General features: G+C 45.3%; 1 protein-coding gene across 1 annotated transcript; it reads left to right on the forward strand.

Moving 5' to 3' along the window:
- Positions 1–34303: 34303 nt before the first annotated feature.
- Positions 34304–121678, forward strand: CNEP1R1 (CTD nuclear envelope phosphatase 1 regulatory subunit 1). Its single transcript, XM_085639931.1, has 6 exons — positions 34304–34522; positions 85977–86048; positions 86369–86442; positions 109143–109252; positions 110244–110298; positions 117219–121678. The coding sequence occupies exons 1-6, from the start codon at positions 34459–34461 to the stop codon at positions 117258–117260; spliced, it is 417 nt and encodes a 138-aa protein (XP_085496057.1). The 5' UTR covers positions 34304–34458; the 3' UTR covers positions 117261–121678.
- Positions 121679–121896: the final 218 nt, after the last annotated feature.

The raw sequence follows: 121896 nt of genomic DNA on the forward strand, positions 1-121896 counted from the left end.
GCAACTACCATATTGCGGAGAAGGAGCTTCTCGCAATCAAGGACGCCTTCACCGAATGGAGGCATTGGTTGATGGGGGCAAGACATGTGGTATCGGTGTACACGGACCATCGGAACCTACAGTTCATGACGGCCACTAGACACCTTTCTCCCAGGCAGCTGCGGTGGATGATCTTCTTTGCGGGGTTCAACTTCCGCATCACATATCGGCCGGGGACGGAAAACCGGAAGGCGGACGCCCTGTCCCGTCAATCTGCAGTTAAGGAACCATTGCCTGCAACCGAGCGTTCCATCATTTCCCCGAGGATGGTATTGGGGGTTATCCAACCGGATACTCTCCTGAGGGGAATAAAGAGAGGGATCAGGTCATTCGCATGGCGGAGGTGGCTCCTCAGTCACAGAGAATGGCAGCTGAAGGACGGGATACCCCTGAAGGGCAGGTGCCTATTGATACCCACGCCTAGGCTAAGGAAACAAGCATTCATCTGGTGCCATGACTCTCCATGCGCAGGTCATTTGGGCTTTGAAAAAACGGTGGCTAGCATGGGACGGCATTTCTGGTGGCCAACCATGAGAGTGGATGTCAGGAGGTGGGGACAGGAGTGTCCTACGTGTGCTACCATGAAGGCCGACCATGGCCGAACCCAAGGGCTCTTACATCCACTTCCGACCCCGGATAGACCATGGGATAGCATATCACTGGACTTCGTGGTGGGCCTACCGGTAGACCAGGGGATGACGGCAATACTGGTGGTGGTGGATTACTTGACGAAAATGGGGCACTTCATCCCCTGCAAGAGAGTCCCTACGGCCGGAGAATTGGCGTCACTACTCCTAAAGAATGTGGTACGACTGCATGGATTACCTGGGGTGATCGTGTCGGACCGGGGGTCGCAGTTTACTGCGCAATTCTGGAAGACTTGGTGCACTGCGCTGCATAGTAAGACCGCCCTGTCCACCAGCTACCACCCTCAAACGGACGGCCAAACCGAGCGCCTGAACCAAACGCTCAAACAGTATCTGCGATATTTTGTGGACCAGGGCAGGGAAGAATGGGTCGACTTGCTATGGGTTGCAGAGATAGCCTATAACAACGCCACTCACAGCTCCACACAGTCATCTCCGTTCTATAGCAACTATGGCCAACATCCCAGGTTCTTGCCATTTCTACATCCGTTCAGAGAGGACAGGATTCCCGCCACAGCGGACAGGGTGGCACACATAAAAGACACGTTGATGCGCTCAAGGGCTGTCCTAATAGAGGCCAAGAGAAGATACAAGGCTGCGGCAGATAGGAAGAGAAGGCCCGGCCACTGTACCGCACTGGAGACTACGTCTGGATATCCACAAGAAACATGAGGTTTCGAAAGAACAGTGTGTTCCATCCCAAGTACATGGGCCCCTATCGAATTACCAAGTGTATGGGTCCCGTGAACGTGAAGGTGTGCTTGCCCCAGTCATTGCGGATACACCCTGTCTTTCATGTATCATTGCTCAAACCAGCACCCTCCAAGCCGTCTGGGACACCTAGGCCGGTATGCGTGGAGTCGGAGGTGGAGTATGAAGTGTCGGGCATACGGGCGTCCAAATGGCGCAGGGGGAAGCTGTGGTACCTGGTTGCGTGGAAAGGCTATGGCCCGGAGGAGCATTCATGGGAACCGGCTGAAGGGGTTCATGCTCCGCGCTTGGTCTCCTTGTTCCATCGGCGTTTTCCTGCCAGCGCTGGACCCGTGGGGAGCCGCTGAGAGGGAGGATGTACTGTCAAGAATTCCTGTCATACAAGGGAAACACGCCCTTATGTAAACAGGAGAGCTGTTACATAACTCAAGGGAAACACGCCCTTATGTAAACAGGAGAGCTGTTACATAACTCAAGGGAAACACGCCCTTATGTAAACAGGAGAGCTGTTACATAACTCAAGGGAAACACGCCCTTATGTAAACAGGAGAGCTGTTACATAACTCAAGGAAAACACGCCCTATAAAGGGAGGAACCGGGAGGTACAAGGCTGTCGGATATTGTGTTTACACCGACGTACCTGCTTCGTGAAGAGCAGTGTTCCGGAGTGGTGCTCCAGTAAGGCAAGAACGGAGGTAGGTCGAGTTGTTACTCCCTGGGCCGTGTCTTGCCCCATCGTCACCTGTGAAGGACCCGGAAGCTCTACCGGTCAACCATTGAGCTTCGCTTTTTGACTCGGCTGAGTCCAAGCGCAGTGGCGCTTTTGCTGGTTGGAGTCGTAACTCCCAGCCCGACCAGAGACACAGGGACTGCCAGCTGTAACGCACACCAGGAGGTGTTTGCCGCGTTACAGACTCGGAAGTCCACAGGATCGATCGAGCGGCTGCTCTCGGTTCAGTCTTCTTGCTTGTGATTGGGGTATCGGTGACGCATCACCAGGAGGTGACTCCGCGTCCCGGTGCAGTCTGAGGAAGAGGTTGAGCGGCTGCTCCCTTCAGGTAGAGACCCCGGCTGGGTGTTTCCCTGACTCCTCGATTCTCCCCAACACTCTTCGTGCCCCTCACAGCCTACCGATTGGCATTGTCGGCCATTTCATTTCTGCCCTCTGTTGGCATACGCCGGGATCGGCGTATATGCAGAGGACGGTTAGGACCATCCGTGCTGTGGGCTGGTAACGTACTTAGCCTGGAGGATTCCAGTGACTATAACTTTTGTTTGTTCTTTGTATTTTATTTGCCTTCATTAAAAGAACTAACCCTTCACAAGTGGTTGTGTCCTCATTGTCGTGTCTGTTAAACGATCCTGAGACGTTCAGGGCGTTACAGTATGCGTTGTAACGTCCTACATCCGTTTCCAAAGGTATGCAAATGGTCTTTAAAGACCAGTGAAAAACTGGGGCATGCTGGAGTCTTAATAAGATTCCAGACACTACCCAGCCGAGCCCCCAGCAGCACACACACTGACCTCTGACCCAACGGCACTCTGAGGGCTTCGGAGTAAATGAAGACAGCCTGGAAATGCAGCAAATAAACATCGCTGCACTTCCAGGCGTCTTCATTTACATGTGCTTGCAGAGGCCTTTGCGCCCCCCTGGGAACCCATCCACGCCCCCCCAGGGGGGCGTGGCCCACAGTTTGAAGACCTGTGGCTTAGAGAAAGCAAAAAAGAAATGGCCATGTCATAATTGCAGAAACTTAGGGCAGTGGAAATCCGAGTGTAAGTTGCCCCCGAGTGCTAATGGTGATAATGCATCATTGAATCCACAGGTGCAGTATGAGGTGAGTCGTCAACCGCCGCGACAGCAGCAGGTTGTTGCCCAACAGTGTCAGGTGCCAAAGCCACCTTTTCCACAGAGCGTAAATCCTCAGAGATACAGTAATGAGACAGGAATCTACACCGAGGAACAGGTAACGAAGCTACTGCGCGCTAGTGCTGTTTCACAGTATTGGCTGCAGCGCGATGAGAGTGAGTCAGAAGAGAGTTATTGACGGTGCCTAGGAGAGGAAGAGGAGTGCGTAGTTGGCATGACTCTAGAGGTAGACCAGACAAGACCCTTTGTGGGTGGAAAGGTAAATGATGAAAATATTAATTTCCTAGTAGATACTGGTGCTACTCGTTCAACTGTCACATCAGCTGATGTTAAAAATCTTCCTCTCTCGGGTGACACAATCCAAGTAGTCGGAGTCTCAAATAGACAGATAAAAACGTATCTTACTGATCCTGTTAAAGTTAAAATAGGGAAATTCACCGGCATGCATAGATTTGTCGTGTGTGATACTAGCCCTGTGAATTTGTTAGGGAGAGATTTGTTGTGCAAAATGAACTGTAGGATCTTCCGTACCCCGGATGGCATAGCTTTTGAAACTCCTGATGAGGATGTACTGTATAGAATGACAATGGCAAATTCGGAACCTGAAATTACCGAGGCATTTGTTGTATTTGATCCTGAGAGATTGCCTCGGGAATTGAAGAAAACAGTGAAACCCGAGGTATGGGATTTTACAGGAGAAGATATGGGGTTGATGAACAAAGTAGACCCTGTGAAAATAACCGTAAAAGAAGGAATAAGCTACCTGAACATTCCTCAGTACAAATTGACACCGGAAATAATTGCAGGAGTGACGCCTGTAATAGACAAGATGATTGAACAGGGAATTTTGAGAGAAATAATGAGTAGTCCGTGTAATTCACCGATCATGGGTTTGAAGAAGCCCAACGGAACTTTTAGGATAGTACAAGATTTGAGAAAAGTGAATAAAATTGTTGTACCATGCTGTCCCATAGTACCGAACCCTTAGGTAATCCTATATCAGATTCCCCATGATGCGGAATGGTACACAGTCATCGACCTGTGTCATGCTTTCTTTTCTATTCCATTGCACCCCGATAGCCAACAAATTTTTGCGTTCCGGTTCGGCGAACGTACTTTGGCATGGTGCAGTGTACCACAGGGGTATACAGAAAGTCCATCGATATTTAATCAAATTCTCAAGAAGTCCTTAGAAGATCTGAAAATGCGCGAAAGTTCAGTACTCGTGCAATACATCGATGACCTATTGGTGGCATCGAGGGCGCGAGAGGCATGTGTGGTGGACACAGTCGCGTTGTTGAATCATTTGGCGAATGGAGGACTTAAGGTATCCCCATCGAAATTACAATTTTGTAAGAATGAAGTACAATATTTAGGTCATAAGATTGAGAAAGGCCTGAGAAAAGTGACTGCAGACAGGATCAGAATAATAAAAGTAATGAGAGCACCAAAGACTCAGAGAGAAGTGAGAATGTTTCATGGAATGGTGGGATATTGTCGCCAGTGGATCAGCAACTTTTTGCTGATTGCAAAACCTTTGGTACGCTTGACAAAAAGTGATGTGGAAGACTCCCTTGAACTGAATAAAGAGGAGATGAAGGCCTTTACACAACTGAGAGACAGTTTGTGTGAAGCACAAGCTCTTGGAATGCCTGATTATGAAAAGGAATTTGAGCTCTATTGCAGTGAGACAGATGGATGTGCACTCTCTGTGTTAGTGCAAAGGCATGGAAAACTAAGACGACCGGTTGCATACTTTTCAGCTGTACTAGATCCTGTAGCTGTAGCTTTGCCTGGTTGTTTGAAAGCAGTAGCTGCTACCTGTAAGAGTTTGGAGCAGAGTGAAGGAATTGTGATGGGATATCCTGTGAGAGTGTTTGTACCCCATGATGTTGCAATTCTTTTGACAAGAAGCTGAACAAAATTCATGACGCATAGTCGGCTGACGAAATATGAAAAAGTCATTCTGGGTGCTATAAATGTGAACCTTGTGAGGTGTCTTAATGTAAACCCCTCAACATTGCTACCTGATGCTGTGAATGTGGAAGTGAAGGATGACGTGGATCATGATTGTTTGGAAGTGCTTGATTTTTGCACTAAGCCACGTCCGGACATAAAAGATGTGCCTCTGAAAGAAAGTGACTATGTGATGTTTGTGGATCGGTCATGTCTGAGAACTGAAGAAGGAATTCTGAGTGCTGCGTATGCAGTATGTACGGTAGCGGCTGTGTTGGAAGTGTCTTGCTTGAAAGGAGTAAGATCAGCTCAAGTTGCTGAATTGTTTGCATTGACCAGAGCGTGTAAGTTGGGAAAGAATCTGCGAGTCACTGTGGTTACCGATAGTCGGTATGGATTTGTAGTGGTGCATGACTTTGGGCAGATTTGGTCTCAAAGAGGGTTCTGGACGTCAAGTGGAACTCCGATCAGAAATGCTGAAGTGGTTGGGAAATTGCTTGAGGCGATACAGCTGCCTAAGCAAATTGCAGTTGTAAAATGCGCAGCCCACTCCAAGGGTACTATGTGTCAGCGGGCAACGAATTTGCGAATGACATAGCGCAGTATTGTGCGCGAAACCAAAACTCCGTGAATCGGAATCGGGAAAAGGAAACTCATGTCCCTTACTTTTTACTAACACTGTGAGTACTTGGGAGGAGGTGAGGCAGTTACAGGAAGAGGCAGGAGAAGAAGAAAAGAAACAGTGGATAAAATCAGGATGTGTACCACGCGAGGTAGACAAGGTTTGGGTTTATCGTGATGGGAGACCAGTAATGCCTGATAGCATGATCTATACCATGGCACGGATGTACCATGGACAGGCACATGTAGGCAGGGATGCCATGATTAGACTTTTTAAACAGACCTGGTATAATGCCAAGTTCCGGCTTGTAGCTGAGAGCCTTTGTCAAAGATGCCTTATATGTCAGCAATACAATCCAGGAAGGAAAACAGTGGTGAGTTTGGGAACAATAGGACGGGAGGGAGGTCCTTTCACTAGAATGCAGATTGATTTCATTGAAATGCCCCCATGTAATTGGCTCAAATATGTTCTAGTAGTTGTTTGTCTGTTTTCACATTGGGTGGAAGCATAACCGACTAGAAGGAGTGATGGAGTTACTGTAGCGAAACTCCTATTGAGAGAATTCATTCCTAGATTTGGTTTTCCAGTAACGATTGAATCAGATAGAGGAAAGCATTTTCAAAATGAAATTATAAAATTGATTTGTGAAGCATTGATTGTACAGCAAAAACTACATTGTGCCTATCGTCCAGAGGCTTCTGGAGTGGTGGAACAAATGAATGGCACCTTTAAAAACAGGTTGGGAAAAATGTGTTTGGCCACAGGTTTAAAATGGCCAGATGTCTTGCCTCTAGTGCTCATGACTATTATGTTGATTCCTGATAGGAACACTGGCCTGAGCCCCCATGAAATTGTTATGGGTAGATCAATGAGACATGTTTTCATTCCTGTCAAAATACTACTGCCTATATCTGATGACTTTTCTTTTGGATTATTGCAAGGGGTTGGCTGATTCCGTTCATTCTGTGTTTCATCAGGTTGGACCGGATGCCACCATCCTTGAAAAGAAGCCAGCTCATGATTTGAGTCCTGGAGACTGGGTGCGGATCAATGTGCATAGAAGGAGAAATTGTCTGGTCCCACGTTGGGGGAAACCACGTCAAGTGATTCTGACCACAACAACTGCTGTGAAGTGTGCCAGGGTAAAGAATTGGATTCATGCTACTCATACTCTTCGAATCCCTGGTCCCATAAATAGACCTGAGGAAGAGTATTTGGAAGAATCCGATACCAGTTCTGAGTCGGAATCAGAAGAACCAAGAACGAGACAGAACTCAAGAATAGGAGAATCGGAATTGAGCTAAGTTGGGGAGCCAGATAACATACCATTGAGTAGACGACTTTAAATCTCCAAAACTAGCTCAGAATCAGAGACTGAACAGGTGGGAATACAAGAAAGGATAAAAGAAAACAGTGGAGAAACTGAACATGAAATTCTAGATAAAGAAGCACCAAGTGCAAGCACAAGAGAAATTCCGCCTGAAATCATAGAATTGAAAGGTGAAGAATTAGATACAGAGAGTGAGGGTAAGATTGTTACGGAAGACCCCCGAAGAGGTATAGGGACCACACACATCCAGGTAGAAGAAGGGATAGTTAGTCAGCAGGAAGATTGTGTGGAAGAAACACGAGGAGGGAAAACAGTAGATAGGGAACCTGAGGTCTCAAGAGTAAAGTCCAAAGAAGGTTAGAGTCAAACCGACACAGACTCTGAAGAAAGTGAAGGAGAAGGCCAAGGAGGACGAATCTTGAGGAAAAGAGCTTGGAAAACTGAGCGAGATGAGAAGGGGAACAGGTTGAAAAGACCGTTGAAAGAGGAAATTTGGCCAAATAATATTAAGAGATTGAGATACTGACTGACGAGAGTAAGATCTTCTAACGCTGAACAAGTGAATGAAGTGTCTAGTCAAGAGAAATCAGAAGACACTGATCAGGCACACTTGAAGAAAGAAAAGAGAATCAAGAAACCCAACCAGAAGTACAAGTCCCCGGAATGGACGTATGTGGCACTTCCTGATATACAAGAGGAAGCAGTCAGCCAAGGAAGTCTAGGAGTGATGGTACCGGAAGTTGTTGATGAAGAAGACGATTCAGAAATCCTGAGAGTTATCTTATCTGATATCAGAGAAGAGACGGATGATCAGGAAGTTCTGAACCGAAATTGTGAAAACCAAGACAAAGACGATCAAATGCCGGATTGAAGTGACAAAGAAAGATGCAGAGAATTTAAAATACTGGACGAGACTCATAACTAAAAAGACCCAAGTGGACACTTGAAGCCTTGGGTTTAGACAAATTTAAGTTGTGAATAAAAGAGGCAAGTCAAAAGACACTGATCATTTCCGAAATGGCAAACTGTAACGTCCTGGCTTTCTCGGGGTTGGGACCAACAGACGACGGACCAGAGAAATGGAGGTTAAGGATGATTTAATAAACAGATAAACAACTACAGACAACAAAGAATACCGGTACTGGAATCACCAGTTAAAGTACGATACCCATTCACAGCTCTTCTAACCGTCCTCCGCATGCACACCGGACCCGGTATGCTCCAACGGAGGGCACAGTGCTAAGCAGTGGCCGACAATGCCACTCGACCGCTGTGAAGGGTAGTTCCAAGGTTGTGGAATCTTAGGGGGGGGGGCACGTGGGAGTCACCCGGCCGGGCTCTCTACCACCTGGGAACAGCCGCTCTACCAGTATCCCCCAGAGTACTGCCACAACACAAAGACGCTGGGAACACTTCCTAGTGTGCGTCTCTTGTATCCGGGTTTAAGTGATGATACCCAAGGTGGTGCAGAGAATGGATGGGAGCAGCCGCTCTACCTATCCCAGTTCTCCTACGAGTGTCGATGGCTAAGACGCGGAAACACCTCCTGGATAGCGTCTTAGCTCTAGGCGTGTGTTTACCCAAGTAACGAGGGTGGGGAGCTTCGGCTCGCACCCACCTCGTTTTCTCCAATTGTCAGGCCGTTGGGAGCTTCGGCTCTACCAACAGTACCTGTGCCCAATGACGTTGAATACGGTTTCAGAACGGGACAGGACACGGGCAGGAAGCACACGCAGCACCTCTCCTCTGCTCCTTAGAATGTTCCTTCCGCCGGTCAACTCTCCAACGGGTCCATGTACCTCAACCAGGTACTCCGGTAAAGATCAGATTATCCGACGCCGAGTCCCAGTGATCTTCTCCTTAAGTAGTACTCTCGGCGTTGTATAACCATGACTCTTGAGTTGCATAACACGAAAACTAGGCGTTACCCTTGGTGTTATGTAACCAGAACTCTTGAGTTGCATAAGGCACTGTTGCCGGAGCGCATTCTGGGAGTTGTAGTCCGCTCTCCTCCAAGCGCACCAGGTTCACGGCAGTGGCATTGTGGGAGGGAATCCATGTGCGGGAGGGGATTCCTGACAGTACATCCCCTTCCCATCAGCGCCCCCCATCAGGACCAGCACAGGAAGGAAATCGACGATGGAACGACGACACCAGACGAGGAGCGTGAACCCCCACCGCAGGTTCCCATGACTGCTCCTCGGGTCCGTACCCCTTCCATGCCACCAGATACCATAGTTTGCCCCTGCGCCACGTGAAATCCAAGATACCAGCCACCTCGTACTCCACCTCCGAATCCACATTCACCGACACCGGTGCACGAGGCCTCACCGCGTTCGCGGGTTTCAAGAGGGAAACGTGGAACACGGGATGGATCCGCAGGGACTGGGGCAGGCACAATTTCACGTTCACCGGGCTGATGCATCGAAGGATCCTATATGGGCCCATGAAGCGGGGATGGAACACGCTACTTTTCTTGAATCTCATGTGCCGTGTAGAGACCCAGACGTAAGCCCCATGTTTGTAGACCAGTCCTGGCCTTCTCTTCCTATCAGAAAAGGCTTTATACGAGGCTTTAGCCCCCTCCAGGGCAACTCGAGAACTCAGCAAGGCCTCCTTGATGCGGGCCACCCGCTTGGCTGTTGTCGGCAATCTGTCTTCCCTGACCGGGTGCAGAAACGGCAAGAACCGGGGATGATGGCCGTAGTTACAATAGAAAGGGGAGGCCTTGGTGGAACAATGTATGGCGTTGTTGTACGCGATTTCCGCGATCCAAAGGAGGTCCACCCACTCATCCTTCCCTTGCTCTACAAAACAACGTAGATATTGTTTGAGCGACTGGTTCAGGCGCTCCGTCTGGCCATCCGTCTGCGGGTGATAACTCGTGGACATGGCAGATTTGACGTGTAACGCCGAACACCAAGTTTTCCAGAAGTGCGACGTGAACTGAGACCCCCTGTCCGACACGATCACGTTGGGTAGGCCATGTAGTGTCACTACATTCCTCAATAACAACGACGCCAGCTCTCCTGCCGAAGGTACCTGATTGCAAGCGAGGAAGTGCCCCATCTTCGTGAGATAGTCCACCACCACCAGTATGGCCGTCTTTCCTTGATCCTTTGGTAGCCCGACAATGAAGTCTAAGGATATGTTTTCCCAGGGTTTGGTCGGTGTAGGAAGGGGTTTGAGGAGTCCTTGCGATCTTCTGTGGTCCGATTTCATGGATGCGCAAACGGTACATGATGAACACCAATTCCGGACGTCTGTTCTCATGGCAGGCCACCAGAACTGCCGTCCTAGGCTCGCTACCGTCTTTTCGACACCCAGATGGCCGGCACAGGGAGACACGTGGCACCAGGGGAAGGTCTGTTTTCGAAGCCTAGGCGTGGGTAACAACATACATCGTCCTTTCACCGGAATCCCGTCCTTCATCTGCCACTCCTTGTGACTGTAAAGCCACCTCCGCCACATGAAGGTATGGGTCCCCTTCTGAACCCCCCTGAGGAACGTCTGTGGTTGAATCGCCCCTATCACAACTCCTGGAGGGATGATGGAATGTTCGGCAACCGGCTGCGGATCCCTGGCATTCGATTGCCTCGAAAGCGCGTCCGCTTTCCTGTTCTCTGTACCGGGTCGGTATGTGATGTGGAAATTGAAACCGGAGAAAAAGAGCATCCACCTCATTTGACGGGGAGACAAGTGCTGCGCCGCCGTCAGAAACTGGAGGTTTCTGTGGTCCGTGTATACTGTAACGACGTGTCTGGCCCCCATTAACAAATGCCTCCACTCAGCAAATGCGCCCTTTATCGCGAGTAGTTCCTTCTCCGCAATATGGTAATTGCGTTCCGCGTCGTTCAATTTACGAGACATGTACGCCACAGGATGGAGCAACCCCGACACCTCATTCCTCTGAGATAGAATGGCACCCAGCGCCACATCAGAGGCGTCCGCTTCTACCACAGAGGGTAATTCCGGATTCGAGTGAGCTAGCACCGGGGCGGTGCTGAAGGCCTTCTTGAGGGCCACAAATGCTTTTTGTGCTTCCGGTCCCCACACGAACTCCTGAGACTTCCTTAGTAGTTGCGTGATCGGGGCAACCAAGCCAGAAAACCCCTCAATAAAATGCCTATAAAAGTTGGCGAAGCCTATGAAGCTCTGGACTTCCTTTACTCCTCGGGGCACCGGCCATTCCTCCACCGCTCTGATCTTGCGTTCCGCCATCTCCTGTCCGTTGGGGCTCAGCATTACCCCAAGGAATTCCACTGATGTGACGTGGAAGTCACATTTGCTGAGTTTGCAGTATAGCATGTTTTCCCTCAGTTTGTTGAGAACCGCGGATACGTGCTGTACGTGTTCTTCCTCTGAGTTGGAGTAGATGAGTATGTCGTCTATGTAAACGACCACGTAAATATCTAATACCTCCCGGAACACCTCATTGAGGAAGTATTGGAAGGCGGCAGGGGCATTGCATAGTCCGAACGGCATGACGAGGTACTCAAAGAGCCCGAACCTGGTCTTAAAGGCGGTTTTCCATTCATCGCCGTCCCTCATGCGCACAAGATGGTATGCCCCCTTGAGATCAAGCTTTGTGTATATTTGGGCCTTTTTTACCTGTTCCAGGAGGACGCTTATGAGAGGCAGGGGGTACCGGTTTTTTATGGTTATCGCGTTCAAGGCCCTAAAGTCCACGCAGGCCCTCAATTCGCCATTCGCTTTCGGGATGAAAAAGAGAGGCGATGCGGCAGGGGATTTCGACGGCCTGATGAACCCCAGCCCTAGTAACTTATCCAAATATCCCCGTAGATGTACGTTTTCGGGTTCTGTGAGCGCATACAGTCTGCCGCTGGCAACGCTAGCCCCCGGAACCAGGTCGATTTGGCAGTCGAACGGTCTATGTGGAGGGAGCACCTCCGCTCGGATTTCATCGAAGACGTCCCCGAAACCGTGATACACTCTGGGCAGCTTTACGGCCTTTTCTGCTGCCGTGGCGACCGTGTGACCTTCGCCTACCTAACCTTCGTGGGGGTCCTGCCGCATGCCGCACCATTGTTCACAAAACGGGGAAGTCATCTCAATGTGATGCGTAGGCCAATCCACCGTTGGGTTATGTTTTTGGAGCCAGGGTAGGCCCAATATGACCCCGTACTGCGGGGCTCTGATTATGCTAAAATCGATACGTTCGTTATGCTGTTTTCCGAACCTTACCGGTACTTCTCCTGTGTGCTGTCCGATAGGTCCGGTCACCAGACTTCCCCCATCCACGGCATACACCTCCTCTGGTATCTGTTTGGGAAGGAGAGTGAGACCCAGTCTCCGTGCTTCATTGTAGTCCATGAACATGCCCATGGCTCCTGAATCAATCATGGCTACCACAGGTATCCACTGGTCCTGCACTCCTACGTGTAAGGTAATAAACAAATGTCTTCGCCCTCCTTGATTCTGGCTCAACATGAAAGGGATGTGGGTGTGACTCCAAGATGCCCCTTCCCTAGACCCGGAGTCCCTCAGTTTTCCGCCGGTGCGTCCACCACTGCTGTCACCGTTTTGTTCGCTCGGTATCGTGAGGTTTTTGGCTTGGCTGGACACTCGCGTACATAGTGCCCCCTTTTTCCGTAAGTAAAGGCAAAGGCCTTGCTTGCGGCGTGATTCTTTTTCAGTGGCTGTAAGGCTCGCCCTTATAGCTCCTATGTCCATGGGTTCCGTCCTGGTGGAGGAGTTGGTCTCAGGGCCACCCATCGAAACATACGATGGCAGCGCCTTCCCTTTCCTCTTGTGATCGCCCTTTCTTTCGTTCAATCTATGGTCCAGCCGTAGCATCAGGTTGATCAAGCCCTCACATGTCTTGGGTTGGGGGTCGATTTGTGCTACCACATCTTTGAGCTCTTCGCTCAAGCCCTGGTGAAATAGCGCAGTTTGTTTGGCTATGGGCCACTTGGTTTCGGCCACTAACCTTCGAAAAGCATTAAGGTACTGCAGCAGATCATTGTTGCCTTGCCTCAGCTCCAACATCTCTCGATCGGCAGTATACGAGTCCGCCCTTCGATCAAACACCTTCAAGAATTCCTCGCGGAAGGCTCCCCAATCACATAGGATAGGGTCGTCCCTGCTCACCAGTGGGACTGCCCATTGCGCCGCGTTCCCAGCAAGATACGAGATCAGAAAGGCCACTCTGGCTTGGCTGGTAGGAAAGGCCTTTGGTTTGCAGGACAGATGCAGTGCTACTTGAGTGAGGAATACCTGCACTGTGTTGGGGTCTCCGCTGTACCTTTCTGGTGTCGCCAAAGGAATGGCTACGGGCATCTCTACCACAACCGCAGGGGCCGTGGCCGTGTGAGAGGCACCCGCCTGAAGAGGATCGTTCTGCAGAGCGTCCATTCTAGCCTTAACGTCTGCTGTTTCCTGTCTGGAAGCGGTGAGCTCAATTTGCATCGCGGCTAAGACAGCCAACACATCCTCAATCGTGGCCATGTTGTTCGCCCAACCAGGAGATTGTTATGGAAGAGGTCGGATATTATGTAACGTCCTGGCTTTCTCGGGGTTGGGACCAACAGACGACGGACCAGAGAAATGGAGGTTAAGGATGATTTAATAAACAGATAAACAACTACAGACAACACCAGAATCACCAGTTAAAGTACGATACCCATTCACAGCTCTTCTAACCGTCCTCCGCATGCACACCGGACCCGGTATGCTCCAACAGAGGGCACAGTGCTAAGCAGTGGCCGACAATGCCACTCGACCGCTGTGAAGGGTAGTTCCAAGGTTGTGGAATCTTCGGGGGTCGGGGGGGCACGTGGGAGTCACCCGGCCGGGCTCTCTACCACCTGGGAACAGCCGCTCTACCAGTATCCCCCAGAGTACTGCCACAACACAAAGACGCTGGGAACACTTCCTAGTGTGCGTCTCTTGTATCCGGGTTTAAGTGATGATACCCAAGGTGGTGCAGAGAATGGATGGGAGCAGCCGCTCTACCTATCCCAGTTCTCCTACGAGTGTCGATGGCTAAGACGCGGAAACACCTCCTGGATAGCGTCTTAGCTCTAGGCGTGTGTTTACCCAAGTAACGAGGGTGGGGAGCTTCGGCTCGCACCCACCTCGTTTTCTCCAATTGTCAGGCCGTTGGGAGCTTCGGCTCTACCAACGGTACCTGTGCCCAATGACGTTGAATACGGCTCTCAGAACGGGACAGGACACGGGCAGGAAGCACACGCAGCACCTCTCCTCCGCTCCTTAGAATGTTCCTTCCGCCGCTCAACTCTCCAATGGGTCCGTGTACCTCAACCAGGTACTCCGGTAAAGATCAGAATATCCGACGCCGAGTCCCAGTGATCTTCTCCTTAAGTAGTACTCTCGGCGTTGTATAACCATGACTCTTGAGTTGCATAACACGAAAACTAGGCGTTACCCTTGGTGTTATGTAACCAGAACTCTTGAGTTGCATAAGGCACTGTTGCCGGAGGGCATTCTGGGAGTTGTAGTTCGCTCTCCTCCAAGCGCACCAGGTTCACGGCAGTGGCATCGTGGGAGGGAATCCATGTGCGGGAGGGGATTCCTGACACAAACACAGAAGGTAGAAAACCTACATGTGGGTTTCTCCGAAGATGGTTTAATGTGTGTTGTTGTCGTACAGGATTACTAATGCTTCTATGGATCATATTAGCAATAACAATTTCGTTTAAAGTGACATTCGAAAGGGTAGAGAACCACACTGAGAATAAAACTAATAGAGAAGAGGTTTACAATAATCATGCAACTAGACAGGTAGATAGAACAGATTTTCATAAGGATAGATCTATAACTGACGTTTCTAATAATGTTTTTTCAAAGTTACTGTATGAATATGTGAAAACTATGGACGTTAGGTATTGCTATGTTAGTATGCAGTTACCTGCATCGGTGTAAGAGGGTGTCACCTATCATCACCTTCCTTTGACATATGGAATAACATGTAGTGTATTAGCAAGCTTGTGCTATAAAACAGGGAAATTAGAATATTATTATACTAATGTAGATAATGTTTTCTCGCAAGTACCTGTAGTTCATGAACTATATAAGGTGATTCCTGGTAAAACTTTAGGTGAATTCTTCTTAGAAACTAGAGAATTAACTTCAGAAGAAGTGTTTAAAAATAATCTTACTTTTAGTCTGAGAAAAAAAAGAAAAGACTTTCTTGGACATGGTAGAAGAGAGAATTAAGATGCAAAGAAAGGTGTCTGGGGAAAAGATGGAAACAACATTCTGGGATGCTGAGAAGGAAAACCATTTAAAGGGAGAAACAAATCCTGCAATGGCTTTGGATTGGCTCCAGAGAGAGAAATTGTGCATCAGTAGAGATAACACTGTTTATGATCATTATTTTGTAGGTGCAAGCGAATGCCATGATGTATATATGATCATGGGAGGATGGGGATTTAAAGGAGGAAATGATCCGGTATTCCCTGGAATATATTACATCTGTGGGAACAGAGCTTATTATAGGTTACCGGACCATTGGTATGGTACATGCTACCTAGGCCTGGTCTTCCCAAAAATATTCCATGTGGGAAGGGGAGAGGACGGTTTGCACAAGATAGGTAGACAACTAACACGTAGAAGGAGGGAAAGTTGGTCAGAAATTGTAGGGGATATCTTTGGAGCACTCATACCAGCCGTTGGAATATCTCTGAATGCACATAAAATTAGAAAATTGTCTACAGTTGTGGATCGCTTATCAACAAGCACAGCTGGAGGGTTCTTAATGGTAAATACCGAAATGGTTGTCATGAGAGCCATGATTATGCAAAATCGACTTGCCCTTGATATTATTTTAGCAAAAGAGGGAGGAGTCTGTGGAATGCTGAAGGTACAACATTGCTGTACTTACATTCCTGATGAGAGCCAAAATGTAAAGGAATATATTAAGAATATAACTGATTGCATGAGGAAATTGTTCCATTGGAGGTTGAAAGTGTTTGGGAGAACCTTGGTAAAGGCTTTTCTACTATAAAGGGTTTATTAACAAAATTAGGTAGTTCATTTGTAGGTAAAATACTAATGCCAGTGACTTGTGTGGTAATACTAATACTGATCTTGAGATTAGGATGTGTATGTATAAAAAGAAGAAAATTACAAAATAGAATAAAAAGAGAAGTTGTGAAAAGAAAGGAGAAGGAAATAAGGGAAAGAGAAGTAGGAGATATAGAACTAGAAGAATGGAAAGAAAAAGGTGTACAAGAAAACAAGAGCTGATGAGATGGGAGATACTATGATGTAATCTAATCAAGTGTAAGGGAACTGAGTAATAATTTCCACATAATTTTATGACATTTAGTGGGATTTGTGGTGATGTTAAAAATCACCAAAGGGGGGATTGATGAAGCAGGTAAAGCAAACATTTGTATACCTTCTCTATTTTGCATGAAAATATTAATTACGTAATCATTCTAAATATTAATTCATACTAAATGTGTGGAGTGTTATAATTAACCATCCTTGCACCTTAATAAACACAAGATACACGTGGGACTAAACTGCTAATTGCATTGCTAATAATTACTGTTATGTTTGTTTTTGCTTAAGTTGGCATTCGGGCCTACTAGGCCGCAGTACGTAAAATGGAGTTTGGCTGTGGCCACCGTCATGTGAGCACGATGTCTACTGTGCAGACTCGGATGGCTCTGAAGATCTCCAGGCGACCTCCGAAGAAAGACGAGATGTTTCTTGTCAAGGATAGGAACGTGGAGGACTGCCAAAATCCAAACTAGTGTGAATGACTGAGAGGACAATAGCGACCTATACAAGAAGGTTTACATGTTGTTACTTCGGAACTTTTGCCTGTGAAACTGCAGAAAAGAATACAATTAGGGATATGCCATGCCCGGTCACATGGGAAACAGGCAAACCTGGGAATATTGAAAAGTATTTCAAAATTCGGAGGATTTAGCCAATCAGAACACTTTTACTCCTAAATTGTTGCACATTGTCCTAAAGGTTAAGGAGAAAAGAGTATAACAAGCATTGGCATAGCCAATAGGTCTCGTCTTTGGGACCTTATAAGTGTTTAGTTATCCAGCACAATATCCTTGGTGCAACAACATCAACTGTTGCATGGCTAAACACTTATAAGGTCCCAAAGGCGAGACCTATTGGTTATGCCAATGCTTGTTTCTAGTAGTTATTAGAACTACTGGTAGTTGCCAAACTAGTTCCTACGGTGATATATACAACAATGTCCATGTAAGGATGCCGAGGGCCAGACTCGAGATATAGACGGAAACCAGGCAGTATAAGAGTTATCTTGGGGAAACTGTTTAATATCAATAAGCCACAGTATAAAGGATGTCGTCTGTATTACTGAAAAGAACTGAAGGATCAAATAATAACATCCTCTGCACATTAACACCACAGCATCAGGCTTGAGCCAGGTTAGTCCCGCTATCGCTCCTTTTCTTTTCTGTGGGGTGTATTGGCCTTCTCGTCCCTCTTTCTGGTTCCACTCTCTTCTCGGGGAACTCCAAAACCGGGGAAGCCAAAAGGAAGAAAGAAACACTCGGGTTAGGTTCTATTCTCTTCCTTTACTACGTGATCGTGCCACCGTCACCAGAACGTCGTGGGGGAAAGGGTAAACTAGGAGTCAGGAAGGGACTGTAGGGGTGAGAGGGGTGTGAGGGGGTTTGCGCATTCCAGTCAAGTGTGGCTGTGTTCACTCTTTGCATACACCCCAGCTGCCCCAACAAAAAGACCCTCTGAGCGGCACTTGCCTGTGGCCACGACCCGGAAACAGGGCCGTGGCAGCTGGACCCGGGGCGTCCTCTACCTCTCGCAGGCCGCCAGGCTTATACGCGGTGTACTCCTCCGGTCCTGTTGTCGCGGCCTCCGTGATTCCTTCGTCTGGTTCTCCGGCCGTCTCAGGTCCCGCTCTCCTCCGTGGATCGTTGAACACGTCTTTCCTCCGGTCGTCCGTTGCTCCGTTGTCCTCTCTCCTCGGCTCGGCTCTCCCTCTGCGCTGCTCTGGACGCTCTCCTTCCCGGTTCCGCCCCTCTTATTCTCCATTGGCTGAGGCGTGCTGACGATGCGCATTCCGAGCGCAACTAGACCGCAGGCTGTTTCCGGCGTTGTTTCACCGTCGTTGTCCGTTTCACCCACCTTCCGCCTGGCTGCGCCGTCCTCCTCCTTACAGTCGCCCCCCCCCCTTAGGAATGGACGGTGGGGCCATTCACAGCAAGGATGCCTGGACAAATCATCCGCACTCAGTTGCTTCATCCCCGGCATGTGGAGGGTCTGAAACGAAAAGGGTTGTAAGGCGAGAAACCATCGGAGTATGCGGGAATTGGTGTCTTTGTTCTGCGCGAGCCATGTCAGGGGAGCGTGATCAGTAAGGACAAGGAACTGTCTGCCTAAGAGATAGTATTGCAACGATTCTACAGCCCACTTAATGGCTAAACACTCCTTCTCTATTGTGGAATAGTTTGTTTCCCGGGGGAATAGTTTTCTGCTGATGTACAACAGGGGTCGCAGTTCTTCACAGGAGTCCGGTTGGTATAATACAGCCCCCAACCCGTAACCAGAGGCATCGGTTTGAAGAACAAAAGTGCGGTCGAAGTCGGGGCACCGTAACACTGGGGCGGTACAAATAGCGTGTTTGAGGGCTTCAAAACTGGTTTCTTGTGCTATGTTCCATGACTGTATGTGTGTGGGATGTGCTTTGGACAGGAGGTCGGTGAGTGGACTTGCTATGGACGAAAAATGGGGTATAAACCGCCTGTAATATCCTATAAAGCCTAAGAAGGAACGGATTTCCTTCTTGGTTTGTGGCCTGGAAATAGTGCGGATGGCCTCGATCTTATCCACCTGGGGCCTGATGTGTCCTTCCTGTATGGTATACCCCAAATATTGTATTGTATTGGTCCCTAAGAGAGATTTCTTTGGGTTGATGGTTAGGCCCGCGTCCTGCAATGCTAGAAATATAGATGTGAGATGTAACAGGTGGTCTTCCCATGTGTGGCTAAAAACCACGATATCATCCAGATAAGCCGCTGCGTACTTCTGGTGCGGCTTCAATACCTGGTCCATTAGCCTCTGAAATGTGGCTGGGGCCCCATGTAACCCGAACGGGAGTACCTTGAAGTGATATAGGCCTGAAGGAGTGGAAAACGCTGTTTTTTCTTTGGATGTGGGTTCTAACGGGATTTGCCAATACCCTTTCGTTAGGTCTAGGGTTGATATATAGCTAGCTTGTCCCAGACGCTCCACCATCTCATCTATCCGAGGCATGGGATAGGTGTCAAACTTGGTGATGGCGTTCACCTGTCGAAAATCAATGCAAAAGCGCAGACTGCCGTCTGGCTTTGGCACGATTACAATTGGAGAGCACCAGTTGCTCTGGGATGGTTCTATTATCCCTGCCTGGAGCATGTCTACCACTTCCTTTTCTACGGCCTCCCTACGGGCTTCTGGAATGCGATAGGGTTTTTGTTTTATAATTTTCGGGTGTAGGGTTACTATTTCGTGCTGGACCAGAGATGTTAACCCTGGGCTTGTGGAAAAAAGGTCGGGAAAGGTGGTTAGTACAGTACCAAGCTGGGTTTTTTGTTCAGTAGTTAACACCTCTCCAAAGGGAACAGGGTGATCCATGACGTCGTGGACTGACAGGAGCGGAATGTCTAACTGTGGGGAGCTACAGGCCAGCAAAGCAGGGCTTTGTTCCACAGCGGACTGGGGCTCCTCCCACCTTTTCAGGAGGTTTACGTGGTATATTTGTTTACCCCCGGCTCTGTGGGGCAGTAGGATGCTGTAGGTTACAGGAGTGAGTCTTTTTTCTACCACATACGGCCCTTGCCACTTCATTAATATTTGTGTTCTGTGGAAGGGAGTAATAGAAGGACCTTGTCCCCAGGCTGAAACACCCTAAGTCGACTGTTACGGTCATAATACCTTTTCTGCGTCTCCTGCGCTTCCTGCATGTTTTCCTGCACTAGTCCCCATAGGTGTGTTAAGGAGGATTTCAGATCGGTAACATACTGTAGCAGGGTTTTCCCTTCCTCCTCTTCCCCTTCCCACTGTTCACTAGCCATATCCAATAAAGTCCGAGGTTTTCTCCCAAACAGCAACTCAAATGGGGAATATCCAGTGGATCGCTGTTCATGTGTCCGTAATGCGAAGAGAACCAGGGGGAGTTTCCGGTCCCAGTCCCTCCCTGTGTCCGAGACGACCTTGCGGAGTAAGTTTTTTATAGTTTTGTTGTACCGCTCCACAAGGTCGTCTGTTTGTGGGTGATAGACTGATGTCCTTATTCTTTTTATCCCGAGCAGGGTACATATCTGGCCCATCATTCGTGACACGAATGGGGTACCCTGGTCGGTCAAGATCTCAGAGGGAAAACCGACTCGTGAAAACAGGGTTATCATGGCTTGTGCTACGGCTGGGGTGGTCATGCGTGATAACGGGAAAGCCTCCGGGTATCGACTGGCATAGTCGACTATGACTAGTATGTAACGGTGTCCCCGGGATGACGGGATCAGGGGCCCAACTAAATCCATTCCGACTTGCTTAAAAGGGATGTCGATAATGGGCAGAGGCTGTAGGGGAGCTTTGGTGATGGACCCTGGATTCGTGTATTGACAGCGCGCGCATGCCGCGCAGTGTTTGGCAACGTCCCTATAGACACCCGGCCAATAGAATTTCTCCAAGAGGTATTTCAGGGTATTTTCCTTCCCATAGTGGCCACCCCCCATTTTATTATGGGTCAACTGGAGTACATGACCTCGGAAGGATTGGGGAACAAGCAGTTGGGTTTTTACTACGGAGTCTTTCTTTTCGGCTCTATACAACAATCCCCTATTTACTACAAAGTAAGGTCCTACCTGGTCTGGTGGCTCGTTCTGGACCTGTTCCCAGGCATGTACGAGCGTTTTGTCATTCCGTTGGGCTGTCCGGAAACTATAAGGAGTTGTTCCGTCGGTATCTGCAAGGGAAAGGGGAAAGGCAGTCCGTAATAGTGGTGAACAAAACTCTTTTGTATCTCTTCTCCTTTCTCGTCTACTTTTTTTATCTCGAGCTTCTCGTGTTTCTATCTCAGCAGTATGAAACGGGGCTTCATCCAGCCAAGTGGGGTTATTTCTTTTTGTTCCCTCTATATAGGCTTCGAACTTGGGGTGGTCGGTTCCTATGATAACGGGTTTGGGCAAACAGGGAATCACACCCACCCTCTTTAGGTGAAGGTCGTTATCCACATCTAATATGACCTCCGCTGTAGAATACGATTTCGTATCCCCATGGACGCATGTCACCTTCACTTGCTCTGAGGTGTGCAACTGGTGGTCCCCCACCAGGGATCCGTCAACCACCATGACATGACACCCGGTGTCTAACAACGCCTGTCGCTTCTTTCCATTTAAATACACTTCCGTTTTATAGCGTTGGGAACCCTCCCTTGTTAACATGATCCTGCCTCGAGTATACCCTACCTCCATGGGTTCAGCGGAAGGCACTCGGTGAGGGCACTGTCTGGCTATATGGCCCCACTCAGCGCAGCTGAAACATTGAGGACCTTGCCCGCTAGCACCTGCGGGAACAGGGGTTGGTTTTGGAATAGACCGGAGGGATGGTAAGGGCCTTGGGTCGGGTTTTAGGGGAGGTCTAAAGGAGGACTGCAACTGGGGTCGTGAAAGTGAAACCTGAGTTTGGGGTCTTATATTGCCTGCTCTAAAGTCGGGGGCCCTATGAAAGGCACATGCTTTTTCCACCGCAGAAGAGGTGGTGAGGTGTGGGTGTTGTTTCACCCATGACTTTGTGGTGGGCGGTAGGGCGTCCAGATATTGTTCGAGGAAAACCTTTTTGACAACATCTTCTATCGTGGATACGTGGGGTGTCAGCCATCTGGTACCTAAATCCCTTATTCTATAATACAACGCCCTAGGGTTATCTCCAGTTGTCCATTTTTCTTTTCTGAATTTATTGCGGTAATGCTCTTGATCAAACCCCAGTCTCTCTAGGATCGCTTTCTTTACATCCACATAAGCAGTTGTCCCATCGGGGTTGGCGGCTTGGTACGCCGCTTGTAACTCTCCCGAGAGGAGCGGGGCGATGTATTGGCCCCACCTCTCTTGTGGCCAGGCCGCTGTGGACGCTACACGCTCAAAGTTCAGAAAGAAATAATCAGGGTCTTCCCCTTCCTTATACTTTTGCAGTACCGTTCCTGGGACAGCGGGGTGGACTCGGGTATGTACAATAGCGTCCGTAAGTCGCAGTATGGCTGTATCCTGCACTTGTTGATTCGAGGTGACTACCGTTGCCTGGTCCTTAAGGGCTCCCTGTAAGGCTTCCCTCTCTAATCTGGCTGCCTATAACTGTTGCTCGAACACCAACTGCAAATGTCTTTGTCCTTCGGCCAATTGTGTGAGCATGTCCTCCAGAGGCATGGGCTGCGTCATGGCTCGACACACCGGGACTCAACAATCCCACTTCTGACACCACTTTGTAAGGATGCCGAGGACAAGACTCGAGATATAGACGGAAACCAGGCAGTATAAGAGTTATCTTGGGGAAACTGTTTAATATCAATAAGCCACAGTATAAAGGATGTCGTCTGTATTACTGAAAAGAACTGAAGGATCAAATAATAACATCCTCTGCACATTAACACCACAGCATCAGGCTTGAGCCAGGTTAGTCCCGCTATCGCTCCTTTTCTTTTCTGTGGGGTGTATTGGCCTTCTCGTCCCTCTTTCTGGTTCCACTCTCTTCTTGGGGAACTCCAAAACCGGGGAAGCCAAAAGAAAGAAAGAAACACTCGGGTTAGGTTCTATTCTCTTCCTTTACTACGTGATCGTGCCACCGTCACCAGAACGTCGTGGGGGAAAGGGTAAACTAGGAGTCAGGAAGGGACTGTAGGGGTGAGAGGGGTGTGAGGGGGTTTGCGCATTCCAGTCGAGTGTGGCTGTGTTCACTCTTTGCATACACCCCAGCTGCCCCAACAAAAAGACCCTCTGAGCGGCACTTGCCTGTGGCCACGACCCGGGAACAGGGCCGTGGCAGCTGGACCCAGGGCGTCCTCTCCCTCTCGCAGGCCGCCGGGCTTATACGCGGTGTACTCCTCCGGTCCTGTTGTCGCGGCCTCCGTGATTACTCCGTCTCAGGTCCCGCTCTCCTCCGTGGATCGTTGAACACGTCTCCTCCGGTCGTCCGTTGCTCCGTTGTCCTCTCTCCTCGGCTCGGCTCTCCCTCCGAGCTGCCCTGGACGCTCTCCTTCCCGGTTCCGCCCCTCTTATTCTCCATTGGCTGAGGCGTGCTGACGATGCGCATTCCGAGCGCAACTAGACCGCAGGCTGTTTCCGGCGTTGTTTCACTGTCGTTGTCCGTTTCACCCACCTTCCGCCTGGCTGCGCCGTCCTCCTCCTTACAGTCCGCTAATTTATTCCTTTTGTTATTAATTCAAGCAAGTAAGCAATTATTGTTGTATAATCTGCTCCTGGGATGAAGTTTATGATTAGAAGCAGGAAGGCACTCCAAATGGGCATATTCTTGCCCCAAATATATGATCGTGCAAAATATGAGTTTTGGGGATTTATATTGATAAGTATTTTTAATGAAGTTGTCTGTGGGGTAATGGCAACCTGATGTTCTTCTGAAAAAGATTTAGTGTGCATAGTGTACAATGGAGTTGGGGAATTGTGTAGTTCAGTGAGGTTTGAAGCATTATGGAATGCAAATGTTTTGATTGGTCTCCCAAGCTCCACAAATATATTCCTTTGTATGGGATGTCATGAACTGAACACTGCAAAATAAATCAGTCTGTTTCCTTTTTATGTCTTGCCTTCACAGCACATATGCTGTCTCTTTGAGACCTTTAGTTTACTCACAGTGGGTTTAGAGACTGCCCATTGCTTACAGTTGGTTGGCTTTATATTGTCACTCTCATTTGTTTCTTATTGGTCAGGTGCTGTAAGCTTCCTGCCTCTGTGTGTTTGCCTCTTCAATGGTGCATGAACACTTTACTTTTTTTCTCCAACTGCTCATTTTTTAGGCGCTACTTTGTTCTTTGTGTTTAACCACTATCAGGGTGTCTTTTTTTCAGCTGGTTGTAGGGGATAGAATGGTAGTGGGGTAGTAGGGTAGTAGGGCAGTGTGGTAGTAGAGGGGTAGTGGGGTAGTGGGGTACTAGGGTAGTAGAGGGGTAGTGGGGTAGTAGAGGGGTAGTGGGGTAGTAGGGTAGTGGGGTAGTAGAGGGGTAGTAGGGTAGTGGGGTAGTGGGGTAGTAGAGGGGTAGTGGGGTAGTAGAGGGGTAGTTGGGTAGTGGGTTAGTAGAGGGGTAGTAGGGTAGTGGGTTAGTAGAGGGGTAGTAGTAGGGTAGTGGGGTAGTAGAGGGGTAGTGGGGTAGTAGAGTGGTAGTAGAGTAGTAGGATAGAGGGGTAGTAGAGGGGTGGGGTAGAGGGGAAGAGGTATAGTAGGGTAGTGGGGTAGTAGGGTCGTAGGGGGTAGTAGGGTAGTAGGGGGTAGTGGGGTAGTAGGGTAGTAGAGGGGTAGTAGGGTAGTAGGGTAGTGGGGTAGTAGAGGGGTAGTGGGGTAGTAGAGAGGTAGTAGAGTAGTAGGATAGAGGGGTAGTAGAGGGGTGGGGTAGAGGGGTAGAGGTGTAATAGGGTCGAGGGGTAGAGGGGTAGTAGGGTAGTGGGGTAGGAGGGTAGTGGGGTAGTAGGGGTAGTAGGGTAGTAGAGGGGTAGTGGGGTAGTAGGGTAGTAGAGGGGTAGTAGAGGGGTAGTGGGGTAGTGGGGTAGTAGAGGGGTAGTGGGGTAGTGAGGTAGTAGAGGGGTAGTAGGGTAGTGGGGTAGTAGAGGGTTAGTAGGGTAGAGGGGTACTAAAGGGGTGGGGTAGAGGGGTAGTAGAGGGGTAGATGGGTAGTAAGGTAGTAGGGTAGTGGGGTAGTAGGGTAGTGAGGGGAGTGGGGTAGTAGGGGGGTAGTGGGGTAGTAGGGTAGTGGTGTAGTAGAGGGCTAGTAGGGGGTTAGTGGGGTAGTAGGGTAGTAGGGGGTAGTAGGGTAGTGGGGTAGTGGAGGGGTAGTAGGGTTGTGGGGTAGTAGAGGGGTAGTGCGGTAGTAGAGGGGTAATAGAGGGGTAGTGGGGTAGTAGAGGGGTAGTAGGGTAGTAGGGCAGTGGGGTAGTAGCGGGGTAGTAGGGTAGTTGGGCAGTGGGGTTGTAGAGGGGTAGTAGGGTAGTGGGGTAGCAGAGGGGTAGTAGGATAGCAGGGTAGAAGTGTAGTAGAGGGGTGGGGGAGAGGGGTAGAGGGGTAGTAGAGGGGTAGGGGGTAGTAGGGTAGTAGGGTAGTAGGGTAGTAGGGTAGAGGGGTAGTAGGGTAGTAGGGGGTAGTGGGTTAGTAGGGGTAGTGGGGTAGTAGGGTGGTGGGGTAGTGGGGTAGTAGAGGGGAAGTAGGGTAGTGGGGTAGTGATGGGGTAGTAGAGGGGTAGTGGAGTAGTAGATGGGTAGTGGGGTAGTAGGGTAGTGGGGTAGTAGAGGGTTAGTAGGGTAGTGGGGTAGTAGAGGGATAGTAGGATAGCGGGGTAGTAGAGGGGTGGGGTAGAGGGTAGAGGGGTAGTAGAGGGGTAGTAGGGTAGTAGAGGGGTAGTAGGGTAGTGGGGTAGTAGAGGGGTAGTGGGGTAGAGGGGTAGTAGGGGGTAGTGGGATAGTAGGGGGGTAGTGGGGTAGTGGAGTAGTAGAGGGGTAGTAGGGTAGTGGGGTAGTAGAGGGGTAGAGAGGTAGTAGGATAGTAGAGCGGTAGTAGAGGGGTAGTAGAGGGGTAGTGGGGTAGAAGGGTCATAGGGTAGTAGGGTACTGGGTAGTAGTGGGGTAGTAGGGTAGTCAGGTAGTGGGTTAGTAGAGGGGTGGGGTAGAGGGGTAGAAGGGTAGTAGAGGGGTAGTAGGGTAGTGGGGTAGTAGGGTAATGGGGTTGTAGGTTAGTAGGGGGGTAGTGGGGTAGTAGGGTAGTAGGGTAGTGGGGTAGTAGGGTAGTAGGGTAGTAGGGTAGTAGGGGGTAGTAGGGGTAGTGGGGTAGTGGGGTAGTAGAGGGGTAGTGGGGTAGTAGGGTAGTAGAGGGGTAGTGGGGTAGTAGAGGGGTAGTAGAGGGGTAGTAGGGTAGTGGGGTAGTAGAGGGGTTGTAGGGTATTGGGGTAGTAGAGGGGTAGTAGGGTAGTGGGGTAGTAGAGGGGTAGTAGGGTAGTAGGGTAGATGGGTGGGGTAGAGGGGTAGTGGGGTAGTAGGGGAGTAGAGGGGTAGTAAGGTAGTAGGGTAGTGGGGTAGTAGGGTAGTAGGAGGGTTGTGGGGGATAGTGGGGTAGTGGGGTAGAAGGGTAGTAGGGTAGTAGGGTAGTGGGGTAGTAGAGGGGTAGTAGGGTAGTGGGGTAGTGGGGTAGTAGAGGAGTAGTGGGTTAGTGGGTTAGTAGAGGAGTAGTGGGGTAGTAGAGGAGTAGTGGGGTAGTAAAGGGATAGTAGATGGGTAGTGGGGTAGTAGAGGGGTAGTGGGGTAGTAGTGGGGTAGTAGGGTAGTGGGGTAGTAGAGGGGTAGTAGGGTAGTGTAGTAGTAGAGGGGTATTAGGGTAGATGGGTAGTAGAGGGGTGGGGTAGAGAGGTAGTAGGGGGTAGTGGGGCAGTGGATAGTAGAGGGGTAGTGGGGTAGTAGAGTTGTGGGGTAGTAGGGTAGTAGAGGGGTAGTAGGGTAGTATGGTAGTGGAGGGGTAGTAGGGTAGAGGGGTAGTAGAGGGGTGGGGTAGAGGGGTAGTAGAGGGGTAGAGGGGTAGTAGGGTAGTGGAGTAGTAGGGTAGTAGGGGGGTAGTGGGGTAGTAGGGGTAGTGGGGTAGTAGGGTAGTGGGGTAGTAGAGGGTTAGTAGGGTAGAGGGGTAGTAAAGGGGTGGGGTAGAGGGGTACTAGAGGGGTAGATGGGTAGTAAGGTAGTAGGGTAGTGGGGTAGTAGGGTAGTGAGGGGAGTAGGGTAGTGGGGTAGTAGGGGGGTAGTGGGGTAGTAGGGTAGTGGGGTAGTAGAGGGCTAGTAGGGGGTTAGTGGGGTAGTAGGGTAGTAGGGGGTAGTAGGGTAGTGGGGTAGTGGAGGGGTAGTGGGGTAGTAGAGGGGTAGTGGGGTAGTAAAGGGGTAATGCGGTAGTAGCAGGGTAATAGAGGGGTAGTGGGGTAGTAGAGGGGTAGTGGGGTAGTAGAGGGGTATTGGGGAAGTAGGGTAGTAGGGTAGTAGAGAGGTAGTAGGGTAGTTGGGTAGTAGAGGGTAGTAGGGTAGTGGGGTAATAGAGGGGTAGTAGGGTAGTAGGGTAGTAGGGCAGTGGGGTTGTAGAGGGGTAGTAGGGTAGTGGGGTAGCAGAGGGGTAGTAAGATAGTAGGGTAGAAGGGTAATAGAGGGGTGGGGTAGAGGGGTAGAGGGGTAGTAGAGGGGTAGGGGTAGTAGGGTAGTGGGGTAGTAGGGTAGTAGGGTAGTGGGGTAGTAGGGTAGTAGGGGGAATGGGTTAGTAGGGGATAGTGGGGTAGTAGGGGGTAGTAGGGTGGTGGGGTAGTGGGGTAGTAGAGGGGAAGTAGGGTAGTGGGTAGTGGGGTAGTAATGGGGTAGTAGAGGGGTAGTGGGGTATTGGGGTAGTAGAGGGGGAGTGGGGTAGTAGGGTAGTGGGGTAGTAGAGGGGTAGTAGGGTAGTAGGGTAGTGGGGTAGTAGAGGGATAGTAGGATAGAGGGGTAGTAGAGGGGTGGGGTAGAGGGTAGAGGGGTAGTAGAGGGGTATTAGGGTAGTAGAGGGGTAGTAGGGTAGAGGGGTAGTGGGGTAGTAGGGTAGAATGGTAGTAGGGTAGTAGGGGGTAGTGGGATAGTAGGGGTGTAGTGGGGTAGTGTATTAGTAGCGGGGTAGTGGGGTAGTAGAGGGGTAGTAGGATAGTAGAGGGGTGGGGGGTAGTAGAGGGGTAGTAGGGTCATAGGGAAGTAGGGTACTGGGTAGTAGTGGGGTAGTAGTGGGGTAGTAGGGTAGTCGGGTAGTGGGGTAGTAGAGGGGTGGAGTAGAGGGGTAGAAGGGTAGTAGAGGGGTAGTAGGGTAGTGGGGTAGTAGGGTAATGGGGTTGTAGGGTAGTAGGGGGGTAGTGGGATAGTAGGGTAGTAGGGTAGTGGGGTAGTGAGGTAGTAGAGGGGTAGTGGGGTAGTAGAGGGGTAGTAGAGGGGTAGTGGGGTAGTGGGGTAGTAGAGGGGTAGTGGGGTAATAAAGGGGTAGTAGGGTAGTAGGGTAGTGGGGTAGTCGAGGGGTAGTAGGGTAGTGGGGTAGTAGAGGGGTAGTAGGGTACAGGGGTAGTAGAGGGGTGGGGTAGAGGGGTAGTAGGGTAGAGGGGTAGTAGGGTAGTGGGGTAGTAGGGTTGCAGGGTAGTAGGGTAGTAGGGGGTAGTAGGGGTAGTGGGGTAGTAGAGGGGTAGTGGGGTAGTAGAGGGGTAGTGGGGTAGTAGGGTAGTAGAGGGGAAGTGGGGTAGTAGAGGGGTAGTGGGGTAGTAGAGGGGTAGTAGAGGGGTAGTAGGGTAGTGGGGTAGTAGAGGGGTTGTAGGGTATTGGGGTAGTAGAGGGGTAGTAGGGTAGTGGGGTAGTAGAGGGGTAGTAGGGTAGAGGGCTGGGGTAGAGGGGTAGTGTGGTTGTAGGGGGGTAGAGGGGTAGTAAGGTAGTAGGGTAGTGGGGTAGTCGGAGGGTAGGAGGGTAGTGGGGTAGTAGAGGGGTAGTGGGGTAGTGGGTTAGTAGAGGGGTCGTGGGGTAGTTGAGGGGTAGTGGGGTAGTAGAGGGGTAGTAGATGGGTAGTGGGGTAGTAGATGGGTAGTAGGGTAGTTGGGTAGTAGAGGGGTAGCAGGGTAGTGTGGTAGTAGAGGGGTAGTAGGGTAGATGGGTAGTAGAGGGGTGGGGTAGAGGGGTAGTAGGGTAGTAGGGGGGTAGTGGGGCAGTGGGTAGTAGGGTAGTAGAGGGGTAGTGGGGTAGTAGAGGAGTAGTAGGGTCGTGGGGTAGTAGGGTAGTAGAGGGGTAGTATGGTAGTAGGGTAGTGGAGGGGTAGTAGGGTAGAGGGGTAGTAGAGGGGTGGGGTAGAGGAGTAGTAGAGGGGTAGAGGGGTAGTAGGGTAGTGGGGTAGTAGGGGGGTAGTGGGGTAGTAGGGGTAGTGGGGTAGTAGGGTAGTGGGGTAGTAGAGGGGTAGTAGGGTCGTAGGGTAGTAGGGCAGTGTTGTAGTGGGGTAGTAGAGGGGTAGTAGGGTCGTAGGGTAGTAGGGCAGTGGGGTAGTGGGGTAGTAGAGGGGTAGTGGGGTAGTAGGGTAGTAGAGGGGTAGAGGGGAAGTAGGGTAGTAGAGGGGTAGTGGGGTAGTAGAGGGGTATTAGAGGGGTAGAAGGGTAGTAGAGGGGTAGTAGGGTAGTAGGGTAGTGGGGTAGTAGAGGGGTAGGGTAGTGGGATAGTAGGGTAGTGGGGTAGTAGAGGGGTAGTAGGACAGTGGGGTAGTGGGGTAGTAGAGGCGTAGTGGGGTAGGGGGATAGTGGGGTAGTAGGGAAGTAGAGAGGTAGTAGGGTAATTGAGGGGTAGAGGGGTAGTAGAGGGGTAGAGGGGTAGTAGAGGGATGGGGTAGAGGGGTAGTAGAGGGGTAGAGGGGTAGAGTAGTAGAGGGGTAGAGAGTGAGTAGTAGAGAGTCAGTAGTATGCCAATGCCAAGTTACACGGCCCGCGTTTCAACAAAATAAATGCAAACTCAGTTTAAGCGGCATTTTTAAGAATCGTGCCGGTTAAGAATAAATAAATAACAACCATTTTTGTTGCTAGTAGCTGCGCACTTCCAAACTCTTCAAACCCCAGCAAGCTGCTACTATCAAAGTCATCAAACCCCGGCAAGATGCGTAATTTCAAAGTCATCAAACCCCGGCAAGCTGCGTACTGAAAGCAGCCTTTTTAACAACAAAAACACACAAAAATGCGCACCAAGTTACACGGCGCGCGTTTCTACAACATAAATACATAAATACAAACTCAGTGTAAGCGACATTTTTAAGAAACGTGCCGGTTAAGAATAAATAAATAACAACCATTTTCGTTGCTAGGACACCTTCAACGCCGTACAGGAAACAGCATTTTCGTTGCTAGGACACCAAAATGCAAAATGCCAAATGGCGTCGGGCTGTCCACAGTCCCTATGGACTATGGACACGCATGCTGTTTGCTATGGACAAATGGCAAGAGCAGCCATGTTTATCCATGCAGACGCGTGCATGCAAGCCCTCGGCAGAATCGATTCCAAAAGGTACTCACAATAGCGAAAGCAGCGCATTCGCTGCTTTCGCTAAGCGAGACCTAAAAAAGAGCTTATGCTGCCCACCGGCAACCACTTGCTCAAATGTACCACATTGTCAAGGTAATTCTAGGCAGCTGCCTAGTGTGGCTATTAGGCACAAGACTGCAGAAAAAACAAGAAATATGATCACACTCCCGGAGAAAAATAAGCCATTGAAGACAGTGGGACCTGTCAAGTTCTTCTCAACCATAGTATTTCAGCACAAGGAATTACTGTGCCATCCTAGGTCTGTTAGTATCCTCAATCTAACGACAAGGGATAGCCAATTGGCAGGCCTGTGTTAATGTGCTTTCCATTTCTACTGTAATCATTCAGGGGAAGTGAGGATGAATGCCGCTCTGTAGGTATGTATGGGAATTTTGCACTAAACCCAAAACTGGATTTTAGTACTGGGTATCCCTAATGGGAGTGGTGTGAGATTGATTCGTATATGGTTCTTTCTTCCTCATCAGGGAAACTGCTGAGCACTAAAGAAATGGTCATTGCAAAATTGAAAGAGTATAGTCTCCAATGTAAGCCAAGGAGAGCTGTATCAAGTAAGATTGTCAGGATATTCACTGAAGATGATTTTGCATACCATAATTATACATGGAGCTCATTTACAAAGTCCATGGTTATCCTGAAAGGCTGAGATGGCTTCTGCCACCCTTTATCTATTTTGGACACCCTCAGTATAAATGTAATGCTGCAATTTTGTTCACTTCCTAATGAATGGTTCTATTTGCACTGGAAGAGGAATGTGCCATAATTACTGGGTCACTAATGCAAACCTCACCTTTAGTTTTGCCCCAAGACTCTTTCAGCTCCCACAACCATTTCCCGAACGCAAACATCCACCACACCCCTCTCCCCCACAGTAACACTCATGTTTATCAGCCACCTCAAGTCCCCTCGGTCGACGCACGGTCTCAAAGGTATCATTGGCTTTCATGAAGTCCTTGTGGAAAATCAAACTGACCAGTTACAGCTTATTTCTACAGTTTCTTTTGGAGTATTTGTGTTTTTGTAATGAACCCCCATGCTGTGATTTCAAGCCCATAACTATAATAATGCTAAAAATGAAAACTATAAAGTACCAGAATGTAAGAGCAGTTGGCAAAGAAATCGAGGATTGGCTGAAAATGTCACACGTGACATGAACTGAAAGTGTTGACATTGGCTGGCTGGCGGGCTCCTGGCTGGCTGTCGTGTGGAGCACGGAGGGAACGTTTACTGCTTAAATACATTGAGCAACTGAACCGATAAGCACAATTAGCCACGAATACGTTGTTCCAGGATGTAAATGGAGCAACTGGAATTTCAAAATCGCCCTATGCCAGTCACTAGCTGGTTCGAGTAAAAACCATTTGTAAGTGTTAAATGGAAGGAAATACCGCTAGGGTGACGATCTGACAAGCATCATTTAGCGTCGTGGCATTAACTTGCAGTTGAAAAAAATTCAACTCTCACTCCAGGGACTCGTCAAACAGGATATTCTGAATGTTTTTATTCCGAATTTCAACTCTTGAACTTGGAAGCCACTTTAAAACAACTTTGTCGTCTTGTTGAAAACTTTGATGCACTTTATGAAAACAGTACTGTGGAAATAGAACTCTTAAATTGTGCCTCGTTGCCGGCCCCAGTTGCTTTACGTTTCAATACGTGTAGTCCTGATTTTCTTTCTGGGTATGTTGTCTTTGTAAGGAATTTTATAAAGCGAACATGAAAACACTTCAAAAGCATAATGCAAAATCACATAATATGAAGCAATTGGTTTGCCTGCTAGTGTTACAGCTCAATTACAAACAATTAACAAGCATTGGCTGCGCGGCCGTAAAAATGACACGGCCGCGCGGCCCGCAAAAGTGAAAGTGATTGCGGACGCGATCAAGCACGGCGGAAGTAAGACACATGGCGACTGCGCGCGTGTACGCTCACGTGAACGCAAGCTTGTGGCCAGCCAGCAGCACTTTGAAAACTCACCTACTAAAGTCTCTCCGAGCAGCGCACGCGCGCTGACTCAGCGAGACCTAAAAAGGGGGTGATTTAGAAGAGGATACCATCTTCCTTCCTTATTGCTATTAGGCTGTTGGTGTGAAGAGTCGATTTGCTGGATTGTTGGTTTGTTGGTGTGATCGTCTGGTCCTTGGCTAAATGGTGGGGACTGAGTCGTGCAGAGGGAGATTTCCTGGACTTACCTGAGTTTCTCTTTGAATATAATGACAATTCCATCTGAAGGGATTTTGATTTATGCTGTGGGTTGACCGGTTCTTCTGGAAGTGGTTGCCAATATTCAAATTTAGGTAAATATAATTGTTATGTCAATCTATGTTTAAATCGAAGGTTGGAAATCATTTAATAGAAATCTGATTTGACTGTAATCATGACTATGCTAACAAAGTGAATTAATTAGATAAACTAAACATTGATTCATAAGAAATGAGTTTGTGATTCTTTAATAAGGTATTAAAAGTTAACCAAAAGGTTCCGAAGCTTTAAATGAGTTTTAGCTGGTTCTAAATCCCCATCAACCAGTCCATCTAATTGGTCCATCGACCAAGTGGTGGAGTGCCTTGATGTTAAAGTTAGGATTCTATAGGTACGAATGTATATAATGTATATAGTGTAAAGAATTTTCTCCCAATAAGTAACAAGGTACCCCCACATGTCCAGCGCTTCTTCCCTCCTGTGTGCAGATTTGTGTGAGACATATGAGTGTTGGTGTTATGGGCCCCACCAATGAATACGTGTATAAATGAGTAAGTGTGATGGCAGGTCTGTGACGCAAGGAGGATATGTACATTTGCCCTTTTCCGCTGGAGCACCACTCTACTATATATATATATATTTTATTTTTGCAGATTTATATAGCGCGAAGTCGACCCGAAGGTATTGGAGCGCTTTACATGAGCACCGGGTATGTTACACAAGGACACATTCATTTTTTTTTCCTTTTTTGGTAGGCACAGGGAGATTAAGTGATTTGCCCAGAATCACAGGATGTGGCGCTACCCCGAGGCTCGAACCTTGGTTTCCAGCACCAAAGTCAGCAGTTCTAGCAGTCAGAACACATTCTCTCCCATATCCTATATGCCACTATACTGTATGCCACTTTACTGCACTGTACTCTATGCCACTAAACTCTACACCACTCTACGCTGCTCCACTCACCCTTACGCCACTCTGCTCTACTCCGCTCCACTCTATGCCACTCTACGCCATGCCACTCTTTTTTATGCAATGCCACACCACTAACATTTAACCATGCTGAACATCAGTCACACTGTTGTACAACATGCCTAAAAGACATTGGCAATGCTATTATCTCTTGCTTTGGCAAGACCTACTGGCTTTACCAATCCTTGTCTTAAATCTCCATCTTTCTGCTATCCCAAAGTCGGACTGTATGTTTGAGGTGGGTACAGGCTCAGTGAGTAAAGAAGGAAATGGTGGTGAAAGGATCGCCTGCGATTTGCCTAAATAAATTATTCTGCAGGCTCAATTCCTCCACGAAGATAAAATGGTGTATTTTGAGTTTGTGCTATCCGGGACTATTGCATTTCATGGGATCGTCCGTTACTTTCTGCCAAGATGTTCCTGGAAGAAGTGTTTGCCTGTAGGCAAAAGACATAAGGCGAGCACCAAGTATCATTCAGCGGGCTCCGCGTAATGCAGAAAATACGGCACCATTTTAAGATGGCCGACGCATTTGACTTACCGGTCTATTAGTCACTATCTCTTGTATGGTGTCCGTTTTCTGTTTTGTCTTCGCAACTGGCCAATGAGAGGAGAAAACATAGTCACCTCAATTAATATTTAACGGAAGTAACCAATCAGAATCTATCTGTCCACCTAAACAAAATGTGCTGAGTAGGCTTTTATGGTCTTTCCTGGAAGGCCAAGTCATAAAGAATTTTACGTGAGACGGAAGTAGATGTTTAAGACAGGAAGTAGCTGCTGCAAGCTCGGGCATTGGCTGTCTGTCTACCGGTGATCGAATGTGGGGACTTGTGAAGTGTGTGCTCGGGGGAGACGACATGAACTCTCTGGAGCAGGCGGAAGGTAAAGAACTGTTCCTTTCATTAAGGAATGTGCAAGGAGTAAAGGTCCACACTCTGTGTGTCTATGTGAAGTCTCAAACGAGTACCCGTTACTTTGGAGTTACTGTGTTCCATCTTCTATAACAAAAATATATATATATCAGCCATGAATATATGTTATTAGTCAGCATGACAACTTGGACTTTTGGAATCCTGTTCTTTATAGAAATGCCATCGGTTGGGGAACGTGCAGAAGTCCATATGGACTGCCCCAAACATACCGATGTATGAGATTTTAATTTCTTGCGCGTGATGACCCTTAACACCAAATTAGTTAGTATCCCTCCAGTGTAAATACACCTTGACATCTTTTACAACCTCTGACCCACCCACGTGGACATTGAACCAGATGGTTCTCATTTTAACAGGGTAACTATGGTTTTAGCATGAAACTCATTAAAAGTGAATAGAATGTAGGGCTTACTAAGAGCGAGGGCGTGTTACAGAGGTGAGCCTGGCACCCATAGCTCAAAGTAGAGATTTGGATGGCCATGTTGCTTCAAGTCATTATGGACTCCTTGTTTCCAAACCTGTACTCTTATTTGACAACGTAATGGATTCTAGATGTTTTAGTCTTCATTTGTTGCCCTAAATAAATTAAGAATAACACACTATCCCTGGATTTCCGTGGGACATCACCAGAGGAATAGCTTTTGTGTCGGGCAAGTCCAGCAACACCTTTCAAGCGAGGAAGCAGGTACTCTTCTTACCGAGACCCCTGGATTGCAGTCCTCATGACACGGAAATTCATGTTTCAGTCCTCATGACCTGTTAATTCATACAGCCTGTCCCTTGATCTTGTAACCTGTTTTCCTGTTCATTGTACACCAATATACACATTAATATGGTTATATTGCCTTTTTGATATTACTGTTTAGCTTTAAAGTTGGTAGCTAAGTGAGGTTTTGCTGAATATTATACTGCCTGGCCATGTTATATATTTAACTATCACAAAAAAAATGTCACTCGCCATTTTCAAAGTCGACCTAACAGGAAATGTGACTGCAGTACGACTTCCTTTAAGGTTCGTAGAGCAAAGCGGAAGAACACATATAGACCAGACCCATGCCATTATAAGAGATAGATATTTTCAAAGTCGATCTGACAGGAAATGTGATACTGCAGTATGAGGCCCAATAAGGTTTGTAGAGCAAAGCTCATTTATTATATAACAAGGTTAAGTACGTTTGTTGTCTATGAGCAGTCGACATCCATAAAACCATACAGGTGAATGGTTGTGAAACTCATCCACTCTGTAATGCATTTATCGAAATAGCGCACACTGCAGTGTACAGGGGGAGAAGGGTGAAGGGGCGTTTGTTTGTGTTACCACATAGGCTGTCAGAAGTAGCTGAATCTACAGCGATTATCGATTTGCATTAGCACAACACTGCATGGAGGATAACGTTTGTAGTAGAATCCATAGAACTCAAGGATACAAAAGCACCGCTTTATTACCTCGAAAGAGCTAAGCATGTTGAATACAATTTCCGCTACTTTACATCTATTATACAACAGCTAAATGCGTAAATGTCTGTTGCATGAAGAAGAAAACGGTAAAGGGCAGCGTTTAAATTTTGCTGTAGAATAATTGTGTGGCGTTCTACTGAATTGCAATTGTATAGGGCTTCATGCCGCTGATGAGATGCCAAAGTACTTTATTTGATGGGTAGCAGTCTAAACTGTGCGAGAGTGATAATTACTGTGGTCTGTGTCGTAAGCGTTTTTGATGTTGTGCAGGCGTGACTAGAATGGCGCCCTTAACCTGTTTTGGGTCTCAGCACCTAATAATATAGTAGTGGGAAGATTAGCAATAGATAGTGCGTGTGGTTTATATAAATAGGTTGTTAAAACAGTATTCTACAGTTCTCTGTAGGATTCTTTCCGGTGATAGTCAAAACCACCAGACTACTTTCTGTGCTGGTTACAACAGTTGATTCAAATGCTCTAGATCATAGTTATTGCTCGGAATGTTTAGTACTATATAGATTTAGCTATGATAAGGAATTTGTGAGTTCTGTCATATTAGGACAAGCTCTTGCCCCTATGCTTAGGCTCTAGGAGTATTGGTCAGGTACCTGGGTCCGTAATCCGCTTAGAGACCAAGCACCCCCTCCCAATATTGTCCCGAGCCCTGGGGAAAGGGAGGGGCGCCAAGCACACCTCTTCCCCCCCCCCCCGCCCCCCCAATAATAATAATACATGTTGAACCCCGGTCCCTGGCACACCCTGAGGGTCCTAAGGAGTATATGTGTGTGTGTGTGTGTGTGTGTGTATATATATATATATATATATATATATATATATATATATATATATATATATATATATATAAATTCACTGAAAAAACCATAGGTTTCACACATGTTATAGTTAGCTGGACATTTTACTGATAAAAAACCTATGAAATTCCCCCATTATAGTTAGTGCAGGCAACTATAACTCACGCAACCGCAATCCTCTGCTGATGCTAATACTGTATTTAGACACTTATTTGCCCATGTCTTCTTCCATTAAATTTTAGCTATACATATATTACAAATATTTTTTTTTCATAAAGACACATATGTCATCAGCAGAGGATTGCGGTTGCGTGAGTTATAGTTGCCTGCACTAACTATAATGGGGGAATTTCATAGGTTTTTTATCAGTAAAATGTCCAGCTAACTATAACATGTGTGAAACCTATGGTTTTTTCAGTGAATTTGCAAGGTTTTTTAAATGCTAATTCCTAACTATAACGTGTGTGAAACCTATGGTTTTTTCAGTGAATATATATATATATATATATATATATATATATATATATATATATATATATATATATATATATATATATATATACATATATACATATACATATACATATATATATATATTTGTGTGTGTGTGTATATAAAAATCATTTCATAAACACAACGGCTCTTTTTAGAGCCCCCTAATATCTAAACACTTAAATCTGAATTTCATTTATTTTTTTATTTTTTTTTTCTACCGTACGCTTACCGTAAGCTTACCGTACGCGTACCCCGTGATTTTTTTAAAAATCCATAAATGTTTTCTTTGTACTTTTCTGTCCTTATTTGACCCCCTCACAAATGTAAGGGGGTCTGTAACTCTCCTCATTGCCCCCTTTTCTTGTTTTCACTCTTTTTTTTCTGAGTGAAACACACAAAATGGCGGCCGCCGCTTCCTGGTTTCGGCCGATTCGAATGTTTACTAAGATCTAACAGCCAATCAGAATCGCATTCGCGCACGCCACCGTACGCGTACCGTAAGCTTACCGTAAGCGTACGGTAAGCGTACCGTAAGCGGGCTCAGATATATATATTGATTTAAAGGCTATTTTCTCAGTATCTACTGAACAGATTTACACCAAACCTACAAAAGGCACTTCCTTGACATAGGGACTACCTCTCTGCCAAATTTCTAGTAATTCTGTTCAGCCATTCGGGCTGTAGCTCGTTCTAAAGGTCCTATGGAAAAATGCATGGGAAAAACGCGTTTTGGGACCCCCCTTTTATCTCAGCCCCCGCTTGACGTATCCCCCCGAGACTTTCAGGGTAGGAGCGGAGCGTAGCGCCCCACCTATTTTGAGAAATTCGCGAGGATTCATCGACCGGCGCCAAAGTTATTCAAAATAGAATGTTGCGGATTTCCTATGGAAAAGGGGTCCTAACTATAACTACCTACTGGCGACCGCCAGTAGGTAATGGCGCCCCCCTTTTTGCATTTTGTGTTATAGTCCCGCAGGAGGATCGCAGCAAAAAGAGTAATGTTTTCAACTTTGGTCCCTGAGAAGACCTCCCGACAAGGGTTGGGGGTGCACTATATATATATATATATATATATATATATATATATATATATATATATATATATATATATATATTGTCCCCGAAATCTGTAATGGGCACTGAAACATTTTTGTTCACTTTGTCGCCAGCCAATCAAAGTGATCGCTCTTGCAGGACCCTCACTCTTGTGTGTGTGAGATGGAGCGGGGGAGCCTCCTCGGGGAATCAGACGCTCTATTTTTTAAAGTTGCTTTCCCTGGACTCTCACTAGAGTCCCTCAAACCCAACTGCCCAGATATACAAATATATTTGTACCTTAAATTTTCAAAAACTATTAAAAGGATTTACAGCAAATCACAAAAAGCGCACATTTGGAACAAGATCTAGCCCTCCATCCTTTTTCCTTGGCTCACGCTTGATAGAATACCCTGAAAACATTTCGTGAAGGAGCCTTGGAAAGTTTCATGAAGATTCATCAAACTACACCAAAATGATAAGAAATCCCAAAAAGGCAATCCCTATGGAAACGCAGACCTAACTATGTATTTGTGCATTTATGTTTAAATAAATACATATGTATATACACGTATGTGTGGTTTTTAGGTCGAGGCAGGGCATGCGCTGCTCTGCGAGTCATGCTGTATTGAGATACGGCATAGAAGCTCCGCCCATCTTATCAATTGAACCCAGTTACTGGCCTTGCAAAATCGTTGCTTTTATTAGTCCCTCCTTGGTACCGCCTTGTCTGCATTTCTAACCACCCATAACAACTGGACATTTTATAGGTGTTGTTACACACTCTGCTTTATGTCGGTGAGCACAAATTTCTATTTTTTGGGTTGGTCAGCTCTGGCAATTTGTTGCCTGTTGCTTGCACGCCCTCCCTCCCATTATTGCAACACTTAATCTCCCCAGTGCCGTCCCCACACCACCACTTCCCATCCTCCCTGATTAGCATTCCTCATTTTGTTTCCCATGCATCGTCATGCATACTTTTAGCGTGGCGCCAGTTTAACGAGCGCCGCACTTTCTTTTGCTTGCAGCTTCGGCTTTGCATCTCCCCCATCCACAAAGCAAGGAAAGGGTGTAGTGCCACAGGCTGTTAATAAGTGTCCATGTGGAGGTATAAACAGACCTTTATTAGCAACATAAGGCACTGCATCCACAGAAACACCTAGTAACAACCTGTGCTACTGCACCCTTTCCTTGCTTTGTGCATTTGCATTTTTCTTACTTGTTTGGCCTCGTGGTTCGGCGATAGCTTGCGCATTTAGAATAAAATAATCGAATAAAAGATTTTCATTGCAATTGCTCAAGAATACCTGAAAGTTTGAGTTATTGGTGTTGCATTATTATTAGCAACGCCAATAGCTCAAACTTTCAGCAATGCAAGACCTATTGCATGGTTAATGCTTTTTTTAAAAAGGAGACTTGTATACAAATGTTGTTGGGACTAGCTAATCATGACCCTTTAGATTGTATTCGACTGCTTTTCAGCTGAAGTTGTAATTTTCAAATCGTAAATTCTCTTCTCAGCAAGCAATTAGTTTCCCAGCCAACATTTCTTCCCAGTTAGTGGCATTAGACCAGATCGAAAGTTAATATTTTTGCATGTAATCTAAAATTTGATGGACGTTTTTAAATGGGGCAAACTTTCACATTTTTCTGTTACCTAAGTTTGGACATTCTGAGATCAGGTTCCAGTATTTTCTTGGGGTGTAATTGTGCATACAATGCAGGGCCTCTTTCCTGAAAGGTTTTTCATAGGCATTTATTTTCTCCTGAAGTATCAGTTTCTATCACAGTTTTCCTTGCCTCAAATTGGCAACTAGCTTATTATTAAAATGAGTGCTAATCCCTTTCACTTTCCAGAGTTTTTAGGTCGAGCCTAGCGCAGCACGCATGCGCTGCTCTAGGAGATGACCTCTTGGAATCACTCTGGACTTCGAGCAAGCTTGTGCGTGTTGTAGTGACATTTCATTGGCTATTGCGTTTGGCTTTCAAAAATGAAAGCACGCAGTGGCCAAAGGCGGCTTTTTGTCCCACCTTTTCTTAAAATGTTAACGCCTACGGCATCCACTTTGCGGTTACGAGCAGCGGCGCACAGTGTGCCATCTGTTGAGTGTTATATTTCAAAGGTTGTTTTTGGTCTGCTTCGCACGGCCGCGCTTGCGAAAGCCTCCTCCCCTACCGCTTCCTTCCCTCCCACGGCTCCTTTGTGCGTCTTCCAGGAGCCGCCTGAGACTGGAGGAGACACGCTTGTTTTCGTGTTACAGGCTCTCCACACTTTCACTCGCTCTCCCTGCACGGGTTTGATGCAGGTTCCCGCTATTGTGAGATGTATAGGTTTAAAACCTTAGAAACCGTTCAGAAAGGACACATTTCTGCAAGTGTGTTACTCCTTTCTAACAAACATCGTGATATTGTGCAAACTGCTTCTCCCTGTTGCATCTTCCCTTTCAACGCCTTCTCCTCTCGGAGCTCGCTCCTTCTTACGGCCCCATGCCCCTTCACACTCTGTCCTCCCATCTCTCCCTTTCTTTCAGTCTACGCTGCCTCTTACTGCCCCGTTCTTGCCTTTCCGACCCGCTTTCTCCTTAATTTTAACCAACGCCCCCAGGGTGGATGATGTCGAAAGAAGGAACGCTGCGCACCAAAAACAAACACATTATGTAAAACGGTACTGTTAAAAGTAAAAGCACAGGAAACGGAGAATGTTCCAAGTATGCTTTAATGGCCATCCAAGTCTCCTCAACAACTGTCAATTTTCATCATTCTAAACCAAGCTCCAGCGGAACATTCCAAGGTAAGGAGAAAGGGTGGGGTGGGTGGAGCGTGCCAAAAGTAAACAGTGAGAGTACAACACATCTCCCTTATTTACCAACAGAAAGCACATTACATTTTGCAATCTTGTCACAGCTCCAATATTGTCCGTTTTCAAGAAGAACCACATTTTTGAATGTTTTAGCAATGCGACAGGGAGGGTAGAACTTGCTTGGGCCGTGTGGCCCCTTTACATTCTTCTTCACCTGCACCACATCTACCCTCCATCCTGGTGTTTTGACTCCGTTCTTTTTGTCATACCAAACTTTGCATTTAGCCTGGTGCAGTTTGACCTTTTCGCTAGCTTCCACCGAATTGGGATTTGCCACCCTGCCCCCCTCCAACCAACTGGGGTTAAGTTTAGTACAGGGTTCTCATCTCCTGTGGGGCACAAAAGGAGAAATACCTGTTACTAGATTCTGGGAGATGTGATATGCCCATAAGCAATCACGCAGGGATGATTCTATTTCCCACCCATTGTTAGAGGCTAGCTGAATGTGTTCTTTAATGAGCCTATTGGCCCTCTCTACCAGACTATTGGCCTTGGGGCAGTACAGGGAGGTCTTCTCATGTTTAATGTTCAGTTTGACTAAAGTCAATCATATGCTGCAACGTAAACTGTACTCCATTGTCTATGACAAGGGAGGATGGTATGCCCTCCTTCGCAAAAACGTCTTTGAGAAAGTCAAGAACAGCACAAGTGTTGGTTCGATGCACAAACTTATATGAGATCCAATGGGAAGTGTAGTCAACTAAGACTAACATGACCTTTTTCTGGGTACCCAAATTGTCCAAGGGTCCGATGATGTCCAAGGCCAGCTTGATCCATGGCTTAAGGGGTACTTCAACTGGGGATAATGGTGCCTTCCTTACCTTTTTGGTTTTGTCGCTCCTGGCACAGCTAACACAATCCTTCACGAATAGCATCCATTCTAGGGAACCAACATTTCTCCCTCACCCTTTGTTTAGTAAAACTGCGCCCTAAATGCCCCTCATGAGCTAGTTCCACTATTCTATTCCTGAGGTTCGCAGGTGGTACAATCCTATTCTGACTGAATTCTCTGTTCCCTATAGTGCTCAATTCATATCGGACCTCCTAGAAGTCCTTGAGGTTATTCTCTAGTTCGCTGTACTTGCTGGGTCATCCTTCCTTCATTACCACTTTAAGTTTGTGCAAGTCTTTATCTTCTTTCATTGCTTTTTCCCATTCCTCCTCCGTCAGTGCTGGCTCATCCACCACCATAATGGGGCTGTCTAACATTTCTTCGGGTTGTTCATTTTGCAAAGGAGCCCTCGACAGGTAGTCAGCAATTTTGTTTTCCTCACCAGGGACATATTCAATTCTAAAGTTGAAATTCTCCAGTCCTAAGATCCATTTTCCTATCTGGGGAGTGCAGTTTTCCGTCCCTTTCACCGTAAAGATGAAAGTAAGTGGCTTATGATCAGTACGAACAGTAAAATTCAACCCCCACAGGAAAAACTTGAAATGTTTTACTGCCTAGAAACATGCCAGTGCCTCCCTTTCAATTACAGAGTAATTACTCTCTGCCTTAAAAAGGCACCTGGAAGCAAACGCAATTTGTTTTTCTCCCTTCCCATCTCTTTGTGACAGGGTGGCACCTAGGCCCTTATTTGATGCATCGGTGGTAAGGATTGTCTTTTTTGTGGGGTTGAAAGTGCCTAATGCAGGGGAATTCAATGTCTCTTCCTTCAACGCATCTACAGTGCACTTGTGCTGGTCATGCCATTCAATATCCTTGTTTCTTTTAAGCAGTTCACGTAATGGATCACACTTGGACGCAAAATCCTTGACGAACTTGGCCATGTATTCCATAAGACCAAGGAAAGACTTAAGTTCCTCCTTATTCTGTGGATAGGGAGCGTCCTTGACAGCTCTCAGTAGGTTGTTCCTTGGTCTAAAACCTTCCTCGGAAATGAAATGCCCAAGGTAGTCGACTGAAGTCACTCTAATTTGACACTTAGACTACTGCACCGTCAACCCAGCATCCATCAACTTCCTGAATACAAGTCTAAGGGTGCGGTCATGGTCTTCCACTGAGCGACCATACCACCAGAATATCATCCTGGAAACACATAGTATGGTCTACATCCTTTAGGATCTGATGCATGATCTTCTGGAACACCGCGGCAGCGGATGCAATGCCCAAACGGCATCCTCTTGAACATGAAGGCTCCTTGGGGGGTAATGAAATCAGTGAGGGGCCTTGAGTCAGGGTGCAGGTCTACCTGATGGTAAGCCATAGACAAATCAATGACGCTAAAGAACTTAGCCTGACCCATGGTACTGAGCATTTTGTTTATGTTGGGGGAGTGGGTACCTCTCGACCCAGATGTTCTCGTTTAAGCTTCGTAAGTCCACTCATAAACTTATGCCCTCCCCACTAGCCTTGGCTGCCATTACAACAGGCGCCAACCATTCAGACATGTCTACAGGTTGTATGACCCCCCCATCGTGCACAATCTTTTCAACACTCTATCCAGAGGCTCTCTCATTTGGTGTGGTACTGGATGCAACTTGTGTACAGCTGGTTTGGTATTTACTTTGAGTTTAATTCTGTGTTGATAATCACGAAGGAGTCCTAACCCGTCCTCGAACAGTTTGGGGAACTCTTCACAGATGTTGGTACTGAGCACACTCTGATCTGTGAGCAGAACCTGTTCTTCCATGTTTAGGTTCAGGATGATGCTTAGCTCTTTTTGGTGCTGCCCCCCTAACAAATGATATCCTTTCTCTACGATATACACTTTGCCTACGGTGTTTCTCCTTTTGAATTCGATGTGCATTTCTTTTATACCCAAGAGGGGTATAGGTTATTTGTTATAGCCTGTGGGGAAAACGTCAGGTTTCTGCAAGGCTTTGCTTCCCTGGTTGTCAATGCATTCCAAATCCCTACAGTTCAGTAACGTAAAAGGAGAGCATGAATCAGCAAACATGCTAATGATTTTGTTGTCCAACTTAATATCACACTTGGGATAAATTACATTTAACAGTACCAGTACTTTCTTTAAGTTGAAAATGTTACTTTTTCTCACTGGACATAACACATTTTACTTATTTACTCATGGTGTCCTCTACACTTGCACCCTCTGCGTGATGAGGGTCACCTTCTCTGCATACCCTTGCAAGAAATGCAATAGTAGGGGGCATTTTGCAAGTAACACTTCAAGCTGGACAATGGATGTTGTTAGCAAGATGGTTGCTGCTACCACACCTGTAGCATCTGTAATTCCTTTCATTCCCAGGAGGCTTGTGTACATTATTCTTATTTTTCACCTTATTTACTTCTCATATCTCAACCTCCTCTTGGATATTAGCTACTACTTCTCTTGTGGTCTTCATCTCTTTTATACATTTTGCAGTGTGTTCCACTGATTTGGCAATACTTGCAGCTTCACGAAGGCTGGGATTCTTTGCTAACAGTTTCTCTTGGATGCGTAAGTTGTTAGTGCACCTTACTAATTGTTCTCTGATCAGAGAGTCTGTCAGATTGCCAAATTCGCACAGTTGGGTGAGACCCCTCAATTCTGCAATATAGTTGGTAACCGACTCTTGTTTACCCTGGGACCTGCTGAAAAATCTGTGCCGCTCCAATACTACATTTATTTTGTCCCCAAAGTGTGTTTCCGACTTTATCGTGGTTGTAGCAAAACCATCCATACCTTCCACTGCCTCGCCGTTGGGGTTTTGTGGTTCGGGCAACGTTTCATAGATTTTGCTCCCCTGTACACCCAAATTGTGAAGGAGGATATGCTGTTTGCGCATGGCAGTGAACCGTTCGCCGCCTATGGCAATTGGGTACGACTCAAAGTTTGACCCACTCCTTCCAGCATATTTCAGGTTCTCCTATTTCGTTTAGAAATGGGGGTGGCTGGCTCATGCTTGCTGCAGCCATCATGGTACGATAAGGGTAACCCAACAGCTGAAATGATGAAAAATATTCTTGGAGAGGGCGGTGCAGAGGAGAAACTAGTATAAAGAAAAAGTACTTCTTAATTGCCCAAGGATGTGGTATAACAGTAAAGATGGCAGCGTAACATGCACATTAGTCTTAAACAGCTAGACGCATACCCATGAGCCAGTGAAAAAGAGTGTGCATACAGTCTCCAATTTGCACAATGTCAATAGACTTAATACGTGGAACAGTACATTGCAGTTTTCTCACCAGTTTCTCAGTCCATGTGCATTTGTATTGCTCTAAACCTCAGGTAGATGGAAAGGACCCCACTTTACTTCACTTTTGTTACTAGAATGGGGAAGAAGGCACTTGCGATTTGTCACAGCAGTGTGCGCACACCTCACAGAGCAGAAACTTCTATTCCTGACCATTTCAAAACTTTATTTCCTATTTCCATGGCAACAGCCGCGTGACGATTCTAGAAGGCTTAGCAGAGCACAACGCTGAAATCCGTGGCAGAGACAGGGGAGAAGTGTCTGCTGACGACGCCTGCCCACACATGCCTGCAATACTGTCTCCAACGCCGGGCTGACAAACGCTCGTTCTTCAGGACTCCCTGCATGCGTCGTTCCTGGCGCTCCTAATCGCCTCACAATGCTGCATGACCCACTCCTCACTCGCTGCTGACAGGAAAATCCGCTCCCACAGACTCATCATGCGCTAGGTTCACCTTAGTGATTGCATGACTCTTACAGCATACCACAGGACGCCTCTCTCAGGAATGCGCGATGCCACCACCCGTGATCCACAAACAACCACGGAGGATCGTAGTGAGGGACTCACCGCTACGCTGCCAAAGTCGTGGTAAGGCTGACTCCGCAACCCCTTCTGGCATGCTACATGTTGATGAACTAGTGATCTTATCCCCTGGTGGGAATGTTCTCAGCAATGCCCGGTTGACCTCAGCATCCGTTACCACATAGGATTCAGTTCCTAGATGCTGCTGCTCGTAATTTGAGTTTAAGGAATTCTGACCTTCTTCCTCGCTTTACCTTCTTCCGTAACGTGAATGGAGAGAGCACAGAGAGGGGAGATGGCCACAACTGCCCCCTTCACAGCAACTCGTCACCAGTGTTAAAAGTAAAAGCACAGGAAACGGAGAAGGTTCCAGGTATGCTTTAATGGCCATCCAACTCACCTCAACAACTGACAATTGTCAACATTCTAAACCAAGCTCCAGCGGAACATTCCAAAGTAAGGAGAAAGGAAGGGGTTGGTGGGTGGAACAGTGAGATTACAACAGGTACCATTTAAAGGTCTGCTAAAAATGTAGCAAACAAAAGGCTTGTGATTGCAAAAAACACTGTGGCAAAGCTGAATGTTCTACTCGTACGTTCTTAGAAACCATTCAGAATGGACATATTTCTGCAAGTGTGTTACTCCTTTCTAACAAACATCGTGATCTACAAAGGAAAAGGAGATTGGCCCCTAAGGAAGGGACTGAAACTAAATGCATCGGGCATTCATTTGAATGTTACAGGAGCATTGTTTATAAATTACTATGTCATCAGTAGCATTGTTAAAATACATGAAATAATGTATTATATTTTGTATTTCATATATGATTCGTTCATGGAAACAACATTTGTAATGTCATGACTGTATGAATAATACTGTTTGATAAATGACAGTCAAGTTTAATTACGTTTTTGTTTAAACCAGTTTATTGTGGTATAAACTCAGGAGTTCTATTTGGACTCCGTGAACAGTGCACAGTTCACTCAGGTTATCATACTTGTAATAGCGGTTTCTTATCACAACACTGACAGCAAGTGTAGCACCTTCAGCTAAAAGCATTTAGGAGACAAACTATTGGTAAATTACCCAATACATCAAAACGGGTGTGCTCCTCCAAACCAAATAACTCACCAAAGCTGAATGTTATACACGTACGTACTTAGAAACCATTCAGAATGGACACATTTCTGCAAGTGTGTTACTCCTTTCTACACCATGGTGGCGCCAGGGTACACTTAACTTTCACCAGCTTAACACAGGGGCGTAATGTAGGCCCCTGCAGTGGGCTTAATTTAAAATCTACTTCCTAAGCTGCTAAGTTATTGGTTGGGGATAGCAAGCCATATTTGCTGTTCTTTATTGTTACTAGGTACATAAATAATTACTGTGTTACTAACCACCAGCACAGCATTACCTAAGCATCACTCAACACCACCCCCTCAGCACAGCACTACAACCGCATCAGTGCAGCACCAACGCAGCACCACCTCAACAGCACCTCAGCACAAAGTCATCACCTAAATATCACCAAAATATCACTCCGCACCGCCCCAGCATCACTCGGCACCACCCCAATAGTAATTGACACCACATCCGTATCACTGTGCAACATCAAGCACCACCTTCCACAAGCACACCACCACCTCAGTAACAAACAGTGCCACTTCAGCACCATTCCAGCATTAGCATAGGAACAATGCAGCACCAACTCAGCCCACCATGGAAATAGCATAGCACCAACTTGGAACCAACGCAGCACCACCTCAGCAGCAAATAATGCCCAATGCAGTACTTTTCAGCATTGATACATCGCCACATTGACACCAGTGCAGCATCACCTCAGCACCAGCGCAGCACCCAACTTTCAATACTAAGCACCACTTAAACACAAACACAGCACCATCTAAGTATCATTCACTACGACCACAGCATAACTCAGGACCACCACAGCATCACTAAGCAGCACCTCTGCATCAGTCAGCACCACCTAAGCATCATATCACCACATAACAATATTACCATCAGCACAGTACCACCTCCACATCACTGCACCACCACCACCAGTGCAGCCCCAGCTCAGCACCTGCACAGGCCCACACCAGCAGCAATTCAGAACCAACAGAGCATTTCATTGTAGCCACCTCACAGGGGTGAGACAATAGACCCAAGAGTGTGTGTGTGTATATATGCTTGTGCATGCCTGCATGCATGTGTGTCTGAGTGTGCACATTTGCATAGGTATGTAGGAGTGCCTGTGTTTGTGTGTGCTTGTAAATCGGTGTGTGTAAATGTATCTGCTCTTAGAAGTGCTGTATATGTATGTGCATGCTTGCTATATGCATTTCTATGTGCATTTGTGTATGTGCTTCTACTTGCTTACATATGTGTGCATGAGTGTGTATGTGTGATTGTGTGGTTGCATCTATCAGTGTATGCAGGTGGACGTGTTTCCAAATGTGTGCATGTCTGTCTGTGCATGCATGTTTCTATGTTTTTGTGCTTGCACGTTTGTGTGGGTCTATCTGTGCAACAAAGTTTATATTTCAGTTTTTTTTAAATGCACATAAAAGACCCTGGGGGTGGGTGAAAGTGCTTTACAAAAACAATATCTGCGACAATAACTACTGGCTGCAAAATATTAACCTCATTACCACTTAAAAGGGGCCATCAAGGGAAGGGAAACGCAGTTCTCTTTACCTAGTACTGGCACTACTTATCCAGCAATCGCCAACAATGTTTGATTATGTCTGCCATGGGTCTGAGACCTATTGTGACAACATTCACAGGATGGCCATATAAGGTAACAGAAATACTTATTATTTTTTATTTTTTTTTATTTTTTTAAAGACCCCTTTATTTGACTTCAAAGAGTTACAGACATGGGCCTACACCCAGTTGGGCCGGCCGCTAATTAGTACGAGATGTGTTATTTCACCGTTATACAGACATGTCAATCAAAAAATCCCGTCAGTCCATCAGCACTCCGAGTGGAGGCAGCGGTTGTGGTCGAATAACAGTATTAAAGACGGTTTCATCTTTCAATTTAAAACTTATAAACATTTCACACAAACAAGGCAATAAGAACTGTAAGTATCAGTACGTGTTCCCCAGGGTAGGAAATTCCACTTTATGTAATAATCATGAATGGTCTGTGACCGAGGAGGGAGGGGGGCCTGGGAGCAGAGGAAAAGTTAAACTGTATCATACTCATGACATAGCAAATGAGGAATGTTCAGCTAGGGGGACAAAGGAACATCCAATACTATTGCCAGCGGAGGGCCGCAGATGTCTCCGCGATAAGAATTCCACGGACCCCACACCCTTGTCCATTTCCTAGGCTTGCCTCTCGCCACATACACCGTCTTTTCTCTAAACATGCACCAGGGGGGGCGTGGCCAAGATGGCGGACTAGGTGGACGTGTGGCTTTCCCTCTCCCGCGGGCACCTCGCAAAAAGCACGGTGTATGGCCGTTTCCGGCTGGCCGGCACCTTAGCAAATAGCCCAGGGAGTGCCCGCCGGGACAGCGACAGAGGGGGTGCCGGTGTTGTTCGGCGGCATACAGCTGAGCCCGCGCTGCGGATCCGGAGGGGGCCCGGCGCACGCGGGGCCTGCCGAGCGGAGGGTCGGGCGGCTCCTGTGGAACTCCGGATAGAAGAAACGGAGAGCGGAGGGGAGTCCCGCGATCGCAGAGTTGCGGCGGCCCTGGAGTGAGTGGGTCCAGCCCCTAACCCCTGGCGGAGAAGTCGGAGGAGCGAGACGATCCGGCGGTGCTGAGCGGCCCACCCGGGTTCACCCAACGCGACAGCCCGGGCAGCGGAGGAGAGGAGGCCGGAGGCCCGGAGGTGCGGCGGACCCCAGACCGAAGCGGAGCCCGAGACCCCCTGCCGGGAGTTGGACGCTGTGCAGGCAAGTGGGCGCGCTGCCGGTGGGGGCCCGGGACAGCAGTGTGACACCCCCCGGGGACGGCAAAAGGCTACCAGCGGGGAGCCCAGGGAGTACGGCGGAGCCAGCGGGGGCGGGAGGCCCACGGCGGAGCGGCAGCGGCCCCGGAGGCGAGGATCACGTTCAGGGGAACACTCACGTGCATGCCGGCCTCCCAGTGCGGGGACAGAGAGGTGGACTGGGGCGCGACACGGCTGGGGTGAAGTGCGGCCTGGTCGGAGCTGGAGGTGAGACTGGAGCGGTGTGTGGCTGGTGCGTGGCCTCAGGCTGGGGGCACCTCGGGAAGTCCCTGGAAGAGACGCGGGCAGAGACGGACGTCAGGAGGAGAGTCCGAGTGCGGGCCTGGGAGCTGTTCTGGGCGCTTGAACCCCTCCGGACGCCAGCGGCAGAGCACCTCGGAGCTGCTGGGGAAGGGACGGAGCCGCGTGGCCCCTCGAGAGGAGGACTGACGAAGCAGTGGACCCGGGGTGTCCCAGACCGGTGGGGCACGCCGACCTCGTCCGGACGTTGGGGGCAGCGGCGCCGGGAGAGAGGACACGAGCAGGCCTGGTTGGGGGTCGGGAGGCACGGAGGCCCTCAGATGTGAGCAAGGTGGATTCGAGGCCCGTTATGGTCCCCCCGAAGGGCCGCCGTGAAAAGACCCTAAAGGAGTTATTCGCGAAGCCCCAGGCAGGGCCTACGACCAACGCCATGGCGTCGGGTGTGGCGAGCAGCCCGCCCGGACACCCGGAGGGGTCGGAGCCCATCACCAAGTCGTTTTTGGAAGCAATGTTCACCGGTCTGCGGACGGACATCCAGAACCTCCAAAAGGAATTCGCTGCGGAGCTTTGGGAGGTGCGCAGAGATGTGGACAGTATTGGGGAACGGGTAGCTGCGCTAGAAGATGGAGACGGCCGCGAGTCGGAATTGGCGGCACTCCAACAGGAAGTCCTCCGGATACATGACCAGCAGGTGGACCTACAGGCACATGAGGAAGATCTCGAAAACCGGTCCCGGCGCCATAATATACGGATCCGAGGGGTGAATACCTCGGAGGACTCGAAGGATCTCTTTACCTTCACGAGGGAACTCTTCAATCACATTTTGGAGCGCCCACTGGAGACGGAGCTGCGCATTGACCGAGCGCATAGAGTGGGCCCCCCGCGGGCCGCGGCGGCCGGCCCGGCAGATATCCTGGTGTGCGTTCAAGATTACCGCACCAAAGAAGAGATCTTGCGTAATGCCCGCCGGCAGCATCCCGTGAGGTTTCGGGACCACGCACCAGTCCTATATCAAGACTTATCGGCGCTTACACTCCATAAGCGCAGGTTGTTCAAGCCCATCACAACACACCTCCAACAACGCAACATCCGATACAGCTGGGGCCATCCGTTTCGATTGGTGTTCCGCATTGACAGTACTCTATATCAGTTGAAGTCCCTGTCGGAAGCAGCACGGCTGTTGGGGGTGACCTTACCACAGGAGGACAGTGAGGAGGACTGAGAACTGCCGGTGGTCACAAAGGCGGGACCCGGCTGGTGCCGACAGGGCCGCCGTAAGCGTTCGAAGAAACCCCCAGCGGCGGAGATCCTCAGAGGGCAGCAGGATGCATTGGAGACTGTCTCCGGCGGCGTGGGCGGCTCACAGCCTGTGGGGGCAAGATAATGTCTGGGGCGGACAACCCTGCTGGATTCTTGCAGGGGTGGCTTGCGGGAGAGGGGCCTCTTGGTGGTGGTGCTACTGTTCCTTACGCCCTTCCGATAACATCCACTGGAAAGTGGAGGACACTGGTTCTGGACTTTTGTGGTTATGATGTTGGGCTGTTTGGGGGGAAGGGGGGGTTGGGGGGGGTTCGCATAGGGGATGGGGGTTCCGTGTCTGTCAGGGAGAACGTAGCGGGCGGCCAGCGGGAGGGGCCGGGGGAGCGGCGATCGGTGGGCAGCTTCCGGACACAAGCGGCATCCCCAGCACGACACAGCTTACTGATCAGGGTGGGATCACATGGCGCCCCCTACACTTAAGGTACTAACACTCAATGTTCGGGGCCTCAACAACCCCGTTAAGCGTAAAGCGGTACTGTCGTGCCTTGAGAGTTCGCGGGCCGACATCTGCCTCCTCCAAGAGACCCACCTGCTCGCTCGGGACTGTCATCGGCTTCGTTCCCGGTCCAGCTCTTTTCCTCTAGTCTCACTAAAACTGCGGGAGTGGCGATCTTGGTAGCCCAGCGCTTTCGTGGGGAGGTCCTGCAGAAGGAAGCCGAGGTTAGAGGACGGCTTTTGATATACAGGTTTGCTTTGGGGGCCCTGACCTTCACCATAGGCTCCATCTATGCTCCCAATGAGGGGCAAGAGCGATTTTTGCAATCCGCACTCACGGAAATAACGGCGACGAGCGATAGGCTTATTCTTCTAGGGGGCGATCTCAATCTTGTTTTCGATAACTTGCGCGACAGGTCTTGCCAGCGTTCACACCAAACGGGGGCGATTTCCGCGGCCGGGCTTGCTAGAGTGCGGGAGCTGAGGCTCGAGGATATTTGGCGCAGCTTTCACCCGCAAGATCGGGAGTATTCATATTACTCCCACGCGCATAAGACGTACGCACGGTTAGATTACCTCCTGGCGTCGGCCGCAGCTCGGGAGATTGCCGTGGCAGTCGAAATAGGAGCGATCTCCCTCTCAGACCATGCCCCGGTGCATGTCGAACTGTCGTTGCCGCCGTTGGTGCAGCCGGATAGGGTGTGGCGTCTTCGGGACTCTTTGCTGCACCGGGAGGATGTGATCCAGCAGATCACCGGGAAGATCAAGGATTTTTTTACGCATAACGATAACGCTGACACGACCCTTGCGACGCAGTGGGCGGCGATGAAAGCGGTTCTCAGGGGGGAGTTTATTGCCATAGCGGCTGCCGATAACGCTGAGCGGCGGGAAAAATGGGAGGAGCTCACAAAGCAAACCAAAGAGCTGGAACAAATGCACCAGAGGACGGGCGCCCCCAGGACGTGGCGCCAGCTACAGGCCATTCGGCAGCAGTTGACGGCTCTCGATCAGGATAGAGCGGAATACGCTGCCCTCCGTTTAAAACATGCCTACTATACCGGGGGCGATCGATGTGGTCGCTTACTTGCGCACAAACTCCGGGAGACCCGGAGGAGGCAGGGGGTGCGCGAGATTTGCAGGGAGGATGGCACGAGAGTAACAGATGATAGGAATATAGCTGACTCGTTCCGGGCCTATTATGCAGCCCTATACGATGGGTCGGGGACGGTGGGAGACGATGGGGCGTCCTTTCTGGACTCCGTCGAGCTACCCGCTTTGACGGGGGCCCAGGCGGACCGCCTAGACGGGGATATACGCCCGGAGGAGGTGATTGCTGCAATCTCCCGGTTAAAGCTGGCGAAGGCCCCAGGGCCCGATGGCTTCACCGCCATTTTCTATAAAAAATTCTGCGCTCTCCTGGTCCCCATGCTCACCCGGCTTTTCAATTACTTCTCAGTTATGGGAGCGATTTTTTTTTTTTTTTTTTTTTTTTTTTTTTTCCCCCCCCCCCCCCCCCGGTCCTCTTGAGGGCTCACATAGCGGTGATCCCCAAACCAGGGAAGGACCGGACACGCTGTGGAGCGTACCGGCCCATCTCCCTGTTGAATGTGGATCTTAAACTCTACTCGGGGATCCTGGCTAGTCGATTGGCACCCTGCATGCCAAATCTTATTGATCCGGATCAGGCGGGGTTCATACCGGAACGGCAAGCCCCCGACAACACGAAACGGGTTATGCATCTGGTCGAGAAGGCCTCCCGCACGTCGGGTGAATATATGTTCCTGGCGATTGACGCCGAAAAAGCGTTTGACCGGGTCCACTGGCCCTACCTGGAGCAGGTCCTGTTGCGGATGGGGTTGGGGGAAAAGTTCCGCACTCGCATCTTCAATTGCTATAAGTTTCCGTCCGCCATGGTCCGGGTCAACGGCCACACGTCTGCCAGTTTCCCCATCACGCGGGGCACGAGGCAGGGATGCCCGCTGTCGCCGCTGCTCTTCGCGGCCTACATGGAGCCTCTGGCCCAAAAGATCAGGCAAAACCCGGGAATCTCCGGGATTAAGTTCGGGGGATACACTCATACCATCAGCCTATACGCAGACGATGTGTTGCTCTCACTGTCGAACCCTAGGGAGGCGTTACCGGCGTGCTTCGCGGATCTTGACGCCTTTGCACGGGTGGCAGGGTTCAGGGTTAATGCGGACAAATCGATGGCGCTGGACCTCTCGTTGAACCAGACCACGCGTCAGTATTTGGAGGCTTCGCTCCCCTTTCAGTGGGCTGCGGACTCGATCCCTTACCTGGGGATTCAGCTGGCCCCTACGCTCCCTCGGACGGTGACCATTAATTATGCTGCTCTGCGTCAGAAGATCCGCAGAGAGCTTGGGCAGTGGAAACACTATCCCCTCTCGTGGCTAGGCAAGATTGCGGCGGTCAAAATGACCATCCTTCCGCAGATCCTGTACCTTTTCCGCACCATACCCCTGTACCCGCCGGCGGGCTGGATTCAACAGACGCAGTCGGAATTGGCCCAATTTATCTGGGGCGGACGGAAGCCCCGCATGAAGAGGAGGTTGGCCACTCTGGCCCCCGAGAACGGGGGACTTGGGATCCCGGACCTCCAACTGTATTTTCGGGCGACGCAGCTACGCTACCTGGTAGAGTGGAGTCGTTGGGAGTCAGAAAAGCATTGGTTGTTTCAGGACCAGGCAGTAGCGGCTCGACCTTTGCAGGAAATCCCATTCCTGCGGAGACAACACAGGCCCCCCAATCTCTATGCCTCCCATATTACGCGCGTTCCGATGGAGATCTGGGATCGAACTAGTGTGGCCCACGAGCTCACCACGTTCCCTTCCCCGCTCACCCCTCTGTTGGACAATCTGGATTTTTCCCCCGGTATGGTCTCGGCAGACTTTCATAGATGGAAGCCGGCTGGGTGTCGCTGTCTCTATCACATGTACGACGCGGAGGGGGTTCGTCCGTTCCAACAATTCCGTCAGGACTACGACTTGCCGGAGGGGGAACGCATTCGCTATCTCCAGGTGCGACACTGGGCGCTGGACGGGAGGGTCCGCCCCGGGGCAGACAGGCGACTCTCTCCATATGAGCGGTGGCTGCTAACGCGTACCTCCGACAAGCAATTGATTACGGACCTCTATAGAACACTGCAGCGCCGCTTCACACACACGTACAATGCAGGACAGCTACGCTGGGAGAGGGAATTGGGTAGATCGTTGTCTCACGAGGAGTGGGAGGGCATATCTTACAGGGCCCGGCATTCCGCGTACCATATGGTGTCATATGGCGTGTTTATCTTTTAACCTGTTTTTAGTTGTGTTGTGTTATTCTGAAATCTGTTTCCCTTACCTAAAAGCGCCGGGACACTCTTTTTGAGTAACCGTTGCGCTATACAAAAGAATAAATAACATAACATAACATAAATGACATATGGGACTCACGGATACCTTAACAAAGGTGGCGACCTATTGGTACTACACCCCAGAACGTTTACACGCAATGGATAAGAAGAGGGAGGCGTATTGTTGGAGGGAGTGTGGGCAGATAGGTACCCTGACTCACTTACTCTGGGATTGCGTGGGAGTCCGGGCGTACTGGACCCAGGTGCTTGACGAAATCGATAAGCATCTCGACACTACGATCCCGCGCTTTCCGACATATGTGTTGCTGGGCCTCCCCAACCCTTTAACATACCCACTCAAGTCACGCAGAGGTAGGCTAATGGCCATAGCGCTGGGTTCAGCGACACAGAACATACTTACTCACTGGCGCTCACACCTCACCGACTTTCACGGGTTGGCTACATCGCCTGTGGCACGTCCTAGGCATGGAGAAACTCACATTGACGCTTGCTGGGGAGGGATCCAAGTATGAGGAATTGTGGAGGCCATTCCTTTCCCTGTTGGCCACCGAGTTTAGGGAAGTGACCTGTCCCCGCTACCTTCGATTACTGAGGCTATCCGGGACACAGAAGGAAGACTGACGACAGGGCGCTACCGTAATTACAGGAACCTTGGTTTGTCAGACGCGGAACGGAGGGAGGGGAGGGGGGGAATGGGGGAATGGGGGGGGGGTCCTACTGTTTTCCTTTTATACCACAGCATCCTTCTGGAGAGCTCTATGGCACTCCCGTGGTGGTGGGGCACTTGCCGCAGTGTGCACTGTAGAACTGAGAGACTTAAGCACCCACCGGAGTTTGCACGGACTGCTACTCATATTTCTAGCTGTGGTATTTGTTATGGAATGTCTTGAAATGCCAATAAAAGATTTAATCATAAACATGCACCAGTCCATATTCTCCTTCCACACCGAGACCGTGGGCGACCTCTGGGAACCCCATAACTGTGCGATGTTGCGTTTAGCCACCATATTCCCCAAAGTCGCCCACTGCGTCTGTGCCACATTATAATCATTTGGCTCCCACACGTTCAGCAGACACCTCCTAGCTTCTGGAAACAGAGCAACATGTGTGACCTCTTCCATTACCGCATGGACCCGATTCCAAAAGCGAGCCACCTCAGGACATTCCCATAGGACGTGAAGGAAAGTACCCAGCAAACCACAGCCACGCTTACACAATCCATCCACGGAAAAACCCATGCGCATCAGGCGGGGTCCAGTGACATACACTCTATGGAGTATCTTCAGTTGTACGAACCGAAGGCGGGCCGGAATTGCCACCTCCCTCGGGGAGGCTACTGCCGATACCCAGTCCTCATCATCTAATTCCAAACCGTCAGCTACCCATACCTCCCTCAGGTGGGTCAACCGGTCCGCCCGTTCGTTTATAAGCTTTTTATAAATCAAGGAGATTGTGCTGTCAGGCACGTAGCCATCGAGCACCCTGCCCTCCAGTGGGGGAACTTTCCGGGATAGCAGTAGCATCAGGGAAAGCCGAGCACAACACATGGCGGACCTGAGCATACCGGAAGTACTCCCTATCATGCAACTTATATTCCACTTTCAGCATTTCAAACGTTTTAAACTTCCCTTTCACCCAAAAATCACTCACCTTACATATGCCAATCATATCCCATTTTGCAAATCCTTTTGTTTTCCACAAACATCCCAGCCTTTCTGAAGCATACAGCGGAGTCGCACGAGTCAGGCGGTCCTTCCATCCCATCGCAGCATTCGCAGCATGCCACACACGTACTGCTATCTTTGTTGGGCCTGTCAACTGCACACCAGGAGACTTCGAATAGAGTGCCCTATTGTAGTCCCCACCAGGCAATAACATTTTATCCATCTCAAACGCCGGGTTCAGGGCAGGTCCGTACATCCCGTGGTTCACCGCCGCCAATTGGGACGCCCAATAATATCGCTTGATATCGGGGAGTGCAATACGCCCCATCATACCAAGGGAGTGTCACTTTTGTGAGAGCGATTCGCGATCGCCCGTCCCAGAACAATCGCCTCTGCAAACTCTCCACCTCACGGAAATAGTGGGCCGGTATGACGTCGAGTGTGTTTTGTAGTGCATACAGGAATCGTGGTAGCGACATCATTTTAAACCACGCCGAGCGGCGAAAGCGGAAGCCGTCGCCAGCCCGAAACGTCGGCCTTTAGACGTTGAAGTGGGGGGAGTAAGTTCCGCTCATAACGGGCCACAGGGTCTAATGTTATGAAGACTCCCAAGTATTTAAACCCCGACTGCGAAATCTGGATAGGGCAGCCACGCGGAAGGAGAGGAGCATCACCGGAGAGAACGTAGACGCATGACTTAGTCCAGTTAATGACCAAGCCGGAGTTACGACCAAAGGAGTTTAGAACATCAACTAATACAATTAAAGACTGCCGGGGAGATGTGAGGTACAGGAGAATGTCATCCGCATAAAGAGAGATGCGGTCCTCAAATTCAGGCGTCCATCTGATGCCCCGCAACGAGGGCCCCCATCGTAGCCAGGCAGCCAGAGGTTCCAAGGCAAGTGCGAAGAGGAGGGGCGACAACGGACAACCCTGCCGCGTGCCTCTTCCCAACACAAAGGGTGTCGACACTCTGCCATTCACTACCACCTGGGCCAACGGTTCATCATACAACAACTTTACCCAACCGATAAACCCGGGGCCAAAACCAAATTTCGCGAGCGCCGCCCAAAGATACGGCCAGTCTAGAGTATCAAACGCCATTGTTGCATCCAAAGACGCCAAAATGGCCGGCTCACGTATATACGCCGCTCTGGCGAGCACTCCATGAAGACGCCTCAAGTTCAGAGCCGTGTTGCGGTGGGGTATGAAACCGTACTGGTCCGGATGGATCAAGTTGCCAACGACCCTAACCAGACGATTAGCTAAAACCTTAGCCAGAATTTTGGGCTCAGTGTTTAACAGTGAGATGGGCCTATAAGAGATGCATCGATCCCGCGACTTCCCCTCCTTATGAATCACGACTATTGTAGCAAGACGCTGATCATAGGGGAGGGAGCCCACGTCTCGTGCTTCAAGAAACATTTCGCATAAATGGGGCGCCACCTTGTCCGGGCGCAGTTTATACAGTTCGATGGGAAGGCCATTAGGACCCATGGCCTTGCCGGAACCGACCGAGCGAATGGCCAAAGCAATCTCATCAGGCGACAACGTCGCATCCATTAGTATCCTATCTTCCTCCGACAAAGACGGCAACGCAATATCTCTCAGCAATAGATGAGAGTCCTCCTCAGGGCAATCCGAGACTGGTGAATATACTTCGCGGAAATAAGCCGCAAAACATTCAACAATTTCCACAGGGTCAGTCACACGCACGCCATCCGCTCTCTCAATAACCGGTACCACTCGACTCGCTCTCTCTTTCTTGTCCAACCATGCAATCAATTTTCCTGCCTTATCCCCCACATCGTATAAGCGCCCTTGTTGCTCTCTACTCATCACTTTGGCGGCATCGGTGACCAACGCTTTATAGTCAAGCTGCTTGAGACTGAGAACTTGCACCTTATCATTCGTAACACCCAGCTCCAGGTCCCCCTCCAACTCGGCTATTTCGTTTTCAAGGCGCACCACCTCCTCAATCTTGCTTTTCCTGGTGTGGGAAATTAGAGAAAGGGCTTGCCCACGGATCACTGTTTTGAAGGCTTCCCACAACGAGACAGCAGATGAGACTGACTTATTACTTTTTTTAATACATTTTTTAAACATGCTGCACAGCAGGTACACTCCTCTACAACATAGCCTAAACACATTGGTAAAGTCAATAGGTCTGGCAAAACACTTATAAGGTCCCAAAGGCAAGACCTATTGGCTATGCCAATGCTTGTTGTATATTTACCTTCAATCTGAGGCATTCATGATAGACCCCTTTTTGTGGCGACCTATTGAATTAATGTTATTTTGTTCATATAGCTAATTTTGTTAATCTAAAACTGTGCGTTGCACCAGGACTCAAAGTTATGTATTGTCAGTGCAATCTTAAGGGAGACTATATTTTGGATTGTAAGGCATCATTCTTTTTTGGATCTAATAATGGTGTTTCAAGTTTCAATGCGAAGTCTTGAAATCCCCCTTAGTTAGTATTTTTTTCTTGATCACTTGTGGATGATAGTCTAAACTCAATTCACCCTCCGTGTGAAGTGATTCCTTTCAGACCTAAACAATCTAAAAGTCCCAAACATTCCCTCACTGTCTGTCGCACAAAGATATATTCAATAGCTTTTGTAGAGGAAAAGGCAAAATGAGTATTTTTTCCTGTAGTAGCAGAGAAGATCCTTCCGTTTACTGTAGTCAAGCCGAACATCCGTAGGAGATATTTAAATTCTTGCTGCATTACACTTTCTTCTGAAATAAAGAGAAAATAATAATACCCGTTGTCCATTGTAGACACTTCAGTGGTCTCAAATCTTGCTACAACTCACCTGTTAAAATACTGAGGATTCTTTGAAACTTCTTTCTAGCAAGAACACACCGTTCTTCCAGATCATCCTTGCAGTCCAGTTCATAAGGGAGCAAGTATGTATGGATTACAATTAGTGAATTTTCCAGCTATTTCTTAGCCAAGAGGCTAATTATTATACATTTGTCATAAGGCTATCAATTTATTGGGAGTAAATACAACTGTATACTTGCAAATACAGATAAACTACACTTTGTGCTACTGTTATCCTGAATTGCCGATTGATTGAAAGCATTGAAACCACCTAAAGTGCTAAGAACTGTCTTCTGTTGGCAACTAACTCTACAATTTGAAAAATTATGCCCATATTCTAGAGCCTTTAAATTACTGAATAAAAACTGTCATTCCAGGGCGCCAATTATAACAAAATAGATTCACATCAAAGTTGATTTCACTGAAATAACTGATAACATAATCTGACATCACAGAACAGCTGTTTGTGGTAAGAGCTATAATATAATTAATAGATTCTCTATTCCAAAGGAGCTAACATTTTATAGGCAGTCTCCAGAGATTTCCTGTTGGTATAGCACCAGTTGTGTTTTATACTTAGCCTGAGGAGGTGTGGTCATTCTCTTTCCAGATGTTAATAGAAGACTTAACATTTGAGTAAACTCGTTGTTTTCTCAGTATCCATTCCTCTTCTAGTTTCTCTTGGTATACATGACCACCGTGCTACTGAACGAGGGCCAGAATTTTAAGCTATTTAGGTAATTTAGAATATCAGAGGAGTTTTCTATGAATTATTCAGATCTCAGTCCCACGTGAGGGAGGTTTACTGGGACTTCTGGACCCCTACTGTGGTGGTTAAGGTATTTTGAAACTGGTGTTCAGAGGTCTGTTGTTTCATCACTCTACAACCTGGGTCAAGTAAAAACCTTTGCACACTTGACTCGCAGCGTAGTGAAGATGAGCTGCCGCAGTCTTCTCAGAGTTTAGTGTGGGGGACTAAGAGTTCAAAACTCAACAGTCACAATAACGTGATGTCCAGCACAGTGCTTATCTTTATGAAAATGAAAGTATTTTTGAACTCTTAACAGACCTGAATACTTAACCACCTCATTAGCGCATCACGCTGGGTTGGTATATTTTGTGCATTAACAGGTAGGCAATAAACTCCTTTCCGGTACCAAATCCTCTCCTGCTATAGTTAGGGTCGCACTCTTACCATCCCCTCTGTTTTGTGGGCAGTGATGAGGATCGGCTACTGATAGCCTAAAAAGTGTTATAAGGTAATGCAGCAATTCAGTTCAATGTCTTTAGCAATTTTCATGCCAAATGTCTCAAGTGAGCACTCTTAGTTCTGCCATTTGCCTTAGGATATACAAATATTTTGCATAGAAGTTGTCCTTGCCCAATATGTTCAGAATTTTGTTTTGAAAAATCGAAGTAGATCTAGAACTCTGTACCTTTTTACTGAGGCTTTCCAGAGGGATGCACATTTATTTGATATAATATTACTGATCTCCTCCTTTCTTTGGTGTTCTTGCTCCCTGTGACTTAGTCTTGTGAGCAATTTCTGTTTCTTGCTGAGTGAGCTATTTTTGTTTCCTGTATCTGCCAGTGACTTGTGTTTGACCCATATCAAAACACAGCCTGTTTTCTAACATATATTTGTAACCTCCTCAAAACTATATACTAAACTCTGAGGTAGGTCTGGCATTCTTTGCAATAAAAAATGTTTTATCAGTTTCCTTAATTGGATATTGTTAGACTGCACAATATGTTTTTCCATGCCCCTCTGCACTGTATGCATTAATGAACATTATTAGTTCTGTCCTAATCTTGAGTTATTCCTAAAACAGGTGTAGTGAACAAGCCCTTTTTGTGGTCTGACACCCTATGATGACCCTCAACCACCACCATTTTACCTGATTTTAGTGTGTTATATTACCCTAGCCTTAACGTAGGATGCCACTGCATATGTCTGCTTCTCTTCTGTCCTGTAATCTTGGTGTCTTTCAGTAGAATAGTCTTGCTAAGAATAGAAGGTATGGGATGTCGAGGTGCAGTGTTGTGGGTGGTGGTTTAATGTTGTATACTGAGGGATAAAGTCTATAGTGTTATTTGGGTTATGTGAATTATGTGTTAAACTATTGCCTTTGACATGGCTTCATGTCATTCTGATTTCTGACCTTAACTTACTTTATGGCAGTGCTGACTATTGCCTTTGACATGGTGACGTATGCATGTGCTTGAGCGATAACACTAGTCATGAATACAAAATGACACAGTAACATCCTTGCACTTTTTCCCTTTTGCCATGCAAATAGACAAGAGATGCTTTTTGTAGGTGTTGTACAGCATTGACAAAACCTATTGAAACCAAAAGCCTGACCAATTGGCTTTGCCAATGCTTGCTTATACCTGCTTTCAAATTAATCTTGCTCGCAAAAAAAGCCAATACGATGCCATGCTACACCAACAAAAAACAGTGGTGCAGGATCTGCTAATGTTAATCTTCTATTCCACCTCAATTCAGCCAAATGCTGGCCTGCAAATTTGCGTTTAGCAGGTGGAACAACTTATGAAGCTAACAATATATCTGTCTGCAACTGTGTTGTCGACAGACTTCAATGGTCAAAGCCTGTATACTAATAAGAGCGCAGTTTGTTAAACTGTACCCTTCATTACAATCTACTTAACATTGCAAAAAACAACATTTATAAACGATATATTATTACTTGACTTCACCAGTGATTCTCATTTCTAAATCTGTTGAAATGTGCCCCCTTCCTAGTACTTGGTGACCATGTTGCTACCCGCTAGACTGTCTGAAACTGAGGCACAAGTCTGTGTGCCCACAATTTGCTAGTTTAGCTACTAAATATTAGTAATTACACCATTGCTGGTTACAGAGCTTGAAGCAACTCACCCATCGTGATCAGATTAATCATAGACTCCCTCATACAAAGTAAATAAAGTGGGTCCTTGGTTCCTTTGTCATTTAAATTTAGTTAGAGAAGAGTCTAAACATGTGAGATTGCAATCTGAAAATTCAGTTTGATTATATTTCTCTTGCAGGAGGTGTAAATCACCTTCATTTACAACACTTCAAAGGCTTTACTATTTTATGTATTTATAGTATTGTGCATTCCTAGCACTTTTTTTAGGACTCACTAATAGCTATCTATTGAAAGCCCTCTTGGGGACCATGCCAAAAACATGCAGTGGGCTTAGACATGGCCTCCGAGACTGCAGATCATAAATATTTCCCTCTCAATGTCCCGTGGTTAACTTTTGAAGCAATCACTCTTTAGCTTAAGATGTTTAACGCTAAAGCGCAAATGCCGGGATTGATTTGCAATGCATTGGCTCTCGCATTACTGAAATTCTGAGCTATTGGCGTTGCGTTATTATTACCAACACCAATGGCGCAAACTTTTGGTAACGCAAGACCTATTGCATTGCAAATGCTTGTTAACTTTGCCAAAACAGAACTCAAGAATAAAGGGAATTCCAGGGTACTGTGACGGCAATTTTAAAATCACTAATCTTTCCTCGGTGATCCCTCTCCCTCACTGTCCCTCACTACTGTAATCGTGCTCCCTTGTATTTAAGTTTTGCAGCACATCCCCCGATACCGAAGTATTGGGAGGGGTGAGGGGGGTTCTATGATGAAGCATGTCACCAAACAACTGTTTGGTGAGTGAGATCACTTTTACAGAAAAGGTGTGCCTTTGGCCAATCAAGTTGACGGTCCAATTCTGTATGTAGGAATTACTCTAGTTTAATTTTCAGACTAAGTCACTTCTAGAAAGTCAAGTATAGTCCCGTAAAGACAGGTGTACCCCTTAAACCCTCTCACACCCCCCTTGTGATTAAAGTATAGCATTGGAATACAGAAATGCGTACAGACTCCTGTGCAGTGTTTATGTTCAACCTGCCACTTAACGGGTCTCTTATGTCTGCGCCCTGTTTATTTGCCAAGTTAGCGACACTTCATGGCACCAGCAATACAAGATTAGGGAATAAAAAGAAACTGCAGTATTGAAAAGTTGTGGGATAAAATAAACGGTACAGGCATGAGGAAAGGTTGCACTGAGAACCTGCACAAAGATTCTGTGCACATTTGTGCATGCATGTGATAGCACATTAAAGGAAAACATGGCTTTCCAAATGCTTTTTGCCAATATCTTTGAGGTCTCTAAACTTCACCATTGTGTGTGAAAAATAACGGACTGAAATGCATATCTAACGATTGCCAGTGGCCGCGATTGATTAAAGTATTCCTTCCCTTATTTGTTGCAGTAGATGTTCTCAGTTATACTGGTATGCCCAGGCACGAGCCCTTTGATAACTATGCCGCAGAACTCCTGCTGGATCTCTCTGATGAGGCCCAAAATGGCCAAAAACAGTCTGGCGTGGCTTGTGTTTGTGTCCTACCGTGGTATTTTGTGGTGACCTGTTCTATTGGGACAGGACCAAAACTGATTTGCTTTTGGCACAATGGGCATAAAATGATGGATTGGAATCTGTCCCGAGTCAACACCAGTGACTACGATTAATTCAAGTATTACTAACAACACTTCATTGTTTTTGCTGCAGTTATTTTATTGTGGCTGGACTGGACCGTGAGCTTGGATGAGAGAAGGAGTCCGTATTGAGGGGTGTTTCTGTCTAATGGAAGGGCTGTGGGTTTAGTTTGTAGTATTTTAGTCTGTATCACTGTAAAAGTAGCCTGTAGTCTGTACTATCTTGGTGTATGCTAAATGGACATTTTTTGTCGCTGTTTAAAGGCATTTCGTATTTACCAATTGCATAATATAAATGATCATAGGAAACTTCCTCAGAAGGAAAACACCCTGACACCGTATTGACATTCGGAGAAGCATATCAGCTAAACGATGGGCAGTAAAGACTCCCCACATATTGAGGAAAGCAGGTCAAGTACTCGTTTAGAATTAAATGTCCAAAGCAAAATCAGAAAAGTTGATAGTAATGAATGTTAAAGTGACAGGTTCTCCAATTTCATGATAGAATGCAGCAGTGCAGCCTAATTAGCTTTAAAATTGCAGTCCTTGAGCTTTAGGGCACAGGTCAGTTTTTTCATAGCCAGGAGTTGCCACAGTTTCTGAAAACACTGAACAAACCTAGGGTCCTACCTTAATCTTCAAGTGTAAAGTGATAAGCATCTTGGCTACGCCTACCATCTAGAAGAATAGGGTCCAATCGAAGCACTCCAGTTGAAAGCCATGCAGACCTATGACCATAGATGCTGCAAGCCCATAGCCAGAAGTATATTTTTAGGGGGTGCCTGGGCCTTCGCTATGCTCAAGTATTAAAGCTGCGCACTATATGTGCATTCTTTTCTAAATAACTTTGGGAGAAAAAACGTACAGTAAGCAATGTATGTTTTGAAGTACACAATGCTGGTTGGTGTTTTAAAAAATAAATACATTTGATTGGTTATATTACTAAATATGAACCTCCAGAATGTCGTGGTATAAGAATACTGAGGACAGAATATCAAAAGATAAACCCGTTTCAGGAAGCATAGATTTACTATTCCTAAATCCACACCTGTGTACCTTGAAGATAATATCTCTATCTCTGTAGGTAAATATATGTGAAGAAAATCTATACCTACGCACCTATCGATATTTTGGATTCAATATTCTGTCCTCCATATTCTGTGCCATTGATGTTCTGGATTTGATATTCATGGTGCACACCATGTTATTCCATGTAAAGGGATATGATTTATAAAGGTACATATTAAAGCACAATCAATCAAGTTTCCACAATGCAACTTTAAATCCCATCATTTAGATGGAAGTTTAAGTTGTAAAGTCAGCTGGCTTGCAATTTTGTGTATTTTCTAAACTGGTCAAGCTTTGTGAAATACAAAGCTTATAAAGTTCTTTAAAAATTAAAAACATAAGCTGTACTCCGCTCGGGGTCATACCTCCCACACCTCTTACCTGAGGTGGTGGATGTCCAGCCTTTACCCTCAACATTTTGTTGCCTGAAGATGTCCTACCTAGGAAATTCTGAAGGAAATCATCCCACCAGGAAGGTCCTAAGGGATAAACCTCACCTCAAGTAAAGTTAGAAAACTTAAGTTGCTTCTTAAAATATGGAGTTTCCTAATTTTACTCAATTTCATAAGTGAAGGTTTAATTTAATTTGCATGTAATTTAAAATAACTTTAGAGATCTTGGAGCATATCTAGTAAGGAGGTTTTGGGAAAGTTGTGGCAAACAGTGTGGTTTAAACATTTTAGAGCTGCAACAATGGTGGAACCTGTTAAATGTCATTTTACAGGGCAACTTGTGAAGGTTCCACAATGAATATCATTGTAATGCTGTGACAAAAGACGATACTTAAGTTACTTTTGATCAAAAGCACTAGTCAAAACTAAATGTACACAAAGAAAGCTTCAACACTGGCATATACCCCTCATACAAGCAGGTTGTGCAAACCGTGATGTGCAGAAGGAGACCTTCAGCTGACATTGATCAACAAGACACATAAGCATGATAAAGGCTAGGTGATTTTGTGAGCCTTGGGTGGTTTCATTTGATGTCTGTGGCCTGGCCGAGGACACTAGTTCTATCTCCAGTTAGAGGAGCCATAGATAAGCAGACAGTAGCTCTACCTCTAAGGCTCGGAGTGGTGCTTGCATCAAGGATTATGATCTGTGGTAACATCTCTTTGATGCTGCTTGCATGGTACTGCCCATTTGGATGCTTCAGAGTTGTATCAGTGGATCAAGTTGCAATAGCTAGACCATCATAAAACTTCAAATGCCATTATGCAAGGGGATTTTTTGATCTTACACTAAGATTCTTTCATAGAAAATAGGTGCCCAGTTGTGCATTAAAATCTCATTCGGCCACCTGTATTGACAAAAACATGATGAGCTATAAGTTCCTCTTAAAATCTCCAATCACCTTTTCGACATGTTTTTCTAGCTCTCATTTTGCTCCTTTAGGCTGTGCTTTATTTTCCCCCTTCTTTCCTCATCTCCTATTCTCTGTCCCACTGCCTCTCTTTGGCCTTTTTCCCTACTACCCCTTTCTGTTTAGCTGCTGCATCTATCTTCCCCTTCCTGCCTCTCCTGCTTTCTCTTGCTTTTTCTATTTACTCTCTTTTCTTTATCTCCTCCTCACCTCCTTTTCTCTATCTTCTCTGTACTTCTCAATATTTTTTTTATTCTTTTTCTAGCCCTCTTCCCCATAGACCATGTATGGCAACTGAAACTTTCTCTAGGCTGGGCATGGCCATGAGCAGCAGCTTCCACCTTTCTTTGGCCACTGTGCTTTTCACTGTTCTCCAGTCCTAGAAGCCTGCCACCCTGTGGCCTTTGGGAACAAAAGAAGTCCCTTACGACCATGGAACAAAGAAATTTGCGCAATGTGGACATCCGCAGTTTGTTGCCTGTTTTTGTTGGTGTTTGACAGAAAATAAGGCTTCATGAATTTGGTGGACTTTAACTGCTTTAGGGCAGAAGAAAACCCGTTGACGTTCACTGCACTACCTTCACAGTATGATGGACTTTAGTGGGTCATCCACAGTACTAGAAAAGAACATGTTTCTGGTAAAAACACCCCAAAAACTTTATTTTCCAAAATTCTGGGATGCGAGGGAAATGCTTACCTAGAGTATTTTTTTTTGTTTTGCTGTGGTGCATAGCACACTTCACCCAATAATACTCCACTTGTGTGGCTAGGCTATCACCTGTGAAATCTTAGGCCCCAAATGCAACAAGGAAACATAGAGATTTTACAAATTGACCCATTATGGCCGTGTGGGTAGCTGCGGTATTTTGGTCAGGACTCAGTCAGCACTCAGGGAAACCTGCTAGGCTCAGACACTTCTGAAAAACAAGGCACCTAGGGTAGTTCGCGGTGGTGTGGTTTGAGGGGACCCCAATACCTTTTCTTACCCAGAATACTCTGCAAACACCACACTGTTGCTAAATCACAGATGTTCCTCCTATTTCTGTGAAGGAAAATTCTGGAGTCTGTAAAGATGCATAAAATTCCTACCACCCAGTGTTCTCTGACTTCTCCAAATAAAAACAGTACCCTAAATGTTCACTAAGTATTATGTATTTAGTACATCAATTTCAAACGACCTCACATCAACAATTTATTTGCTATGACCATAAATTAGATAAATATGAAGCATATTTTCAAATGAGCAGATTCATACAACACATCTGACGTTACAATATATTAAAATGAGAAAATGCAAGTCGATGTGTGAAACTGTCTAGAGGTCAAGTTTAATACAAATACTTTCAGCTTCAGATGCCAGGATTATGATTTCCACAATATTTAGTTTAATGAGATAAATCCTGAGCTTGTTGACCCTGGCATGGTTATCTAGATATTGAACAATATTTCAAATAAGGATGATTTGGGAGCTCCGCATCCAATGAGACTTTGCCACACAGAGGATGGGTAAAGGAGAAGGGTCCATACCACACAGCACTACAAGGCAGCAACACCATACCTGCTGTGCAGGCCGTGCCCGGGCGGGCCTGTCCTCACCTGTTCAAGTTAAAGATTGCCACGTCCCTTGGTGCTGGTTTTCCAGGCCAAAGGTACTAGTTTGTTTTCAAAGGAACTGTGATTTTTGTGCTCACCTGTTTCCGATAAAAATCTTGTATTTTAAAATGGGGAAAAGAAAAGCAACAACTATTCCTATGGGTGCTACTCTCCAGAAGAAACATAAACTTGCAGCAGAGAACTGTATGGTCAAGGAAATAGACCATTTAATAGAGGAAGTGGAATGTATACTGAAAACAAATGTGCCACACAGAGGCTACAAATGGAGAAAAAAACATGGCTGAAATGTTTACAAAAAAAGCTGAGCCATCCAGCCAAATAGACCAAGCTGCTAATTACCATACCAGGGATAAAATTCTTCCCCCTACTATGGCAGATTTTTCATCCCCTCAGTGTTAGTGAGAATGTCGGAATATTACCCAATGTAGTGTGCTCAAATCGTTACGATGTTGTGCACTGTGGCAACATGCCTTCCCAACCAGCTACCAGGCATCCACTATTTAAAAAAAATAAACAAAAAAAGCCTAGCGTGGATGCTCCAATCACTGATCCTGGGACCACAACATCATCTGAGGCAGTTAAACTTATATCGATTTTTACTTACTATGATATACAGGGAACCTAGCCACAACTATATTTTATCGGTTATTCCTAACCATGATTTTATTGATGCCAGTGATCCTAGAAGTAGTACATTGAGTAAGTCCAGTTCACTAAATCGGAATGCTCCACCCAAGCATGAAAAAAGAGCCCTTGAAGGCTTTTGAAACCCTGACTACGGTTACATAGGAGGGACAAACTGTAACTTGCATGTAAGAAAGTTACCTTGGGCACCGTGCAACTCTGAGGGCTCCAGGATGTGTTCTAAAACCAGCCCCTATAACCATCAGCCTACACCTGAATGTAGCACTAGCCACAAGACACATCATGCCTGTGACCCTTATGTCCAACAAGGGAAGTCGGTGTATATTACCCCAAGTTACCCCGGGGTACTATTGAAAGTAGAATTTAACAAAGAAATAAAGTAGCCCATTGGATACGTAGTGTTCAACATTGCTTTTCAATAGTTATCCCCGACATTGTTTTTGTAAAACTTCATGTAGCAGATGAGGAACAGTGGGTTTGTATAGAAATCAAATTAGCCAACAATAATCTTGTTGAAGGCCTAATTCTGTTAGAGAAGCGTACTTCTCCCCCCACTACCCTAGGGGACTGAGATCCAATTCAAGCTTGCCATAGCCAGTGCTAAACGAGAGATTTACAGGCATGAAATTTGCCTTATCCATGAAGATGGCAAGGTATAACCAAGGGCCCAAAATCCCATGTAGGAGCAGATATTTCTGCTGTAGATTGACTCCCTTCTGTCCACTGTATGAACAGGAAGGATGGTGACCTCTATCTCTGATCAAGTCATTTCTCACTTTGATCAAAGGGATAATATATCCCCGACCAATATAACCATTGAGAATAAAACGACCAAAGAAAATTAGATTGGCAGCAAACCGGATGGCAGGGAGTATATCCTATTCATGAATTGAAATATTGCAGGTATTAAATCAAAGCTAGTTGATAATGACTGGGGGAAAGTTATTGATGATTTTTATCAATGTATTGTTCAAGAGAGTTGGGCGACCAATCAGATACATCGGTTAGGTTTTGACGGTTGTATGAAGGAAACACGCATGCGATTACATCGCATGCTTTAACAACACAGTCTTTACTACAACCGTGTCTTTACCACGCTTGCCTTTACAACTAATTTCTTTGTAAAGGCATGATTAGTAAATAGATATGGTGTGAAGGTTACACCCCCCCCCCCTCCCTGAGCCCTAGAAACTGCCCCCCTGCCCTGAAAACGACCCCAGCCCTAAAAACACCCCAGTCCCCCGTCCTGAGCCCTGAATCTGGCCCCCAGTCCTAAAAACTACCCGAAGAGCAACCCTGAGCCCTAAAACCCAGCCTGTGCCCTGATAAGTACCCAAACCCCAGCCCTAAAAACAGAAAACTACTCACCAAGCCACCTCCCGATCCTTCCCGTGCCTTTCATTCTCATCTGGGCAGGATGTCCCTCCAAGTCTCCAACACCTCCCACACCCCTGCCCATTTGCTCCAAATCTAGAGCGCTGACTGCATGTACAATGCATTTGCCTTTACTGCCTTTGCAACGGGATAATCGTTGTAAAGGCACGTATGGTAAAGGACCAGCGTATTAACGGCATGCGTAATTCCGGTCGCATTGATAATGCCGTTTCCTGGTTTTAACACGTACAGCATTGAGGCCCAAAAATATGGGGCGGGGTAGGCCATGGCGGGCTAATTATCTGGTGAAAGACATCTTTAGAGTGTTCTGTCAAGATAGTTGATACAACTTGCCCAAAATTGCTTGCCCTAAGTTTGATACCCAAACAGGAGAATCCCTATCTCCTAGTGAACATTTATAATAGAAGAACCCAAAGCAATAAAGAATCTTACACTAAAAGTTTTGTATATCATCCTCGAAGCTCACTGTGAAAGATATCTTATCATCCGGATGGGGGATTTATACACCTGCTTTGAGCCCTATGATCTCATTGCAGAACTGACAAAAGAAGAGTATGAGATCTGGGGAATACCCTCCGTACTTAAACCCATGAGAAAGATTATGAATGCAGCCTCTTTACAAATGGTAGAGCTGAGACATGCGGCTTAAGTGCTTGTAGTGTCCGCTCCCAATCAGATCAATGTGCCAAACTGACTTTTAGAAGAGGTGACTATGCAAACCATATCGATTTTATATTTTAATCGATATCAGAAATATAGCTTGCCTGTTATAGCAGCCCTTTGTGACATAGCAGGCTATATTGGGCCATTTCAGATTCACACTACTGCAATTTAGGGTATCTGCAGCAGGCACATTAACCTAACAAATTGCCTGGCTCCTGCAAACAATATAAAGATCTCTAGAGAAGCTACATCATCTCCCCATGCTAAATTTCTTAACAAGAAAGTGCTTTTAAAAAGGCTGTAGGCTGAGCAACGTCAGTCCAGTGTAAGTTGTACCTGCCTTGTGATGACTCTGCCTCAGCCCAATAGGCCAAATAAAGCACTATGCCATATTAGAATCCAGATATTTTCTGATTGGACATTGCTTCAGAATGGCTGGTAGGTTTAGGTAGTGACAACCACTTATTCATCTCTAATAGAAAAGGTCATAATGTTGCTGGCTTAAGAACAACATGATTCGCTGTCCTGCACAGTTGTACAATCTTTTCACACAGCACATTCTTGTTTGACCTATCATATGTGAAAGATAAGAAGGGAGTTCCGCTAAAGCCTTTGAATTCTTGTCCTCTAAGCTGTGACTGCGAACTAGTTCTGGTACCAGGTACCACATCTGCTCCTCACACAACCATGTGGCACCCCTTATGGGTCCATCATATCTTCTCTATTATTCAACATCTACCTAACCCTTTTACCAAACCTGATTAAACTATTCATCCTCACCTCACTGTACAGATGACACCCAAATCATTTAAGAGGTGGATTGCCTGGAGGGCCTTTGCAATTTAAAACTTGATGACTGTCTTCAGGCCATGAACACATGGAAAATGAAAAACCATCTAACGCTCAGCACCACCGGGACAGAGATTATGACCTGCAGGCAATGACAAAAATACCAGCCTACCACCATATGGCCTAAGGAACATAAGGCTTGTGGGAGGGCAGGCTTGATAAACAGGCGAGGAGGCTGGATGTATTTGCCGAAAGAAAGGGTTTTATTTTGTTTCTGAGACAAGAGAGTTCTGGAGCTTGTTGTGTCTTCTGGTTTCCCTCCTGCGAGTACTTCCGCCGAGTTCATTGGGTCTGTAGAGCTTGAGCTTGACGTGCCAGGTGTTTCTTCGGCAGTGCGGCGTCCGTCATCCCAGAGGCTCATAGGAGGGAAAAGAGGGAGCCATCAGTTATGTATTTACTGGTTTGTAGCGTTTAAGAAGTACCGTCACCACACCAGGAGTGTTTATTCGGGGTCTATCAGTTGTAGGGTCGTGAAGGAATAGGGTAGTGAAGGGAGTAGGGTAATTACAAAAAGGAGTCGAAAACCTTCCTGTCAACTATTTATTCGTTCATGTGTTTATCGTGCATTAGGCAAGAACAAGGTTCGCGGAATGAGGAGTCAGCGAGGTTCGGGGTGTAAAGACGTATAGCTAGGTCCGACTTTAACGAGGCAGGCATAGGGCGATTAATACATAGCAGACCAAGCCCAACCTTCCTCGGTCTCTCCCGCCTCCCCCTTAATGCGTTCCCTCCCGTTTCACGAGAGCCCGTTAAAACACTCCGTTCTTAAACCCCTGTGACGCTTTCACTCACCGGCCCCGCCGCAACTCTCCAGAGTTGTGGCCGCTCCCCAGCATCCTCCGGAGGGCACCACCAATCTTCGCACCACCGGTCCTCCGGCTCCGCGTCTTCTCGGTCTTCCTCCCGACTGTCCTCGTTCGAGTCCGCTCTTCCCGCTGTTCTTACTCCGCCTTCGTCTTCTTCGTGCTGTTCGTTCCGCGTCCCTTCCTCTCTCTCGCCTTTGGTCTGTGACGTCGATGTCCCTTCTCCTTCGCCTTTCATTGGGTGTTGGTTTGCAGTTCCGGGGTTAACCCCGCCCTCTTCCGGGTCCTCGCTTCCTGTCTGTGGACAAACAGGAGAGGAATATGGGTATCGTAGTTCAGGGTGGTCCATCATTCTCTTACGGGGGATTTTGTGTGGTAAGTGTTGACCAGAGCCCTTCCATGGCGTCAGATTCGTGAGATCGTCCCGCAATCCCTCACAAGGCTCCTCTAACATTTTCAAAGTCAGAAACCTATGGTTAAGCATGGATTCAGACCTATACTTAATACCACATCTAACCACGTCAGAGTGCCTTCTACAAAATGAAAACCCTACATTGCATCTTCCTATAATTTGAATACCAACAGAAACTGTAAGCAATACTTGCACTTATAATCTCCAAGCTTGACTGTGGCAGAGCCTATACCTTGGCGCACCCAAATTCATCATATGCAGAAATCGACTCATATGAAATGTTACCGCAAGACTTTTTCTCTGCCTTCACCCAAGAGAGTCTTGCAACCAATCTGCTGGCTTACTTATAGATAGAAGAGCAATGTTCAAGGAATTTAGCATTGTCCACAGGGCTTCCGAAGGAAACGGACTACTATACCTACAAGTTAAATTCAAGCAATACAAACAAAACAGGACACTGTGCTCAAGGCTTGTACCACTTATCTTACCATCTTACTATAAGGAACCCGTAGGAGGCATGGTTTTCTCAGTGCAAGCCACCAAGCTCTAAAACGTAATACCAGCCAGCATTTGAGTCATCCAGGAGCATATACAAGTCAGAAGACAGTTGAATACATGAGTATTTCCAAGACAACTACACCACTCTACATCCCAACAACGGAACCCAGAAAGACAGTCTAACCCTCAAATTCAATCTTCAGCTTACAATATACAGATTGGAAACAACCCAACCAATAACTACTCTCGATAGGCAGGTAACTTAGGAGGACTGACCTATAGTTCGCCAGGATATTATATAGTTCTGTAATTTTACATATAACATTTCTGTCTCATACTTATACCATAACACTCAGTCGTCTGCAGTCAACTGTAATGTGCACTTCTTACATTTACATAAGCCGTATCCACTACAAGGTTCGTCCATCACCAGTTTGTGCAGCCAGTAAACCAGCTATCATCGAGGGAACAGGTATGGAATACAGTGCTTGTCAATCGGAGGATTTAATATTCTAGTAATATAGTCACTAAAGGTCCTAAATATCTATACATTATCTGTACTTATTTACATTTCACAATGCCACGCAGATATGGGATGATAGTAGCAATGCCAGCAGATATGGGATGATAGTCGCAATGCCAGCAGATGTTTCTCCAACCATGTCACTTCAGACCCAAAACTATACACACAACATGTAAATGGACAACCCAATGCAGTAATCAGCTGGGCAGACTGTAATCATGAGAAATATTTTAAAGGGACATGCAAGCTGCTATCATACTGAAACTATATACTGCATGCGCAAGTCTCTCACACATCATCCACCAATCTGCCACACGATGCGTCTCATAAGACGATAACAGCACCTTGTTAGTCATCATGCATGACATGGAAACACTTCTCACATAGGATAAGAAAACAAAAACACCCTTCCAACTACACCCTATATGGCATTGTACACCCTATATGGCATAGCTTGCTGCCCAAGTAGTTAAAGTTCTTCAGTGTCCCACATTGGAGTAGTAAAGTAAGCGCTGTACAAATCCTGCAATACAATATTTACCATGTGTGCTTCACCAAGATTTGTTTTGATCATTTAAATTGTTTCCATGACACTTCAGAATTACAAAACAAAATGGGCTTCTTTTGCGTTTCAAAACTGCTGATACTTTTATTAAATAATTGTACAGTTCCTTTACGGCAATTTTGCTGTGTATTAGAAAAACCTCGACATCATACAGTCTCTTTTTCGCATGCCCTGACCTCAGCGTGATTGTCACATAGTTCATTTTACAAAGTTATCCCACTTTGCAGGCATGGAAAGAAAAACACATTTCCATGTTAAAAGAATAAGCAGCAGTTTGTCAGAAGATATATCATGACGTTTTACCTCGGTCTTTGAACGCACAGCATCAAATTTGACATGGTAAAAGGAAAATTGAAATTGCTCATTCACCTTCTGAACTATGCAGCACCTCCAACTCCAGCCCCTTTATTTTCAGTGTTATTTTGATTAGATTGTATACAATCAAATGTGAATGCAGTTTGTTTAGAATAAATGATGTGCTAGCTGCCTGGGTCATTTGAGGGGCTGAGTGGATGTGGGCAGAGGTTAATATGGGCTGGCCCAGCCCTCAAATGCCACTGTGGCTACAGCCCCGAGTTGTGCTGGCTTTCACATATATGTCAAATAAGAGTTTGCCGGAAACCTAGGACACAGAACCTCCTTCCAAAACACGATCACCGAGGATGACACCGAAATATGAACCAAAGAAGCTTTTTCCCCAGTTCCCTCTTCAGCACCATCCAAGACCTCGGGTCTCATATGATTGAAATATGATTGAAATATAGTTTTGTATGCTGTTTCTGTATAAGCCAAATTTTGAAAAGATTTGGCAATGTCCAGGCCGCAGAATCCACAGTTACTCCCCAGCAATGAATTTTTAACAGGTGTGGAAAAGTTTAATTATTATGTTCTTAATTCACCCAGGCCAAGGCTCTCAAATATTAACCTACCCCTCCATGGTCCATGAACAGACACCTTTTCTCACTTTCCTTGACTGTACACTTAAAGACGATTCATAAGTGAGCATCAGCACAATTCATAAGTTAGTAGCCTAGTAGTACTTTAGAAGATCAGAACTTTCAAGGCCCCCCTTCTCCTTGGACCTATTAGAATGCTGTAAACTCTCAGGCCTTTCTACCACATGATCTCAATTTCATTAATTTTCCTTGTAATTTTCTGATTTCAGCTGCTGTGTTATGTTATGTTTTTTTACCCTGTGAGACTTTCTCAAATGTGTGTAATCCCTCAGTCACCCATAGGAGCGAAGGTCATTGCTTATCCGTGATGGAAGGATATCCCGCGCGAAGAGCCAAATCTTGCAATTGTCTCCTGAAAACAGATTTCCTTTTCTTCATTTTTTTTTCTTCTCCTGACTACTTCAGCAGGGCTTGCAGAGTATCCCTCAAAAAATTCTCCTGGCTCTCGTTTGAAGAGTATATCTTGAGAAATATGTAGGTCCTGTGGCGAAGGGTAAACTGGATCCAAATGCATATTCCCTCCCTTGACCCCTTCATCTGAGCTCCCTCCACCTCTAATAAAGTGCTTACACAGAGCTGTCACCCCAGTGTTTTTGTGTCGGGTAAAGCTTAAAATTAGTTTGGATCGGTCTTAAGAGGCACCCTGAACCTATTCTGTCGCAGCATATGGGTTTTATGTAGAAACATAACATCACTGTTTTGCCTAGCCACACAACTCTCCAAGTAAGAGGCATAAACTTTGGAATTGAAGCATTTTATATTAAATGCAAGTAGTTTGAATGCAGTAAGAAATTGTGTGCAGTGCAGGCCTTTTAAATGTAGAAGTGCTCTGATCCTCCTTTAACCTTGTATTCGGATATCCCCCCATTCCCGTCTCAAACCAAACTAAGGCCAACTTATCCTGTAAATCACCCAAGACTAAGGCCTTCCTAGTCTCCTCTAAGGAGTATGAGCATGTATCGCTTCCTCTTTATTATAAGATATGGTCACCAGCTTTTAGTCATTGTGCTTGATGTTGTGTACTCTCCCCACTGAATGTACTTTAAAAAAAAAAAATGAAAATCCGTTTGGTCTGCCCTTGTGGGTTTGTGACATGAGCTCAAATTGTCCAAGAGGTCCTGCAGGATGTGTAAGCTCTTCTTCAACACCATAGTCTTTATCATGGGGGCTCCTGAGACCCCACAGAAAACCAGCTTTACTGTGGGTCTGTTTCCCACCTTGAAGTTTCCTGTTCATCCATTCACTAATGGGTTGGATGCTTTTCTGTAAGTTCGCTCATGCCAGCCTTGTAGGAATATACCTTTTTTGTCACATCACATGTTTGGGAATTCTTTGATTCCGTGTGGCCAATCAAATGGCATGTGAGCACCAAGATATTCACATTTGGTGGGCAAAAAAGTGCTGCAGTAAAAAACTGTTCAGTTGCCCAGCACCAGGCACAAACTCCTCAAGGCAGTGCAAGCTGCTTTGTGGGCCCAGAGCATGGTCAAAGTCATGCATTTAGTGAACACCGTGTGGTGAAATGGGACCTGCAAACCTGGTTTGTACAGTAAGGAGTTGGTGCATGTAAAGTCGTCACAGGCCAGAGGAACTGCAGCACCTGTCCGCTTCACTAGATATAATCTGCAGGGGAGCTGGGTCTTCTGCATCCTGTGTTGTTGCTTGAGAGTACTTCCCCACCACCTTCTCAGGCTGCATTTTCACCTTGCAAACTGTCCAGACAATCCCTCGTGCATATTTTCATCTGCTCCCATGGAGAACTATCTCTGCCGCAGCCGGATGCACCCACAATGCTCACTGCTCTTGGCACCTGACGTATTTGGCCACGCCCTGCCTTGCCGCTTGACAGCTTGTTGGAATAAAGCCCTTCCTATCTTGATCACCCCACATCTCCTTCTTGCTCTCACCACTCGCATGAGATGTATCCATAACAAGCCACTGGACGCTCTGCACCAGAACAACCACAGGTTCAGTCTGGCCGTGAGCAAGAAATCCAGTACAGCATATCATCCCAGAGGCAGACGATTGCAGACGTGATCTTACCCCTTCTCTAGTTTAGATGAAAGTCTTCAATTGGGAGAGTTTTGACCCACAAAAAACTTGCACATCACTTACTGGCGTGGCCAAAGTTATGAAGACCAAGAAAGAAGGCTCTTTGAAAAAAACCTCTGGTAACCTGAGTCCAATGGCTTAGACGACTTGTAGTACTTTGGACACATAACCTGTTTTGGAAGATTGACTCATAGGCAGCTGACCAAAAGGCACAGCTAAATCAATGCTCTCAAATATCTCTTGAAGTCCTTGTTGATTGTGACAAAGGCATCCTTATACCTGTCCTTGTGGTCCCAGCGACTACAAGTTCAGTCTTGCAGGAATTTACCTGCATACCGATCTTGCCAGGTGGTGCTAAAGAGACCTGCATGCCAGGTGGTGCTAAAATAGCTGAGCTGTCCACCACGCAGGTGAGTGTGCCTTTACCAGTGCAGAGTGGCAGAATTGTGGTCATTTGGCTCCTGTACTGATCTCTGGTGGACAGTATTCTAGTAGCTGTCAAGGCATCCAGGTTATCAGAGACTCCTACAGTGATACTTAAGTTAGCTCATTAGGACGCATTAGCTCAAGGTGAGTGCTGTTCGTGTGAGGTGAGATGGCTTACTGGGGACGTCATTGGTACAGCTTGATTTCTATTGAGTTTGAAGGTAATCTGGGTTGTTGTCTCCTCAAAGCATCTCCTCTCGGCTTGTTGCTCCTTGAGACTGAGCAACCTCCTACTTGTGGTTAGGATGGAAAAAGGACCCAGCAACCCCACCAGTTTTTGCCAGCAGCGAGAAGGTTTGCGGTCTTAGTCGTACTTTTTGGAAGGCATACATCGTTTCAGTTGTCAAAGGCCAGAATTTGAGTTCCTTTTATCTGTATCGAATATGCTCCAAGACATTGGAAGTTTCTGTTCTGCAACTTTCTTGCCCAGGTTACGCACGAACATATCTTCCTCCTCGCCAAAGTCTGGGAACAAGGAGGTGCACCCTTCAAGTGGGTGGATCGAACTTAAACATTAAGGGAGCACACCTCTCAACATTAGACTGAGCCTGGGAGCTTCTGGGCACAAACTGGATCATCCGTAGGCACCCACTTATTGTTATTCAAAGACTTTGGTGTTGCCAACTTGGAGAATATCTTCTTGAGCGTATGGATGTCGCAGTACATTGGAGTCATTACATTGATACATATCATTATCAAAGTCCCGCAGTACTCCAGTCTCTCACCTGACGGGGCTGGTGCAAGTTAACGGTTGTGGGAACCATTTATGAATTAGAGAAGTTGGGTTGCTCAAGCCATGTCACAAAAAAGGCTTGCACTCCAGGATTTATCTTAAAGAAGAAATTTTATTTGGCAGCCCTTTTCTACCAGAAGGTCTTTGTCATGGCCAGAATCACATACCCAGTGCACTATCGCCTTTAAAACAACCAGTAAACAATGAACATAGTAGAGACACTGAATGATCTTCGTGTGGAAACAATACATGATTTCAGATACTGGGAAAATGTATGAAAAAATTTGTAAAGTTTGTACTTAGTACATGCTAATGCCACATTTCATTACTTTCCCTAAAAAACACATGCGGAAAAAAAAATATAATATATATTTATCTTTTCAAACTCTTTGCTAGCAAATCCCCTTTATTTGTGACTGTGGTACAGAGAATGAGTTACAGTTAACCCCTGGCCCACTATTACATGCTTAAATTCCGAAACCATAAGAAAGGGCTCATTTGACATATTTGAACTAAAATAGGAATATATAACCTATTGTGTAACAGCAGGTCACCATTATTTTCTTCATTCAAATACATCGTTCAAGAACTAAGTATACATTTTTTCAGATTATTTACATCAAATATATATTTCCATCAGCGTAATTTGTCAAAGTTGAATCAGAAATTATTTATGTACATCTTGTGAGTTCTGCAACACCCTCCTCAATGAAATTCATGGGCGCCCTCGTAAATTTACAATCGCTGTTTTCGATCGGTCATATAACTTTGAAACAAAGTATATACCTAGGGAATCATCAGTCTCCGCTTCAGACATAGCAAGCCCCAGTGAGTAATTCATTATTTTTTAACTTTAAAGAAGAATTTTATTGTTAAATATTGTGGTGCAGACAAAAGATGCAAAAAGGATAATGCAATGTATTAGCAAAAAAACTAAAGCGTATAAAAATAATTAAGTACATGAAGCATATGCATAATGGCTGATCATAACAGAGGATAAATAATCAAATACATAACACAAACCATACATAGTAATAAATATGCAGGTCAGATTGGTAAGTCAGGGAGATTGAAACATTTCCTGAAACATGGTGGAGGTGCAAACGACAACTTTATAGTACTCTCAAGAAAATGTGGAATTGGTGTCCAGAGGGCCTTTCGCTTCGAAACAAGTGGTAAAGGATGCATGTAAGCAGTGTCCAGATGATTATAGCGGACTGCCTACCACCATTACCTTGAACGAAAATTGTATAATGTCTTTCCAATGTTGTTATTTGCGAAATGAAATTGCTAATAACAGGTCTAGTATTTTCATATCAAATGAGACATTTGCCCAGACTTGAGAAATACTACCTAAGAACACATTGGTAATAGAAAAGGGCATGGTAGAATGAAAATGTTAGTTTATTTGGTCCCAAACTTGTGTCCAAAAAGTAAAACTGTAGTGCACATGCATAACAAGTGTTGCATGTTGATAAGAACTTGTCCCAACAGATATCCAGAGTGTCAGGATTAATCTTCTGGAGGAAAGGGGTTGTCAAAAACAATCTGTTAAATATGAAAAAGTGTCTGCGTCGTGTTCGCTCCCTGGGAAGATTTCCTGATTTTTTTTTTTTTATTTATTTTTTTTTTTTATCTAAATCTGCTTCCAAGTTGATATAGGGAAAGTAGTGGATAAGTGTGATTCCCATGCTAACTCGGTGCTTGATTTTGGTCTATCGCAAGAGTCTTCTAGAGGTGAATAGATAACGGAGGCCTTTGGATTTGTGTGCAAAATACGGGAGAGATTTGTGAGGGGTGGTGGATTTGGTGAAGGCGCAGATCTGAAATGAGTGCATGCTTGAACAATAACAATGAAAAATCTGGTTTGGAAAGCAGATGGGAGGTCAAAGAGTATCTGAGCCTGTGAGGAGGATATAAGCGAGTCATGGTTGGTGAGTAATTTATTTATAATAAATACTTTGAGCCATATTCGTATAACACTCTCCTATTGCTTTCTGATACCATAATATTCAGTTCAATAGTATACATTTTTAAAGTCCTTTGATGTCAAGCCTCAGTGGGTAAATCCATTTCTCTTGACTGAAATCAATGTTGGGAGCGTAATCCGGTTAAAAAACAAAAGTCCGACCCAAAGAAGAAAGCAAAAAAAGGCAGTAAAAAAAAAAAGAATTCCTGTTAGAAATAGTGTTCATCAAGAGGATATGACAGTTTTTAGGTCTTGCCTAGCGACGCAGCGCATGCGCTGCTCGCCTTTGGCGAGATCTATTGTTGTGGATTTTGCTTCCGAAGAGGGACCGGAGATGTGCACGCTCACGCGTCTCTCTTCTCTGGCGATCTCAGCTTGCGCCCGTACAGCAGATGTGCAAGCTCATGGTGTCTCATCTCTGGCGCTTTCACTTTCGCGCGCTCATACAATGCCCCCGTTGCACTCGTGACACAGGGTGCTGCCTGTGTAACCAAGGAGCTTTCCGGCTTCCCAGAAATGAGAGCTGAAGTGAAATAATAAACTCTGATCCGCTGAACTCCACTTCTTTTTCTGTTGTATTGACGGATGTAACGACACAAGCAGCAAAATACCAGGCTGTGGCACACTATGTGGCACACTATGCTAAGCACTGTTTTTTAGTGTATGTTTTTAAAGCCACACCCTTAATTATTGCGGCCACCCCCCATGAGAGACCACCCAGTTTTTTCATTCCACTTTAAGTACTGCCGGTGGTTAGTGCACTTGCTGCAGAGATCTGTGTGCAGGCCAGTCACGGGTCTGCGTTGACATAAAACAGAGAGGGCTCATGTCCCTGCTGTAAAGCACAATGTAAAGCACACGTCACTGATTTCTGCTTTATTCAGGTAGCTCAGTGGGTTGCGGCTTTTGTCGCAGAGGTCCTTGAGTTACGCGGTCTTAATGTACAATCCTTGTACAGGGGCACAGTGAGTTATAAACCAGCCCCTTACAGCTGCACGCAAACTGCAAGAAACGCACTGTTTTCTTCAATCTTCACCTTTTTTATAAGGCTTCTTAGGGTAGTGATAAATGCATACTAGTAAAGATAATCCCAAACCCTGTGTTTTGTGGACCCCCACACACGTTTTAAATCCTGACTTTGCGTTTCTCCAGAACAAGTGCTTTTACCATGTAATTTCTACCAGTATAGATGATTTACAGGGCCACCAGAATTATGCGGCAGTGAAAGACCGAAATATGCGCAAGGAAAAGGCAAATTATGTGGCCCAAAATGTGCATTACTTCCTTATTTTGCCATGTTTACACAGGTTAACACTGCCTGAATAAAGGTTTCACATCAGAAGTACCAGTTTAACACCAAAATACAGTAATAAGCAACAGAAAGGGGACCAGTTAACCTTTGCAGAGGTCTTTACACTGCCCAGCAGCATGCATTTTTAGTACTTTTGAACTGTTTGAGCTAGAAGCAAATTTTGTTTTTGTGTAAAACCTGCAGGATATGCAGCAAGATGCTGTATTTATGAGGCCACTGTGGCATACCCTTAATTATGAAGGGAAACGTCACTGCTGCAAACTCTTATAAATCCAATGGCCCTAATGCTATGGGTCTGCTACACCTAGGACAGTCATATTTAGCATTCCCTGCACATTGACTTACAACTTGTATGAGTCATTGCACCCGTACAATATCTGTGCAAGTAAAGCGCTCTGACACCCTGCCTTGGGCCGAGTAGCATTTAAAAATAAATGGAAGAAAACTGAGTAAGTGCCATGTAAATGTTTATTGTTGTAATTGCTCATGCCAACAGATACATATGACATTCTTACAGGGCAAGAGCACCTCTAACAGAAAGGAGGTAGAAATGGAAAGCCCCTCCCTCCAAACCATGGTTTCTTCTTCTAAGCACCTGTGAAGTCGTAACAAGCGGAGTGCCTTTGTTTCCCACCATCACACTGGCATTTAGGTGTGAGACTGCAGATAGCTCCGCACCAGCATGAACAACAAGCATTTGCAATGCAAAAGGTCTCACATTTACAAGAGTTTGAGCTGTTGGCATTGTAAATGATGATTCCTATTTTTTTTATATTTTGATTTTTGAAACCTAATTAAAACTCATTGTCATTTACAATGCCAATAGCTTAAACTTGCGTAAATGCGAGACCTATTGCATTGCAAATGCTTGTTCAATTATATGAATACCTTCCCTAAACAAGACCTGTAAAGAAAGAAAATAAAGAGCAGTGTGGGACAGTAACTATCTGCTAACAGAGTTTTGCTTGTACAGGGTTTATTTTCACACACTGGGGATGATTCATTGGCAGATGGTGGCATCAAAGATGCGCCTGCAAGACTGTGCTGATTAATCGTTTAAGAGTACCACTGTAATTATAAAAGTCTTTTTTTCCAGTACTGAAAGACGAAATGCTGTGTTTTTATTTAGAGACGCAGATATCCTGCACATTCATTCAGTAATGTGAATAATGGCAAATAACTAAGTTAAACCTCTGTTCCGGGAAATACGAGCTTGAAATGAAAGAAAGACGAAATGCTGCGTTTAATCGTTTAGAGGAGTAAAAAATGATATCAATAAAAGCTTTATTCTCTTAGTAAATCCACGACACCCCAAAGCCACCTCACATTCCTTCAGTTAAACTGTCATCTCAGTTCTAAACAATCCTTTGGAACATGCCATTGCATGGATGGGTACGGGGGAACAGGGACTCTGGGACAGGGATGAATGGAATAAAAGTGTGTTGGGAAAAAGTAAACGTTTAAGAAACGTAAAGGTAGAAACGAGATATTGCACGAAAGTGGAAGGCAGGGGACCTGCCTTACTTATCTGCATGGAAAAATGGTCTTGATTTTAACATGGTGTTGGCGATTCCTATTTTTAAAGCACGGGGTTGCCAGCAAAAGCATCCGAAGATTTGGAAAAGATGGGCAGATCATAGAGGCCTATACCTGGACCCCATTCCATCCAGACATGATGGGATTTACAGATGATGGTGCAGGTCTGGTACATATGAGCCAGGTGATGAAACAGACATTACTCCTCAATAAGATGGAGTGGCGGTGGTGCCTGAAATGCAGTACTGAGACATTGCAATGGGGGGGGCGGGGTTACATGGGGTACAGTTAATTGTTTTTCTTTTCATTTTTGGGGGGGAAAAAGGGGGAAAGTACATACTCAATGTCCATGCCAAACTTTTGTACTTTAAACTGTAGCAGATGGCCTCTGGATTGCAGACCTCTGCATTGTATTTGAGGCTTGACGCAATTAAATGTGTTTCTAAAAAAAACAACAAAAAAAAACGTAAAAGTAGGAATACAGGTCATTCATTGCCTTAGTAACAGCAATTTAGTACAGCCATCATTGTGAAAGTTTTTTTCCCAGTACTAAAAGAAAGACGAAATCTTGTGTCCATTTTTGTTTGTTTAGAGAATCAAATATCCTGCAAATTAATCCAGTACTGTGAATAATTGCAAAACTCAAAGGTGAAATATCGCTCGCTCTCTCTCTCGCTCTCGCTCTCGCTCTCTCTCTCTCTCTCGCGCTCTCTCTCTCTCTCTCTCTCGCTCTCTCTCTCGCTCTCATAATTTCTCTGAAATATAGCTTGTTAAAATATCTATTTCCACTAGAACTAGTATCATTCCTCTTATTTTGCATCTGTTCTGCACTAGCTTAGCTTCTAATAACACTTGCCCAAATGTCTTGTGTGTGGTTTTACTGATGATTGGGTAGCACCCAGAACAATATACGTGTTGTCTTTGGCAGGTTAATCTCCTCTTAATGTGGATCCTTTCCTGGTAAGTTGGCAGAGGTTCACAGGAGCCTTGCTTGTTTTTTTTCCTGCTCCCTGTGATAAATTGGTCTGCCTGAAGGGCTAAGGGAAATCTACAAGTTGTGACCAATGTAGACTTGGCAACACAACACATCCTTTTGGTGAAAATAAATTCCCTAGTGTCTCTTAACTCTTTGCCTCTAAAGAAACCAAAGCCTTTAATAGCACGCAACCTAGGTTAGAACTAACAGTTCAACCTATCGGGAAAGAGGCACTCAGTAACCCTACCCTTGTCTTACTAGTGAGTAGTAAAGACAATTATCGACCTCTCTCAAGTAGAGTTTAGAATTGCAATCCTGGTCATCCTGATTAGTCAGAGAATTGGTCGTAATGTCCCAACCCCCCCCCGACCCCCCCCCCCTCCTCTTTTGCTTCAGGGGGAAAAAAACATCTATTCAGCCAACAAAAAATTCACTTCTTTTCTTTTCTTTTTCACATGAAAAGCATAACTCAAGAACCTTCTCAATTAGTACAAGCCTCCAGTTGAATCTCATCCGCTCAGGTCCACTCCAATTTGGTCAAAAGCGAAACTTTCTAGATTTTCCTCTCATACACAAAACCAACCAACCTGGGGTTGGCAAAATAACCTCAAGCTGGCACAGATCACCAGCCGTTCTGTGATGAGGAATAATCTAATACTCCTATAAACCATGCACATGCTTTCTCTAGCATGCCACAGAAGACATTGCATTGTCCATTATTATTACATTTCTCTGCCAGGAGTGGCAGGCCGCAGCCACAAACTAGTGCACAAGGGCTTTATGCAGAAAGCACGTTACATCGGTCTGTGTCCTTTGACCTTTTTGATCACACTTAAGCAAAACTGGTTTACCTGGTCCCATTCAACCCTTCATACTCACTAAATGGTAAGGAAAATCAAGATATTCATACGCAATCCACACTTGCATGCAACTGTAGGAATTACTGTCTATCAAAAATCTATCTAATAAATTACTAAATTTAAATGATACAAGTGTCGACCTAAAGATATTTTTACTTTTTTACACTAACCACTTAAGCAGGCAGTTAAGTGTTCCCTTTCTATACTCTCCAATGCGGGTGGTTGAGTGGCTTGATATGAAGCTATAAACCAATGTCATGGAAAAGTGCAGTGTTAGGTTGCAGGGATGGGATTGTATGTATTTTTATCCCCCTCCCTCGCAGTTTAGGAATCAGCTTACTTTGTGCTGTACAATTGGTTGTATAAAAGGTATCTCAATCCATTTATGTCCGGGAGTCTTGCAGTGTACCGCAGATGTGCCGCTTAGTTGCTAACCTGAAGACCAACATGCTTTGTCTTGCTTTGTTTTCCCAGACCTTAAAGCTTTTGAGCGGAGACTTACAGAATACATTTCATGTCTCCAGCCAGCTACAGGACGCTGGAGGAGTGAGTATTTAATACACTTAATTTTGTATATTTAATTGGAATATCATTCTCCGGTTATGATTTTCAATACGCAAAGATTGCCCCCATAACAAGTTAAGTTTTATTTTAATCTACAGCTTCCTTTGGCTTATAGCAACATTGGCTGGACTGTTCAGATTTTTGTTTATTGTATTTCTAATGTATTCAGTTTATCATCTGTTTTAATACAGATACAGGTTTTCGCTACCAAGAATATGGAAACTATTTTGTCACACAGTAAAGAGCAACAACAAGAAATGTAATGGAGTGAAATGATAATCTTGATCTTTTATTCTTAACAGTGCTTCTGATAGTGGTGTCAGTCTGTACTGCTACTGGCGCGTGGAACTGGTTAATAGACCCTGAAACACAAAAGGTTGGTAATTTCATCCTGCTGTCCTGTTATTTGACCACTTTGCCCATCTTAAGTAAGTTCATGCTGAATTTAAAAGACCTCAGTCTGATACACTTCGAAATAATTGCCATGTTAAATGAGAATTTACAACTAGATGTATTTTATGGGGTGGGGGTGTAGCGTTCTTGTATCTAAGAAATTGTTTATACAGAAACAAAAGTGAGATGAATATAAAAGAATTACCAATCTCAAATAGGAGTATTGTCTACATTTGTATACTTAGTGAATATTCACATATAACCAGTACCCAGTTTTTGGATTTGTTGCCTGATTTCAGAATAACTGAGTATCCCAGTGAGGTTACCCGAAAGCATAAGCGGAAGAGGAGAGCGCCAAGTGTAGATTTGATTGAGAGCGGCTGGTAGAGTGCCAAATTACAGAACATCCAGGCAGATGACCGAGTCAGTTGGAACAACTGCCTGACTATAAGATGGTGGGGAAACGGGCCGTACACAGTTAGTTTAATTCTCATTCAACGGGAACGCAGTCAAATTCGTCCCATCAGTGCTGCCGGCTACACGCAACTCCGAGTTTGGGCACAGACTGGTCTGTAACCCTGTAGCATAACGTGGGGAGACGTGGGTCGGCTCCCTATTTACCCAGCATAAGCCGATGTTGAAGACCATAGAGATTGTGGCACTATTGGGTGAAGTGGCTGCGGAGAACGGGGGCATGAGGTGAGACTGCCAGAAAGAAAGGCCAGAGTAGGGCCAAGTCACGCTAACTGCCAGTTAGAGACTTCAAAGTACGACAGCGAATGCCTGACCCTAAGATGGTGGCAAACCAGGCCAGGCTCAGCACTATTGTTTTATGAAGGCAGCTAGCATCAGGCACGGTCTGCAGCCAGCCACAGCTCCTGAGACGAGGCCCTAAGGGGAATGAGAAACTAGGCCTCTCCTCTCAATACGCAAATGAGACTAGTCAACCTGAGGCGATTTGGCTGGGAGCCTGGAATTTAGAGAAGGGTGGAAGATATTCGGCACCAGTGACCCCAGTGCTTCACAGAAAGTCTAGAGACCTACAGCGTACCCGCTCAATGAGCATCGTAAAGCCTCCCCAACAAGAAAAACAAAGTCAAGCTTATTATACGAGAATGCGAATACAGAACGCAGCACACAAATCCCTTTGCAGGCTCGTAGAATCAAGCAGCAGTACAGCCTAAGAGCGGACTCCCCTATGCCACAGAAGAAAACCCAGTAGAACAAGGTATCCAGTTATTTCACCCCAGCAGAAGCACAAAGCAGTGGTTATTCAGGGTGGGCGCATCAGCAGTGTCCTGAAGAATTGTGTGGTGCGGAGTTGGTGTAATGATGGTGATTGATCTACTTAAGTTAGACCCCAGTTCATCCCACAGATTACGTATATCAGGGCAGTTATGCAGCAAGTGAACAGTATCGCACTGCAGCCGACCGCAATGCCAACTCTTTTTGGTGTGATGCAGTAAGCCAGATTTTTCAAGTTTCAGTGGTGCCCCATACCAATCTTGACGTGTCTTGAAAAGACAGGTTTTCATTCTCAACTCCCTTGCCCCCCGGTCTGAGTTCTCCAGTAACTCTGCACAGTCCTCCTCTGCATAGTCCATTTGAAGTCGTACTTGCCATCGGGCAAGAAACTCGTTATCTGGGGTTGGCAGTACAGGTGCTATATCGGCCTATTGTGAAGACCTGACATAACCCCTTTGAATGGTCCCCAACTGTTGAGGTAAGATACCACTGAGAAGGGCTGAACAACCTACTGTGGTGTCCCCAGCCTATGAAAAAGGCAAATGGCGTAATTTCAGGCATTTCCTCTGTTCATCAGAAGTCAGAATTTTTCCCTAAGCTCCTCAAAAGGGAATGCCTTGCAACCGAACCAGATTCAATGTTGTGATACCCACCGTATGCCTTTGTTCCAAGTGAAGCATGGCTTCTCCAGTTCAGATGCTAGCATTCTGCCTTGTCCTGTATGTTAGCTTCTACTGATAAGTCTGTTGGCGCATGGCCATGTTTAACCATTGTTTGGACAATAGGATTCGGAGTCTGTGACAGTTGCGGTCTCTCCTTGTTTGTATAGCAGTTGCAGTCCAGGCTGACTGCCTGTGATGTTCCTCGCAATCCTAACCCACATTGGAGGGTCTGGGGTGTACCATTGCGTATAGGTTAACTGTGCTGGGTGCAGTGCTGTGTTAGTGTTGCACTGAGGGTAGACCCAAACCTTTGCGCTTCCTGTGGGCAAAGAATATGGCCATTGCGAAACTCAATCCTGCGGTGTCCCAGGTAAAGTCTTTAATGTCAATATCTGTTTTTCTCAAGGGTGTGAACATAGCAGCATGCCAAAGACGTGCATGAATCTGGGGAGTAGCTCCATTTTTACTGCTTTGCTCTATAGTGACCGGTTTAGGTGCGACCACTTGACGTAGTTCGCTTAAGCTCTTGCCATGAGTGGTTCAAAATTATTCAGGACAATGTGCTGCAGCCCCCTATTTATGTATACCTCTTGGTACTTGAGACGGGATGCTTTCTATTGAAATTGATTGCCACTGAATTCCGCCTTTGTTGTGGCCGTGACCTGGGCAGGACTTCGCTCATCCCCTCAGTTAATCATAAAACGGCTATTTGTGCAACATCTGTAACTATCTCCATAAGGGCTGGAAGGGAGGTATAGAGGGCAGTGTGCATTGGTAAAATGTCATCCGTGTATCAAAATACAGATTGGGGTCCTCCCGGGATGGGGATACACGTAATCTCTGGTGACTAACGAAAAGTTGCCACCAGGGGCTCGAGGGCCAATAGACAAACGAGTGGGGGCAATGGTCACCCGTTACGCGTTCCCTGGTTCACGGGGGGGGGGGGATCAGATTAAATAAATTAAAAAAAACTCTGCAGTTCACCTGGGCTGTGTGAAACTCATACAGCCATTTAACTTTGGCAATAAAATCATTACCCAGGCCAAATTTGTGAAGTGTCGCAAAAAGGTATCCCCATTCAATGTGGTCAAGTCCTTTTCGACATACAGCAATAAGGCTAACGGGCCATCCAGTAAGCCTTTAGCTAACCACAAACAGTGGGCCAGGGTGTGCAGGTGGCCCTGTCGGAGAGCGCCAATAAACTGCCAGTCTGTTCTGCCTCCTTGGAAGCATTGAACAAGGAATCTATCGTTTCAATCTTGGTCCATTTGTCAAATTGTGCTGGGTTGGCTTTCCCGGGGACATTGTTTTAAGGCAAGTTAGAGATGGCTTGCGCTCTCTCTTCCTTGGTAATCTCGCCAGTTAATAGTGATCTGCCTTTCTCGTAAGACAAGGTGGGTGTTCTTTAAAAAAACCTGCTTATCTATTCTACATCCTTAATTAACTCTGGTGTATGTACATCCCTGTAGTATTCCGCAAGTGTAGCCTCAATCTCCTGGGGTGTCTAGCCTGATGTCTTAATAGCTGCAATGGGCAGCATCGCCTCCCTTTGCTTGAGCAGGGCTGCAAGTAACCTGCTCGCTTTCTCATCCGGCTGATAGTGACACACCTTAAGTCTGTGGAGCACATATTCCACTTTGGAGGAGTAAAAAAAAAGTTACATTTGTTTTCGCTTCTTCTAGTTGGCACATGTTGACAGCAGTGTAAATGCAAAAACAACAGTTGATGGACAGAATGCAGTACAATGTCATACATTCACCTCCATACAGAGATCGGGGCCTAAATCCATCGTTTTTTTCCTCACCATGCCATTCCAATTTGAACCCAGCCATATGCAAATCAGTCTTGACCCTGTTCCTCATGGGAACATTCCAGCCCGAACTGCCAAGCCAGGTCCTCCCTGGACTGGAAACCAGCATCCTCGGACCGGTTTCGAGGTTTCGCCCCTCTTCAGCCAGGATAGCTTGATTCCAGTGGCATGGAGAGCACAGGACCCACGTCTGGGCATACCCGTCCTACTCGGGGTGACAAATACAAAAACAACAGTTGATGGACAGAATGCAGAACAATGCCATACATTCACCCCAGTACAGAGATCTGGGCCTAAATCCATGGTGAGAAAAAGAATGATGGATTTAACCCAGATCTCTTGACTGGGAGAGAATATTTTGATTTGTTATGCATTCCGTCCATCAATTGTGTGTCTTTTACTTTCTCGCCGACAGCAGTGTAAAGGCATGACTTCTCCCTAATGTCCGCTTCTAAGGAGACTTGTTGCACCACCTTCTGCCTGTTACTGATGGCGACATCTTGCATGAGTTGCACCCGGGTGGTAGCTTTAGCCGCCGTCCATAGCATTTGTGCTGATGTAGCTGAACACTCATTTTGATATAGGTATGTTTTGATGTGTGATTTAAGAAGGCTCTTTCATGTGGGTATCTTGTAACGCGAGATACTAAGGTGCCAGGGCTTGCGAGTTGGTTGTACCAGCCTCCTAGAGACCGCAATATAAGCAGGGGAGTGGTGTGTCTTTTGCTTTCTCGCCCAAGTGCGCCGGGTATGCCCAGACGTGGGTCCTGGGCTCACTGTGCCACGGATTCAAGCTATCAAGGCTGATGAGGGGTAAAACCCCCAAACCGATCCTAGGATGCTTGTTTCTGGTCCAGGGCGGACCTGGCTTGGCAGTTCGGGCTAGACTGTTTCCATTAGGCACAGGGTCAAGACTGATTTTCATATGGCCAGGTCTAAACTGGGGTGGCATGGTGAGCAAAAGAATGATGGATTTAACCCAGCTCTCTTGACTGGGGGTGAATGTTTTGATTTGTTCTGCATTCCATTCATCAATTGTGTGTCTTTTGCTTTCTCGCCCCAAGTGCGCCGGGTATGCCCTGACATGGGTCCCGGGCTCACTGTGCCACTGGATTCAAGCTATCCTGGCTGATGAGGGGTGAAACCCAGAAACCGGTCCTAGGATGCTTGTTTCCAGTCCAGAATGTTTTGATTTGTAATGCATTCCGTCCATCAATTGTGTGTCTTTTGTCGAGTGGTTTGAAACGGTCTGCTCAAGGACCAAATTATCGGCCATTAGCTCAGTCATATATTGAGGGATGAGGAAGTAGTCTATTCTTGACTGGGTGTAAGAAGTAAGAGTATTCCCTTTCAGTCCGGTGTAAAAGCTGCCATATGTCGAGAAAGCCATGGTAAACTAAGATAACACTACTGTTTGCCGTACCTGGGTTGTTGATCATATCAATCTGGCCCGTGTAGTCCAGTATTGCTTCACCAGTTACATTCCAGTCCTCCCTTTATAAATGCCATTGTAGTGCCCAGTTGCGTCAATATGAGGTTAAGCCAGAGGAGGAATATCTTTTTAGTCTCACTTGGTGCAAAGACCGAACATACACTCGCGACCCTGCCGCCAATGCAGAGTTTGGCAAAGACATGCCTGACCTCTGGGTCCGTCCAAGTGTTAAACACTGTGCATGGGAGCAGGAGAATGGCCACACCACATTTCCAGGGCATGGAGTGACCCGTGTCCTATGCTAGGGCGATGTCCTTATGTAGGTGAGGGCTTTCTTGCGTCTGACATAATATGCAAGGCTGTTAACATTCCAGGACATAAGTCAGAGGTCTCGTCATATCTCAAGGGTGGCGTGCGATAGAGAAAGCTTAGATTTACTGGGTGTTCTGTGTACTGTTCTAAGCTCTATGCAGCATGGGAGGCGGGAAAGAGATGGTAGGAGCAAGGCGAGCGGGGGGGGGATGGATCATGTGAGCCCCAGGTGATGACAAACACATGGCTATTACCTCCCTGGATAGGGCCCTGTAGTGTGTAAATCTACAATAAGGAGGATGAGTGCCGCTTGATGAGAAGCATTGATAATTTTGAGGCATTGAGATTGGAGAAAGCTGGGGGAGGGGGTGAAAGAAGAGGGGGGGTGATTTGCGGTACGAGGTTTGGAGGGAGACTTGGGTTCCCAGTGAGAGGCGTGGAGAAAAATACTTTAGTCACCGGGTCTAAACCTCTAGGATCCCAGGCATCCGTGAGGCCCCAGGAGGATTGCCAGGTCTGGCGCTTATGTGGCAGCCACAGCGCCAATGTCCTAGAGAACACAACCTAGTGTGATATGGAGATGCCAACCATGATGCCATCAGTAGCTGTGGCGCCTGGTGGGGGGCTTGCAGTATTGAGGCAGCTGTAGGGATGGACTAATGCAGCCTGCACCTGTAGGACGGGAGAAGGCAGTGCCTGAAAGAGATGGAAATACAGTGTGTAGCCATAGGCTATAGGAGAGATCCTGCTAAGATTAATTGTGAATGAGCTTAACATTGCTGAACTTGGGGCTAGCCAACTGGCAAAAAGTAAGAGAGAAAATACATAAAGTGTATATTTCAAGCAAAGCAACATTACAGATAGCAGATACTCATCTCAGCAGGAGGAGAGGTGCATATGTAGTCTCAGGGATTATCTCGGTCTGGCTCCATTCCAGCCTTCACACTATTTCGTGACACTAGATGAAATAGGCCATGGCAACTGCCCAGAAAAGACAATAAATTACATTTCACTTGATCTGGTCGAGAATATTGAAAGGAGAGAACACATTAAGCATTTACTTGATGCACAATCTTTTGAAGCCCTGAAGAAGCGAGAAACCTGCGAAATGCATGTTGGCTAGTGTGAAACTTATGCATTTGATGGAGAGCTTTGAATAATATCTAAAGTGAAGAAGTTTTGGAAAATAGACTTTATATGGCTTTTTACATCTCAATGTTTACTCTTCTCAGAACATGAGTATATGTATATGCTTGTGTATGTGTATGTGTGTGTGTGTGTGTGTATATATATATATATATATATATATATTACCTACTGGCGGTCGCCAGTAGGTAGTTATAGTTAGGACCCTGTTTCCATAGGAAATCCGCAACATTCTATTTGGAATAACTTTGGCGCCGGTCGACGAATCCTCGCGAAATTGTCAAAATAGGTGGGGCGCTACGCTCCGCTCCTACCCTGAAAGTCTCGGGGGGATTCGTCAAGCAGGGGCCGAGAAAAAAGGGGGGTCCCAAAACGCGTTTTCCCCATGCATTTTTCCATAGGACCTTTAGACACAGCTACAGCCCGAACGGCTGAACAGAATTACTTGAAATTTGGCAGAGAGGTAGCCATAAGGTCAAGGAAGTGCCTTTTGCAGGTCTGGTGTAAATCTGTTCTGTATTTCCTGAGAAAATAGCATTTAAAAGCATATATATATGTGGGCGGAGCCTAACCACACATCTCATCCTGAGATCTGATTGGCTGTCAGCACTTCATCCAAGAAGTGTTGGCAGCCATCTTGGGACCAATATACATGATAGCACCTCATTAAAAAGCATTGCAGTTAATAGAAGGTTTTAAGACTTTAGTTACATTATAAATCATTTGTTGATGGTACCATACTCATTTTAGGAATTGTGGTATGTTCTAAGGTGATTTCACCATGTGAAAAAGCCTTCTGCTGGGATATCATGATTGAGAGAAAAATATTTTCTCATGCTTTTACCACAGAGGTTTGGAAGGTGATCTATAGGCTAAACTGAGAGCTTATTTTCTGTAAATTCACATTATCTTTCTCAGTCATGTGAGAATGAAGTCTGACATTCTCAGTAAAACATGTACATCCAACAAAGGCAGAGACTGTCAGTTGATTCCTTTGTGTTCTACTGCAGCTTCCCAGAGTGTTCCAAAGAACACTCTGGGAGCGCTAACAGTCCTACTTATGATAAACGTATGGCACACCTGAAGCCATCTTGCTTGGATTAAAGTGGTAACTCTTAAAACATTTAATTTAAAAATGAACAAAATGAGGGGGTTCATTTTTCCATAAAAAGTATGATTAGTGCTGCAGAAAGAAAAATTAGGGCACATTTTGAGTGACTTCTCAAGTCCTCTTCTATTTCATTAAAAAATTCTGACATGCAGACTGAAACATGCACTTTCAATACCAGCAGCAGTTTTCCCTGGTGAGCAGTAGCTTTACTACAGTGATCTAATGAGCAAAAAGAGTGCTAACATTCTGAATTTATGGCAAATGTGTGACACATCTGAATGCCTTCTTGATGGAATCAAAGTAAAAAACTGAAAGTATTTCCTACTGAGGAGACTGCAGTAAATGAGGAAATTAGGAAACTTCATAACAAATAAGTCTCCCAAGATGGCCACCAGAGACAAAAGAGCCCAAATGTAGCCCAAATATCACCCAGATGTAGCCCAAGTATAGCCCAATGACAGAATGTCCCAGAATGTTCTTAAAAACAACTAGAGCGCTTACTGTCTTCATTATGACAGAAGTATGGCACACCTGAAGCAATCTTGATTGGAATAAACTGGTAAAACTTAAAACATTTAATTTAAAAAGGAACACAATGAGGGGGTTCATTTTGCCATAGAAATTATGATTAATGCTGAAGAAAGAAAATGAGGGCACATTTTGAGTGACTTCTCAAATCCTCTTCTATTTCATTAAAAAATTCTGACATGCAGACTGAAACATGCACTTTTAATACCAGGAGCAGACTTCCATGGTGCAGTAGTTTTACTACAGTGATCTAATGAGCAACTAGAGTGCTAACATTCAGAATTTATGGCAAATGTGTGACATATCTGAATACCTTCATGATGGAATCAAAGTAAAAAACTGAAAGCATTTCCTACTGAGGAGACTGCAGTACATGAGAAAATTAGGAAACTTCATAACAAATAAATCTCCCAAGATGGCCACCGGAGACAAAATAGCCCAAATGTAGCCCAAAATCACCCAGATGTAGCCCAAATATAGCCCAATGACAGAAGTGTGCAAAACACTTATTATTTTGTGTTTTTGCAGTGTTATATAGTGCAGACTTGTCAGGTATTGGAGTGCTTTACATGAGCATTGCTTACATCACACAAGAACAAATTCATTTTGGTTGTAGACATGGGGAGACTAAGTGATTTGACCAGAATCACAGAATGTCGAGCTGAAGCAGAAACTTAAACCTGGTTCCCCAGTTGCAAAGTCTGCAGTTCTGGAAGTAACACCACATCCTCTCCCCTAAGTGCAACATTTAATCAAGTGGTCAACTGGATAAAAAAACATAAAGATAACAATTTAAAAGTGCTTTGTCGCTATTTGAAAACTCAGAAAATATGTCCTTATTTTAGTCTTTTAGAGCACTAACCATAATTTTGATGCCAATAAGACCCTCTCATATATGTAATTTCTAAAGGAAATGCTCTAGGTATTACAGTTTTGATTACATCAAGATGATGTCAGGCGTTCCACACTTTTGTAATAAATATAGAATGTTAGCAATCTAGTTGTTCATTAGGATACTGTTGAGAGGCAGAGGCCAGGGGCACGGACTCTGAAAATTGAAGGCAGGTAGGAGGGTGCAAAGGCAACAATTTAAACACACTGAGCAGGCAGGAAGGGCCGTGGAAGCACAACAGACTATGGAGGGCAGTGGAAAGGGGGGCAGGGGCAACAAACCAACAATACAGGACTTGCAAGAGAGGCTGTTGGAGGGAAGATCTATTACGGGTCAAGGAAGCTAGGGGCGGTCCCCAGATCCCCGGGAGCCACCACAGAACTGAGCAGGAGAGTAAGTCAGGGACAAAAGGGGCACCTTAATTTGAGCCGGGGTGCCTAGGAACGCTTGCTCCAAAAATGAAGAAAACAGACATATGAGACATGGAATTGGAGGCAGAATACAATGGCAGTTTAATGAGAAGATGCAACTTCAAAGAAACCGCAGAATAGAGACATAAAGTACAAAATACAGAATCCAGATAATCATACAGCTGTCATAATATTCTCTGTATCTCAATTAATGTACTGACAGAGAGAGAGAGAAAACACATCTATAAATGCATCATGAGAAACAAGTTACACCAAGGAAAATGTTACCTAGGAACACTCACGTTTACTCTTAGATCAAGCATTCCTGCAATTACAATACAAAATCTTTTAAATGCAAAAGTAAAGAGAACAATGGTTAAACATAACATGACATTTCATATAGGTAAAATAGAATAAGATACTTCAAGCAGAGCAAGACATTTTAAGCAAAGGAAGACAAGAGCTCCCAGCTCTTGGGGAAAACCTGCACTGCCTGTTAACCTACATACAGACGGCGAGGTAGTCCGTCGATATCTGTGGGTGCTCCCTTTTTATATCATTTTGTGGGCTCCTTTGCACGCTACATCTACCTACGTATGCTACCCAAAAGCTTTGTCTGCAGATTTTACCAGACATTTCGTCATTTACCCACTTAATGCTGACAATGGACTGGGTGAAAAGGTCAGTCTCTCGGGCCAAACGCTTATCGTAAGTTCCATAGAGCAAGCAGAAAATAATGGGTATTGTACGGGAATTCAATATATTCATGTATAAAATCTCCTCAGTTCTCCTAACTTGACGCTCTGCGGTTGCCACTTCCTTAAAAACGGGAAACCTGCCCAGGAAGCAAGTACCAGTCCAGGATGCAGCCTACTGTATGTCGACAGCTTCAGGGGGATGTTGAACTTTGATACCGAGCACGGAGCACTCGGGTAGGGTGGGGGCTACTAGTTTGGATCAGAAGGCCTCGCAGACCTGCCTTCAGACTGCTATACACTAAAATTGCAGAGCTATGGTCAATTTAACAAAGAGGCCTACATATTGAACAGAAGGGCCTACACAGGGGTTTTATGCTGGCTGAGTGGTAAGGATGTCTCAGGATAATTATATAGCAACACAGGACCCGCTGGTCAATTTAATACGGCCTACAAATGCAGCTGGCAGGGCAAGGACAAGGGTCTCATACTTCAGGTGTGGACAGAACGGGCCAGGGGCCCCCTGTGATACAAAATCTACCCTCCTTCAAGGCTGTGGCAATGTAATAGACCATTGTGGGCAGAAGGAAGAGGCAATGGTAGTACAACCATACATGCCAACAGACCCGATTCAGCCAGGAAACGTCCAATGTTTTTAAGCTCAAATGGGCTTTATTTGATCTGTCTCCTGTCTACAATATCCTCTTTTTCAATGTAACTCAAAGGGGAAAATCAATACCCCAGTTTTTTTTCAAAATCTCCCTCTTACCAAGTTCAAAATGTTCGCAAGTATGGTACATTGGATCATGGAAGGAAATGGGATAGGGACATGGACTTGGATAACAGAGGACAGGAGGGACATGGAGAGGTGCACCAAACTGACCCTGCAGGGCAGGCATCAGGGTTTGCAGCAGCACAATACACCACACAGGGCATGCAGGACGGGAGTGCAGCACAACAATCCATAGAAAGCAAGAGGGAGGGGACAGGACCATGCACATGGACAACAGAGAACAGAGGGGCAAGAGGCAATGGTAGCTAGCTGACCATAATGGACAGACAGGAGAGAAAGCTGCAGCATAACAGACCATAAAGGGCAGGAGGGACGGATCAGGGGCATTACAATGGAACAGACAAGCCAGGAGGGAGGGAGTAGGGCTGGGGGCAAGGGGGCAGGGCAGGAGCAGCAAGATAGCCATGGAGGTCAGGCAGGATGGGCACTAGAAGCAAGACACACCATGAAGAGCAACAGTGAGACTGTGATGGCATACACACAGACCATGGAGGGAAGGTGGGAGGGGGTCAGGGGCAGCTAACTGACCACACAGGGAAGGTGGGAGGGGCCATGGCAGCACAGAAGACCATGCATGGCAAGTGGGAGGGTTAGTGGCAGCACAATGGCTATGATGGGCAAGAAGGAGGGTGGAGGGGCATGCACAAAGGACGATGGAGGATAGAAGGGAGGGTCAGGACCTGTGCACAGACAAAGTTCAGGGGAAGGGACCTCACAACAGACCACACAGGGCAGGCAGGAGGAGCAGTTGCAGCACAACAGACCAGGGAGGGCAGAAGGGTGTGGCAGTACAATGGACCATGTAGGACAGGAGGAAGAGGATAGGGGCATGGCATGTGGACAGGCAGGGTGGAGGTGGCAGGGACAGGTTACAGTCATCTGGCAATGCTAGGCAGGTGGGAGGGGAGTGGCAGCTCAACAGAACACTCAGAGTAGATAGGAGTGGCAGGTCCATGGGACATGGTGGGCAAAAAGGATGGAGCAGGGGCATGCACAAAGACATCGGAGGGCAGGGGGAAGGAGAATAGGGGCAGCAAGCTAAGCACAGAGTTTAAGCAGGAGGTCAATGATGGGGCATAGAATTGGGCAATGGAGGGCAGGAGGAGTGGACTGGTACATCATACTAAATTGAGGGCAGTGGCAGCACATCAGACCATGCATGGCAGGAGGGAGGAGGCTAGTCCATGGATTCACACAACAGAGGATAGGGAGGAAGGGGATGGGGCAGCAAGCTAACTGTTCAGAGAAGGCGGGTATTAAGAACTTTATTGTTTTTAAAACATTGTGTCTGTGCGAACTACTTAAAATATGAACAAGTATGCAGCATAATCTCACTTTTATTCAGGAAGAAGAGGACGTTTGTGACTGTGACTCCGGGCTCACTTGGCAGAAACACCCCCTGACCCTCCACCCCCTATCGCAAAATGTAATGCCCGTGAAAAGGGTAGGTGAACACAGTGTTATATAGAACATAGTCCTGAGAGCACGATTGAAAATGAAAACTAGATATAGTGTATGGTATAAACTATGCACCAAAAAGTGTGATATAAGATGAACCGGGCGTGAAATATAATATGCAATACATTATGCGCAATGACAGATTCATTGGAGAGCGCGAGATAGCACAGGCACTAGCGCGTGCTATGCGATATGCGCCTTGGAGTGTAATATGCACAGGGCAGTGTTGTGTAACCTAACTAGTCTCTAAAGTTGTAATATAAAATATGTGCTGGGGAGTGTAACGTTGCATATGCACTGTGACAAAGATATGGATCCCAGATTGTAATATGTATGGAATAGCACTGTGCGTTATAACATAGGCATCGAGAAAGGCACGTTAGATGGGGCAATATAACCCGTGCGAAGACAAGTGTGGCATGACATATTCACGGGGTGGTGTTACAGTGCACATGGGCTAGAGAGTGTCATAGCATATGCACTAGCTAGTGGAATACAACACAGAGGTGTGTGGCACTCGGCAGGCAATGGTGGGTGTAACACAGCATTGGGCTCTGTCAGGAGCACGCTGTGACTCTCAAGTGATGTTCGTCCCCTTTCCAGAGAGTAAAATAAAAAGTATTACACATCCGGCAGTGGATGTGTGTTTTATTAACCGTGAGGGGGGTTTCTTGCATAGTTTTGGTCGAATTTTTGTCGGATCCCCTTTGAATGGCTTGGTGTGCATGTGTATTAAATGTGCCCGTCAATAGCTACCCATGTTTGTATAAATAAACGACAAGGGTGTCTACCAGGATTAGGCACGGTAGGGCATCAGACATGTCAGAGCTTCACTAGTGGTGTAAATACATTCCACGTGGATTCATTGCATGCATAGTCGCCTTTTAATGAATATCACGCAAATCGTCATGGTGATAGGTACGTACGGTTTGTCCAGCATGTCCTAGGTGTGTCTATAAATATATATTTTTTTAAAATAATAAAAAACAGTGGTCGGCCCTGGGGATTGGGGTCAAAAAAATATAATTAGGAGACTGGCCCTGGGGGATGGGGTCATCAGGGCCAATAAATTAGAATAAGAAGGGGAACCAAACAGCCCCCCTTCTTAAAAAACTAAAATAAATAAAAAGACTGGCATCGTGCCAGAGGCCATGCCCCCTCCGTGCAGCACTCTGCAAACGCGCCCCCAACAGGCATCTCCAGTATGCGCCAGGGAGCTGCGCTGCAGCCAGGTGTTCTGAGGCCAAGCCCCTTTTTACACCTCTCTGCAACGCAGCTCTGTGGCGCTTACTGGAGGTACCTAGTGGTCTAGTTTGACCCTAGGGACCCTTAGGATTCAGGGGGACTTAATCTCTCAACTTAGAACAGCCACAGGGCGCGTTTACACAGTGGTGAAGGGAGGGGACGGGGCCTGAGGTGACGTGTGCAAACACGCACTATGGCACGTTTTAAATTGGGGATATAATTTCCCTTCAATACTGAGGGCCCCTGGGGGCTAACTAGCCCACCAAGTGCTTCCAGTAAGCGCCACTGAGCTGCATTGCAGAGAGGTGGTCCAGGCCGTGCCACTTTTTACACCTCTCTGCAACGCAGCTCTGTGGCACTTACTGGAGGTACCTAGTGGGCTAGTTGGACCCTAGGGACCCTCAGGATTCAAATGAACTTAATCTCCCAACTAAAAATGGACACAGGGCGTGTTCACACAGTGGTGAAGGGAGGGGACGGGGCCTGAGTTAACGTGTGCAAAAACGCCCTGTGGCCTGTTTTAAGAGGTAGTTTTAATCCCCATGCCCTATTATACACTAGGGGCTTACAGAGGAGGTCATGCTAATCACAGGGGGACCCCAACGCATAATGTTCCCTAGTGTATGTAGGTGTTTTCACTGTATTCTAAGTGTCTTTTAACATAGCACTGGCTCTAGGACTGGTTAGTCAGACTCAGTTACCACCAGTATCCGTCTGAAAAAGTTGAGGGTACAGGATGATTTTGCAACAAGGCTTCTTTCTGCTCTTCTTTTTGTTCTTTCTGCACGTTATCCTTCTTCCTGCACTTATCTTCGTATTTGAGGACTTCTGTTGCTTCTTTCTGCACTTCTTTTGTTTCTTTCTGTGCATTTTTTCTTCTTTCTTCACATGTCCTATCTCTGTAGGCATAGTTAGAAATTAGCATTTAAAAAACCTTTGAAATTCACAGAAAAAACCATAGGTTTCAGGCACGTTATAGTTAGGAATTAGCATTTAAAAAACCTCAGAAATTCACTGAAAAAACCATAGGTTTCAGGGGTGTTATAGTTAGCTGGACTTTTCACTTGTACAAAACCATTGAAATTCCCCCGTTATAGTTAGTTCAGCTAACTATAACTCGCGCGCCCGCAATGCACTGCTGATGTCACATATTAAATCACTCATGACATGGTCAGTGACATCACTCATGACATCACTGATGACATCTCAAATGACATCACTGATGACATCACTGATGACATCATCCTTGTGATAGAGTGGCAGACCTCCTCTCACCCTAATATAACCTTTGATGCACACATTCAAAAATAGAGACTAAAATTTTCAAAACAATGGACATACCAATACCAGTTACAACAACCTCTTCAGTAATTCTAAGATCCACATACACATCCACTCATTCACCAACAGTCCTATACAGTCACTCATACATGTACTCACTCATCATATGTACTCATACACCTATACATCCTGTTACACAATGCCACTCATCCATAGAGTTACTCACACACATAGTCACTCATGCTAATAAAGAATCAAACATACATTTACTTGCATATACAGTTATACACACACCACCATACTTACTTCTACGGAAACTTACACATACTTAGTCTTTTAAACAATCACTAATAGAAACACATACTTATTCATACAGGAACTCTTTCAATCTCTCACTCTCACATATACTCACATATATACACCAATAGTCACATATACTAGTTTAAAACATATGTAGTTACTCATAAAGACACTATTGAGACAGTCATTCACTCACTAACACACCCATACACACACTCATCCACCCATACAGTCCTGCACACATGCTGTGTTCAACACATACAAACAGTGAGTCACTCATTCATGCACCTATGCACTACGTAATACCCCCCACCGAACCATGCAGACACTCAGACTGATACTCAAAAAACCAACTAATAACCTATATAGACACCCATGTAGCTACTCACCAACCCATGCAGCCACTTATACACAAAGTGAGAGGCTGATACAGATATTTACATATTTAAACATTACTCACTAAGCCATGTATTCACTATGATACACTTAATCAGTCAGTTACACAATCAATTTTTCAAAAACAAATCATCCATTTAGACACTTATATACCCATTTATTCTTCCATCGACCTTGAGATATACATATATAAAACATATTTAATTTTCAGAAAAACACACATTCACTGGATGATGTCATCAGTGATGTCATCAGTGATGTCATTTGAGATGTCATCAGTGATGTCATGAGTGATGTCACTGACCATGTCATGAGTGATGTAATATGTGACGTCATCAGCAGTGCATTGCGGGCGCGCGAGTTATAGTTAGCTGAACTAACTATAACGGGGGAATTTCAATGGTTTTGTACAAGTGAAAAGTCCAGCCAACTATAACACCCCTGAAACCTATGGTTTTTTCAGTGAATATATATATATATATATATGTATATGTTTGTGTGTGTGTATATATATATATGTGTGTATGTGTGTATATATGTATATATGTGTATATATATATATATATATATATATATATATATATATATATATATATATATATATATATATATATATATTCACTGAAAAAACCATAGGTTTCACACATGTTATAGTTAGCGGAAATTTTACTGATAAAAAACCAATGAAATTGCCCCGTTATAGTTAGTGCTGGCAACTATAACTCACGCGACCGCAATCTTCTGCTGATGACATATGTGTCTTTATAAAAAAAAATATTTGTAATATATGTATCGCTAAAAATGTATGGAAGAAGACATGGGCAAATAAGTGTCTAAATACAGTATTAGCATCAGCAGAGGATTGCGGTCGCGTGAGTTATAGTTGCCAGCACTAACTATAACGGGGCAATTTCATTGGTTTTTTATCAGTAAAATTTCCGCTAACTATAACATGTGTGAAACCTATGGTTTTTTCAGTGAATTTGCAAGGTTTTTTAAATGCTAATTCCTAACTATAACATGTGTGAAACCTATGGTTTTTTTCAGTGAATTTGTACGGTTTTTTAAATGCTAAGTTACTTTACGCCATTTGAGGCGTGCGCGCCCACTTAACGCAGTGCGTTCCGTGCACGGTTTTTATCAACTTTAATAAGCCCTGTACATTTGGTGGCCTTCGGCCACCAAAAGCACAGGGGGTGGGGTCAATGTGGATAGTGTTTTTTTTATTTCGATTTTATAATTTCATGTTGCCAAAATATAGTTTTTTAACTGATGTAATAAGCCCTGTACATTTGGTGGTCAACGGCCACCAAAAGCACAGGGGGTGGGTTAAGTGTGGATAGTGTTTTATTTATTTCTATTTTTTACCGTACGCTTACGGTTAGCGTACGGCAAGCGTACTCGGCGAAATTGCCGAAAAAAAAATAAAACCGGTTTTGCTCTTGGGGGATGTTTGGGGACTCCCTCAACATAACTATGTGGGAGGGAGTTGTCAAAACAGCCCCGTAACATGTTTTTGGGCATCATGTTTGATAAATAACACTCAGTGCGAGAGACAAAATGGCGGACGCCGCTTCCTGGTTTCGGCCGATTCGAATGTTTACTAAGATCTAAGAGCCAATCAGAATCGCGCTCGCGCACGCCACCGTACGCGTACGGTAAGCGTACGGTAAGCGTACCGTAAGCGGGCTCAGATATATATATTGATTTAAAGGCTATTTTCTCAGAATCTACTAAACAGATTTACACCAAACCTACAAAAGGCACTTCCTTGACCTACGGACTACCTCTCTGCCAAATTTCTAGTAATTCTGTTCAGCCGTTCGGGCTGTAGCTCGTTCTAAAGGTCCTATGGAAAAATGCATGGGAAAAACGCGTTTTGGGACCCCCCTTTTATCTCAGCCCCCGCTTGACGAATCCCCCCGAGACTTTCAGGGTAGGAGCGGAGCGTAGCGCCCCACCTATTTTGAGAAATTCGCGAGGATTCATCGACCGGCGCCAGTTATTCAAAATAGAATGTTGCGGATTTCCTATGGAAAAGGGGTCCTAACTATAACTACCTACTGGCGACCGCCAGTAGGTAATATATATATATATATATATATATATATATAACAATTACCCGAGAGTATTGAGAGGGCACTCGCCGGGTCACCACCAACTGGCTTCAACTCTCAAGCCGCCCCAGTGTTCCGTTGTGCACTTCTGTTGCCGACGCGTTTCGAGGTCGTTACACCTCTTCTTCCTGGGCTGCTCCTTGTAATGTGTGCGGTGAGAACTCACATCATTTTTTACATTTCTTGCTTTTAATTGGCCCCTTGTGGGCTGTGTCTAGTACGTCACTGTCTTCAAGCATCCTGGGTCATGTAGTCCCCAATGTGAGTTTAATTTTACCTGTAGTAGGTTCGGTGCACACATTATTTTTCAAGCTGTATTTCCTTAGTAGGATCACGGGCCCCCAGGGCGGATTTATTTTCTCTTGGTTCCCCGTGCTGTCATGATGTGGACACAGTTCCACTCCATCAGCCTCTTGATTACTTAAAAGATGGTGCTCCTCTCCTACGACGAGGGCCGCCGCGGAATTTATTTACAACAATTACCCGAGAGCATTGAGAGGGCACTCGCCAGGTCACCACCAACTGGCTTCACTTCTCAAGCCGCCCCAGTGTTCCGTTGGAGGCCCGTGATCCTACTAAGGAAATACAGCTTGAAAAATAATGTGTGCACCGAACCTACTACAGGTAAAATTAAACTCACATTGGGGACTACATGACCCAGGATGCTTGAAGACAGTGACGTACTAGACACAGCCCACAAGGGTCCAATTAAAAGCAAGAAATGTAAAAATGATGTGAGTTCTCACCGCACACATTACAAGGAGCAGCCCAGGAAGAAGAGGTGTAACGACCTCGAAACGCGTCGGCAACAGAAGTGCACAACGGAACACTGGGGCGGCTTGAGAAGTGAAGCCAGTTGGTGGTGACCCGGCGAGTGCCCTCTCAATGCTCTCGGGTAATTTGTTGTAAATAAATTCTGCGGCGGCCCTCGTCGTAGGAGAGGAGCACCATCTTTTAAGTAATCAAGAGGCTGATGGAGTGGAACTGTGTCCACATCATGACAGCACGGGGAACCAAGAGAAAATAAATCCGCCCTGGGGGCCCGTGATCCTACTAAGGAAATACAGCTTGAAAAATAATGTGTGCACCGAACCTACTATAGGTAAAATTAAACTCACATTGGGGACTACATGACCCAGGATGCTTGAAGACAGTGACGTACTAGACACAGCCCACAAGGGGCCAATTAAAAGCAAGAAATGTAAAAATGATGTGAGTTCTCACCGCACACATTACAAGGAGCAGCCCAGGAAGAAGAGGTGTAACGACCTCGAAACGCGTCGGCAACAGAAGTGCACAACGGAACACTGGGGCGGCTTGAGAAGTGAAGCCAGTTGGTGGTGACCCGGCGAGTGCCCTCTCAATGCTCTCGGGTAATTGTTGTAAATATATATATATATATATATGTGTGTGTGTGTGTGTGTATGTGTATATATATATATATATTGGAATAGACTTTTGAAGTTCTGCATTATTCCTGATAGAGGTATGCCTTGGAAAGAGTCTTCAAGGAGGGTGCTATGAACAAGGAGGGTGCATCTGAGGTATCCCCAGGAGCTGCCTAGAAGAGTGACTTGCAGACCAGCTATCTCGAGAAATAAAGAGCTGTGCAGGAAAGAACCACGTGATGCAATCTAAGAATGAATTGCAATGGGGACAGTGGACTGCCCATAGCTGTCCTAAGCTGGCTGCTATCCTGCCCTGCTAGTTTGCGGCTAAGTGAACCCTTCAGTAAGCCTGTGGCCTAATGAGGGTTGTGAAGGGATGTTGCCCTAACCGGAGAGGCCTCCCTGTAAAAGGCCTAGCAAAAACCAACTTTGATCCCACTGACTGTGTTGTCCCAAACATTTGTAATGTGGAAGAACTCTCCAAACAACTGCAACAGTCTCTGAAGTGACCGTAGGCACAGTCTGATCAAACCCCTGCCCTCCTTCCCAAATGACTGAGCGTGGGCCTTGCCACTATCCAAGGATCTTGTTGCACATTCACCAGGGTCCAAATCAACTTCCACACCGGACTTGAAACCTGACTGTGGAATGGGCTGCTCAGTACACTTTACATGGTAGGTTGTGTTGGGCATGCTCAACCTTCTCAGTGGACTCGCACAGAAGATTTCCCCAGCCAGTGCTGTGAGGAGCAAGAGAGCCATGACTAGCATACTGCCGGTAACCCTGTGTCACTACTCATCTACCGACTCTGCCACAGGTCTCTGTACAATTTGCCAAGTGGCTAGAGTGCCTGAGCAGGAGATCTAGCTGAACAACCACACCTGTTGGGTGTTACTCATGCCAAGGAATGTTAAGGTCTAAAAACAGCTGTGCAGAAGCACTAAGAAATCCTACATGGTAAATCTGTTGGGCAGTGTACGCTATGGGGTAGATCACTACTGTGGGTGGGGACAATATCCCAAGGGCATTACTATTAGTAGACTACAAGTCCCAGGGTGCACTGTGGCTGCTTTACATAAAGCAGGAAGTGACTGTGGGAGTGATGCTTACTTACACAGAGGCAGGAGATCCCTCATAGAATTGACTATTCCGCTACCATTTGCTCTACGCTTCTGAATGCCCAGTGAACTGCAGATAAGTGTGAAGAAGAATAAAGCGTTTGGTTCCATAGTAGTTCAGATCCCATGACCTCAGAGGCAAAGGACTCCAATTGGAGACCAGTAGTCTCTGCCTGTCGAGCTGACCCTAAAAATAAATTCTGTGGCCAATAACATTATTAGTGATAATCAACAGCACTCCGGATAACCTCCAGAATCTCTAAGATAGATGGGAAAATGATCTGGAGACTTTGGAAGAAATTGACTGGGAATCAACTCTGATGCACCCAGGACGGTTGCAATGAAAGCTCACTTGAGATGAATGCAGTTCAATAGTCTACACCAAATATACCACAGGAGGGCCAAACTATTTACAATGGGGAGGGCTTCAGATCCATATTGCCAAAGATGTGTCACAGAAGATGGTGCATTCCTACATACACTATGGAGCTGGCCCAGGGTGGGTGTGTACTGGGTGGCGGGCTGGGAGGAGTCATACACATTTGGAAGCCGTATTGGAAATAGATATTCCTAGGATACCTCACCTGGTCATACTGGGTATCCCAAATGACGTAGACATCCCTAGGCCGCAATTGTTTTGCATGCTGGCCTTTATTATTGCAAAACGGATATGGGCAAATTATGGAGGCAGACAAGAACACCATTAAAGTCATGTGGCAGGAGGGCATGAACAGGTGTATGGAGGTGTAAAGTATGGTATGCAAGGTGAAGAGATTGCCCCAACAAATTTGACAATCTCTGAGGAAAATTGAGAAAATATTTTGGACTACATGATAAGGACAAGTGACTTTACAAATGCTACCCCTACTTGGATATTCCCATCATCTCCCCCACCCCCTTCTTGGTAGAACGACGACTGAACATTTCTGAAATTCATACTTGCATGCCTTGGCAAGGCGGAGACGAGAATGGTGGTTGGGAAATCTCGTTTTGGTATTGTTTGTATCCTCATTTGCTTGTTTTGTACCAGAAAAAAAACAATTAAAACAGTAAAAAAAAATAATTGATCACTGGTGATTAGTTCGTTTTTGCATATATTCACATAATTTTCTCAAGTCATGTGAACATTACTGTGCTGCACTACATAGAGTATTATCAATATGGCAATAATCCTTATTGGGTTTTAGTTGACGACTGGTTCTTTTTTGGCAAATGCTGTTCTTGCTTTTAAAGAAATTGGAGGGTGTAAATGGTGTGCAAACCACATCAGAATTTACAGAGTTCCCGTTTGAGGTTATACATAGCTCATATATGATACTGTTGGGTTTTGCAAGCAGGAGTCTTTTTTTTTTTTTTTTATTTTTTTTTTGGTGATTTCCAACAGGCAGGTGCTTTTAGTTTCTTGTGCCCACTTCATAATTCAACTTAGGTGTACATATAAAACAATTTGCACTAACATGCAAATAGGTTTCATGCAGACTGAAATGTAGGTATGCTGTGGAAAAAACGAATAGCTTGAAACACATTTTAGTGGGTTGAGCTTCTTCTGCTCAGGTGGGTGTCTTACTTTGCCGGTCCGTGATTTGTATTTTAGTAAGACAGACTCGTTTTTCATTCTTCCGAAATATCAAATCATCAGATGCTGATGTTAAAGTACAGTTTTTACGCAGCGAGAGACAAGTCAGTTGGTACAGTGCGTATTAGCAAATCCTAGAACGCCTACCACAAACTGAATTTCCTCTTGCTGCTTAAATGATTGGTGCTTAATATGTTACTCTTGCTTTGTTTTGTTGAGAATTTGGTAGACTTGATTGTATGAAATTTAGTGCCAAATTGGTCTGTGTACCCCTTTGGATGAGCAATGATGTATGATCTGTTCTTTCCTGGTTTTGCTTTCGCTCGGTGGACCTCCAGTTCAGCCTAATGCTCTGCAGTTACACCTCCCTTTAGAGATGGTTGGTGCAATCACTCTTCATTCCATTGTTTTTGTTTCTTAATTTGTGATTTCAGATGTGTTGACTCAAGTTTAGATTATGAAGACCGTCTTTGTACATATGGCCCCTTTTGGGGGCCTGCTGGCATCCGCTAAGTCATTCATCAGTAAATGTATTTTGCTCAAGTGTGTAATTGTTCAAATGTTTTCTTTCTGATCAATGAAATTGATTAAAAAGTGTAATGAACAAAATTATTATTTGTAGCCTTTAATTATTTTTTATTAATCTGTGTAAATCATGTATTATGTTCCAAATGTATGATTACATCTGGATACTTTAGAGTTTTTTGATCAAGGAACCGCAATGTTCATGGCCTCTCTTAAATTTTAATCTGAGATTTTTCTTTTTCAGGTGTCTTTTTTCACATCACTCTGGAATCATCCCTTTTTCACAATTAGCTGCATTACGCTAATAGGTTTGTTCTTTGCTGGAATACACAAACGAGTTGTAGCACCATCAATGTATCCTTTTTATGTTGTATTAAGCATGATTAAAGTGTTAAGTTTTGATTGAAGCCCTTTTTCAGCTGATGATGTCCTACTGTTGTTTGAAGCCATTTTCCAGCTGAAGATGTCCTACTGTTGATTGAAACCATTTTTCAGCTTGAGATGTCCTACTGTTTAATTTTACTTCCTATGCCCCAAACATGCACTCACAGGTAACCCAAGGCAAACACGGGAAAAACTGAAAAGGGTAAATAAGCATCTTGCTTAAGTTAGAATCCTTCCACCTAAAGTCCCTCGTGCATGGACCTCCCTCCATGAGTTAAGAGCACAGAAGGACTGTCTGGAACTGGAGAGGGGGTGGTGGCCCAGTTCATATCTCTTCCATGAGTCCTTCTGTATGAATCAGTCCTTTATCAATGCCATGTGCTTTCTTTACTTTTGATATAAACCTATATGTTATATAGTTACTTTATTTGTTTTCATTTTGCATCATTGCAAATCGCCTGTAGAACAGAACCTAGTCTGCCAATTCGGGAAGTAGATAGATGTGTCCTAATGTGACACTGTGTTTTAGCTAAATCTTTGGTAAATATGTATTTCCCGGATGCTAAATAAATCAATTGGGGCCTACATGAAATCAGAGCATAATTGTATACACTTTTGATTTTCAAAACTCTTGAGATTGTGCTTTCTCACTTCCTATCACAGCTTGTAAAACATATTTTTCAATACCTATTAGTACAGATTGTGTTATGAATTGTTTTATGATACTCTTTTTTTTCTAACCATCCTATCAAGAGTAACTTTGATCATTGTTCATGGAATACTTCTCTCAAATGTGTCCCTTCCTGCTTACGTTTTCATTAAATGACATATCTACATTGTGATTATTGTGCCATTGTCCATGTAAAGCTGGTTCTTATTTTCTTTATCTCCATTTGCTTGGATGTATAACTTTAAAAAAAATATATAAATTTGAAAATCTTCCTTGATTAAGTCAATGCAGAATAGCAGCTCGATGTCGAACTGTGTTGGCGGAATACAATATGTCGTGCGATGATGTAAGTGTAGTATATCAAAATAAATGAAGGATTCCCGTTTGATAATGGAGGCGTGGATTTTTAAATTGAAAAATCCATATCATTCCCTTCTTTGAATTTCTGTGTCGCTCTGAATTGCTCATTTGATGTATTATCAACACATTTAGGAGGTGTCATTTTAAATCTGTTATTCTGGGTATTCATAGGAACGCACATTATACTGATTACATAGTGTGGTTGGCAGTATATTGATGAAGGCAAGCAAGTAAAATAAACCTCTTTAACTTGGACCAAAAAAATGCGCAATAAGAGAAATTAAGAATAAATAGAAACTCTTACAAGTAGAATGTTAAGGAGGATGAAGATTAACAATCGTTGAAGGTAAGGCAAGAAAATTAGTTTTTCGAGTTTATGAAATTAGTTCAGAGTAAGTAGAAAGCAAAGTTTTTTTTTTTATGGAAGAGGGTTCCAAAAGAAAGGAATAATTAAGACCACTGAGAGGAAATGTGATAATTCACAAGAAAGAGAAACAATGAGTAAAATTGCGAAGCTGGACACAAGAGAGTCTCAAGATAAAGGATGACTGTACTTTAATGAAAGACCTAGACTATGATATACACTAATAAGGTTGGACTGAGAAGCTTAGTAAAGTGAAACATGATATGAATGTAAACTTGTCTAGGAGGAGGAGTGCAATGTTTAGAATGCTTTGCAGACAGAAAAATGCAAGATGTCTACATGAAGACTAAGTGAGTAAAGACTAGATCATGGATAAATGAAATATTTGTTTGTGGTAGCGTTGGGAATATGTGTAGAAAAGGGGCCAAGTGCATGGCAGTAATGTAAGGGCTTAAGATCAACAGGAGATAATGCATGGAGAGTTGAGGGTGAAGGATGGAAAATAGGACCTCTGTCCTAGAGAGGCTGAAATAAAGAGTTAAGAAATACCTGATTTTGCATAAATAGGAGTGGCATAGGAAAACCATTTTGCATTAAATAGGAGTAGCATAGGAAAAATAAGCATTGGCAAAATCAGCTTGTCTCTCTATTGGGGCATACTGGCTGTGCTAATGATTGTTAGCCTTGCTTTATTACATCCCATTTGCAGCATGTTCAACGGGATATTAAAAATAACAAAGTTAAAAAAAAAAAAAAAAGTTGCTATGACATGGCTGTGAAATCGTTTTGTAGGTATTTTGCACCTACAAAATGACTGTTTTTTTTTGTTGTTTTTTTAAACATGTTGGTACTAAGTTGTGAAGCAACATGAAGAGCCATGGTGAAGGAAGCAATGCAAGGAGGGAATAGGAGGGTATGAGTGAGGGGCAGCAATGTGGAGGCTGGGGAGGAGAAGCAATGGACAGAGCAGTGTGGAACAGGCAGGAGAGAAGCTCACAGGCGAAAAACCAATGAAAGGAAGTACACCACGATGAGCGCAACATGAAGAGGGCAGGGACATGTCACTTAAAACCAAGTAGGTGAGAAGTATTTGTATTACTGTGTTTTGAACATCTCTAAAATAAAGAGCGGTTTGCATTTTTGAACTATGCATGAAGAATGCTCCCTTAGCTGAAAGTGATTCATATCCGTTTTAGGTGCTATTTAGTGTGGTCATAACTTGAACAGTTACTTTTCTTATCATTGTAATTGAAGTCCTTTCATATTTGCTGGTTACTCATTCAGTTATTTGTATCTTGTTCATCAAATCATTCTTTAGGAATGTTATGGAAACTGAGTTTCTGTGACAAATTGGTAGGATGTATTTTCCTCAAACCTATTAGAAAAAAGGTCTCCATCTTTGAATAGTTTTTATTCCTGCAAATAGCTGCTTGCATGTAATGTTTTTCCCTGTAAGCTGTTTCGTCAGCACCTTTACAAATCGTATAGTTGAGTAGTGATTAGACCCTGATTGAATAAACTGGCGTTTCTTCATGTCAGTCATACAGAAAATTGACTGCCATAGAGATTTCTGTATAATCAAAATAAGTAGAACAAAGGTGGGTGAGTTCTCTTTCACTCATTACATTTTGTGTCTCAAGCCATTGGCAAGTGTATACCTTGTTTGCGGAGTACAGAGGTTCCGCTTGACTTTTAATCTGTATATTCAATAATCCTGTACTAATTATTTGTTCTTTTATTTCAGTATGTTGATAAATTCACAACATATAGCATTTAAATGAATAGGAGATCCTCTGGCTCATTACTAGAAGTTAGCTTCTCAGCAGTGACACTTGGTGTACATATGTTTGTTTTGTGTGTGCTATTGCTAGTCGCTTATTGACTGGGGGATTCAATGTCATGGAATCCTTTATGGTTGTAACTTTATTACTCCATCATTGAATCTCTTTCTCTCTCTCCTCTCTCTCTTTTTTTTTTTTTTTTTCTTATTCCTGGACACCAAGTGAGGGCACAGAAGAGTGCTTCTTAAATTTATTTTGTCACAGTCCTAGTGTTTAAAAGGTTTTTTAGAGGACCTTGGGCAGGCCTCGTACTCAAAGTCTTATCCGCATTAAGACATAACTGTGTCTTGTAGAGGCCTATCTTTAAGGGCTATCCTCTAAACCGATTTCAGCACTTCTCTTTGCAAGTAGTTTCAATACTTGATATTACTTACACTCCTATGATTAGTGTTATTGATGTTTAATCTTTATGTTCTCATAAGCCTAACATAGCATTTAATTTGAATAGTTATAAGAACATATCTATCTCCCCTCCCCCCCCCCCCATGTGTTAACAGATGTTCATATAAATAGGAGCATGTTGCTTCCAATACCTTTCCTTATTATTCTTCGCAATTGGATAAGTTGCTCCACACCCTTGACAAGGGCACTCTGGTATCAGAAACTTTAGGAAAGTATATTTATACAGCTCCAACTATGCAGCCCCTTCGTCTCTGAGCAGTGTATTGCATCCTCTGTCCAGTGTGCCAACAGACTCCTGCACAGAAAACCTTCACTGTCCCTATGAAATTTACTGAGCAACAATTCGGAAAGCAGTCCATACCGTAAAACATCACTGTTTGGGCTTTGACAACAGGGCAGATTCTGAGGAGAGACCAGTTTCTCTGAAAAAAGCTGATCTATATTACTCCGTAGAATTCTTTTTTTATATCGCTTTTTTTATTCATTTTCGTAGTAGGTGAATTTCATAGAAAGACAAAAAACACATTGGAATGTGGAATAAATGGAAATCATGGACAAAAACAATTTTCGGGAAATGCAAAAAAATCGAAAATGAAAGGAAACATTTTGCTTTTTAAAGGAAAGATAATTTTAAAGAAAATCCAAAATTACATTAAACTTAGGTGGAGTTTATGACTACTGTGTGGTTTTTGGGCTCTGTGACAGATTATTTTTTGGGAAATTAGGGGGTTCTTAGAGGTCAGGAATAATTGGTGTTGGGGCATAGAATTGCATTTTTTAGGGGTCAGAGCTGGGTGGAATGCAGTGCTGGGAAGGGCTTTTTAGCATTCACAGATGAGTGGGGTCTCGGTGTGAGGTTTTTAGGTTTCAGGGAGGGGTGGAGTGTATGGGTGTCGAGGTTGTAGGGTTCATGGCTGGGCGGATTTTAGGGCTGGAAAGTTTTTAAAGTTCAATTATCGGTAGTTGCTGGGCTGGTGAAGAGTTTTTATGGTTTAGGATGGGGTGGAGTTTAGGGTGGTAAGGGGTTTTAAGGATTCAGGGATGGGGTGGAGTTTAGATGTAGGAAGTGGTTTTTAGGGTTCAGGGAAGAGTAGTCTAGGGTGATGAGTTCTTATGGGTCATGGATGGCTGATGTTTAAAGATTGGGAGGTTTTTAGGGCTTGCGCCTGTGTTTCAGTGCATAGCACTGATCGCGCAGCGAGACCCCTTTTGTATGGGGTTCTGAAAGCTGCTCACACGCTCGTGCGTGTGATCAGGCTTTCGCCGGCTGCCATTGGGTTTAGCGTGTTTTTTTTAATAAAAATAATGCACGCAATTGGGCAAAGGTGGGCGCATGTCTCGCCTTTGCTCTGCCCATTCCCACCGGTGGCCAGCACGCGCAGCAGCACGTGTTCACCTCGCTGCCGCGCTCCCTCCCCCACGCTCCTCTGTGGTGCGCGCGCACCACTGGTTTCGATTCCCGTGCCGGCTCCTCTGTGGTGCGCGTGCGCCACTGGTTGCCGTCTGGTTCATTTTCCCATGAAGAAGGCTAGAAGTCAAACATAAGAAGTATTATCCAGAAAAATATATTCTTGGTGTATTAATGACTGTAAGGAGTCCCCGACCGTCAGTGATATTCGATCTGTGTTGAACTTGGCGCATAAATACTATGCAACTCTTAGCTTTTGTACCCCTTCGCGCCGCATGCAGAAACTTGGTAAGTAACCGGCAGTGACTTATGAGCGATGTAATTTACAGCTGTCAGCAGGGTTATGGGCGAGGAGAGAGTGGAAGAGAAATCCCACTGCTCCGCCATACGAAAACACAGTGCTGCAAAGAACGATGTACCTGTCGGTGGGGTAGTATTACTCACAGCTGCAGGACCGTCTTGGAAGGGAAGCGGCAGCAGCTGTAATTGTGAGCTTCCTTCCTTCTGTTTATTTGTTTATGTCTCCTCACTGTGCACAGTGTGGGCCAAATAAAGTAAAGATGTCTGCATAAAAGTAATATTTCGTTATTTAAATTATCTTGGTGAATGTCTTACATTGAGCATTGTTTTGATTGGTATTTGCTTAATCTTCAGTCACAGATATTAAAAATAATGGCAGTCACAGGAATGACGTTCTATCATTAAGGAGTGGGCAAAAGTGAAGATACACAAATATTATTAATCGTGAAATTTCAAGTGAGGACAATCAAGGCGTTTCATGTGCTTGGGGCCTCATTCGAGTGCTTAGGCGAAAGTAGTGTTCATTTCATATCTCTGGAGTTATTAATAAGACTGGTGATCATGTTAAACCTGTTGGTGCAGGAAAAATAGGATCTTCGGGTTGAAGCTTGAGAATAACAGGTTTAATTAGTATTTTTGGGTTTGATTCCCTGGTAATTTCTCATTCTCCCCTGCAGCTTCTTATTCAATGTCCCAGGAAACCAGCATTTGCAATGCAATAGGTCTCGCATTTGCAAGAGTTTAAGCTATTGGCATTGTAAATAACAATGCCTTTTATTTGTTTTTAAAATCAACACTTAAATAAAAGGCAATGTCATTTACAATGGTAATAGCTCAAACGCGTTAGATTTTGTCTTTTCAATTATTATGTAAGCTGGAGCACATGCACTTTATTCAGCCAGACCGTCCTGCGAGACAGGGTACGGTCTGTAACCCCAGCTGTATCCCTGTATCTATACCACCGTTTTTTATAACTGATAAATTCTTATGTTCTAGGTGTTAAATGTAGTATGTTAGCATACAGTAATCCACTTTATTAGAGTATCTGCTTGTTGAAGTTTATTCTGGTCTGAACCTCCTACAAATTCATTCACTTCAGCATGACGTGTAGAAACTGTTCTTTTAGGCATGACAAACCACGTTAGGTTTTTGTCTATGGTCAAGTGTTTGTAAATCTGTTTTGTGTCCTTTGACCAAGAGTGGATATTTCTAAGAATATTTTATGCATGGTATCTGTATTTTTTTTTTTAGCTGACATTGTATTGTGTTTCCTTTGTAAAATATTCTTAATTTTACTACTTTTATGGCCATTGGCTGAAATAAACTGAATAGACCAGTGAGTGAGTTCCCTGTCAAAGAGCAAAACTAATGCTAGACACAACAAGCATTGGCATAGCCAATAGGTCTTGCCTTTGGGACCTTATAAGTGTGTAGCCATGCAACACTTTATGTTGTTGCACCAAGGAGATTGTGCTGCATAACTAAATACTTATAAGGTCCCAAAAGCGAGACCTATTGGCTATGCCATTGCTTGTTTTTATAGTTAAAGGAAGGGTGGAGTTTGGATGTGTGGAGGTGTTTTAAGGGGTATGGGATTGGTGGGGTTTAGGCATAGAAAGGGGTTTTAGGGTTCAGGAATCAGTGGGGTTAAGGGTAGGGAGTCATTTTGGGTTTCAGAGATGGTGGATTTTTTTTGGGGAAAGGGCTTTTAGACTTCAGGGATGATTGTTGTTTAGGTGTGGTGAGGGGTTTTAGGGGGCAGGGATTGATGGTATTTAGGGCTTGTGAGGAATCAGCAGTGGATGTTTACGGTTGGTGATCGGTCAGAGAATTAAAAGCATCCAAAGTAATTGTTTGACAATGTAGACAATATAAATATGAAATAATGTCCCCTGAAGTAAAGCACTGGAATAAATATCTCAGACAAAAATCTGTCAAATTCAGACCTGCAACCCTTGCGTTTACACATAATAATTAAGCATTCAAAAGCCCATTTCGACCAAAAAGACTTTCTATGAATTTGTTTCCACTAAAAGGTAAATGCAATTTATACTGAACATTTTCAATAAATAGTTTAGATGAAATGGTTTCTCAGTAATGGCATTCCATGAAATCATCATTTTTCTATGAAATCACATACAAACCTTCATTTTAGCTGCAGGAAATATCTTTGCGATCTTGCACGTTGGCAGAGACAATTGCTGTTTATTGCATTTAAACTTTCCATGATGGCAAACTAGATTTACAAGTCAATAAAGACTACACACTGGACATTATGGGCTTTGTTTAACTAACTTGTGTTTCAGTATGTGCCTAACTTTCACATGACTGCCATTTAAAGTCTTTAACCGTATTGAGCTTTCTAAAGTGTGGAAAACACCTGTTTTAAGATTAACGTTGATCTTTACACTGTGACCTCGAATGGTTCCTTTCTGTAATCTAACCCATACTTTCATTCAGAAAAGCTCAACATCTAACACATTATCCGACTTTTTAAGGGTGAATCAGTCTATGCTTTTAATGCTGTGTGCATGCTTCTCTGTGAAATACGTAATAATCCCATTTGTTTTCTTGATTTTTGTATTTTGCAGACGGGGAAGCTTATTTTAAAACCAAGGCCTCATGTCCAGTGACCCTTGTTTTAAGACTATCCACCTACACTACCATGAGGACCAGGATAGTATTTCTGCAACCTACGATATAGCATCATCTCGGAACTGGAATGTGTTTTTCAGTTGCATGTGAAAAGTCTTATTGCAGTTCAGCAAATAGCTGCTGCATCACCGTTTTGGGGCACATTGAAGCAGGATGTTGTTTTGCTGGTTTACTTGCACCGGTCCTTAAATCTGGTACATCCTGTTCTTTCTGCATTTCAGTATTACTGTGACTTTGATACTTAAGAGCAAACCGTTTTCTCTAATGAAGTATATGTAGTCTGGTTACAAAGATAAATCTGGAAAGGGGAGCGTGTTCTGTTTTTATAATGTATTTTTGCATACTCCTGTAAATAGAAAATCGATGCCAATTGTTGATAATCTTTTATATAGCTGTATGTTTGAATGTACCTGCGTTCAGGATAATACTTTGTTTTTCTTTTTGTGGGGTGTAGTTGATCATGCTCCATTGTGGTTCTTATTCTATTTGTCCTCAAAATATGTGAATTAAGAAAAGTAGGACAGCCTGTGAAAATACTGTCCAAGTCTGTACATTGACCATTACTGTCTGTGGATGATTGTCACCCAAATCACTCACCCTCCCAAATACCAAGTTAAAATTACAGGCTGCAGATGACCCTTCTGGTTAATCCAGGTTTATGGTAACACCACACATCTTTCTTCTTATACAATAATGCACTATTGTTCTCCATACTGTCTTTTCCTGACTTCATTTCAGTTTTTATACCCTGGAATAAATATATGTTGTGTTTGATCTGTTCTACTTTGTAATTCTGATTTTACACTGGGCATAATATATCTAAAAAGATCTATAGATCAAATCTCCCTTTCCTCAACAAAATGAACAGAGTAAGTATCTTATTGATTTGATGCTGTAGGCATCAATGCAGGTTCAAAAAGCTTTTTATCATGGTATATTTTCTAACATTTATGGAATGCTAGAGTAATTAATTTTAATCAAGAACTGTGGTTGACAACCTTTTGAACCAGAGCTGGAATCATGGCTTTCATCTATGGTGAAATTACAAGAATTACTTTCGAAGAAATGTTTCATAGGGCCACTGTAAAAGCTTATTGATGCAATGAATTTATGGTGTCATGAACCATACTCTCATGTAATATAGTCCTATTTGCAGACGGGGCCGGACTGTGCATACCAGGCATCGGGTGTTTCCCTGGGAGGCTGAAGGGTGGGGGCTGGTTTGCAGTGAAGGTTTTGTTACTGGGTGCCAGTTTTGCAGCGGTCATACAATATCGTCTCTCAGTAACAAAAGCAGCAAGCAAGCGTTTCCAATCTTCTGGGGCCAGCAGTGCTTCCCCAGGGGCTGGTCTGAGAAAATTGCCAGCGTTGCTTTGGGTCCCAGTCCGACCCGGTTTACAGATGATACTAATATATTAGACATACAACTGCTTGTCACCTCTGTCACCTGCCATTGCTTTGGTCCACTAGTCTTTCCTCGGTCTTCCTCTCTTCATTGCTGATGAGTTTTTTTGGCTTTAAATCAGCTCTGTCACATTGCCCTAAAATAGTCCTTACTACACTTTGTATGTCATTATTTGAGACTGTAGGAAGCTGGCTCTTTATGTGATATATCAACAATCTGATGTACCATGTAAATAGTCCAGGGGTTCCTTTATGAGTGGACAGGGGCTTGCTGTGCAATCCCAAAGTGCTCTGTTAGGGGGTATTGTGGTCAAGCAGCCTTAGGCTTAACACAGAGGAGTGCAAGACGTTTGCAGATACACACAATGAATAATAAATGACACAGACAACTCAATAGGGAAATCTAGACCAATTTATAAAACTACCAAGTACCTTTATGTATGTTTAGGCATCAGAGAAAAATCGTTCAGGTAAGTAAGTTTTTAAATATAAATTATTTTCACTTTAAAAAGTGGACACTGCTGGAAGGAAGAAAAAGTTCTGCAAACAGGTATAGTACATCGACTTACAGGACCAATCTCCAGGAGTTAAGGTGAGTGGTGGGCAAGGTCCAAGGCAGCACCAGCAGTACACCACCAGCGGCATGAGTGGCTGGGTGCAGGGTGCAAATCTGCATCAGGAGCCCAATGCGTTTCAATAGGGATCGGTCACTGTAAAAAGAGACTGCAGGTTCCCACTAGGAAGCCAGCTGGGCTGAACCAGCAAGAGGGCTCAAGCCTTGTGATGCTCTGGGAAGGGGTAACACTGTTGTTCCTCTTCTCCAAGGCCCAGGTGCGACAGGCGCAGAGGTGTCCCTAGGTGTCTGGTATTTCCTTACCTGAATAGTTGAGGGGGTTGGCGTGCAGCTGCTACTTCTCACTTCTCTGCTTTCGCAGCTCTTCAGTGTCCTCTCACTCTTCTTAGATCATCAGGATCTGCTTCTCTGGTGCCAGGGGCTCCCCTAAATGCTGAATTTAGGGGTGTTGGGGGAGTGTAGGGTAGTAGCCAATTGGCTACTGACCCTTTGGGTCACTACGTCCCCTATATGACCACTTTGTGTTGGAGATGGCCATAACTCTGTCCCAGAATTCCTAAGCATGGCATCATAAAGATGACTATTTCTGAAAAATTGTGCCCACCTCACAGTAGCCCAACTTAGGGGCAGGTACTAGCCTGGAGGTGGCACACCTACCGGTCTAGCTAATTTTCCCACCTGCCCAGGTGCCAAGGGAGCTCTGTACTGGGGGTGGCTTCCTCTCCTGTTTGGTGAGCCAGATTCGCATTCCAAAGGCAGCAGCTTCTTTAAAGTTTGCCAGCCCAAGGAGGCTAATCAGCAGATCATCCTGTCTGAGGGGGTGTTACGCCCTCTTCCCGGACAGGTTTTTGTTCTGGGTCTCCTGAGAGCAAACTCTATCCCCCTAGGTGGTCAGAAAAGTGTCTTGGGTGGCAGACTTGTTGAAACCAGCCAGCAAGGACACCAGAGGCTGGTAGGTATTCAGGTGACATCTCTAAGGTGCCATATTGGTGCATGTATTGGTAAATCTGAAACTGGCATCAGTGTGTGATATCAAACATCCCTATTTTCAGTGAAGTCATCATGTAGCTGGGAAACTCTTTTTCACCAGTGTTCAGCAAATGTTTTAAAAAAATGGCTTCCCTAGTCACTTGTATTGGCAGCAGTGGAACTGACCAGCACAGGGGCATATCTGCTCATTCGGGTATGCCCTCACATGTAATATTCAGCACCCTGCCTTAGGGCTGTTAGGCCTGCTGTGAGGGTGACTAAAAATATTACATGCAGTGGTAGGGGACATGGCACACAGGGATGTGCGACATGTCGTGTTTCCACTTTTGTCTGCACCAAGACATGCAGACTGCAATGGCAGTCTTGCATGTGCTTGGTGAGGGATTCCTTAGGGTGGCACAATTTGTTCTGCAGCCCTTGGGGTCCTCTTTAGTACCTCAAGCCCTAGGTACAATTTACTAGGGACTTGCGGGGGGTGCTAAAGGTTTTGCCAATTTGGGAAATAATTGTACAGTTTGGGGAAAGATCTCTGGCATTGAGGATCTGGTTAGCAGGAACCCAATGTACCAGGCAAAAAGTGTGGGTGACCATGTCAAAAAGAGTCCCTTTCCTACAGGGACGAAGTATCTTCCAGGTTAAAATGTACTCCACTGAAACTGGTTCATCAACATTTGAAGTGTCACTTTCCAGTGTTTAAAGAGAATTATGGAAATGTTTAGACAGACTGAGTTCATTGCATGAAATATAGCATTGGGCAATGAACTGCCGATCTATGTGTGCATTGCATTGGAAGTTGTGCTTGTTATATTTAAGTTGCAGCATTGCATGTGTGTGCTGTGTTTACTCTCAAATTGTTCAGAACAGGAAGCTGTCACCTTGGTACTGATAGTTAATGTATGAACATAAGACTTCTAATTAATCTCTTATCCAAACATGTTTTCATTACTTAAAATTGAGCTCGCGCTCTGTAAATAGACAAAGTATATAGTCATGCAAAGATGGACTTATTACAAAACTGAGTTTGTAATCAAAGAGACTCGTTTGACTTTGTTTTCATGCAAAGCGTATTCTTGTGTCATTAAAGTGCTCTGTAAATATTTCTGTTGTAGTTCAGCTTAATGAGAGCGAGGTTATTTATTTCATTGTTTCTTTCCACATTCATTTCATTAAAAAGTAGGCTTTTAGAGAGAAGCTGGCTTCTTTCATTGATGCCGTTTATTATGTAGTGTACCATCAGAGATTTTATTGTAAGCAGTCTTTGGCTTCCAAAAGTGTAAACACTGGAGTTTTGTTTTTTTCTTTTGCATTCAATGCTCGTAAAGGAAAACCTGTAAGACTGAGCACTCCTTGCTCATCAAGCCATTATTTTTAAATCCTGCACGTTTTGAAGGCCCGTGTATGCTCTAAATAAATTCCTGTGGTTATTTAGTTGCTGAGTTCTTGTCTGTTAATTTTTGGCATTTGAAAAAGCTGTAGCACCGCGCTAGAAGCAGAATTCAACAATTTGTGTTTGGTGGTTTATGTTCTTTGGAAAAATGTTTGTCATGAGTAATCAGAGATGGATCAAATTTATTTATATGAGGTAGGAGTACAAACCTGTCAGAAGACCGGAAAGGACGCCGATAAATTCATGAGAAGAGTAAAAT

This window comes from Triturus cristatus, chromosome 12 (assembly GCF_964204655.1).
Source record: "Triturus cristatus chromosome 12, aTriCri1.1, whole genome shotgun sequence".
In the NCBI taxonomy this organism is placed as follows: Eukaryota; Metazoa; Chordata; class Amphibia; order Caudata; family Salamandridae; genus Triturus; species Triturus cristatus.

Excerpts from the sequence above, each read along its gene's own strand:
- CNEP1R1 (XM_085639931.1), top strand. The coding sequence starts at position 34,459 with ATGTGGGGACTTGTGAAGTGTGTGCTCGGGGGAGACGACATGAACTCT. Across the intron at positions 86,049-86,368 it reads AGCTACAGGACGCTGGAGGA|TGCTTCTGATAGTGGTGTCA; the intron begins GTGAGTATTTAA and ends TATTCTTAACAG. Across the intron at positions 86,443-109,142 it reads TAGACCCTGAAACACAAAAG|GTGTCTTTTTTCACATCACT; the intron begins GTTGGTAATTTC and ends TTTCTTTTTCAG.